General features: G+C 44.9%; 6 protein-coding genes across 6 annotated transcripts; all 6 read left to right on the forward strand.

Moving 5' to 3' along the window:
• The first annotated feature begins 4,974 nt into the window (after positions 1-4,974).
• LOC142204295 (olfactory receptor 11H4-like) lies at positions 4,975-9,807 on the forward strand. Its single transcript, XM_075275605.1, has 2 exons — positions 4,975-4,998; positions 8,890-9,807. The coding sequence occupies exons 1-2, from the start codon at positions 4,975-4,977 to the stop codon at positions 9,805-9,807; spliced, it is 942 nt and encodes a 313-aa protein (XP_075131706.1).
• An 8,562-nt stretch (positions 9,808-18,369) lies between these two features.
• Positions 18,370-19,287, forward strand: LOC142204296 (olfactory receptor 11H4-like). The gene has a single exon (XM_075275606.1). The coding sequence runs from the start codon at positions 18,370-18,372 to the stop codon at positions 19,285-19,287; it is 918 nt and encodes a 305-aa protein (XP_075131707.1).
• An 18,049-nt stretch (positions 19,288-37,336) lies between these two features.
• On the forward strand, positions 37,337-77,180 carry LOC142204297 (olfactory receptor 8H1-like). The gene is made up of 6 exons (XM_075275607.1): positions 37,337-37,429; positions 38,946-39,845; positions 59,774-59,833; positions 59,888-60,034; positions 60,245-60,351; positions 77,162-77,180. The coding sequence occupies exons 1-6, from the start codon at positions 37,337-37,339 to the stop codon at positions 77,178-77,180; spliced, it is 1,326 nt and encodes a 441-aa protein (XP_075131708.1).
• Positions 77,181-78,124: 944 nt separating this feature from the next.
• On the forward strand, positions 78,125-78,811 carry LOC142204298 (olfactory receptor 11H6-like). The gene has a single exon (XM_075275608.1). The coding sequence runs from the start codon at positions 78,125-78,127 to the stop codon at positions 78,809-78,811; it is 687 nt and encodes a 228-aa protein (XP_075131709.1).
• A 7,447-nt stretch (positions 78,812-86,258) lies between these two features.
• Positions 86,259-94,354, forward strand: LOC142204299 (olfactory receptor 11H7-like). Its single transcript, XM_075275609.1, has 2 exons — positions 86,259-86,334; positions 93,474-94,354. Exons 1-2 carry the CDS (start codon positions 86,259-86,261, stop codon positions 94,352-94,354), a joined length of 957 nt encoding a protein of 318 aa, XP_075131710.1.
• A 20,302-nt stretch (positions 94,355-114,656) lies between these two features.
• Positions 114,657-120,998, forward strand: LOC142204300 (olfactory receptor 11L1-like). The gene is made up of 2 exons (XM_075275610.1): positions 114,657-114,671; positions 120,081-120,998. The coding sequence occupies exons 1-2, from the start codon at positions 114,657-114,659 to the stop codon at positions 120,996-120,998; spliced, it is 933 nt and encodes a 310-aa protein (XP_075131711.1).
• The last annotated feature ends 23,181 nt before the right edge of the window (positions 120,999-144,179 follow it).

Consider the following 144,179-nt stretch of genomic DNA (forward strand, 5'->3'; position numbering starts at 1 on the left):
AATGGCACTGTATACCAGTAGTAAAAATTGTGGGTGCACGTAACCCCAATATATTCTTTGAATTCCCAGTCAGACAATGGCACTGTATACCAGTAGTAAAAATTGTGGGTGTATATAGCCCCAATTCTATTGCTAGGGGACTTGCAGGGTATTTCTGGGGTGAAGGTGGGGGGGCACACCGTTGGAATGGGTATCGGGGTATATATGGGGTATACGGGAATACACTGACAGTGTATTCCATTCAGGATCCTGGGAAAGCTGGGTTGCGGCGATTGAGCCCGTCAGTGCCACGTTACACTGACAAGCTTCTCCCTGGAATTTAGCTCTTATAAGAGCTGTTGGTTGTCTTCTCCTTCCTATCCTAGCCTGTCCCTGCCTACCCAGAATCTAAGCCCTAGCTAGCTGGACGGAAACCTCCGTCCTCGGTGAATTGCAAGCTCAGAATGACGCAAACCTGGGCGGCGCTGTTCTTTTAAATTAGAGGTCACATGTTTTCGGCAGCCAATGGGTTTTGCCTACTTTTCTCAACGTCACCGGTGTCGTAGTTCCTGTCCCACCTACCCTGCGCTGTTATTGGAGCAAAAAAGGCGCCAGGGAAGGTGGGAGGGGAATCGAGTAATGGCGCACTTTACCACGCGGTGTTCGATTCGATTCGAACATGCTGAACAGCCTAATATCCGATCGAACATGAGTTCGATAGAACACTGTTCGCTCATCTCTAATTGTCAGTAATGTTCATTGCTTGCAGGAATATCTCAAAGCGTTTCAGCCATTTATTCCAGCATGCTGCCAAGTTTGCTTGGGGCTGGTGCACATCAAATACAGCAAAGGAGGGTAAACAGGCCATGGCTGGTGCTAGGATTGCAGTCTTGTAAACAGTTTTCTGTAGCAGTGAAATACCTTTAGCTGATTATTCTTAATCCTCGTCGCCAATTGTAGTGTTATAGTGAGGATGCAGGTCTTCTGGAATAAGTCCACTATGAGATGGTTACTCTTGTAGATCAGAACACTTTATTCCAGGCTCCATCATGGCTCCCTGTCTAACAACTCCTCCCCCTAAGCTCAGCTCCTCCTCCATTACTACCTCACTGTTACTAGGCAGACAAAGCAGAATAAGTAATCAGAACAGAACATACAAAACATACTTATAACAACATCACAATGTGTGGAGTAGTAACTACAGTCAAGGCCAATATATGTGATTTACGACCCACTGGGTTAATGTGACACACTAGCAACTTGGACAGGCAACGCAGATTCTGCCTCCATGTTCTCACACCATTGACCCTGCAATGTCCGTCTCCTTCTCCACTGTGTCCTCAGCCTCCACTGCAGGGACAACACCCAGTGCTGCTCCAGCATACCACATGTGCAGAGCACGGTAGGGTCACACTGTTCTATACTCTGCCTGAGCAAACAAAATTACACAGGGAAGGAACTCCTCCGTTGTCTCAATCAAGAAATCAAATCCTGGCTTTCTCCAAGAAAACTTAAAATCAGAACCATGGTGACCAACAATGGCAAAAACATGTTCCTACTGCTGTGTCAAGGAAGGCTGAGTCATGCGCCCTGCATGGCATACATGTTTAATCTGGTTGTCAAGCATTTCCTTAAGACTTCCCCCCATCTGCAAGACATCCTAAAAATGTGAAGGAAACTGCATGCACTTAAGCCACTCATACACAACCAAGTACACGCTCCTTGAGCTGTAGCGGCAGTACGGACTCTTACAACATAGGCTGATATGCGATGTTTCCATCCCTTGGAATTCAACCCTTAAATGTTGGATCGAATAGATGAACAGAGAAAATCCATAAATGAATTCTTGATGATACAAGCAGACACACGTACTCCCCTGTGTAACTTTTAAGTTTAGCCAGTGGTAGCTCATGTGTGACGTCTGCCGTTTGCTCATTTCCGTTGAAGATCCAGGAGAATAGATTAGCATATTTTTTACCCAGAATCCCTAGCGGAGCAGGAATGACTTGTAAGTCTCCGTACTACCTATGTAGGCAAACACTCTCCCTGACGTGTACAATTATCCCCTAACCCTGGTCTATAGTCTCTCACTCTGCCAAATCAGTATCCCTACGCTATGCTGAGGAGGTCCAATAGGCTGAAACAGCGCTGTCCATAGCTGGGAATCTGTTCCTTTTGGAATAGAAATACTGATTTGTCAATCATGATTAAATAGACTTTTTAACTGAGGCATTCATGATGTTAAGGAGGCTGCCCTCTAGAGGGCGGTGTACAGAGTGCACTGTTCTCCTAATTACATCCTGGAGAATAGATTTGCATATTTTTTACCCAGAATCCCCTTGAGGAGGTCACTTTATTAGTCAGTTGCCAGGAATACGGGATGAACAATGTCATTCGACTGCGGCACGACACTGGAGCAGATGAAGAGGGGGATGGCATGACACTGGGACAGATGAAAGGGGGAGACATGAATCTGGGGGCAGAGATGTGAGGACATGAATCTGAGGGCAGAGATGGGGGGACATGAAACTGGGGGCAGAGATGGAGGGGGGACATGAAACTGGGGCAGATAAAGGGGTTATATGAAACTGGGAGATGGAAGGGGGAATATAATTTACAAGTGACTGTAGGAAGATTATACGGTGTGGGGGCACATGAAAAATGAATGAGAATGGGAAGAGTCAACATAAAAGTGGGCGGAGCTAAGTTTGCCGCGGCGCACACGTACGCCGCATATTTTGTCCCTCTTTCGGCTCTTCAAAATTTGGGAGGTATGTACATGGACACTTGCACTGTGCACACGCGAACACATGGATCCTATGCACACATACACGCATACATATACACGAACCACACACGGGCATGCACACGCATACATATACATGGATCACACATGTGCATACATACACTCACGCACTGACAAAACACGTATCCTTAGTGTCCTGGTATCCTTAGTGGCTGCTTGCCCACTGCAGTATTTTTCACGGGCCTCTGGGCCATGGATTTTTTGGTTCCATAGACTTCTTTGTGCACAAAGCTGTGAATTTCGCAGGCTCCATAGAAGTCTATGGAGATGTAGAATCCACAGCCCATAGACTGTATTGTTACTGTAATGTGTAAGCAGCCTTACTGTGTAGCAATATTTGTCAGACAAAAATTGCCAGATAGTAACATTGTCAGTATTGCTCACTATACAGGAGCCGAATCACTGAAGCCCGACAATAGATAGTTGTGTAACTGGAAACCAATGAACTACTTATAGATTACACTGGAGGGAGGGGGAGGGGCTGCACTATGTTGTTATTTGGGTGTAAAAGTTTTATATGTTTGTGTAAGGGGCATAAATTAAAATTTTTGATAAAGAAATAGTTCAATAAATAGCTGTAATAGTTTATACTACATAATATGTATTGAACATGTAAAATCAATAAAAATTTTGAAATAAAAAAAAAAAAGTTGTTGTTCACATCAATGTTACTACAAATTAGTAAAATGCCAAAATAATAAAAAATTAAAGTGGGAAAAAAAGACTTTCTGTAGCTCCGAGAATGTCATTATCAGTGTGACACTGAGAATATTACTTTAGCATGACCAACAATGTAACAGATTTTCCGCGAGCGAAGCCGCCGGGTATTCTACTAGTATAATATAATATATGGGGGTCACTGTGCAATATAATACAATATAATATAATATAATATATGGGGTTCACTTTTTCAATTGAATTAATATAAAAATAAAAAATAAAAATTTGATGATATTCTAATTTATTGAGAAGCCTTTACATATTCAGAAGTTTTCATTATCAATGAGTGGAACTAGAGGAGACAAATGAGACAATGGCAAAAAAAACCCCTTTAGATATAGTATACAATTTCTTTGTAGCAGTCATACTTTCAGAAAATGTTGCTTTTTTTCTGAATAAAATTTCTGTGATCTCCTGACAATGATTAATTATCATTAATTTCTTTCTTTGTAAATTGATCACAGGAGACCTGAGGTAATGGCAAGAAGGTGACATGGTCTTATTTCCCACAATCCTCTGCCTTCCCTTTGTGTATAGCTGTATATATACAGGCCGTTCCTTTATGTGCCTGGTCACACACAGGCGTTACATTGGAGGTTCCTGCGCTTTATTATTTTCTATGTAATGATGAATAACTGAGGGAAAGAAGGAAGAAATATTCTGGATGATGGAAAGATCTGACGTAAGTACAAAATCCTTCTCTAGAAATATTCTGATTATCTGATACATTATAGGCGATGTTCCAAGGATTGGAGGAGCGGGAAGTGTTAGATTTACTATGTTACAGGATAGGAGAGCAGGAGAGAAGAAAGGGAGACGTCTTGTAGAATGAACAGACCTAGACTGGATGTGGATTGGATCTAGAAGGAGCCGCCGGGTCTCAGACTGTAGTGAAGGGAACGGCTGCCATTCCCCCTCTTTATTATCATTAGAATGGAGAGAAAAGACCAAAAACATTGGAGGATCTGCTCAGTATTCCTGGATGGAGACTCCTAATAACATGGACTGGGTGTGGATTGGATCCCGGAGGTCTCAGACTGTAGCGAAGCAAAATTATCTCTCCAGGATCTGTCTTCTAACGTTCTGTTACATTGTATCTTTAGTTACCGTCACCAATACATCATATATTTAGTTGGCCTTTATAGTAACAGGTTGTGAGCAGCGCAACATTGGCAGATTTTTATTTAGACATCTGTTCCTTAGTTTTAGATATTTAGGTAATTTTATTGCTGCTGTTTGGTCTTTAGTAGATTTATTATAGACGTGTGATTTGTTATCATCGACTGTTGGAAATAATTTGGGCCGAGCATTCAGACACCAGTAGTAGATTTCTGGGAACATCCTTGAAAGGCAGCAATCCCCCTCCCCCACTGGGTGGTCACACATAGACAGACACAGATCGGACACGTTATGATAATTTATCACAATATTATGTTGCTTTGAGAAAATCTGCTTGACCTGTGATAGAGATGTCTGAATATGTCCGGCCAAAGGTAAGGAAGGGCATATCTGTATATACCTTATAGACACAACTGTATGTGTAGTGTTCACTCTCTATAGTAATATTAGTTGATATCTGACTTCAAACAGTTACAGAAACTGGAAAAAATGCTTTTTCTTGGTTACATCATTGTTATACAAACAGCTAATCTCCAGGAATACTGAATAGACGGCAGTGAGGGAAAGACAGACGTGGACTAATAAAGCCTATGGAAGAAAGACGGGCAGTTCTCAAAGGGGAACACATATACAAACAGAAACTGTTAGGACAAGACTGACAACCGCACAGAAGCAGCTGTAGAGATCCCAGGTCTATTTCTATCAGTCATTACTTTGTTATTTTCATTAAGATATGTCTTTAATATGTGATGTATGGGCACCTGGCAAGTCAAACTCCCACAGATCAGCTGCATCAAGAAACAGCCGGGCTCACTAGCACCTCAGACTTATTTCTGTATATTTGACAACCTGTTTATTGATCACATAATATATCAGCAGCTCAGTCCCATTCAAGGCAGAGCCCCTACATTATGTACAGTGCTGTGATTGGAATTGGTAGCACCAGACAACTGATCTGTGGCGGTCTCACATATTGATGCCCTATCTTGAGGGTAGTTCAACAATATGTAAGAGTTTGGTATTAAATACAAGGCAAGTTTATATATATACATGTCCCAGCAATGACGGTATGAGTGCTCATGATTTGTATTGTTTTTATAAAAAGCCAATTCTCCATCACTTTCTAAGTGGTTCAAAGACACAAATTATAACCATAGCTTTTTGCAATATAACTGTCATGTATGTCTAAAAAACCATGGACAAGCACATTTTCCCAAAAAAGGGTAATTATTGGAGAATTTTTAAATGTTAAGTGTGTAAAATCAATTGACAATGCAGTGTATGGTTACATAAGGAGTTTATGTCATCTGCTTACCATCTGTTTTTCCATAGACATACTTATCACTGTCACTTGGACATAACTTCAGATGTGTTTGCCTTATATAGCCTGAGAATGGGATCCTAGGAGCCCTAAGAGTATTCTACACTATGTTTTATAGATAGGTTCCTAGGAGCCCCAAGAGTATTCTACACTATGTTTTATAGATAGGTTCCTAGGAGTCCTAAGAGTATTCTACACTATGTTTTATAGATAGGTTCCTAGGAGCCCTAAGAGTATTCTACACTATGTTTTATAGATAGGTTCCTAGGAGCCCCAAGAGTATTCTACACTATGTTTTATAGATAGGTCCCTAGGAGTCCTAAGAGTATTCTACACTATGTTTTATAGATAGGTCCCTAGGAGTCCTAAGAGTATTCTACACTATGTATTATAGATAGGTTCCTAGGAGCCCTAAGAGTATTCTACACTATGTATTATAGATAGGTTCCTAGGAGTCCTAAGAGTATTCTACACTATGTATTATAGATAGGTTCCTAGGAGTCCTAAGAGTATTCTACACTATGTTTTATAGATAGGTTCCTAGGAGTCCTAAGAGTATTCTACACTATGTTTTATAGATAGGTCCCTAGGAGTCCTAAGAGTATTCTACACTATGTTTTATAGATAGGTCCCTAGGAGTCCTAAGAGTATTCTACACTATGTTTTATAGATAGGTTCCTAGGAGCCCTAAGAGTATTCTACACTATGTATTATAGATAGGTTCCTAGGAGTCCTAAGAGTATTCTACACTATGTATTATAGATAGGTTCCTAGGAGCAATAAGAGTATTCTACACTATGGTTTATAGATAGGTCCCTAGGAGCCCTAAGAGTATTCTACACTATGTTTTATAGATAGGTTTGGCAGTGGGTCAATTATGGTGTGTGGCCACACAGCTCTCCATGTTCTCACCAGAGGTAGCCTGACTGACATTAGGTATTGAGATGAGATCCTCAGACCCCTTGTGAAACCACATGGCCCTGGGTTCCCCCTAATGCAGGACAATGCCAGACCTCATGCGGCTGGAGTGTGTCAGCAGTTTCTGCAAGATGAAGGCATTGAAGCTATGGACTGGCCCGCCCGTTCCCCAGACCTTAATCTGGGAGGAGATCCCTCAGGAGACCATCCACAACCTCATAAGGAGCATGCCCAGGCGTTGTAGGGAGGTCATACAGGCACATGGAGGCCACACACACTACTCAGCCTCATTTTGACATTTATTAAGGACATTACATCAAAGTTGGATCAGCCTGTAGTGGGTTTTTCCACTTTAGTTTTGGGGGTGACTCCAAATCAAGGCCTCCATTGGTTAATACATTTGATTCCATTGATGATTTGTGTGTGATTTTGTTGTCATCACATTCCACTTTGTACAATGAGAATATTTCATTCATTCCGATCTAGGAGGTGTTCAGTGTTCACTTAATTTTTTGGAGCAGTGTATATTATTATTATTATTATTATTATTATTATTATTATTATTATTATTATTATTGTGTTTATTACATTTCTTGGTTACAGTTGTTGTTCCTGTCTGAAGATGATGCTGATATCTATGATTGTGATGTTATAGTTTTGTTTCCTTGTTTTTAGTTACTATGTCTCCTAGTATCTCTCTATACGCTATGAGCTTGTATGTGTTCTTTCTTGCTATATACTACTGTATTATCCATCATGTTGTAACCAACTGAATTTCCCCATTGTGGGACTATTAAAGGGATCCTATCTTTCAAACCCTTTTTTTTTTCTAACTAACACGTCGGAATAGCCTTAAGAAAGTGTATCCTTCTCCTACCATTCGCTGTCTTCTCTGCGCTGCCGTTCCATAGGAATCCCGGTTCTTGTTGGTATGTAAATGAGTTCTCTCACAGCACTGGGCGTGGTCCTCATGCTCAAACAGCATTGCTAATGCTACCAGAGAACTCTTCAGTGCCGTCTCCATCTTCTTCTGGAACGAGGTCTTCACCGCATCTTCTTTCATCGGTGTCTTCTATCTTCTGGGTTTTGGGCCTAGGGCAAGCCAACTGTGCATGCCCACAGGCCATGAGATAATGGCTGCTTCCAATACTGTGTAAGCGGCCACTTTTCTTGTGGCCGCAAGCATGCGCAGTCGGCTTGCCCATAGGCCTAGAAGTTAGAAGACACCGCCGGAAGAAGACGCGGTGAAGACCTCGTTCCAGAAGAAGGTGGTGCTGGAGACTTCTCTGGCAGCATTGGGGCTGCCCCCAGTGCTGTTTGAGCGCTGGGTCCCTCCCCCAGTGCTGTGAAAAGAACTCATTTGCATACTGACAAGAACCAGGATTCCTATGGAGCGGCGGCGCGAAGAAGACAATGAAAGGTAGGAGAAGAATAGCCTTTCTTAAGACTATTCTAACAGGGTTTGAAAGATAGGATCCCTTTAAAGTATTATCTTATCTTAGCTTATAAGAGTTTATACCTATAAAGTTTGGTTATGTATAATTTACATAGTTACATAGTAGATGAGGTTGGATGAAGACATTAGTCCATCAGGTCCAACCTATAACCCTACAATCCCTACAGTGTTGATCCAGGGGTGGGCAAATCCCCATGAGGCTCCAGCCAATTGCCCTATTTCAGTGGAAAAAATTCCTTCCCGACTCCAAATCTGGCAGTCAGAATAAACCCTGGATCAACGTGTCCTTAAAATCTAGAGACCATAACCTGTTATATTTTTTCTCTTCAAGAAAGGGACCAGGCCCTCTTTGAGCTTGTTTAATGAATCCGCCATCACCACTTGCCGGGGCAGAGAGTTCCAGAGTCTTGCTTAAGAATATTAGACATTATATTCCTCGTACTGTGCCCTGTACATCCACAGGTTATTAGCACAACATGGACAATCTTATGTTCTTTCAATAGGCTGCGCACAACATCATCAACAAATCATATCATGTCCGTCACATTTGTCTATTTATTCTTTTTGCAGAACAATCTAACTGTTATCACAGAATTTTTCCTCTTAGGATTTCAAGGAAGTCAATTACTAAGAAATCTTCTCTTCCTTCTGTTCCTCATTGTTTATAATCTAACACTATGTGGGAACCTCCTGATCATCACCCTGGTGTCCACCAGTAAGATCCTCCACACCCCAATGTACTTCTTCATCTCACAACTCTCCATCAGTGACATCTTACTGACCACAGATATTGTCCCCAACCTGCTCCACATCCTCCTGAATAATGGGGCGGCCATTACTTTTGTTGGCTGTTTTATACAGTTTAATTTTTTTGGAGTTTCAGAAGCTTCTGAATGTCTTCTCCTCTCAGTGATGTCCTATGACAGATATGTGGCCATCTGTAATCCCCTCCGTTACACTTCTATCATGACAAATGGATTTTGTGGAAAGTTGATCGCCATGTGTTGGTTGTTAGGTTTTTTCTTTTCATTCATTGCGACCATAACAGCTTTACAGTTATATTTTTGTGGACACAATGTCATTGACCATTTATTCTGTGATCTTGTTCCATTTCTAAAACTTTCCTGTTCCGATACTTTCATTATTCACCTGGAGATTAATATTATGGGCGCCCCAACTGTATTAATCCCAACCACCATCATTGTAGTGTCTTATACTTCTATTGTCCGGGCCGTCTTAAGGATCCCATCCAGTACTGGTAGACAGAAAGCCTTCTCCACCTGTAGCTCCCACCTCATTGTGGTCTCCATATTCTATGGGTCTATGTTCATTGTTTATGTTCTTCCAAAAAAAGGACAAACATCAACCATGAGTAAGATCCTCTCCCTCCTATATACTGTGTTCACCCCTCTGATCAACCCCATTATATACAGTCTGAGGAATAAAGATATTAAGAAAGCTGCACAGGAAATTATTCATAAACACTGAATGACATTAATATCTATATATTGGTTATATATTGTAATATGTTTTATGATTTTTTTGAGACTAACTTGAACCATTTTTCCCATGGACCATTGCCTGGTCAACTTGCTACATAGGACGTATCTATAATATCTATAGTAGTTTAGTTTGTCCTACCTTTAAGCGGGTATTAAAAAAGGCCTCAATTTTTCACTGATGGTGAGGGTCTAACAGGTGGAGAATGAGTAGTCATTCCTATGCTATATGGTGACAATTCAGCTGTCACTGCACAAGCAAGTGGGTATGCATTGGGCCATTTGCACAAGTGACCCAGAGGAACTCCCTGAATCCATCTTCACTGCATACTGGCACTGTATTTCTAGGACATCTGCCTCGTCCTCCTCATCTCCCTCTTGCTGTTCCGGTTGCTCCTGCTCCATCTCTCCTGTTACTCATGTAGAAAAACTGACCGATTGGCTATACATTCCTTGTGCTCCAATGTCCTCCTCCTCCTCTTCTTCCTTCTTCTTCCAGTTCTCCTCCCACAGGGTTCATGTGACCATGAGATATAGGCACCACATATCCAGTCCCCTGACCTGCCATATTGAAAAGCATCTTTTCCAAGATATGAATCAGTGGAATGATGTTGTTCATCCTGTAGTACTGGCAACTGACTAATAAAGTGGCCTCCTCAAAAGGAACGAGCAAATAGCAGGTGTCATGCATGATCTGCCACTAGGGTTGAGCCAATCTTGACTTTTCAGGATCGATTTTAAAATCCGATTTCCGATCATTTTTCATTCGAACCCGATCTCGATCCCAATTCCGATCCCAATGCAAGTCAATGGAATTTTATTTTTAATCGGAGATCGGATTTTAAAAGTAATCCTACCCCCTGGTGTCCACTTACCTCCAGAGATGGCTGGTCTGGTGCCCGGTGCCTTCCTTCTTCTTTGCTTCGCTGCAGCTCCATGCTGCTCCCTGCCCCCTCCCTGCCAGGTTAGGAGAGTGTGGGCGGGTACTGGGAGGGGAGACGTCACGTCTCCCCGCCCTGTACCCGCCCACACTCTAAGCCACAAGCCCCGCCTACCTAGCGCTTTAAACACTAACCTGGGAGGCGGGGCAGCGAGGCAAGAAGAAGGAGGGCACTGGAGCAGCCATCTCTAGAGATAAGTAGCTGCTAGAGATTTAGTTTATCCTTCCATTCAAATGAATGGAGGCAGCCGGCGCGCAGGGGGTTAAGGCTGTGTGTCGGCTGCTTCCATTCATTCCTATGGAACTGCAGCGGAGCCTTCACATTGAATATACATCGTATACTCAGTGTGAAGGCTAAGCAATGTATTGTGGGAAAAATCACCGATCTTGATCCCACATAAAAAGATTGTGTTCGGAATTCCGATGGCGATCATGAAATTTTCTCGATCGCCGATCGGAATCCGATCTTTTCCAAACACAATCGCTCAACCCTATCTGCCACTGATTAACATTGAAGTTACACAGAGGAGTACCTCTGCCCACTTGGATCATCAATAAATCATTTATGGCTTTTCTCTATTCATATAGTCGGTCCAGCATATGGAGGGTTGAATTCCAACGGATGGAAACATCAGATATCAGCCTATGTTGCGGGAGGCCGTTCTGCCGCTACAGCTCAACAAGGGTGTTCTTGGCGGTATACAAGTGGCTGAAGTGCATGTAAAGTTTCCTTGACATTTTTAGGATGTCTTGCAGATGGATGGAACACTTAAGTAAATGCTTGACAATCAGATTGAACACGTGCGCCTTGAAGAGCGCATGGCTCAACCCTCCTTGAGGCAGCACCGACACCATGTTCATCCCTTTGTCGGTCACCATGGTTTTTATTTTAGATCGTCTTGGAGAAATCAGGATTCAATTTCTTGATTGATGACACAGAACAGTTCCTCCCCTGTGTGACTTTGATCGCTCATGCAAACAAGGTATAAAAAAGCATCACACCACTGTGCTCTGCACATGTGGTATGCTGGAGGAGCACTGTGAATTGTCCCTGCAGTAGAGACTGAGGACACAGTAGAGGATGAGGTGGACATTGCTGCAGGACCAACGGCGTGAGAACGTGGAAGTAGAAGCTGCGTTACCTGTTCAAGTTGCTGGTGTGTCACATTAACCCAGTGGGCCATAAATGACATATATTGTCCTCGGCTGTAGTTAAAATTCCACACATTGCACTGTCATGCACTTTTGCAGACACCAACAGGCTCAGGAGTGGCCCTCTGAGCCACTGTTCTACATATTTGTTGAGGATTGATAATGCATTTTAGGCAAAGAAATGGCAGCTTGGAAGTCTCCACTTTGGCTCAGGACAGGCCATTAGTTCTCTGAAAGGTGCAGAGTCCACCAATTGTAAAGGAAGTTACTGCACCACCAGCAACCTGGATAGGAGCAATGACTGACTAGGAGGAGGAGCAGGAGCATCAGGACCAGAGATGATTTGAAGGACACACCTTCGTCTGAGATGGTGGAGCCTTGACTGCCTGAAATGGGATGCATGCCACTAGGTGATGCAACATTTCCTTGACCCGCACATTGGAGCCACGGATCTCACAGGCCACTTTATGGTGCCTCTGCATATGTTAATGCAGGGCTGTGGTGCAAACAATGGCACCTTGGCAAGACTTCACCTTCTGTCCACAGATTTATCATATAGCCATGTTCACCTCTCCCTAGTGGCTTAAAAAACTGCCATACCGCGGAGTACGTGATTTTACCCTCAACACTGCACATTAATTGACTGCAATCACCACTGCCTCTGTAAAACCCTGCACCACTGCAAAGCGGTTGGCCTACCTTGGGCACATTTGGCCCCTGACTTCCCACTGCTTCCACCCTTCTGATTCTGCAGCTGCCTCATGTGCAAGCTTCCACCCTCCTCTGCTGATGATAATGAAGACCCTTCGTCATCCACTAATGTCTGCAGGTCATTGATGTCCTCTCCAATGGTCTCTGAGCCAGGAGCCTGACTGCACGCAACACCAGCTCCCACGCCACTCTCCTCATCACTACTTCTTCTTTTTTGCCCACGTCAAGGGAGATTAGCTTCAGTGATATGGCTTGTAAACTTATCGATTATGTTGCGTCCCGTGGACAAAGGAACATCAAAATCTCTGGATATGGATTTGTAAACTTAAGATCGTTGATATTTTCCCACAATTTCGGTTCTCAAGTCATCGCACAGTTCTCTTCACCTCTTGTTTGTCTCCATGTTTATTGTGGTACACACAGAAAGACAATGCAAAGATTGAGTCAACTTCTCTCCTTTTTAACTGTTTTCAAATGTGATTTTTATATTGCCAACACCTGTTACTTGCCACGTGTGAGTGTCACATCCTTCAAATAAATTTATTTACCCACAATTTTGAAATGGTGCCAAAAACTCTGTCTCACCCGTTTTTGGAGTTTTGTATGAAATGATGTCCAATTTGCTCTTTTATTCTTAGTTTTTTGGTGTTCAGATTTACACAAAGGAAATAAATATGTATATCCACCTCTAGATACCCCCGAGCTCCCCTACTTAAATGACTACCAGTAGTAATACTTCCATATCCTCACCACTACTGCCTCCACAACCACAAACAGTGATGTTTTCCAGATTGAGCTTCCTATCTATCTCCTATCTATCTTCCCTATATCTCCTATCTCTCTAATCTCCTTCTCCAGTCCTAACACTGTACACTTCTCCACACTCTATTATCTGTATATATGTGTATTCCATATCATCTCCTTTTGCCTGACTGTCTGAGATGTTCCTATCTGTCTAGTCTCTCCCCACAAAATGGAAACCTTCTCTTTCTGCCTGGGCTTTTTATACGGCTTATCAATGACTTCTCTCCTAATGATTGGCCCTGCCATGAGTCTTGTATGCAATGAATTATGGGTGAACCCTGCATGATCCCTGTGGAGATGTGACCCTGTGCTTTTTTCCTGCTTTCACATTGCAGCGAGTTACCCAGTTCAGATTTGTTAGGGTCCAAAGTTTTTGCAAAGCTTAAGTTGAATTTGTTTTGATAAGAATCAGTTTCCTCATCTGTATTCAGTGCAATATCACAACATGCCAGTAAAATCCTCAAAGGCTGTAACTCACAACAAATGCACTGGATCACCACATATAGACACAAATAGTATAGCACTTTATGATAGGGTATCATGGAGACATGTCCAGCCAAGATAAATGGATCCATCTGTATACTTTGCTGTGCACCCTGGCTGCCATCGTAGCTACTATCAGCGCACTATCGCAACGGAATACAGATGGTGAAACAGAGAAATAATCTAATCACTATACTTTGTAGTTTTTTGGATGTTGGGGTAGTTAGTGATCATTGTATCATAGGGATTAAATGGTCTGGATTGGAGTTGTGTAGTGCATGCACCATACTCGTAATATGACGTGAATGTCCTCATCCAAATGTACATCATGGCTACATAGTGGTGAGCAAATGGCCAAACTCATAAACGTGTCCAGTCCATCAGTCTGATACAAGAAAAAACTGAATTGGTGATATTAAATGTCAACATGCCCAATCCTTTATTCCAGAAGTAGATAAGCAATATGTGTAGAAGATAAAGGAGTCTGGAGAAGATGGAAGAGACAGGAGGTCTAGAGAGGAGGACTAAGGAGTCTGGAGAAGATGGAAGAGACAGGAGGTCTAGACAGAAGGACTAAGGTGTCTGGAGAAAATGGAAGAGACAGAAAGACTAGAGAGGAGGACTAAGGTGTCTGGAGAAGATGGAAGAGACAGAAGGTCTAGACAGAAGGACTAAGGTGTCTGGAGAAGATGGAAGAGACAGAAGGTCTAGACAGAAGGACTAAGGTGTCTGGAGAAGATGGAAGAGACAGAAGGTCTACACAGAAGGACTAAGGTGTCTGGAGAAGATGGAAGAGACAGAAGGTCTACACAGAAGGACTAAGGTGTCTGGATGGACAGAAGATGTGAAGTAGTCAGGAGGCCTCAGGGTCCAGTTCTATCTGTAGGGGTACAAGGGGTCAGTATGGTGTGTACCGGGCGGGAGGTCCACTGTCATCTACCAGATCCTTCTTATTATACATTTCTATCAGTATTTACTTTATTTACCTTTTATCTACAATGTAACTGCATTGGATAAAGTTTTACCTTTAACAAATTTTAACAAATCTCCAGAGGTCCAGGAGACACCCGAGGTAATGGGTAGAAATTAGATTTCTTCTGTAGAATTCATCATTTAATAAAGCTTTACTTTTTCCTGAAGAAACTTCTTGTGATCTCCGGACAATTCTCAGAAGTTTTCCTTCTCTGTAAGTTGTAACACAGGAGAGCTGAGGTCATGGCAAGAACATCCCATCGTCTTATTTCCCACAATCCTCTGCCGTCACTGTGTGCTTCTATATATACAGGGAGTAAGAGAGATCCAGAGACATAGACTGGCTGGAGATGGAGAGATCTGATGTAAGTTATTATTATTATTATTATTATTATTATTATTATTATTATTCTGTGGATATGGCGCTGTCCTAGTCAGTAACATTGTACAACATCATATCTCATCTCATAAATCCATTCATGTACAATGATTATTATTAGACTCATCCATGTAGAGACTGAGGAGAAGTAACACAACTCTCTGCTGGTTCCGGCACATTCTCCCAATAGAGAAGAAGTGGGAAATGTTAGATTTACTATGTTACAGGATAGGAGAGCAGGAGAGAAGAAAGGGAGACGTCTTGTAGAATGAACAGACCTAGACTGGATGTGGATTGGCTCTAGAAGGAGCCGCCAGGTCTCAGACCATAGTCCAGGATTTCTTCCTAATTTGTCTTCAGATCAGTTTGCTACAATATAACAACATGTTGCGGCCTGAGTGACAGGGATGGCTTTGCCTATACATTGTACTTCATAAACTACAAATCCTGTTCATAGTTTTAGGCATATTTATAGATCTGTTGTACAGACCTTCATAAGTATGGAGTCCCCATATAGGGATCACAATGTACTTTTTTTCCCCCCTCCTTTCAGTATGTCTTTGTAGAATGGAAGGAAATCCACACAAACATGGGGAGAACATACAAACTCCTTGCAGATGTTGTTCCTGGTGGGATTCAAACCCAGGACTCCAGCACTGCAGGGCTAACCATTGAGCCACCGTGTTGCCCAAAGTGCCAAAATTCTGACTCTAATAGCACATGTCTAAAAGTGTTGAACTTTACCACAAGACAAATATTTGGCACAAAATGTGGACAAAAAAATTAACTTGCAACTGTAAGGAACAGAAATTGGTACAAAAACCCGAATTTTTTTGGCTCAACGTAAGTAGACACAAGTAATGTCTCCTATTGGAGAATAGGGTTGAGCAGATCTTGAGATTTCAGGATCGATTTTAAAATCCAATTTCTGATCATTTTCCAGCCAATCCTGATCGTGAAATTTGCTTGATCGCCAATCGGGATGGGATATTTCCTGATCCTGATCGATCAACGCTATTGGAGAGAAAAATAAGAGGAAATTTCTTTTTGCATTTTTTGAGCGCACACCAGGTGGGCCCCATTAAAGTTAGAGATGAGCAAATTTTTCTAAACAATTCTATTCGATCTGAATTGATTGATGGCAACTCACATTAATAACAGCTATTAGAGATGAGCGAGTAGTAATCAATCGAGTAGGTATTCAATCGAATACTACGGTATTCAAAATACTCGTACTCGATCGAGTACCACTCGCTATTCAAATGTAAAAGTTTGATGCAGAACCAGCATTGATTAGCCGAATGCTATACAGTCGGCCAATCAACGCTGGTTCTTCTCCTACCTTTAGAAGTCTACTCCGTGCAGCGTCCCCGCGGCGTCTTCCAGCTCTGAATTCACTCTGCCAGGCATCGGGCCTGGGCAGAGCCGACTGCGCATGTCCTCTTGTAGTGTGGGCATGCGCAGTCAGCTCTGCCCAGGCCCGATACCTGGCAGAGAGAATTCGGAGCCGGAAGATACCGCGGGGAAGCTGCACGGAGAAGACTTCTCGGAGGATCCAGCTCGACCCTCACTCGTGGACTTGCTGAGTATAATTTGATCGAACGTTGCCTACCCCTGAAACGAGCATTTTCCCCCCATAGCGTATAATATGGTTTGATATTCGATTCGAGTAGTCGAATATTGAGGGGCTACTCGAAACAAATATCGAATCTCGAACATTTTACTGTTCGCTCATCTCTAACAGCTATGTCTTGGCTGCAGAGAGCCTGTACAGAGGTGTAGAACACTGGGCCCCAATAATTTGAATTTCACAGGTATGATCTATTGCAAACCTGCAATGACCAGCAGTATAATGGCAGTCAGTGCAGCAATGTGTGGTAGGATTGTAGTATTGTAACACCCCGCATGAACCCAGTTGTGCCTCAATACTGTGTATAAATTCCTCCCTGTCCTTTCTATACACTTCTAATGCTCTTTCCCTGAACTTTTATTGAACAGAATGTCAACTTTGAAGTGTTTTCTACCACCTTCCCTAACGTCTGCTGACGTCTCTCCCTGCACTAAGTACAATGGAAAATGCTGGAATCGAAGATGGTAGAGGGCATTTACAGGGCTGACTGGCTGCACATATGGGATTGTGGAATTAATAATTTAGATCAGGATATAACATATACCCATTTCCCCGAAAATAAGACATCCCCCCCTTCACCTCCTGGACCACCTACAATCGGCAGTCATGCCAGCGCTCCGCTAAGGAAGCACCAGCATGACTGCGGATTGCCCCCCGCTCCAGCCACTGCATAAGACATCCCCTGAAAATAAGACAGGTAATATATTTCAGAAGAGAATTTAATATAAGACACTATCTTATTTTCGGGGAAACAGGGTAGTGTAATCCACGTGAATCGACTTAAACCGAGTTCAATCTTGCGGTCGGTATTCTGTTTGGGGACCCCCTAATGGAAACCTATATGCATAGAAAAGCGGATATCTCGGACAACACGCGGATTATGATGAGGTCCGTGTGGTTTCCATTCGGTTCTCACATAAAACATGCAGAGAGAAAAGTAGTGCAAGCAGCATTTTTCTCTTCAAATGTTTCGTGCAGAAACCACACAGACCTGATCATAGGCTATGGGGTCCATGTGGCTTCTTAGGTAATTGCTTTTTAATGTGTATAGGTTTCCATTCGTGGGGTCCCCGAGCGGATTCCCCAAATGGAATAATGAACGTAGATGTGAACAGGGCCACAGCAACAATTTACTTTTCTATGTATTTTATTAAAGTTAAATTTTTTCATGCAAAGCTGCACCTTTTATGCCACGTGGACCTTAAGTTCCCCGGGACAGGGTTGGAAGCAGATCTGCACATATTTAAGCATCAGGCTCAGACCTGCAGTTTTCCTTTTGCTCTCAATACTTTATAGGAGCTCCTGGTACTTTTTATTATATGATTTTGTCCTGGCTACATAGCTATGTTTTTGGCCCTTTTCTAGTTTCTTCCTACGTTTTGGTTATTTGTAATGTTTGGAGATTAAGCAGATGATATTACCATCAATGTACCATGCCAGGACACTCACATTTGCTTTGTTTTTCGACTTGCAGACAAATATGACTGTTATCCCAAGTTTTTTCCTCTTAGGATTTCAAGGAAGTCAACTTTTAAGAAATCTTCTCTTCCTTCTTTTTCTTGTTACTTACAATCTAACACTATGTGGGAACCTCCTGATCATCACCCTGGTGTCCACCAGTAAGATCCTCCACACCCCAATGTACTTCTTCATCTCACAACTCTCCATCAGTGACATCTTACTGACCACAAATATTGTCCCCAACCTGCTCCACATCCTACTGAATAATGGGGCGGCCATGACGTTTGCTGGTTGTTTCACACAGTTTTATTTTTTTGGTGCGTCAGAAGCCTCTGAATGTCTTCTCCTCTCAGTGATGTCTTATGATAGATATGTGGCCATCTGTAATCCTCTTCGTTACACCTCTATTATGACAAATGGATTCTGTTTCAAATTAGTCGCCATGTGTTGGTTCTTGGCTTTTTTCTTTTTATTCTTCATGACCATATCTCCATCAAAGTTACATTTTTGTGGGCCAAATATCATTGACCATTTATTCTGTGACCTTGTTCCATTCCTAGAACTTTCCTGTTCTGACACCTTTATTGTTTATTTGGAGATTTATATTATGGGTGCCCCAACTATATTAATCCCAACCATAATCATTGTATTATCTTATACTTCTATTGTCCGGGCAGTCTTAAGGATCCCATCCAGTACTGGTAGACAGAAAGCCTTCTCCACCTGTAGCTCCCACCTCATTGTGGTCTCCATATTCTATGGAACAATATTTATTGTTTATGTTTTCCCAAAAAAAGGACAAACATCGACCATCAGTAAAATAATATCCCTGCTATATACTGTGCTCACCCCTCTGATCAACCCCATTATATACAGTCTGAGGAATAATGATATTAAGAAAGCCGTAAAGGAAACCATTCATAAGCACATTATGTAATATATGGCAGTGTATCTTTGGAGACCAACATGAACCTTTTTTCCATGGACCATTACCTGAAAAAATAAGTCTCACTACTAAAGGTGAAGGAAAATGTTCGTTGTTGTACCGTGTTAGCCAGTGGGTTGGAAATAGAAAAAACAAGAAAACTTGATACTCTTCAGTAGTTGATACCTTTTTAATGGCTAACTCATAATGATGACAAATGGCTGACGTTTCGGAACACTTAGGCTCCTTTATCAAAGTAAATTTAAAACATTTCTGAACGAGCATATTTATATACAGAGCAGGCACAAAGGGTGTTAGAATTCAGGAGGAAGGGGGGGGGTTGTTAGTAATTGGTAGAGACAATGTAAACACTTACAGGTCCTTATCAGTTCACACGTTACTGTAAAAAGACATGAAACCCTGTGACGCATTAAGTCCACACTCGAGTGTTAGAAGCAGTGTCATGAATTTATACTCATGTATGCGTCTTTCTCTCTTTGATCTGAAATTCCCTCTCAAAACCAAAATTTTCATGTGATCGGTGATGTTGTGGTCCCCTACAAAAATGCTTTGACACGGGAAGGTCAATTCTTTGTTCTTTAATTGTATGGCGATGTGAGTTCATGCGCATTCTTGGTTGCTGTCCGGTCTCTCCAACATACAGATTTATCAGTGGAACATTTGGTGCATATTATTAAATACACTACATTAGGTGGCTGCAGGTGAAGGTACCTGGAATTTTACATTCCTTGTTCGAGTTTGTTATCTCTATCCTGTCGGTGGTCAGTATGTGGGGGCAGGTTTTGCACCTCTTATTTCCACATGGAAATGTTCCTGTGTTAGTTGGGGGTGATAGTGAGCTACTGACCACCATATTCCTGAGGTTTGGTGGCTGTCTGTAGCACAGGAGAGGGGGGTCTGGAAATATGGATGTTAGACGGTTGTCTTTTTGCAGTAGTGGATGTAATTTGCATGTGATTCCTCTCAGCGTCTCCAGGTGGGGGTTATATGTGACAACCAGGGGCACTCGATTGTTTTCCTTTTTGGTATTGTATCTTAATAACTCCGATCTTGGTACTCTGGTGGCTCTGGTGATTTGGTTATCAATTGTTCTTGGATGGTAACCCTGCCTCAAGAATGTGTTTCTAAGGCCTTCAAGGTGTTCATCTCTATCTGCAGGGTTAGAGCATATGCAATGGTATCTGATGGCCTGGCTGTATACAATAGAGTTGTCAGGATACGGAGTCGCCGCGGTCTCCTTGCTGCGCGGCGTCTCCCTGGGAGACGTGTTAGGAGTTCTATTGGGTGTGCTTAGGTCATTAAGGGTTAATCTTTTCCTTGCCTTCAGTCTCCATGTCATTAGCCATCAGGTGTGTTTCTCTGCTGCTATTTAAGCTCCACCCAGGCATGGATCCTTGCCAGCCATTCACTTTGGGTTTCCTGGTTCCCCTGCTCAGTCTGATTCTCTGTCTGTTAATATTTGGTCTGTTCTCTTGGTTAATCTGCCCGGCTTGTATTTTTGACTATCCCTTGTCTTTTGATTTGGTACCTTTATTATATCTCCTGGCTCGACCTCTTGCTCGTCTGACCTCGCCTTCTCTTCTGTGTCTTGCTGGGACTTGTGGTCCTCCCTGGTTCCATGCTGTTTAGTCTTTTGTTTTGCATTGCATTGACACTGTGCTTTCTGTTTAGTCTTTTGTTTTGCATTGCATTGACACTGTGCTTTCTGTTTAGGTGTGGCTCTACCTGCTGGAGCTCCTGAATGGAATTCATTAAATAAGTTTTTTGAAACATTAGGTCAGATTTATGATGACCCTAATACAGTTGCCTTGGCCGAGTCCCATCTGTTGTCTATTCAGCAGGGAGTTAGAACTGCCGAGGACTATTGTACGGAGTTTCGTCAGTGGAGCTCTCAGTCAGGGTGGACAGACAGACCTTTTTTAACCCTTTTTAGACAAGGCTTATCAGATTCTGTAAAAGATGCTCTAGTAAGTCATCCAGTCCCTGAAAATCTAGGAGACTTTATGTCCTTGGCTATTTCTATTGATAGGAGGCTTAGGGAAAGGCGTAGAGAGAAATTAAGCAAACCTGGGTCTTCAGCTAAATCCTGGTCTGTCCTTTCGGAACCTATACCTCCTTCTGCTGTTCCTACCTCTTGTTCTATACCTGAAGAAGAACCAATGATATTGGGGTCCACAACCGCCTCCAGGAGAAAGTATTGCCTAGAAAACGCTCTGTGTCTGTATTGCGGCAAACCTGGACATATCCTGAGAAACTGTCCAACCAGACCTAAACCACCACCGGGAAACGCCAATGCTTGAGTGATTTCCGGGAGGGTCACTCAGGCACACAGGTACCTCCTAATAATATTGAGAAATGTTTACTCCCTGCTATTCTTGTTAATGGTAACAAAACTTTTGCATGTCAGGCGATGGTGGATTCAGGTGCCGCCATGAACTTCATCCATGAAGTGGTGGCACAAGTCCTAGGAATTGAATTAATTCCCTTGAAATACCCATTTCAGGTATCTGGAGCAGATCTAACCCCTTTGTCTGAAGGGAAAATCTTAGCCCGTACTGCTGAGGTGCAGTTTTTTGTCGGCAGTTTACATGTTGAAAAAGTGTCATTTTTTGTTATGAAAAAACTTGCTGCAGATGTTATTCTTGGTTTACCCTGGTTGCGTGTACATAATCCAGTGTTTGATTGGGAAACTTCGGAGTTGGTTAGATGGGGAGATTCCTGTACTTCTCATATTAATACTATTTGTACTATCAAAAATGATATCAAAATTCCAGAATTTATTACCGAGTTCAAAGACGTCTTTGATGAGCTGAGTGCGGAGGCCTTGCCTCCACATCGACCTTATGACTGCGCAATTGATTTGGTTCCTGGAGCTAAACTACCCAAAGGTCGCATTTTTAACCTTTCAGCTCCTGAGCGCGAGTCCATGTGCCAGTACATTAAAGAGAGCCTATCTAAAGGACATATCCGACCTTCAGTTTCTCCTGTGGGGGCGGGGTTTTTCTTCGTTGAAAAAAAAGATGGTGGCCTCCGACCTTGTATTGACTACAGGGAGTTGAATAAGATTACGGTCAAAGACCAACATCCTCTGCCACTCATTCCAGATCTTTTTAACCAGGTGGTGGGGGCTCGATGGTTTTCTAAAATTGACCTCCGTGGAGCTTAAACTTGATTCGGATAAGAGACGGGGATGAGTGGAAAACCGCATTTAATACCCCTGAAGGTCATTTTGAATACCTAGTTATGCCTTTTGGTTTGAGCAATGCTCCGGCGGTATTTCAACGTTTTGTGAATGACATTTTTAGGGATCTGTTAAGTAGATAGCTAGTAATTTATTTAGATGACATCCTCATATTCTCACCGGACTGGGAGTCACATCAGCAACATGTAAAAGAGGTTCTTCTTAGGCTACGTCAAAACCACCTCTGTGCTAAGTTATCCAAGTGTCAATTTGGAGTCCAGGAGATAGGTTTTTTGGGATACATCCTTACTCCTGGTACCATTGGTATGGATCCCAGAAAGGTATCTGCAGTACTTGAATGGGAGAAACCTACTACCTTAAAAGAAGTTCAGAGGTTTCTAGGTTTCGCCAACTATTACCGAAAATGTATCCGAAATTTTTCTTCTATTGTTAAACCTCTCACCGATTTGACCAAAAAGGGGGTGGATCCTGCCTCCTGGACACCAGAGACGGAGGTAGCGTTCGTTACCTTAAAACAACTTTTTACTTCTGCCCCAGTCCTGGTCCATCCTGATCCTGAATTGCCCTTTATTGTAGAGGTTGACGCTTCAGAAGTAGGTGTAGGAGCGGTTCTGTCTCAGGGCACTGAACCATTTACCAACCTCCAACCTATCGCCTACTTTTCCAGGAGGTTCTCCACTACCGAGGCCAATTATGATGTTGGCAATAGAGAACTTCTGGCGATTAAGTGGGCCTTTGAAGAGTGGAGACACTTCCTGGAGGGGGCCAGACATAAAATTACTGTACTAACTGACCACAAAAACTTATTATATTTAGACAAGGCGAAAAGATTAAATCCCCGTCAAGCCAGGTGGGCTCTATTTTTCACTAGGTTCCACTTTGTAATTACCTACCGTCCCGGCTCAAAGAGTACTAAAGCATATGCCTTGTCCAGAAGTTTTGGTCTTAGTGGTAGTTCTGATGGGGAACCTGAAAATATACTTGCTCCTGGGGTGGTAGTGGCAGTTGTGACCTCGGATCTTGAAACCCGTATCCTCAACACTCAGGATGCTGCCCCTAGTGCGCTACCGCCAGGTAAATTGTTTGTCCCTAGTCACCTCCGCTTGGAGCTCTTAGAGGAGATCCACTCCTCTGTTCTGGCAGGTCATCCAGGCATTACTGGTACTGGGAATCTGTTATCACGTACGTATTGGTGGCCATCTTGGCAACGGGATGTTAAAAAGTTTGTTCATTCTTGCGAGACCTGTGCCAGATCTAAGGTGCCCCATCAACTTCCAGCGGGTCTTTTACATCCACTCCCGCTACCCAATAGACCCTGGTCACACATCTCCATGGATTTTATTACCGATCTCCCATCCTCTAAAGGGAAATCGGTAATTTGGGTTGTAGTAAATCGTTTTTCTAAGATGTCCCACTTTGTTGCCTTGAAAAATTTGCCTTCAGCTAAATTGTTGGCCTGGTTGTTTATCCGTCACATTTTACGTCTGTATGGTATTCCTTCTAATGTGGTGTCAGACAGGGGCGTACAGTTTGTGTTGTCCAGGTTTTGGAAAGCCTTTTGTAACAGGTTGGGAGTCTCTCTTTCTTTTTCCTCAGCCTTTCACCCAGAGACTAACGGTCAAACAGAGAGATTGAATCAATCTTTGGAACAGTATTTGAGGTGCTTTGTGTCTGATTGCCAAGATAAATGGAGTGAATATTTGCCCATGGCTGAGTTTGCACTAAATAATCATGTCAACTCCTCGACTCAGTCGTCTCCTTTCCACATTAACTATGGTTTTCACCCCAGATTCTCCTCAGGAACAGGTAATGAATTTGCCTTTTCCTCAGTAGAGGACGTTGCTAAATCTCTCTGTACAGTATGGGCTGAAAGCCTGGCATCGCTGAGAAAAGCCCAGGCTAATCAAGTCAATTTCGCCAACAGAAAGCGCCGCCCTGGACCTGACTTTGTGGTGGGTGACAAGGTCTGGTTATCCACTAAAAATCTCCAACTTCGTGTTCCATCTACTAATTTTGACCCGCGTTTTATTGGTCCATATCCCATTTCTGAAATAATCAACCCTGTGTCATTCAAATTATCAGTTCCTAGGTCCCTCCATATTCACCCAGTTTTTCATAAGTCCCTACTCAAAAAGTATGTTCCGGCAATGGTCACTCGTTCCCCACCCGAACCAGTGATCGTTCAGGGGGAACTAGAGTATGAGGTGGAGCGGGTCATTGATTCACGCAGAGTGCGAAATTCCCTTCAGTTCCTCATACATTGGAAGGGGTATGGACCGGAGGAGCGTGTTTGGGTGGCAGCCAGAGACCTTCACGCTCCTAGATTGGTGGAGAAGTTTTTTCGTTCTTGCCATACTAAGCCACGGGGTCCTCTTGAGGGTCCGGAGGCCCCTCCTCAAAGGGGGGGTACTGTCAGGATACGGAGTCGCCGCGGTCTCCTTGCTGCGTGGCGTCTCCCTGGGAGACGTGTTAGGAGTTCTATTGGGTGTGCTTAGGTCATTAAGGGTTAATCTTCTCCTTGCTCTCAGTCTCCATGTCATTAGCCATCAGGTGTGTTTCTCTGCTGCTATTTAAACCCCACCCAGGCATGGATCCTTGCCAGCCATTCACTTTGGGTTTCCTGGTGCCCCTGCTCAGTCTTATTCCCTGTCTGTTTGTATTCGGTCTGTTTTCTTGGTTAATCTGCCCGGCTTGTATTTTTGACTATCCCTTGTCTTTTGATTTGGTACCTTTATTATATCTCCTGGCTCGACCTCTTGCTCGTCTGACCTCGCCTTCTCTTCTGTGTCTTGCTGGGACTTGTGGTCCTCCCTGGTTCCATGCTGTTTTAGTCTTTTGTTTTGCATTGCATTTACACTGTGCTTTCTGTTTAGGTGTGACCCTGTGACTCCAGTCCCTAGGACTTTCAGGGCCTCCTCTCCCCTTATCCTAGCCGCCGGATAGAAGTGTCAGGAGCCTTGGTAGGCGCACTTCAATTAGGAAGTGCATTGGTCTGCCTCATCTCAGATATTACAGCATAGTTATAGCTGCAGGGCCTGCGACCCCTTTTGTCATTAGTTGCACAGTGTTGCTTTCCCAGCGGTGTCACTTTGCACTGCCTTCCCCTGACTCCAATCCTTACAAGAGTTCTTTGTGTGTTTCGGATGAAAGCTATCCCATCCTAGGTAGGTTGGTCGGTCAATCGGTTTCCAATACAGTGATGTCTCAATTTTGTTGTCCTGTATCTTGATGACTGTGTCTAGGAAGTTTATTTCCAAGAAGGAGTGATTGAGCGTCAGGTTGATGGGATGGAATTGGTTGAATTGTTCATGGAAGGTTTTCAGCTGTTCCTCGGATCCGGTCCAAATAATTAGGATATCGTCAATGAAGCGATAGTAGGCCAGAGGCCTGGTGGTTCAGGTGGAGAGGAAGTCACTCTCCAGCTTGGCCATGAAGAGATTAGCGTACTGTGGCGCCATTTTGCTTCCCATTGCGGTGCCAGTCTGCTGTAGATAGACGCAGTCACCAAAAGAAAAGTAATTGTGGGTGAGGATGTTCATACCTCGCTTTTCCATGAAAAACTGGCAGGCGTTTGCACCGTCTTGGTGCGGGATGTTGGAGTACAGGGATTCTACATCCATGGTGGCCACGATGGTTCTATCTGGAAGGGGACCTATAGTGGCTAGTTTATTTAATAGGTCTGTGGTGTCCTGAAGGTAGCTGGCTGTATCCTTCACTAGGGGTTTAAGAGTACCCTCCACCCATCCAGAGATCTGTTCAGTGAGAGTCCCAACACATGAAATGATCGGTCTCCCTGGGTTCCCAGGTTTGTGTAGTTTTGGAAGCATATAAAAGGTTCCCATTCTTGGGCTTGTTGGTATGAGGCTACTTAGGCCTTTGGCTCCATCAGATAGGCCAGAGATTACTAAAGTGGACAACTAAAGACTACTAAAGGTGGACAAATTGACTTGTACTGAACCGGGTTCAACTCAAATATTCCAAATTGTTTGATTTTTCATGATCTTGGATGAACTAAAATGGACACTACCAGTAAGTTTTTATACTCTGGGGTTCAAACCACAGAATGCAATGTATGGAGGACTTCTGTCAGCTCTTCTGTGTCTCTTACAGCATCTGACAATCCTTGTCTTCCTCCTCTAAGATACAGAAGTTCCTCAAGGTAACCCAAGCAGGAATGGAGGGGTAGGGAGTAGAGATGAGCGAACAGTGAAATATTCGATATTCGTTATTCGTTTTGAATAGCCGCTCAATATTTGACTATTCGATCAAATATCAAAACCCATTATTGTCTATGGGGGGAAATTCTTCGCTTCAGGGGATCCCACCATTCAACTCAGGAGGGTCACCAAGCCAACTTTGACACCCCAGCAAATGATGCCAACACCTCTGCAATGCAACTGGGACAGCAGGGGAAGCATGTCTGGGGGCATCTAACACACTTTCTACACTAAAAAAAAAACCTCTATCAAAGTGGGAAAATACCTGGAAACCTTCTTTCTTCCCCAAATGGATGGACACAAACCGAAATTTAAGCAAAACAAACATTAGCAACCACCGCTTTAAATCAAGTTGCCCATGACAACCACAGATGGAATAGGCAATGGGAAAACCTTCAGTCCCCACCCTGAACTGTCATTGTGTGTGTGTGTGATGTGGTAAGACCTTCCAAAACTCACTTTTCTAGCCCTTAACATGAGCCCTTCCAAATTAAGTTACAGGCCCTTAAGCTGAGCTCCCAGCAGAGATTGAGGCCCTTCAGGTGTTAATAGTCCAAACAACATGCTCCAGTACTTTACATGTAGATCAGAAACCACTTTCCCTTCCAACACCAGATTTAACCAAGCTTCACCATCATCATCCTGCTGAGATGGAGCCACTAAAGGAAACCTTGCCTTCCAAGGCATGTCCTGGAGCTGCGACTGAGCCAAATCTAAACACAGAGTCCTTTGTAACGGAACAAAATTCACCATTAGTGTTTTTGGCCCTTTGGGTGAGTTGAGCCTTGCACCAGCACGTGTCCTGTAACATCAGGTGGGCCCTAAGTTCTGTGCAAAGTTGCACAAAGTTCCACTTGACCACTGATGCGTGGACAAGTTCATGTGGCCAGGGACACTGCAGATCAATCGCAGCACACTGCCTGTATGTAGTTGAGGCTGGGACCATGTCGCAAACTGTGGTGGCCTGCCTTGTCTCCCCACTCAATATTCCTGGCAGGAGTGCTGAAACACCACCCTCCTCCTCCTCCGCCGTTAAATCAACCCCAGCTGGAAGCGCTGCAACACTGGCGTGGGGAGATGTCAGCAGGCTGTGCTGAAGCTCATCAGCTTGGGGGACAGACAGCACAGTGCCTCTGAGGTCAGGGATGCCATCCTGGATGAGATGGCAATGTTTCTTGCCCCACTGCACCTGGGTCCAGGTGCAGGTTGGCGTATGTGATAATGGCGGGAACCTGGTAGCAGATCTGGAGCTTGCCAGACTCAAACACGGTCCACATATGGCCTACATTTTCAAATTACTGGTGCATCGGTTTCTAACAATTTACCCCAATTTACACAAGCTACTGGTTAAAGTGCGGTGCTTGTGCTCCCACTTTGGCAAGTCTACAGTACCTGGTGCTAGCCTCAATACACTCCAGCAACGCCTACATCTGCCTGAAGCACTGGCTGTTGTGCGAGGTCACCACACGCTGAAATCCTAGATACTGTATGTTGAGTAGGGTGTGTGAGCAGCAGAGACCTTTGATGGAGTTCCATCACAAAACCCAAGGGTTCATCAAAGTCAGCTCCCTCAGTTTCTGCACCATGAGTTTCCATGGGTGGCAGACTTATGTGAAATCCTATCCCATCCTTTCCACTGGACAAGAAACATTAGCATGCACTCATCACAATTCCTGATATAACAGTTGCGTTAAGCAGGGTGCAGGGTACAAATCAGACCAGGCCTGAGCACCAGGAACAGGTGTTACAATGGCTAGCAGATAATGCTTCCAGCTGCTTTTCCAGCAGCCAGTCAGCCACTACCTGCAGTTGTATTCATACCCAAGAGTCTGGCCCTCCTTCCTCCCAACATGCCCAATCTTCCTAACAGAGTCATCCCACCCTTGCCCCCTCCCAGAATCTCTTTTCAGGTCCTTTTACTGTCTCTCCCTCTGTTGAACCACTTCCCGAATCCCAGAAGCTACCAGACGACTTTGTGTGTACTGATGCCCAAACACTGGAGCATCCGCCATCACCTGGCAATTTTGTGGTTGTGGACCCGCAACCAGCATTTTCTGTCCTCAGTGATGATGATGATGATGGTGAGACACAGTTGCCATCAGGGCATGCTGTTGTCATGTGCAGTTTGCAGTAAGAGGAGAGTGAGCAATTGGAAGAGGAGTTGGTGGACGACGAGGCCACCAACCCTAAATGGACAGGGGTGATGTATAGTGGGGAATGCAGTGTAGATGTGGAGGCAAGCTAAGCAGGAAAAAAAGGTGGCTACAGGCAGAGACATGTCCAGAGGCAGCGAGGCCAAAGATTTTCCGTGTACTAGCCACTCATGCAAAACTCGCCCATGTTGCCAGACTAATTCCTCCAACAGGCTAACAACTGCCATCTGGTCCACACCCACCAGGGGCACACTCTCCAAGGTCTGGTACACGTTAATGGCACACCCTGGCCAAACTATCGCCACTGAGGGGTCTAGTGTCACCAGGAGGAATAAGTATAGGCGCATGTTGCGGGAGTACCTGGCCGACCCCACCCCTGTCCTCTCTGATCCCTACATTTAGTGGGTCTCCAAGTTGGATTTATGGCTGTAACTTGCGCTGTACACATTGGAGGTCCTTTCCTGCCCTGCCGCCAACGTGCTTTCAGAAAGGGTCTTCAGCGCTGTCGGTGGCATAATTACAGATAAGCACAATCGGCTGTCACCTGACAGTGCTGACCTGCTGACGCTGATCAAAATGAACAGCCACTGGATAGACCCATCATTTTCATGTCCAGCAGTGTCAAGCACCCTGACATGAAGTTTGATGTGTGTTCTCACCCTCGACAATTCTTCCTCCTACTCATACTCCTCCACCATCAGTGTTGCACAATTCTTCTCCTACTAGGCTCAATTCACACTAATTCCCCCAAACTCTTCTGGTTAGAGGCTCAATCCACCCTGATTCCCCCAACTTTGCTGGTTGGAAGATCATTATAAGTCATGCCAAGTAACACACTGGCACACATGGCTGACTTCATGTTAGGTTGTTTTTCAAGAGACAAAGGCATAGTTCACATCACGAATTTTTGCAATCCTCGACCCCCGGTATAAGTTAAAAATCTCATCCTTTGCTCTGGTACAGGAGAGCAAAAAAATTGCACAAATGATATGTACAGTCCTATGAAAAAGTTTGGGCACCCCTATTAATCTTAATCATTTTTAGTTCTAAATATTTTGGTGTTTATAACAGCCATTTCAGTCGGATCTATCTAATAACTGATGGACACAGTAATATTTCAGGATTGAAATGAGGTTTATTGTACTAACAGAAAATGTGCAATATGCATTAAACCAAAATTTGACCGGTGCAAAAGTATGGGCACCTCAACAGAAAAGTGACATTAATATTTAGTAGATCCTCCTTTTGCAAAGATAACAGCCTCTAGTCGCTTCCTGTAGCTTTTAATCAGTTCCTGGATCCTGGATAAAGGTATTTTGGACAAACAATTCAAGTTCAGTTTAGTTTGATGGTGGCCGAGCATGGACAACCCGCTTCAAATCATCCCACAGATGTTCAATGATATTCAGGTCTGGGGACTGGGATGGCCATTCCAGAACATTGTAATTGTTCCTTTGCATGAATGCCTGAGTTGATTTGGAGCGGTGTTTTGGATCATTGTCTTGCTGAAATATCCATCCCCGGCGTAACTTCAACTTCGTCACTGATTCTTGGACATTATTCTCAAGAATCTGCTGATACTGAGTGGAATCCATGCGACTCTCAACTTTAACAAGATTCCCGTGCCGGCATTGGCCACACAGCCCCAAAGAATGATGGAACCTCCACCAAATCTTACAGTGGGTAGCATGTGTTTTTCTTGGAATGCTGTTTCTTTTTGGACGCCATGCATAACGCCTTTTTTTATAACCAAACAACTCAATTTTTGTTTCCAAAATGAAGTTGGCTTCTCCAAATGTGCTTTTTCATACCTCAGGCAACTCTATTTGTGGCGTACGTGCAGAAACGGCTTCTTTCTCATCACTCTCCCATACAGCTTCTATTTGTGCAAAGTGCGCTGTATAGTTGACCGATGCACAGTGACACCATCTGCAGCAAGATGATGCTGCAGCTCTTTGGAGGTGGTCTGTGGATTGTCCTTGACTGTTCTCACCATTCTTCTTCTCTGCCTTTCTGATATTTTTCTTGGCCTGCCACTTCTGGGCTTAACAAGAACTGTCCCTGTGGTCTTCCATTTCCTTACTATGTTCCTCACAGTGGAAACTGACAGGTTAAATCTCTGAGACAACGTTTTGTATCCTTCCCCTGAACAACTATGTTGAACAATCTTTGTTTTCAGATCATTTGAGAGCGGGCTGTCCATGTTCGGCGACCATCAAACTTAACTGAACTTGAATTGTTTTGTAGAAAGAAATGGTCCAAAATACCTTCATCCAGGATCCAGGAACTGATTAAAAGCTACAGGAAGCGACTAGAGGCTGTTATCTTTGCAAAAGGAGGATCTACTAAATAGTAATGTCACTTTTCTGTTGAGGTGCCCATACTTTTGCACCGGTCACATTTTGGTTTAATGCATATTGCACATTTTCTGTTAGTACAATAAACCTCATTTCAATCCTGAAATATTACTGTGTCCATCAGTTATTAGATATATCAAACTGAAATGGCTGCTGCAAACACCAAAATATTTAGAACTAAAAATGATTAAGATTAGAGATGAGCGAACAGTGTTCTATCGAACACATGTTCGATCGGATATCAGGGTGTTCGCCATGTTCGAATCGAATCGAACACCACGTGGTAAAGTGCGCCAAAATTCGATTCCCCTCCCACGTTCCCTGGCGCCTTTTTTGCACCAATAACAGCGCAGGGGAGGTGGGACAGGAACTACGACACCGGGGGCATTGAAAAAAATTGGAAAAAGTCATTGGCTGCCGAAATCAGGTGACCTCCATTTTAGACGAATAGTGGATTTCAAATCCGGGTCATATGAGAATGTGAACTTTGTGACTATGAGACAGGGATAGCTGTACAGGCAGGGATAGCTAGGGATAACCTTTATTTAGGGGGGAATGTTATTAAAAATAACTTTTTGGGGCTCTATCGGGTGTGTAATTATGATTTTTGTGAGATAAACTTTTTCCCATAGTGATGCATTGGCCAGCGCTGATTGGCCGAATTCCGTACTCTGGCCAATCAGTGCTGGCCAATGCATTCTATTAGCTTGATGAAGCAGAGTGTGCACAAGGGTTCAAGCGCACCCTCGGCTCTGATGTAGGAGAGCCGAATGGAGTCTCTGAATGGAGACTGGTGTGGAGCGATCTTAGACTCCGCCTCCTCCAGCAGAGCCAGCGCTGATTGGTCGAGTTCCGTACTCTGGCCAATCAGCACTGGCCAATGCATTTCTATGGGGAAAAGTTAGCTTGCGAAAATCGCAAACTGACAGGGATTTCCATGAAATAAAGTGACTTTTATGCCCCCAGACATGCTTCCCCTGCTGTCCCAGTGTCATTCCAGGGTGTTGGTATCATTTCCTGGGGTGTCATAGTGGACTTGGTGACCCTCCAGACACGAATTTGGGTTTCCCCCTTAACGAGTTTATGTTCCCCATAGACTATAATGGGGTTCGAAACCCAATCGAACACTCGAACAGTGAGCGGCTGTTCGAATCGAATTTCGAACCTCGAACATTTTAGTGTTCGCTCATCTCTAATTAAGATTAATAGGGGTGCCCAAACTTTTTCATAGGACTGTAAATATGGAGGCAGGCTAAGCTGCAAAAAAGGTGGCTAGAAGCAGAGGCATGGACAGGGGTTATGTATAGCGGGGAAAGCAGTGTAGATGTGGATGCAAGCGCAGCAGCAAAAAAGGTGGTTAGAGGCAGAGGCATGTCCAGAGGCAGCAAGGCCACTCATGCAAAACTCGCTCATGTTGCCAGACTTATGTGAGATCTTTCCATGTCTTTGAGGAGTCCACCAAAAGGGTCAGCTGTGACGACGCATTCATGAGTGTTACAATCCCGCTCCTGTGTGTGATGTGAGAATCCCTCATCACCATCATGGATAACGCATTGTACGCTGAGGAGTCGGGCATAGGAGCAGAAGCTACCAGAAGGATAGTCAGTGCACACTCCTGTCCGCTTCACAGCATATATTGATGGGGGAAGAGGAGGATGACAAAGTGGCAGATGATCTCATTGTCACACAGGAGGCTAGCGTCACCCCCTGGCCAAACTACCGCCACTGAGGTGCCTAGTGTCACCAGTTACATGACAAATTTAGTGCAGTTTGCACACTTTGCAAGTCTAAACTGAGTAGGGGCTCTGAAAAGAGCAACCTTACCACCTTTTGCGTGCGCTGTCATTTGGAAGGCAAGCCCTGGGCTCAGTGGGAGAGAGCAAACGCAGGACAATCGTCGCCCAGCGTTGCCAACACTGCCTCTTCCACTGTTTACAGTGCTGGTGCTGCAGTCCAGACCACCAGCCTGGACACCTACGCATCTGTCTCTGACACTTTGGGGAGTTCATCCTCATCCGCCCTTTTTACCTGCACCATCATGCGCCTCTTCCCAGCCACTCCCCATCTCCCAGGTGTTTAATTGCAGGCAGAAGTACAGGGCAAGCCACCCACATGCCCAAGCCTTCAATGGCTTCATCAAAAACTGCTGGCCCTGGAGATGTTGGCATTTATGCTCCTGGATACTCAGGCTTTCCATCACCAGATGGCAGCTGGGGCACCTCCCTATGCTGGACCTAGCCGTTACTACTTCTCTTGGTGTGCTGTCCCCGCCTTGTGCCTGCACGTGTCCCATAACATCAGTTGGGTCCAGAGCTCTGCGCTTTGGTGCAAGGTCCACTTGACCACCGATGCAAGGACAAGCGCCTGCGGTCAGGGATGCTGCTTTTCTGTAATGACAGGCCGGGTGATTGTAGTGGAGTCTGGGCCCGGGGTACAAACTGGGGTGGCCTATCTCCTCTCCCAGCCCAAAATTCATGGCAGGGGTTCTCTGAAAGCCTACTCCTGCGCTGCAACCTCTTTCCCAACTAAGAGCTGGAAACGCTGTAACACTCACGTGGGGAGATGTCAGCAGGCCGTACTGAAGCTCATCATCTTGGGGGACAGACAGCACGCTGCCTCCGAGGTGAGGGATGCCATCCTGTATTATATGGCAATATGGTTTTCCCCGCTGGACCTGGGCCCAGGCATGTTTGCGCATGTGATAATGGCCGGAACCTGGTAGCAGATCTGGAGCTTGCCAGACTCAAACACGGTCCACACATGGCCCACATTTTCAACTTGTTGGTGCAAAAGGTTCTTTGAAACCTACACCATTGTGCCTGATATACTGGTCAAAGTGTGGCCATTTTTGTAAGTGAGAAGTAGCCTCTGCTAGGCAGAAAACATTCAGAGCACACTCCTCTCATCTTCGCACCGTTGGCTGGCAGAGGAAGACAAGGGGGATGGAGTGGCATCTGATGTCCCTGTCCCACACGAGGCTTGAGGGTGCACTTCAGTGCATCCCATTGCTTCACCACAAATGGTGTGAAGGGGAGTGGAAAATGGAGGAAATGGAGAGTGACCCTCACAGTTGGGGGCAGCAAAGTCATGCCAAGTAACACACTGGCACACATGGCTGACATCATGTTGGGTTGCTTCTCAAGAGACAAAGGCATAGTTCACATCATGGAGAGCAAACAATACTGGATTGACCAAAAATTGGATTGAGTTTATATAGCCTGACTGAATTGCTGTGTATCACACTTAGCTTCGGGGGATACAGTATTAAAAACAGGTTTGACCATACATGGCCTGACTGAATGAACGGCTGTCTCCCACTTAGCTTTGTGGGTTAGAACCTTAAAAATTGGATTCAGCGTACATAGCCTGACCGAATTTCTGTCTCTCCCACCTAGGTTTTGGTTGTACACACCCAGGAAATCTGGATTCAGCGTACTGTACATAGCTGGACGTAATTGCTCTGTATCCTTGTTTTGGCAGTTACTGCCTGAAAAGCTGTTTGTCACGTATATAGCAAAAAGTAACTGTTGTGTATCCCTGTTTTCCACCGTCTGGGGAAAGCTGGACTCCTGTCCCTACAGTGTATAGTTCTGAGAAGAGCTGTTGGTTTTCTTCTTTAGTTCTTGCCTGCCTATCTGAAGCTAATCGCTATCTAACCCTCAGCAGATATGTTTCTCTCCCTATGTCTGAAGGCAAAAATGGCAAATAGGGCGGCGGCCGTTCTTATAAATGGGAGGTCACATGTTTTCGGCATGTTATTGTGCAGTGGAATGACCAGGCCGAAAGTGCATTTCAGGCACTAAAGGTGGCCTTGTGTGGATCTCCTGCCCTCATTATGCCCAACTTTAGGAGGGACTTTGTGGTCCAGACGGATGCAATAGATGTAGGGCTGGGAGCTGTCCTGTCTCAGGAGGTGAATGGAGAAGAACATCTGGTCACCTACCTGAGCAGGTAACTCACACCAGCAGAAAAGAACTACAGCATAGTGGAGAAAGAGTGTCTGGCCATAAAATGGGCATTAGAGGCCCTTAGGTACTACTTACTAGGGAGGCCACTCACTGACCACTGACCACTCACCCCTCACTTGGATGAGCAGGACCAAGGACAAAAATGCCAGGGTGACTAGGTGGTCTTGTCACTTCAGAATTTTAAGTCCACAGTGGAGCACAGAGCCGGGAAACTGCAAGGCAATGCGGATGCCTCATCCCAGGCTTATTGTTTGGTGTCTGGAGTTCGCCCCGAGGGGTCAGGACTGAGGGGGGGGGGGGGGGGGTATGTGAGAAAGTGAAGGGTATGGTCTGGGAAGACAGGTATGTCCCAGCCAGGCACCTAAGGGGTGTATGGTAAAGACCCACACCAGGGAGGTCAGCTGACTAATCAGGCCCTAATAACAGTCTGAGTGTGAAGACTAGCAGGGTGGCACCACACTGACAGAGCTGACCTGTCCAGACCGGACCTCCAAAAAGCAGGTACTGTGCCACCCGTTGTTGTTGCCAAGGTGGGAGACTGGTAGCCAGTCTCCTGTATAGTCAGGGAAAAAGTTTCCTTACGTTTAAGTTAGTTCCTCAGCCGAGAAGGATTTTGTTTTCTTTATCATGTGGCTTTGCAAAGGCAGTGTATGCGTTACATGTGAATAAATCCTGAGCTTGTGCGCAATCCAGTGTGTGTGTCCCTGTTTCCTGCACTGCTACAAGCATCTACCTGAGAGATTCCCCACAGTATATAGTGAGTGTCAGTACGTCATGTTTAGGCCTACAGCAGCATTAAACTTATAAGTGTGCACCAAAACATATAGTGTAACATGTGCAGGTGGATACCGGGGATGATGCAAGGCCAGCTGACAGCATGACTGCCCTGTATGTCTAATAAGGGAGCCTAAAGGATATTACACACTACCTGTCCTTGTTTAGAGGAATTACTTGGGTTTACCTAAAAATCCAAGTGGCTATTCAGCTAAGGCATAGAGCTATATATAAGATGCCTGGTTAAAGGTTATTAAAGGCATGAGCTTGGTTGAGGATATTTATATACTGAAGGAAAGAGTGTGCACATCCCGGGTGATATTGGAGGGATCTTATACAGATTATAAGTAACACCGTACACACGTCAGACATATGTTGGTTGTGGATAAATATTGCTACATATAGTCTAGTAAATCTGATGGGACTGGACGCTATGTTCTTATTTCTGAAACCCCTTTATCTTACTCCAGACTCAGACAGATGATCTATGTTTGTCTTTGTCTGTTCTTTGTCCTCTTTTTAAATTTAAGATGAAGTTTTATATAATTTCTTTACTTTTTTTTATTTGGAAATCTCATGTATACTCTATCCTGCTTTATATAATACTGAATTATATGATACAGGGAATAAGGTGGATTAAACTTCCCACCAAATAATAGTCATGAGGTTTTTGGGACACTGACAATTAGGGTTGAGCCGATCTTGACTTTTCAGGATCGATTTTGAAATCCGATTTCCGATCATTTTTCATTCGAACCCGATCTCGATCCCAATTCTGATCCCAATGCAAGTCAATGGGATTTTTTTTATTAATCGGAGATCGGATTTTAAAAGCAATCCTATTCACTATACAGCATGGAATCTAACAATTGAATGCTTTATTTGTTAGAATCCACGCTGAGTAGTGATTTTTTTTTAATCCTCTGGCTACTTAGTTCCCCCATAAAATCCACGTCATAAACTGCCCCCTCACAATGGTGGTCTATGTAGACCGCCAGGCTACTTTAGCGAGCTGCCCTTTCTTCAGGTGGATTCCGCGTCTGTCTCCTCTGTTACATCCGTCATCACTTTTTATTGGTTCATCAGTTGTTTGTTTTTTTTATGTTTTTTTTTTTTTTATAGGAACCAATTTCATATCTATTATATTTAATATATTTCTTTATTTCATTTTAAATAATAAAATATTTTGTAAGGAAATTTGTGACTTTTTAAAAAAAATTTCTTAATACTATTTGTCTTTTCTAAATAATAATTGACTTTCATTGTAAAGCTGCTCGGATGCCATGCATAACACTGACCACAGCATCTGAGGGGTTAATAGCCTCACTTTTTGCAGGTCATAGACCGCGGTTGAAGGGGCTACAGATGAATGTGTGAGAGAATTAACCCTTACTTCTATGGACAGCAAAGATCAGACAACATAGAGAAGCACACAATCTCCAGAGATATGGGAAGAAGAATGGTGAATATATTTGTTACTTATTAAAAGATCCTTCAATTAAACTGATACATGAACTCGACACGACGCAAACTGTAATGGCCATCTGAACAAATCTCGATCGTTGCAGGAAGAGGGATAAGACTGGTAATACATTTATACCCAAACTTTATTGGACATCGCTATTTTATCTTCTAATTATAACAACATTGTCCATTAGTCTAGGGCACCTGCCATGTCCGCTATAGCAAATATAGAAAGTTGACAATTACAAACATCAATTCCTGTGTCCAACAGAAATGGGTCAGATTAGAGGATTTATACAAATGTTAAAGCTTCTTACTTTGAGTTCATTTTACTGATCACTCCATAGAAAACAACAATTCTGGCTTTTTTTTTTTTTTTTTTTTTTTTCCTATGTTTATATTGCAGATAATTTAATAGATTAGGCTTTGATGGACTTAGTGACAGTAAATACATTATTTGTTTGTGTCACAGTATATTGTAATATTCCTGTTGTGGTTGTCACCATGTATAGAATATTTGTATCAATAGTCTTTGGAGCGTGGAACTGTAAGCCATGGAAACGAATGGCTTAGACGTTGTAATCGCGATTGGCTGACGTGGTTAAAGGAAGATGACAATGAAAGAGTTAACTATCTCTCTCCATAGCAGTACATGTTTGCAGTCAGTAATGAGGGATGGTTGTACATAAATTACCACATTATCTCTGGAAGATGCACAATATGAGGCTGATGTGGGAAAGCTGGATTTGAATCAGTTTGCAATAAACTCCGTTTTAGGTCTGTGTTTACATACAGAGGTAACAGACTCCCTATCTCAGACCTTATCAGCCAAATTGAATTAACCGACTGATGACTGGAAGAACAGGAGATAAACATCTCAGAAATACAAGCACTGAGCACTCACCTCTCCCTCCCCTATCTGAGAGCAGGAGCTCCATTACTTGTCTGTGTTGCAGAGAGATAAATAGCTCAGAAATACAAGCTGCTTCCATGCACTCAGCCCCCCTCCCCTCCTGAGAGCAGGGAGCTGCGTCACTTGTTCACCGAGGCAATAAGGTCACCACCAGGCCCCTGGTTGTGGAATCGCAGTGTAAACAATGAAGTGAATAAATTATAGCGGCCAAACAAAGCAGTTTTGATAAAGCAATGAATTTAGGAATAGTCTTAAATCCACATAAACTAGCAGTATAGATAGGATCCTTGTGATGGGACAACCCCTTTAAATGCTATTGTAGTATGTACTGTCATTGCTGACTAAGGGGGATCAGGCCCCTGAAATGTATCGAAGCGATGTTTGGTTTTTTTTGTCTTTGCTTGGTTTGGACCTTCTACCTGCATCATCCGGGTTATCTGTAATTTGTGAAGATTACAGGGATTATATTATTAGCTCAGTGCTGCGAACGTTCATACCCTATTACTATAGTATGGCCATTATCATATACTTTGAGGGTTTTCTACACCATCATTATAGCATGACATGACACTCATATTTGTTTTTTTTATTCTACTTGCAGACCAACCTGACTGTCGTCACAGACTTTTTCCTCTTAGGGTTTCAAGGTAGTCAATCTTTAAGATTTCTACTCTTCCTTCTGTTCCTCATCATTTATAATCTAACACTATGTGGGAACCTCCTGATCATCACCCTGGTGTCCTCCAGTAGAACCCTCCAGACTCCAATGTACTTCTTCATCTCTCAACTCTCCATCAGTGACATCTTGTTGACCACAACTATTGTCCCCAACCTGCTCCATGTCCTACTGAACAATGGAAGATTCATTACTTTTGTTGGTTGTTTTGCACAGTTTTATTTTTTCTGCATTTCAGAAGGATTTGAGTGTCTTCTCCTCACCGTGATGTCTTATGATAGATATGTGGCCATCTGTAAACCTCTCCGTTACACTTCTATCATAACGAATGAAATTTGTGTTAAGTCGGTCTCTATATGTTGGTTGTTGGGTTTGTTCATGTCATTTGTTCTCACCATAACTCCATCAAAGTTATATTTTTGTGGCCTAAATATCATTGACCATTTATTCTGTGACATTGTTCCCTTTCTAGAACTTTCCTGTTCTGACCCCTATATTGTTCACTTGGAGATTTATATCATGGGGACTCCAGTTTTATTAATCTCAGTGACAACCATTGTATTATCTTATACTTGTATAGTTCGGGCAGTCTTAAGGATCCCATCCAGTACTGGTAGACAGAAAGCCTTCTCCACCTGTAGCTCCCACCTCATTGTGGTCTCCATATTCTACTGGACTCTGTTCTGTGTATATATTCTCCCAACAAGAGGACAGACATCAGCAATGAGTAAGATCCTCTCCCTTCTATATACTGTGTTCACCCCACTGATCAACCCCATTATATACAGTCTGAGGAATAAAGATATTAAGAAATCCATAGAGGAAGTGCTGATTTTCATTAATGTTTATGGGGCAGATTTATTAATAGTGACTAAGTTTTAGGCACTGCCTTAGATTTATCAAAGTGTCTGATGCTGTTTGATATCTGTGGTGTAGTATTGGACTGTATAGTCTAACATTCACCCATTTACTAGTTGGCTTAAAAAGTTTTGGCACATTTTTGGCACACAGTGTTGTAACCTTGACCCATTACCTGTAATGCCACGCCCATTTCCCAAAAGTCCACACCTTGTTCTATGAACAAGTGATAAGTGTTCTAAAAAATGTCTAAAATACTTGATAAATGTATCACACAACATGTTAAGTTTTTGGATACAATTTATTCTAGAATGCTTGTGCAATTTTCTTGAATATTCTTCCACTATGTATGTCTTATATATAACACTACATTATATGAGGTTTAGAGGCTAAAATACTTTCCTTATACTGTATGACATGGACATATTAAGCATTAGTCCTCAGTATCCATGTCATTTATTATAACACTATTACACTATAACATTATATAAAACACCACAGAACCTTATAAAACTTGAAAAAAATAGCATAAAACATTAAACACAATGATTCTATAACTCCTGCCACCAAAACCAGGGGCAGTAACCTTCAGGCTAAGGCCCCACGGGCTGGAAACACCGCGTTAAAGCGCTGCAGGAACAACCGCGGTGTGAACGCATTGTGGTTCTTCCTGCAGCGCTTTAAGCAGAAAGTTCACAGAGTTTTTCTCCACGGACTTTCTGTTACAATTATATCTACGTAGAAGCTGCCGGTGTTTCTGTAGATATAATTCACATGCTGCGATTTTCAAAACCGCGACGGTTTTTGCGAGTCTGCAAAAATTTCTAGCCACCAATTTCGGTAATTACCAGAAATTCTCACTCTTATTTTAAAGGTGTTTAATAGTGGGGAACAAATACGGAGCATATTAGCCATTATGTGCAGAGGATACAAGTACAGGCCATGTCTCAGTATGTCAGGCAGAGAGGTGACAGGGCATGCAAAGGGAAGGGCCACAGGCCTAAATGTTATGGCGCAGGCACAGGTCACAGCATGGCTGCAGGGGTCACTTACAGAGGCCTGATCTACCAGTGTCAAGCCGTAGTCATGTCTTGACCAGCAACTCAACGGTGGAAGATTGGTTGACTCAGTCATCCACTTCATCCCAAGTCACATCAGACACTCCCAGCCAAGAGTTGGTGGGTTCTTCAGACACAACCCTTAGTTGACATGGCTCGGGAGCAGGCCCTGTGCCCTCAGGTGTCCTGAACCTGCCTCTGTCCTTTTATGTTCCCTCAGCTAGAGAATTACTGTATGCTGTGAGCTCAGATCCACTACACTGTCTACCAATAAGTATTTAGACACCCATGCAAATAAAGATATCTGCGGTGTCACGCCTTCCGTCATTAAATATTGTGTTTTGGAAACAGCTTGGCATTAGTCTCATGCAAGATGCCATGAAGTGCAGAGTTGTCCGATTTCGAGAAAGGGGTAATTGTGGGGTACCACAGAAATGGTTGATCCTTAATGGACATAGCAAGCGAACTGAATTACCCAAAAGCGTCAGTGGCCTATGTGATTACAAAGGTGAACAGTGATTTTTGGAATGATCCCGAGTCGGCAGATCCCCGAAACTGGGAGATACTAGAAACCGATGGGTGCTGGCCAGAGAAACCGCACCCAACCGACGGCTCACATACACCAGGAGTATTGTGTTCATCAATCCCATCCGTAAGGAAGCGTCTTCTGGGGTCTACCAACTATTGGATAGGAATAAATGGTGTTTTTCTATTCTACCGCAGGTGTCCAAATACTTATTGGTAGAGAGTGTATATGTGGCTGTTTATGTGAAAAGGGCCCACATTGTCGATATGGAGTTCTTGGTATCATTGTAACGGTTATGGTGTAACATTGTCCAAAACAGCAAAAAAAAATTTATTGAAAGCACAATTGACATATTTTTAAATAAAATTTTTGCATAAAACAAAATTGTGATTTTTTTACCCAAATATGTTTTGGACTATTTTCTCTATAATTAGTATCGACGATCTGGGCCCTTTTCACGTAAACAGCCACATATTGTGAGGATGAGATAATACTGGACAGTCAGCAGCTAGTGCCCAGCCTAGATCTGGAGGAGACATCCGCCGCTTCCTTCAGTAACAGTGATGAGGAGATTGGCGTGGGAGCTGGTGCTGCGAGCGGTTAGGCTCCTGACTTAGAGACCATTAAGGAGGACATCAGTGACCTGCAGACATTATTGGATGACAATGTGGACAATTGCAATTGGGATGACTACTGGCTCTCCACAATGTTAGATGTTCACTAACGGGGAAAAAGGGGGACCTTTTTTACATCCGCTGAGAGGGAGGACAAACTGAAGTACTATAGAGACATAACACAAGGGATGGTTATAATAAACAAGAGTGGCCGCACTTCTTTAGGAATTAGGGTACTCCGCAGAACTTGGTCTGAAGTTTTGCACAATAAAAGTCTGTATTCAATGCCCTTAAAGGCATGTAGGTGGCCAAGTAAGGTGAGGTGGCCACCTCATCAGATCTGCAGAGACTCGTCTGACACTGGTGTCGTCTGAGTCTCTGCAGATCTGATGAAGGGGTGGTGTTCTTGGTTTGACACCGTTACCCTGAAACGAGTCATGTTTTATTAATAAACCGCTTGTTGTTACCTCTTGTGTTTACTGAACACTCTATTTCTCTGAAGGAATGCGCAACTGGGTTGAATTTTGGGAGATTTCTTTCACTTGCTGTATATACTGTAGAGACATGCAATGTAGTGAGTTGGCTGCTGTCTATCTGCGCCGTTGTCCATCCACTTGCATGTCCTATCTGGGGAGCCATGAGCGCTCAACCTGCACTGGCATGGCAGATGTGGGATGGGGTGGGGTGGCAGGAGCTCCATCAACAGCAGCCTGAGCCTAGTGTTGCTGATGAGCAGCTTTCTTTACCCACAAAGGGAAGAAGCTGCTCATCAGCAGCTAGACCCAGAGCAGAACTTAAGCCAGCAGGTGGTGGCATACTTAGAATACATCTTGCCACTCATCATGGAAGATCCACTGGACTTCTAGGCAGCCAAACTAGATTTGTGGCTGCAACTGGTTGATTGCCCTGGAAAAGCTGTCCTGCCTGGCCAGTAGTGTGACATCAGAGCGGATATTTAGTGTAAGGGCTATAGTTACTCCAAAGAGAACTCAACTTTAATGAATCAGGCATAAATCAGTCAGGATTTCCACCCACTAATGCCTGATGTAGCAGATTAAATGATCGATGCTGCCTCACCACGCTCTGTCACTGGGTCACTGTATGACCTCATAAGGCTGCTGCAGTTCTAAGAGAGAAGCCTGTCATGTGCGTGTCATACTGACTCACTGTATTGTGTGACAATAGACAAGAGGCCTGAAGAACCAGTCCAGTCTGTAGTGGTCAGAGGAGTCTGTAGAGGAGACAGAGGGGTCAGTACTGTGTGTGGTTGGTGAGATCTCCACTGTCACAGGGGTGAACCTGCCTTTTTCGCCGCCCGAAGTGAACGACAGAAACCGCCGCTCAGTGACGCTAAGCCAGTCCAGGACAGCTTGTCCTGGACTGGCTTAGTTAAGCAAAAATGCCGCCCTCCCCGGAGCCCAGGCATAGCGCCGCCTGAAGCGGTTGCTTCAGGTCGCCTCATGGGAGGTGCGGCGCTGCACTGTCATCTACAAGATCCTTCCTATTATGTATTTCTAGTAACTTTTACTCTTTGCTTACACTTCCTAGAAGTCAGGGATATTTCGTAGAGTTTTACTTTTTACTCAAGAAACTTTACCAAGAACTTATCAGACGTTGTGGAGACCCCGGAGGGAATGGCTGAGACTTTCTTTATAAAAGTCAAATGTAATTAATAAAGTTTTACTTTTAACAAAGTTTCTTCTTGTGATCTCCGGACAATTCTCAGAAGTTTTCCTTCTCTGTAAGTTGTAACACAGGAGACCTGAGGTCATGGCAAGAACATCCCATGGTCTTATTTCCCACAATCCTCTGCCGTCACTGTGTGCTTCTATATATACAGGGAGTAAGAGAGATCCAGAGACATAGACTGGCTGGAGATGGAGAGATCTGATGTAAGTGATTATTATTATTATTATTATTATTATTATTATTATTATTATTATTATTATTATTATTATTATTATATAGTTCCCGCTGTCACACAGACAATCACTGGTGTCCTCTGTTATACACATTATAATATGGGGAGGGAGAATGTACAATACTGATATAATACGCTGTACTGTATGTTTAACCCCTTAAGAACACTGCCTGGTTTGGTACTTAGACACATTTTGTTTGTTTTTTCTTTGTATTCCATTTTTTTTTTTTTTTTTTTTTACTTTATCAATGTGTTTTTGCTTTTGAAGGATAAGATGTGTTTCTAAGTAGCCCAATATAAGGGTATATACTGTATAAGTAGTTTATTCATGATTAGTAATAGAGATGAGCGAACAGTGTTCTATCGAACTCATGTTCGATCGGATATTGGGCTGTTCGGCATGTTCGAATCGAATCGAACACCGCGTGGTAAAGTGCGCCATTACTCAATTCCCCAGGAACTACGACACCGGTGACGTTGAAAAAAGTAGGAAAAACCCATTGGCTGCCGAAAACATGTGACCTCTAATTTAAAAGAACAGCGCCGCCCAGGTTCGTGTCATTCTGAGCTTGCAATTCACTGGGGACGGAGGTTTCCGTCCAGTTAGCTAGGGCTTAGATTCTGGGTAGGCAGGGACAGGCTAGGATAGGAAGGAGAAGACAACCACAACAGCTCTTATAAGAGCTAAATTCCAGGGAGAAGCTTGTCAGTGTAACGTGGCACTGACGGGCTCAATCGCCGCAACCCAGCTTTCCCAGGATCCTGAATGGAATACACTGACAGTGTATTCCCGTATACCCTATATATACCCCCGATACCCGTTCCAACGGTGTGCCCCCCCACCTTCACCCCAGAAATACACTGCAAGTCCCCTAGCTATAGAATTGGGGCTATATACACCCACAATTTTTGCTACTGGTATATAGTGCCATTGTCTGACTGGGAATTCAAAGAATATATTGGGGTTACGTGCACCCACAATTTTTGCTACTGGTATATAGTGCCATTGTTTGACTGGGAATTCAAAGAATATATTGGGGTTACAAATACCCTCATTTCTTGCTACTGGTATATAGTGCCATTGTCTGACTGGGAATTCAAAGAATATATTGGGGTTACGTGCACCCACAATTTTTGCTACTGGTATACAGTGCCATTGTCTGACTGGGAATTCAAAGAATATATTGGGGTTACAAATACCCTCATTTCTTGCTACTGACATATATTGCCAGTTTCTGACTTGTAATTCAAAGAATATATTGGGGTTACGTGCACCCACAATTTTTGCTACTGGTATATAGTGCCAGTTTCTGAGTGGAAATTCCCCAAATAATTTGGGGATTCATTCACCCTACATCTCAGGCTCTTGCCATATTCACCCAGGTTGTCAGTGCTGCACCAGCTCGTTCCCAGACAGCTCGGCCCGAAAAACACATTACCTATATAGAGGATTTGGACAATGAAGACAACATGTTCTAAATCTAATGTCTGCACCTTCTCCAGAATTAAAATAAAGGCAGCGTTTAACTTTCAAATAGCACTGCACAAAGGAAGATCTTATCAGCTTGTCTCATGACATGCTACTAAAAAGTGTCATTTGTATATCTTAATGTAAATATAGTTGTATAAGCTTTTTGGGTTTTAGGCACTGCCAAGTTATTTATTACCACCCGCTCCCTTATAATGATGATGACGCCAAAGTCACTGTGGGTGTTCAGAGCTCACAGCTTTGGTTGACATTTGTCTTGCTCTCTGTCGGTACCAGCTGTCTTTTTGGATACCGTAAAGTTATGTTGACTTTATTAACAGCTATAGAAGCTTTAGCCAGGTTGTGACGGTGTGTAACCCTAACAACACTAAGTGGGATACACATTAATAGTCAGTCTATGTACGCTAAACGTATCACTGAAGTAATTTTTTTTTCCCTCTCCCCTAATATAAGAAAGGAACAGACATTAGACCTAGACCGGGGTTCGAGGCTTGTAAAAATCCAGTATTATTTGTTCTTCATGATGTGAAATATGTGTTGAAAAGCAACCCAAGATGAAGTCAGCCATGTGTGCCAGTGTGTTACTTGGCATGCCTTTGCTGGCCCCAACTGTAAGGGTCACTCTCCATTTCCTCCATTTTCCACTCCCCTTCACACCATTTGTGGTGAAGCAATGGGATGCACTGAAGTGCACCCTCTAGCCTCATGTGGGACAGGGACATCAGATGCCACTCCAACCCCCTCGTCTTCCTCCGCCAGCCAACGGTGCGAAGATGAGAGGAGTGTGCTCTGAATGTTTTCTGCCTAGCAGAGGCTAGTTCTCACTTACGAAAATGGCCCCACTTTGACCTGTATATCAGGCACAATGGTGTAGATTTCAAAGAAACATGGCACCAACAAGTTGAAAAACGTGGGCCATGCGTGGACCGTGTTTGAGTCTGGCAAGCTCCAGATCTGCTACCAGGTTCTAGCCATTATCACAGGCGCAAAAATGCCAGGCCCCAGGTGTAGCAGGGAAAAAAAAATGCCATCTCAGCCAGGATGGCATCCCTGACCTCGGAGGCACTGTGCTGTCTGTCCCCCAAGCTGATCAGTTTCAGCACGGCCTGCTGACATCTCCCCACGCCAGTGTTACAGTGTTTTCCGCTAGTAGCTGGGGTGGAGGTTGCAGCATCGTAGGGTTTCAGTCTACTCCTGCCATGAATTTTGGCCTGGGAGAGGAGATAGGCCACCCCAGTTTGCACCCGGGGAACAGACTCCACCACATTCACCCTGCCTGTCATTAAAGATAAGCACTGCAGCATCCCTGACCACAGGCGCTTGTCCATGTGTCGGTGGTCAAGTGGACCTTGCAGCAAAGCGCAGAGCTCTGGGCCCGACTGATGTTATGGGACACATGCAGGCGCAAGGCAGGGACAGCACACCAAGAGAAGTAGTAACGGCTAGGCCCAGCATAGGGAGGTGCCCCAGCTGCCATCTGCTGACGGAAGGCCTGGGTCTCCAGAAGCATAAACAAACACCAACATCTCCAGGGCCAGCAGTTTATCGATGAGGCTGTTAAAGGCTTGGGCATGGGGGTGGGTTGTGTTGTACTTCTGCCTGCAATGAAAAGCTTGGGAAATGTGGAGTGGCTGGGAAGAGGCGCATGATGGTGCAGGCCAAAAGGGCGCATGAGGGTGAACTCCCCAATGTGTCAGAGATAGGTGTGTAGGTGTCCTTGCATCATATACTTGCACCATATTTGGCTTTGGAAGTTAATTTTGTGCCAAAAAGTGGTTAAGACAGCGATCCCTCAGCTACTCCTGTTACACTGTCTAGTGAAATTACCATCTTTGGAAGTGGACCACCACTTGTAAGATCCCAAAGGAAGCAGGCAAGAGATGTGCAGTGCAGAAAAAAAGATGAGAAAATAAGTGTAGGCTGTAGAGCACAGAGGGATCGGAGAGGACAGAGCTGGTGTCGGCCAGGTATTCCCACAACATGCGCCTATACTTGTCCCTCCTGGTGACACTAGGCCCCTGAGTGGCAGTAATTTGTCCAGGGGGGCCATTAACGTGTTCCAGACCTAGGAATAAGTCTTCCAACAGGGTAGAGTTTTGCATGCCTTTGCTTCTACCCACTGTTTTTGCTGCTTAGCTTCCCTCCACATCTACACTGCTTTCACCCCTAAACATCACCCCAGTTTATGCCTTTGCTTCTACCCTGTTTTTTTTGTTGAATTAGCTTCCCTCCACATCTACACTGCTTTCACCCCTAAACATCACCCCAGTTTATGCCTTTGCTTCTACCCTGTTTTTTTTTGTTGAATTAGCTTCCCTCCACATCTACACTGCTTTAGCCCCTAAACATCACCCCAGTTTATGCCTTTGCTTCTACCCTGTTTTTTTTGTTGAATTAGCTTCCCTCCACATCTACACTGCTTTAGCCCCTAAACATCACCCCAGTTTATGCCTTTGCTTCTACCCAGGTTTTTTGTTGATTTAGCTTCCCTCTACATCTACACTGCTTTAGCCCCTAGACATCACCCCTGTCCATGTGGGGTCGGTGGCCTCGTCATCCACCAACTCCTCTTCCAATTGCGCACTGCCCCCTTACTGCAAACCGCACATGACCACAGCTTGCCCTGATGGCAACTGTGTCTCATGATCCCCACTTAGGTCCAGACAAGTCGGTGGCGGGTCCAAAACCCCAAAATTGGAAGGAAATGGCGGATGCTGCAGTATTTCTAACACCTGTTCCTGGTGCTCAGGCCTGGTCTGTGTTGTACCCTGCACCCTGCCAGCTGCCATATCCGAAGTTGTGCTGAGCGCATGCTAATCTTTCGTGTCCAGTGCAATGGATGGGATGGGATTTCACATAAGTCTGCCACCCATGGCCACTCATGGTTGAGCAACTGAGGGAGTTGACTTTGACGAACCCGAGGGTTTTGGAGATGGAACTACATCAAAGGTCTGTGCTGCTCACACACTCTGCTCAACACATGATATGTTTAGTTCCAGCAGTGTGGAGACGTCGCACAACAGCCGTTGTTCCAGAAGGTACAGGCGTTGTAGGAGTGCATAGAGGCTAGCAGCAGCAACTATAGACTTTAAAAACTATCCGCACAAGCGCCACACTTTCACCAGTAGCTCAGGAACATTGGGGTACCTTTTTAAAATGATTAGCAGCAATGAGTTAAAAATGTGGCCCAATCATGGAATATGTTGCAGGCTGCCAAGCTACAGAGCCGATCCCAGGTTACGGCCATTATCACACATGACAACATGCCTGGGCCCAGGTGCAGTGGCAAAAACCACATTGCCGTCTCATCGAGGATGGCATGACTCACTTTGTAGGCAGTGTGCTGTCTGGCCCCCAAGCTGATGAGCTTCAGCACGGCCCGCTGACGTCTCCCCACACCAGTGTTGCAGCGTTTCCAGCTCGTAGCTGGGGTCAATTTAACAGCGGAGGAGGGTGGTGTTTCAGCCCTCCTCCCAGGAATGTTGTGTGGGGAGACAAGTCAGGCCACCACATTTTGCGACCCGGTCCACGCCTCAACTACATTCAACCACTGTGCCAAAATTGAAAGGTAGCGTCCCTGTCCGCATGCACTTGTCCATTCGTAACTGGTCACGTGGAACTTTAGGGCTAAGCGCTGAATTTAGGGACCGCCTCATGTTTGGGGGAAAGTGCTGGTGTGGACGGCACAGTGCGGTGGCGCAGTAGACACTCTGCCCAAAAAGGGCAGAGTGTCCCCCAGCCGGGATTCCAACATCTCCTGGGCCAGATTTCTTGAGATGAGGCCGTTGAAGCCTTGGGCATGTGGGTGGGTTGCGCTGTACTTTAGCATGAAATGAAAGGCTTGGGAGATGGGGAGTTGCTGGGAAGAGGCGCATGATGGCGCGGGCAAAAGGAGAAATGGCAGGAAAAGGTGAGGATGAGGGTGAACTCCCCAAAGTGTCAGAGGCAGATGTGGAGGTGTCCTGGCTCCTGGTCTGGACTGCAGCGCCAGCCCTGTCAACAGTGGGAGAGGCAGTGGCCGCCAGGCCAAACAACGATTATCCTGCGCTTGCTCTCACCCACTGAGCCCAGGGCTTGCCTTCCAAATGATGGCACCCGCAAGAGGTGGTGAGATTCCTCTCCGCAGATCTCCAACCCATCTTGGACTTGCAAATTGCACTAAATTTGTCATGTAACTGACATGTATATGATGAGTCTATCCATTGTCTGTTCATTTTGGTGAAAGTCAGTCTGTCAGCTGACAGACAGCTGTGCTTGTCAGTGATGATGTCACCGGCTGCTTGTACCCCCAGTTTTTGCTGCTTAGCTTGCCTCCACATCCACACTGCTTTTGCCCCTACACATCACCCCTATCCATGCCTGTGCCTCTAGCCATAAGTCTGCCACCCATGGAAACTCATGGTGCAGAAAGTGAGGGAGCTGACTCTGAGGAACCCTTGGGTTTTGTAGCTGGTACTCCATCAAAGGTCTCTGCTGCTCACACACCCTGCTCAACATACGGTATCTAGGGTTAGAGCGTGTGGTGACCTCGCACAACAGTAGGTGCTTCAGGCAGAGGTAGGCCTTGCTGGAGTGTATTGCGGCTAGCTCCAGGTACTGTAGACTTGGGAAAGTGGGTGTCCAAGTGCCGCACTTTCACCCTTAGCTCAGCTAATTTGGGGTATGTTTTTAAAAATCATTGCACCACTACATTGAACACGTGGGCCAGGCATGGAACGTGTTGGAGGCTGGCAAGCTCCAGAGCCCTCCAACAAGACAAAAAAGCCTGGCCCCAGGGGCAGCGGGGATAAACAAATTGCCATCTCATCCAGGATGGCATCCCTGACCTCAGTGGCAGTGTGCTGTCCGTCTCCCAAGCTGATGAGCTTCAGCCCAACCTGCTGACGTCTCCCCACACCAGTGTTGCAGCGTTTCCAGCTCGTAGCTGGGGTCAATCTAACAGCGGAGGAGGAGGGTGGTGTTACAGCCCTCCTCCCAGAAATGTTGTGTGGGGAGACAAGTCAGTCCACCACATTTTGCGACCCGGTCCATGCCTCAAGTACATTCAACCACTGTGCCAAGATTGAAAGGTAGCGTCCCTGTCCGCATGCACTTGTCCATTCGTAGCTGGTCACGTGGTTCTTTTGGGCAAAGCGCTGAACTTAGGGACCGCCTCATGTTTGGGGAAAAGTGCTGGTGTGGACGGCACAGTGAGGTGGCGCAGTAGCCAGCAGGCCCAAAAAGGGCAGAGTGTCCACAAGCTGGGACCCCAACATCTCCTGGGCCAGAATTTTTGAGATGAGGCCGTTGAAGCCTTGGGCATGTGGGTGGGTTGTGCTGTACTTTAGCCTGGAATGAAAGGCCTGGGAGATGGGGAGTTGCATTGTGTGTAAACCACACTCAGTTTGTCCTCGACCTATACATTTAGAAATTATCTCCCCCAGCGAGGAACGTGGCCTCGATGGGGGAATTTTTCTAAGGAAGCTAGAAAAGGCATCTTGGGCCTTGCTGGCTCAGGTCTAGCTTCTGTCATGCAGCTGTCTTCTGCCTCTGGACATCCCTTTGCCTCTAGCCACCTTTTTCCCTGCTTAGCTTGCCTCCACATCCACACTGCTTTTGCCCCTAGACATCACCCCAGTCCATGCCTTAGCTTGTACCCCCAGTTTTTGCTGCTTAGCTTGCCTCCACATCCACACTGCTTTTGCCCCTAGACATCACACCAGTCCATGCCTTAGCTTGTACCCCCAGTTTTTGCTGCTTAGCTTGCCTCCACATCCACACTGCTTTTGCCCCTAGACATCACCCCAGTCCATGCCTTAGCTTGTACCCCCAGTTTATGCTGCTTAGCTTGCCTCCACATCCACACTGCTTTTGCCCCTAGACATCATCCCTATCCATGCCTCTGCCCCTAGCCATAACTCTGCCACCCCTGTAAACTCATGGTGCAGAAACTTTGGGAGCTGACTTTGAGGAACCCTTGGGTTTTGTAGATGGAACTCCATCAAAGGTCTGTGCAGCTCACACACCTTGCTCAAGATATGGTATTGTAGGGTTTCAGCGTGTGTGAATGACAGACAACAGCCTGTGTTTGGACAGATGTAGGCCTTGCTAGAGTGTTTTTAGGCTAGCAGCGACTCCTGTATACTTGCAAAAGTGGGCGCACAAGCGCCGCATTTTCAACAGTAGCTTCGGTACATTTGGGTATGTTTTCAAAAAACGTTGCACCACTAGGTTAGACGTGGGCCAAACATGGAACGTGTTGGAGGCTGGCAAGCTCCAGAGCCGCTACCAGGTTCCAGCCATTATCACAGGCGTAAAAATGCAAGGCCCCAGGTGTAGCAGGGAAAAAAAAAAGCCATCTCAGCCAGGATGGCATCCCTGACCTCGGAGGCACTGTGCTGTCTGTCCCCCAAGCTGATGAGCTTCAGCACCGCCTGCTGACGTCTCCCCACACCAGTGTTTTAGCGTTTGCCGCTAGTAGCTGGGGTGGAGGTTGCAGCGTCGTAGGGTTTCAGTCTACTCCTGCCATGAATTTTGGCCTGGGAGAGGAGATAGGGTACCTCAGTTTGCACCCCGGGACCAGACTCCACCACATTCACCCTGCCTGTCCTTAAAGATAAGCAGCATCCCTGACCACAGGCGCTTGTCCAAGTGTCGGTGGTCAAGTGGACCTTGCAGCAAAGCGCGGAACTAAGGGCCCACCTGATGTTGAGTGACACATGCTGGTGCAAGGCGGGGACGCCACACCGGGAGAAGTTGTGATGGCTAGGGACGGCATAGTGAGGTGCCACAGTTGCCATCAGGTCCGGGAAGGCGGGAGTTTCAACAAGCCGGAACGCCAACCTCTCCTGGGCCAGCAGTTTAGCGATGTTGGCGTTCTAGGCTTGCGTGGGTGGGTGGTTAGCGGTGTATTTCTGCCGGCGCTGCAATGTCTGAGAGATGGTGGGTTGTTGTAAAGAAGCGCCTGATGGTGCCTTTGATGGTGCAGGAGAAGGAGATAAGACAGAAACAGGGGAGGATGAGGGAGAAGTCAACAAAGTGGCGGAGGCAGATGAAGTGATGTCCTGGCTCGTCCTCTGGAGTGCATCGCCAGCACTGTGAGCAGAGGCAGTGGCATGAACGGCGGGCGACGTTTGTCCTGCCGTTGCTGCCTGCCACTGATTCCATTGCTTGGATTCCAAATGACGGTGCATTGAAGTGGTGGACAGGTTGCTCTTCTCAGGGCCCCTACTCGATTACGAGAGGCAAATTGTGTAGACGACACTATATCTGTCCTCGGCACATTCCTTGAAAAAACTCTACACCTTCGAGAAACGTGCCCTCGATGGGGGAGTTTTTCTGGGCTGGGTACAAAAGGGAACATCTTCGGACATTCCGGGTCTGGCCTGGCTTCGGCAAAGCAGCTGACCTCTGCCTCTGGACATGTCTCTGCCTCTAGCTACCCTTTTTGGTGCTGCACCTGCCTCAACATCCACACTACTTTCCCAGCTTGATATCCGCCTTGTCCAGGTGGGGTCGGTGTCCTCGTCGTCCACCACCTCCTCTTCCAACTCCTGTCTCGCCTCCTCCTCCTGCACAATGCGCATGTCAACTGGCTGCCCTGACAGCAACTGCGTCTCATCGTCGTCGATGAGGGTGGGTTGCTGGTCATCCGCCACCAAATCGACCGGGGATGGAATGGAGGAGACTCTAGTGTTTGAGCATCTGGACACAGATACTCATCTGTTAGGTCCGTGGAATCGCGAAATGGAGGGGCAGGTTGTGGTACAGTCAAAGGAAGGGAGAACAGCTCTGGGGAGCAGGGACAGTTGGGGTTATTGTTCTGGGAAGATTGGGAATTTTGGGTGGAAGGAGGACAAGACTGTTGGGTAAGAGGAGGTAGAGGCTGACTGGCTGGTGGACAATGTGCTTTAAGCGTTATCCGACAGCCATTGCAAGACCTGTTCCTGGTTCTCGGGCCTACTAATCTTTGTACCATTCAGCCTAGTTAATGTGGAACTTTTGTGCAAAGCGCAGAACTTAGGGCCCGCCTGATGTTAAGGGACACACGCTGGTACAAGGCTCAACTCACCCTAAGTGCCAAAAACACTGCTGGTGCAAGGCTCTACTTATGCCAAGGGCCTCAATCTCTGCTGGTAGCTCAGCTTAAGGTCCTGTAACTTTGTTTGGAAGGGCTCATGTTAAGGGCTAGAAAAGTGAATTTTGGAAGGTCTGACCACATCACACACACACACACACACACACACACACACACACACACACACACTCAAAATGACAGTTAAGGGTGAGGGTTTTTGGATTTCCCATTGTCTATTCCATCCGTGGTTGTCATGGGGAATGTGATTTAAAGGGGTGGTTGTTACTGTTTGTTGAGCTTAAATTGGGGTTTGTGTCCATCCATTTGGGGAGTAAAGAAGGTTTCCAGGTATTTTCCCACTTTGATAGAAGTTTTTTGGAATGTGTAAAGTGTGTAGTTGTTAGGCTGTGATGTTGGGGTAATAGAGGGTCTTTGGTGTGTTAGATGCCCCCAGACATGCTTCCCCTGCTGTCCCAGTGTCATTCCAGGGTGTTGGTATCATTTCCTGGGGTGTCATAGTGGACTTGGTGACCCTCCAGACACGGATTTGGGTTTCCCCCTTAACCAGTATCTGTTCCCCATAGACTATAATGGGGTTCGAAACCCGTTCGAACACACAAACATTGAGCGGCTGTTCGAATCGAATTTCGAACCTCGAACATTTTAGTGTTTGCTCATCTCTAATTAGTAACCCTTTACTACTCATTATGCGAGGGATGAAAATAATAATAATAATAATAATAATAATAATAATAATAATAATAATCGTCATTCTCCTCATCATTTTTGCATATAAATTCTGAGCTATTGTAAAAGCAGCCTAAGCTGTAATCTGCGGATCAGTCTGATATCAGCAATAACACATTGATATAACTTATATAGAAGGGTGTGATGGATGTTGCTGGATGGATGGTGGGATAGGGTCCCAATCCGTATGTGATACAATAAAGAATCCCACCGACAAACAATGGATCTTTTGCGTGATTGCTTTAATATTTGAAGATTTGTACACGGCTTGGTGAAAACAAAATAAACGTTTTCGGCCGGGATGGCCTTCTTCAGACTCTACAAATGAGCAAAGTGTAAGACAAGACAAAAGTGAGTATTCCACCAAAGCATCTCATGTGGTAATATACAAAGAGATGACTTGACAATAAACCGACTGTACCAAATATACAAAATGTACAAAATATACAAAATCATCACTTGAGCATATATACTATAGAAAACCAGAAGTTCAAGTCGATATAACAGGAGATTTAACCCGTGACATACAGATAACATAGAATGTAGTTCGCCGTTTTTTAGCTGTTGAGGTCCTTGGTCATTCATGAGGAGAGTATAGGCCAGAGAATTAGAGCCAAGTTCGTGTCCCTTATGGACTAGAAAGAGTGAAATGACCTCTTGAATAACAAGGCATCCCTGTGACAAGAAGAAAGCGATAGTCATTCAGTACAGATCTATTATAAGACATACCGTTTCAGGTTTAGTTGAAGGTATAGGAAAATGGGAAATGCCCAGATAAGAGGTATAAGCCTAAAAAGAGAAATATAGTAAAATGAAAGTATGACCTGAAGTGGTATATGTATAGCGTGTTATCAAATGGATAAAATGCTCACCCTTCAAATAGTATTTCAAAGGGGAACACCAGGTAATAGCATAGGTGGAGTGTGGAGGTTCCAACCAGTCTATCAAAGGAACAGATATGCTGATAGTTAGTGTGATCCAAGCTCATGGTATGCTTAGTGTGACAGAGATAATGTGGGATAGCAGCTTACCCTTATCAGACCGGATGTGGTATACTAGTCAGGATGCCCGTATAGTGTAGGATGCAGGGTCCGCTGGAATCAGGGAGAAAGCTAATGTTCAGGCCCAACCAGTAGTTGTATATATATACACACACATATACAGTCCTATAAAAAAGTTTGGGCACCCCTATTAATCTTAATAATTTTTAGTTCTAAATATTTTGGTGTTTGCAACAGCCATTTCAGTTTGATATATCTAATAACTGATGGACACAGTAATATTTCAGGATTGAAATGAGGTTTATTGTACTAACAGAAAATGTGCAATATGCATTAAACCAAAATTTGACCGGTGCAAAAGTATGGGCACCCTTATCATTTTATTGATTTGAATACTCCTAACTACTTTTTACTGACTTACTGAAGCAAAATTGGTTTTGTAACCTCAGTGAGCTTTGACCTTCATAGCCAGGTGTATCCAATCATGAGAAAAGGTATTTAAGGTGGCCAATTGCAAATTGTTCTACTATTTGAATCTCCTCTGAAGAGTGGCATCATGGGCTACTCAAAACAACTCTCAAATGATCTGAAAACAAAGATTGTTCAACATAGTTGTTCAGGGGAAGGATACAAAAAGTTGTCTCAGAGATTTAACCTGTCAGTTTCCACTGTGAGGAACATAGTAAGGAAATGGAAGAGCACAGGGACAGTTCTTGTTAAGCCCAGAAGTGGCAGGCCAAGAAAAATATCAGAAAGGCAGAGAAGAAGAATGGTGAGAACAGTCAAGGACAATCCACAGACACCTCCAAAGAGCTGCAGCATCATCTTGCTGCAGATGGTGTCACTGTGCATCGGTCAGCAATACAGCGCACTTTGCACAAATAGAAGCTGTATGGGAGAGTGATGAGAAAGAGGCCGTTTCTGCACGTACGCCACAAATAGAGTTGCCTGAGGTATGAAAAAGCACATTTGGACAAGGCAGCTTCATTTTGGAAACAAAAATTGAGTTGTTTGGTTATAAAAAAAAGGCGTTATGCATGGCGTCCAAAAAGAAACAGCATTCCAAGAAAAACACATGCTACCCACTGTAAAATTTGGTGGAGGTTCCATCATGCTTTGGGGCTGTGTGGCCAATGCCGGCACCGGGAATCTTGTTAAAGTTGAGAGTCGCATGGATTCCACTCAGTATCAGCAGATTCTTGAGAATAATGTTCAAGAATCAGTGACGAAGTTGAAGTTACGCCGGGGATGGATATTTCAGCAAGACAATGATCCAAAACACCAAAGCTCCAAATCCTCAGGCATTCATGCAGAGGAACAATTACAATGTTCTGGAATGGCCATCCCAGTCCCCAGACCTGAATATCATTGAACATCTGTGGGATGATTTGAAGCGGGCTGTCCATGCTCGGCGACCATCTAACTTAACTGAACTTGAATTGTTTGTCCAAAATACCTTTATCCAGGATCCAGGAACTGATTAAAAGCTACAGGAAGCGACTAGAGGCTGTTATCTTTGCAAAAGGAGGATCTACTAAATATTAATGTCACTTTTCTGTTGAGGTGCCCATACTTTTGCACCGGTCAAATTTTGGTTTAATGCATATTGCACATTTTCTGTTAGTACAATAAACCTCATTTCAATCCTGAAATATTACTGTGTCCATCAGTTATTAGATATATCAAACTGAAATGGCTGTTGCAAATACCAAAATATTTAGAACTAAAAATGATTAAGATTAATAGGGGTGCCCAAACTTTTTCATAGGACTGTATATATTTGTATCAATGGCTGGTATGGGGAAAGGTTTTACCTGAGAAGCTTGGCTCAGTATCCCCCTGGAGGAGCTAGCATTGGTGGTGCAGTGTGTCCTAAGGGATATAAATATAGAGTTGACCATCCGCCCAGTAAAGTGGCCAATGACGTATAGGGGAGAAGCCCCGTGCTGTTCCTTACCTCTGGTGGGCGATATGAGATGTCCTCTATCATTGGTGGTGTGGTAGACACTGCGGGCGGTCAGCGCTTTATCGCGCGCTGAGCCGGCCCGCCCTGTCGGCACGGCGCCTGCGCGCCGTGCGTCATGACGTGAGGTAAGGTGCACGTCCCATGTAAGTCTATGGGAGCGCGGTTGTGCGGCTGGACAGTCACGTGGGAAGGTGTTTCCCCGTGACCATGGTGACATAGGCTCACAGCGTCGGAGTCACAGCGCACAGCGCCACAGGGCAGAGACCGGCTCCAGGGGCAGAGATCAGATTGCAGCAGCCCTGCACCTACAACTATGACTAAATGTCTTGATGGGTCACTGTATGTCAAGCTGTGGAATATGGGATGGGACAGGGGAGATAGATTGACTAAGAAAAACAAAACCAGTAGTTGAAAATAAGAAAAAAGAAAAGAGAAAAAAGAAAAAAAGAAAAAAAAGGAAAAAAAGATAAAAAGATGATAGAACATACAGTCAGTGTTGCCAGAGAGTTGACCAAGGATACCTCTTAGATGATGTCACTGAAGTATCTAACGGCGATTCTGGAAAACAGGAAACACATATTAGTACATCAGGTCCAGATTCACAGGAAAGCAGCAATGTCATATTCTCTATTTAACCCCAGGGGTTCCATTGTCTGGAGGGTATATATCCAAAATGCTTCTCTGCGTTTTAGGAGGCGAATCCTATCTCCCCCCCTCCTTGGTGCCTCAACTTGTTCGAGTACCTGGAACCTTAGCTGTGCAATGTTGTGATTCTGGTTGATAAAGTGGGCCGGAATCGGCAAGTGTAGCAGTCGGCATCGAATATTCGATTTATGCTGTCGTATGCGGTCCCGCACATGCTGGGTTGTCTCCCCAACGTATGCGACACCGCACGGGCATTTAATCAGATATACTACATGTGTAGATTCACAGGTGAAGAAACCCTGTGATGGAAAAACACGTCCAGATAGGGGGTGATAAATTTTGTCCCCCTTAAGAATGTTTGAGCATTGCAAGCAACCTAAACATGGAAAGGTGCCTCTTCTGGGCGTGTCCAGGAATGTCTGTCTCGGAACCTTCAGATTAGAGCCAAGGTCCGCCTTCACTACGGTATCCCGTATATTGCGGGGGCGCTTATAGCAGGGCATGAACCCATTTTGAAATTCTTCAACGTTGGGAAAGGAGTTCTTTAAGGTACCCCAATGTTTGCGTATAATCCGGTGTACTTTATAATTGAAGGGGTGGTAAGTGTGAACAAAAGGAATACGTTTGGGTCTTACCCTATCACCCGTCTGTGTGGTTCTGGGTTTGGCATCATCCAGGACGGATTGCGGATAGCCTCGTTCGCTAAATTTACGTTGCATCTCCTCTAACCTGAATGCTCGTGTTTGGGGGTTCTCAACAATGCGGTTCACTCGACATCATCTAAGAGGTATCCTTGGTCAACTCTCTGGCAACACTGACTGTATGTTCTATCATCTTTTTATCTTTTTTTCCTTTTTTTTCTTTTTTTCTTTTTTCTCTTTTCTTTTTTCTTATTTTCAACTACTGGTTTTGTTTTTCTTAGTCTATCTATCTCCCCTGTCCCATCCCATATTCCACAGCTTGACATACAGTGACCCATCAAGACATTTAGTCATAGTTGTAGGTGCAGGGCTGCTGCAATCTGATCTCTGCCCCTGGAGCCGGTCTCTGCCCTGTGGCGCTGTGCGCTGTGACTCCGACGCTGTGAGCCTATGTCACCATGGTCACGGGGAAACACCTTCCCACGTGACTGTCCAGCCGCATGGCCGCGCTCCCATAGACTTACATGGGACGTGCGCCTTACCTCACGTCATGACGCACGGCGCGCAGGCGCCGTGCCGACAGGGCGGGCCGGCTCAGCGCGCGATAAAGCGCTGACCGCCCGCAGTGTCTACCACACCACCAATGATAGAGGACATCTCATATCGCCCACCAGAGGTAAGGAACAGCACGGGGCTTCTCCCCTATACGTCATTGGCCACTTTACTGGGCGGATGGTCAACTCTATATTTATATCCCTTAGGACACACTGCACCACCAATGCTAGCTCCTCCAGGGGGATACTGAGCCACGCTTCACAGGTAAAACCTTTCCCCATACCAGCCATTGATACAAATATATATATATGTGTGTGTATATATATACAACTACTGGTTGGGCCTGAACATTAGCTTTCTCCCTGATTCCAGCGGACCCTGCATCCTACACTATACGGGCATCCTGACTAGTATACCACATCCGGTCTGATAAGGGTAAGCTGCTATCCCACATTATCTCTGTCACACTAAGCATACCATGAGCTTGGATCACACTAACTATCAGCATATCTGTTCCTTTGATAGACTGGTTGGAACCTCCACACTCCACCTATGCTATTACCTGGTGTTCCCCTTTGAAATACTATTTGAAGGGTGAGCATCTTATCCATTTGATAACACGCTATACATATACCACTTCAGGTCATACTTTCATTTTACTATATTTCTCTTTTAGGCTTATACCTCTTATCTGGGCATTTCCCATTTTCCTATACCTTCAACTAAACCTGAAACGGTATGTCTTATAATAGATCTGTACTGAATGACTATCGCTTTCTTCTTGTCACAGGGATGCCTTGTTATTCAAGAGGTCATTTCACTCTTTCTAGTCCAAAAGGGACACGAACTTGGGTCTTATTCTTTGGCCTATACTCTCCTCATGAATGACCAAGGACCTCAACAGCTAACAATCGGCGAATTATATTCTATGTTATCTGTATGTCACGGGTTAAATCTCCTGTTATATTGACTTGAACTTCTGGTTTTCTATAGTATATATGCTCAAGTGATGATTTTGTATATTTTGTACATTTTGTATATTTGGTACAGTCGGTTTATTGTCAAGTCATCTCTTTGTATATTACCACATGAGATGCTTTGGTGGAATACTCACTTTTGTCTTGTCTTACACTTTGCTCATTTGTAGAGTCTGAAGAAGGCCATCCTGGCCGAAAACGTTTATTTTGTTTTCACCAAGCCGTGTACAAATCTTCAAATATTAAAGCAATCACGCAAAAGATCCATTGTTTGTCGGTGGGATTCTTTGTTGTATCACATTGATATAACTTATTATATTGTAATATATTTGCTCTTACACGCTGTAACAATGTATTCTCTTTATTGTCACCAAATTCCTAGAACCCTAACATTCTCCTATAGATAGGGCTGTCACAGAGGTCCACTACCGTTACTAATCACACTCACCAGAAAACGGTAAACTAACTGGATACTAAACTAGGGTAAAATATAACTTTTATTAGGGATATTAAAATATAAACTTTAAAATATTTTTCTTAAGGCTTCCCACATTGGACAAATGAGGATATAAATGTGACAGCTAGGAATGGGTTAAAGTTGCTAAACCCAAATGGAGTATACAGATGACAACTTCCCCTCTGGGATAACAAACTACCCCCACAATGTCTATCCCCTCCTCCGTTGATTACAAATCCTATAGCAAACACCAGCAGCCAGCCTGGTAATGCGATTGTGGTGATAAGGTAGGTGTTATCTCAGTTGGATCCTACCCGTATATTCTCCTTCACCTCCCGCCCTCTCTGCTGGCTGCTCGTGGCTCTCCTATTAAACAATGCTGCTGAAGTGTGTGTTGTTCACACTTCAGCATACACCTAGGTGCTCTGATAAGGGAGTGATAAAGCCGCGTGGTTTCTGTTTGCTCACTGCCTCGCTGGTTAAACTAAATATTGAACCACACTGAGGGGTGTATCAGACATTACAGACCCGAGCCCACCTCCTTATATGCTCATAAATGGTGCCCAACTAACAGTTTAATAAGGCAGGCACCGTGATGATCTCTATCTTAGACTCTACGCGTTTCACCCTATGTTGCTTGGGCTCATCAGGAGTACAGCACCTTTCCTATCTAGTGGTTATAAGGATAAGGACAAAACAAAAAATCTGCAGTGATAACTGCAATTCCTGGTCTGCTCTGATGGTGAGCAGCCAGTGTTCGCCAGTGTAGGGCTGTGATGAGTAGTGTATATATATATGTCACTATTTATTTTATGATGTTTTTATTTGTTGTGTGAATTATTTCCTTAATTTTATGGACCGGCTGTAACTTCTATTTGTATTTTTTATTTTTGTGTCATTTTATAACCTCAATATTTTGTGCGGCCGGATAAACACAACCAGCAAATCCGTGAACAGTGATTTTTTTCCTTTCTTTGTGAAGTTCTTCAAGTACAATGTAAAAGACATTAGTTGTATAATATTGGTCACTATATACACATATACACCATAGAAGTCCTAACACATATACAGGCTGTTACACTACAGATCTGAAACAAATTGATTTGGACCGAACTGGCCAAACATGAAATGGAGAGAAACTTGAGACATTTTCCCATCACCACATATTATCTGAGTGTTTTTCTCTCTTTCTCGGCTCCTTCCACCTTCTTTCATCTTCCATAGACTTCTATGAGCAGCCAGAAGTCAGGTGAGGGGACGGGTGCACTATAATTTATTAGGGTCCCGAAATGTGTATTAGGGTTAGAATTAGAAAATGTCTACAGAGGATGAAAAGAATGATGGAATAATACATGGAGAACCACAGAAATAATCTTACCAAAAACTTAAAGGGATTGTCCAGTTTTAGACCAATTTTGACCCTTTAATGACACAGGGTAGTTTGTACATCAATGCTTGGCTTTTTTCATATTTTCCTTCCCCGTCTTCCAAAATTCATAACTTTTTACTTTTTTGTCCCCATATCTATGTGAGGGCTTATTATTTTGGGATACATCTATTGTTTAGCTTTTATTTACATTTTTTGGGTCCATGTGAAATAACACAATTGTATCGTAATGTTTTGCATTTTGTATTTATCAGGGAAAGTTACCAAGCTGTTATTTTGCACATTGTGGTATATATTTTTTATGGGCTTCACCATATGGGATAAATAATAGAGATGAGCGAACACTAAAATGTTCGAGGTTCGAAATTCGATTCGAACAGCCGCTCAATGTTCGTGTGTTCGAACGGGTTTCGAACCCCATTATAGTCTATGGGGAACAGATACTCGTTAAGGGGGAAACCCAAATCCGTGTCTGGAGGGTCACCAAGTCCACTATGACACCCCAGGAAATGATGCCAACACCTCTGGAATGACACTGGGACAGCAGGGGAAGCATGTCTGGGGGCATCTAACACACCAAAGACCCTCTATTACCCCAACATCACAGCCTAACAACTACACACTTTACACACTCAATACCACCTCTCTGACAGTAGGAAAACACCTTGAAACATGTGTATTTGGCACTTGCAGTGAGGAGAGCTTGTCACCAGCAGTGAATTTGGCCCTTGTAGTAAGTTGAGGTTGGCACCAACATTTGTTTTGAAAATCAGGGTGGATTGAGCCTCTAACCAGCAGAGTTTGGGCAAATTCATGGTGGAGGGAGCCTCTAAACACCCCAGTTTGGGCAAATTCATGGTGGAGGGAGCCTCTAAAAACCCCAGTTTGGACCAATTCATGGTGGAGGGAGCCTCTAAAAAACCCAGTTTGGACCAATTCATGGTGGAGGGAGCCTCTAACCAGCCCAGTTTGGGCAAATTCATGGTGGAGGGAGCCTCTAACCAGCCCAGTTTGGACCAATTAATGGTGGAGGGAGCCTCTAACCAGCCCAGTTTGGACCAATTAATGGTGGAGGGAGCCTCTAACCAGCCCAGTTTGAACCAATTCATGGTGGAGGGAGCCTCTAAACAGCCCAGTTTGGGCAAATTCATGGTGGAGGGAGCCTCTAAAAAACCCAGTTTGGACCAATTCATGGTGGAGGGAGCCTCTAACCAGCCCAGTTTGGACCAATTAATGGTGGAGGGAGCCTCTAACCAGCCCAGTTTGGACCAATTCATGGTGGAGGGAGCCTCTAAACAGCCAAGTTTTGGGAAATTCATGGTGGAGGGAGCCTCTAACCAGCCCAGTTTGGACCAATTCATGGTGGAGGGAGCCTCTAAACAGCCAAGTTTTGGGAAATTCATGGTGGAGGGAGCCTCTAACCAGCCCAGTTTGGACCAATTCATGGTGGAGGGAGCCTCTAAAAAACCCAGTTTGGACCAATTCATGGTGGAGGGAGCCTCTAAACAGCCCAGTTTGGGCAAATTCATGGTGGAGGGAGCCTCTAACCAGCCCAGTTTGGACCAATTAATGGTGGAGGGAGCCTCTAAACAGCCCAGTTTGGGCAAATTCATGGTGGAGGGAGCCTCTAACCAGCCCAGTTTGGACCAATTCATGGTGGAGGGAGCCTCTAACCAGCCCAGTTTGGGCAAATTCATGGTGGAGGGAGCCTCTAAAAAACCCAGTTTGGACCAATTCATGGTGGAGGGAGCCTCTAACCAGCCCAGTTTGGGCAAATTCATGGTGGAGGGAGCCTCTAACCAGCCCAGTTTGGACCAATTAATGGTGGAGGGAGCCTCTAACCAGCCCAGTTTGGACCAATTCATGGTGGAGGGAGCCTCTAACCAGCCCAGTTTGGACCAATTAATGGTGGAGGGAGCCTCTAAACAGCCAAGTTTTGGGAAATTCATGGTGGAGGGAGCCTCTAACCAGCCCAGTTTGGACCAATTCATGGTGGAGGGAGCCTCTAAACAGCCCAGTTTGGGCAAATTCATGGTGGAGGGAGCCTCTAAAAAACCCAGTTTGGACCAATTCATGGTGGAGGGAGCCTCTAATTAGCCCAGTTTGGACCAATTAATTGTGGAGGGAGCCTCTAACCAGCCCAGTTTGGACCAATTAATGGTGGAGGGAGCCTCTAAACAGCCCAGTTTGGGCAAATTCATGGTGGAGGGAGCCTCTAACCAGCCCAGTTTGGACCAATTAATGGTGGAGGGAGCCTCTAACCAGCCCAGTTTGGACCAATTAATGGTGGAGGGAGCCTCTAACCACCCCAGTTTGGACCAATTCATGGTGGAGGGAGCCTCTAACCAGCCCAGTTTGGACCAATTCATGGTGGAGGGAGCCTCTAAAAAACCCAGTTTGGACCAATTCATGGTGGAGGGAGCCTCTAAACAGCCCAGTTTGGGCAAATTCATGGTGGAGGGAGCCTCTAAAAAACCCAGTTTGGACCAATTCATGGTGGAGGGAGCCTCTAACCAGCCCAGTTTGGACCAATTAATGGTGGAGGGAGCCTCTAAACAGCCAAGTTTGGACCAATTCATGGTGGAGGGAGCCTCTAAAAACCCCAGTTTGGACCAATTCATGGTGGAGGGAGCCTCTAACCAGCCCAGTTTGGACCAATTAATGGTGGAGGGAGCCTCTAACCAGCCCAGTTTGGACCAATTAATGGTGGAGGGAGCCTCTAACCACCCCAGTTTGGACCAATTCATGGTGGAGGGAGCCTCTAAACAGCCAAGTTTGGACCAATTCATGGTGAAGGGAGCCTCTAAAAACCCGTTTGGACCAATTCATGGTGGAGGGAGCCTCTAACCAGCCCAGTTTGGGCAAATTCATGGTGGAGGGAGCCTCTAAACAGCCCAGTTTGGGCAAATTCATGGTGGAGGGAGCCTCTAACCAGCCCAGTTTGGACCAATTAATGGTGGAGGGAGCCTCTAACCAGCCCAGTTTGGACCAATTAATGGTGGAGGGAGCCTCTAACCACCCCAGTTTGGACCAATTCATGGTGGAGGGAGCCTCTAAACAGCCAAGTTTGGACCAATTCATGGTGGAGGGAGCCTCTAAAAACCCCAGTTTGGACCAATTCATGGTGGAGGGAGCCTCTAACCAGCCCAGTTTGGACCAATTAATGGTGGAGGGAGCCTCTAAACAGCCAAGTTTTGGGAAATTCATGGTGGAGGGAGCCTCTAACCAGCCCAGTTTGGACCAATTCATGGTGGAGGGAGCCTCTAAAAAACCCAGTTTGGACCAATTCATGGTGGAGGGAGCCTCTAACCAGCCCAGTTTGGACCAATTCATGGTGGAGGGAGCCTCTAAACAGCCCAGTTTGGGCAAATTCATGGTGGAGGGAGCCTCTAAACAACCCAGTTTGGACCAATTCATGGTGGAGGGAGCCTCTAATTAGCCCAGTTTGGACCAATTAATTGTGGAGGGAGCCTCTAACCAGCCCAGTTTGGACCAATTAATGGTGGAGGGAGCCTCTAAACAGCCCAGTTTGGGCAAATTCATGGTGGAGGGAGCCTCTAACCAGCCCAGTTTGGACCAATTAATGGTGGAGGGAGCCTCTAACCAGCCCAGTTTGGACCAATTAATGGTGGAGGGAGCCTCTAACCACCCCAGTTTGGACCAATTCATGGTGGAGGGAGCCTCTAACCAGCCCAGTTTGGACCAATTCATGGTGGAGGGAGCCTCTAAAAAACCCAGTTTGGACCAATTCATGGTGGAGGGAGCCTCTAAACAGCCCAGTTTGGGCAAATTCATGGTGGAGGGAGCCTCTAAAAAACCCAGTTTGGACCAATTCATGGTGGAGGGAGCCTCTAACCAGCCCAGTTTGGACCAATTAATGGTGGAGGGAGCCTCTAAACAGCCAAGTTTGGACCAATTCATGGTGGAGGGAGCCTCTAAAAACCCCAGTTTGGACCAATTCATGGTGGAGGGAGCCTCTAACCAGCCCAGTTTGGACCAATTAATGGTGGAGGGAGCCTCTAACCAGCCCAGTTTGGACCAATTAATGGTGGAGGGAGCCTCTAACCACCCCAGTTTGGACCAATTCATGGTGGAGGGAGCCTCTAAACAGCCAAGTTTGGACCAATTCATGGTGAAGGGAGCCTCTAAAAACCCGTTTGGACCAATTCATGGTGGAGGGAGCCTCTAACCAGCCCAGTTTGGGCAAATTCATGGTGGAGGGAGCCTCTAAACAGCCCAGTTTGGGCAAATTCATGGTGGAGGGAGCCTCTAACCAGCCCAGTTTGGACCAATTCATGGTGGAGGGAGCCTCTAATTAGCCCAGTTTGGACCAATTAATTGTGGAGGGAGCCTCTAACCAGCCCAGTTTGGACCAATTAATGGTGGAGGGAGCCTCTAAACAGCCCAGTTTGGGCAAATTCATGGTGGAGGGAGCCTCTAACCAGCCCAGTTTGGACCAATTAATGGTGGAGGGAGCCTCTAACCAGCCCAGTTTGGACCAATTAATGGTGGAGGGAGCCTCTAACCACCCCAGTTTGGACCAATTCATGGTGGAGGGAGCCTCTAACCAGCCCAGTTTGGACCAATTCATGGTGGAGGGAGCCTCTAAAAAACCCAGTTTGGACCAATTCATGGTGGAGGGAGCCTCTAAACAGCCCAGTTTGGGCAAATTCATGGTGGAGGGAGCCTCTAACCAGCCCAGTTTGGACCAATTAATGGTGGAGGGAGCCTCTAAACAGCCCAGTTTGGGCAAATTCATGGTGGAGGGAGCCTCTAACCAGCCCAGTTTGGACCAATTCATGGTGGAGGGAGCCTCTAACCAGCCCAGTTTGGGCAAATTCATGGTGGAGGGAGCCTCTAAAAAACCCAGTTTGGACCAATTCATGGTGGAGGGAGCCTCTAACCAGCCCAGTTTGGGCAAATTCATGGTGGAGGGAGCCTCTAACCAGCCCAGTTTGGACCAATTAATGGTGGAGGGAGCCTCTAACCAGCCCAGTTTGGACCAATTCATGGTGGAGGGAGCCTCTAACCAGCCCAGTTTGGACCAATTAATGGTGGAGGGAGCCTCTAAACAGCCAAGTTTTGGGAAATTCATGGTGGAGGGAGCCTCTAACCAGCCCAGTTTGGACCAATTCATGGTGGAGGGAGCCTCTAAACAGCCCAGTTTGGGCAAATTCATGGTGGAGGGAGCCTCTAAAAAACCCAGTTTGGACCAATTCATGGTGGAGGGAGCCTCTAATTAGCCCAGTTTGGACCAATTAATTGTGGAGGGAGCCTCTAACCAGCCCAGTTTGGACCAATTAATGGTGGAGGGAGCCTCTAAACAGCCCAGTTTGGGCAAATTCATGGTGGAGGGAGCCTCTAACCAGCCCAGTTTGGACCAATTAATGGTGGAGGGAGCCTCTAACCAGCCCAGTTTGGACCAATTAATGGTGGAGGGAGCCTCTAACCACCCCAGTTTGGACCAATTCATGGTGGAGGGAGCCTCTAACCAGCCCAGTTTGGACCAATTCATGGTGGAGGGAGCCTCTAAAAAACCCAGTTTGGACCAATTCATGGTGGAGGGAGCCTCTAAACAGCCCAGTTTGGGCAAATTCATGGTGGAGGGAGCCTCTAAAAAACCCAGTTTGGACCAATTCATGGTGGAGGGAGCCTCTAACCAGCCCAGTTTGGACCAATTAATGGTGGAGGGAGCCTCTAAACAGCCAAGTTTGGACCAATTCATGGTGGAGGGAGCCTCTAAAAACCCCAGTTTGGACCAATTCATGGTGGAGGGAGCCTCTAACCAGCCCAGTTTGGACCAATTAATGGTGGAGGGAGCCTCTAACCAGCCCAGTTTGGACCAATTAATGGTGGAGGGAGCCTCTAACCACCCCAGTTTGGACCAATTCATGGTGGAGGGAGCCTCTAAACAGCCAAGTTTGGACCAATTCATGGTGAAGGGAGCCTCTAAAAACCCGTTTGGACCAATTCATGGTGGAGGGAGCCTCTAACCAGCCCAGTTTGGGCAAATTCATGGTGGAGGGAGCCTCTAAACAGCCCAGTTTGGGCAAATTCATGGTGGAGGGAGCCTCTAACCAGCCCAGTTTGGACCAATTAATGGTGGAGGATGCCTCTAACCAGCCCAGTTTGGACCAATTAATGGTGGAGGGAGCCTCTAACCACCCCAGTTTGGACCAATTCATGGTGGAGGGAGCCTCTAAACAGCCAAGTTTGGACCAATTCATGGTGGAGGGAGCCTCTAAAAACCCCAGTTTGGACCAATTCATGGTGGAGGGAGCCTCTAACCAGCCCAGTTTGGACCAATTAATGGTGGAGGGAGCCTCTAAACAGCCAAGTTTTGGGAAATTCATGGTGGAGGGAGCCTCTAACCAGCCCAGTTTGGACCAATTCATGGTGGAGGGAGCCTCTAAACAGCCCAGTTTGGGCAAATTCATGGTGGAGGGAGCCTCTAAAAAACCCAGTTTGGACCAATTCATGGTGGAGGGAGCCTCTAATTAGCCCAGTTTGGACCAATTAATTGTGGAGGGAGCCTCTAACCAGCCCAGTTTGGACCAATTAATGGTGGAGGGAGCCTCTAAACAGCCCAGTTTGGGCAAATTCATGGTGGAGGGAGCCTCTAACCAGCCCAGTTTGGACCAATTAATGGTGGAGGGAGCCTCTAACCAGCCCAGTTTGGACCAATTAATGGTGGAGGGAGCCTCTAACCACCCCAGTTTGGACCAATTCATGGTGGAGGGAGCCTCTAACCAGCCCAGTTTGGACCAATTCATGGTGGAGGGAGCCTCTAACCAGCCCAGTTTGGACCAATTAATGGTGGAGGGAGCCTCTAACCACCCCAGTTTGGACCAATTCATGGTGGAGGGAGCCTCTAAAAAACCCAGTTTGGACCAATTCATGGTGGAGGGAGCCTCTAAACAGCCCAGTTTGGGCAAATTCATGGTGGAGGGAGCCTCTAAACAGCCCAGTTTGGGCAAATTCATGGTGGAGGGAGCCTCTAACCAGCCCAGTTTGGACCAATTAATGGTGGAGGGAGCCTCTAACCAGCCCAGTTTGGACCAATTCATGGTGGAGGGAGCCTCTAAACAGCCCAGTTTGGGCAAATTCATGGTGGAAGGAGCCTCTAACCAGCAGAGTTGTGGGAAAGCAGGGTGGAGGGAGCCTCTAACCAGCAGAGTTGGTGGAAATCAGGGTGGAGGGAGCCTCTAACCAGCAGAGTTGGGGGAAATCATGTTGGAGGGAGCCTAGTATTAGCAGAATTGTGCAACGCTTATGGTGGATGAGTATGAGGATGCGGAGGAATTGGAGAGGTTGAGTACAGACATGGAGTTTCATGTTGGGGTGCTTTACACAGGTGGGCACAAAAATGAAGGCTCTATCCAGTGGTGGTTCATTTTTATCAAAGTGAGCCGGTCGGCACTCTCAGCTGACAGACGGGTGCGCTTGTCAGTGATGATGCCACCGGCTGCACTGAACACCCTCTCAGATAGGACGCTGGCGGCAGGACAGGACAGCACCTCCAAGGCATATAGGGCAAGTTCAAGCCACAGGTCCAACTTCGACACCCAATACGTGTAGGGCGCAGAGGGGTCGGAGAGGACAGGGCTGTGGTCGGAAAGGTATTCCCGCAACATGCGCCTATACTTCTCACGCCTGGTGACACTAGGACCCTCCGTGGCGGCACTTTGGCGAGGGGGTGCCATCAAGGTGTCCCAGACCTTAGACAGTGTGCCCCTCGTTTGTGTGGACCGGTGAGAACTTGGTTGCCTACTGGAGGAACTGCCCTCCCTGCCGCCACTGTCACATGCTGGAAACATCTCCATCATATTCTGCACCAATTGCCTGTGGCAAGCATTGATGCGATTGGCCCTCCCCTCTACCGGAATAAAAGACGAGATGTTGTTTTTATACCGGGGGTCAAGGATAGCAAAGATCCAGTACTGGTTGTCCTCCATGATTTTGACAATACGCTTGTCGGTTGTAAAGCACCCCAACATGAACTCAGCCATGTCTGCCACAGTGTTAGTTGGCATGACTCCTCTGGCCCCACCGGAAAGTTCAATCTCCATTTCCTCCTCATCCTCCATGTCTACCCATCCGCGCTGCAACAATGGGACGATTCGAAGTTGCCCGGAAGCCTCCTGTATCACCATCACATCATCGGACAACTCTTCTTCCTCCTCCTCCTCCTCCTCCTCCTCCTCCATTAAACGCAGTGAAGCGGACAGATGTGTGGACCTACTCTCCAGCTGTGACGGATCGGATGCTATCCCTAACTCCTCTGTGTGATCTGAGTTATCCCTGATGTCAATCAGGGATTCTCTCAGAACACACAAGAGCGGGATTGTAAGGCTCACCATCGCATCCTCAGAGCTCACCCTCCTTGTGGACTCCTCAAAGACCCGTAGGATGTCACAAAGGTCTCTCATCCATGGCCACTCATGGATGTGAAACTGAGGCAGCTGACTTTGTGGCACCCTAGGGTTTTGTAGCTGGTATTCCATCAAAGGTCTCTGCTGCTCAACCACTCTATTCAACATCTGAAACGTTGAGTTCCAGCGTGTGGGGACGTCGCACAAAAGCCGGTGTTGTGGCACATGCAGGCGTTGCTGGAGAGATTTTAAGCTAGCAGCGGCTACTGTCGACTTGCGAAAGTGGGCGCACATGCGCCGCACTTTCACCAGTAGCTCTGGAACATTGGGGTAGCTCTTTAGGAAACGTTGCACCACTAGGTTGAAGACGTGGGCCAGGCATGGAACATGTTGGAGTCCGGCAAGCTCCAGAGCTGCTACCAGGTTCCGGCCGTTATCACAAACGACCATGCCTGGGCCCAGGTGCAGCGGCTCAAACCATATTGCCGTCTCATCGAGGAGGGCATCCCTCACCTCGGAGGCAGTGTGCTGTCTGTCCCCCAAGCTGATCAGCTTCAGCACAGCCTGCTGACGTCTACCAACGCCAGTGCTGCAACGTTTCCAACTCGTAGCTGGGGTCAATCTAACAGCGGAGGAGGAGGCGGTGGCGGAGGAGGAGGCGGTGGCGGAGGAGGAGGCGGTAGAGGAGGAGGAGGAGGGGGGTGTTCTTCTCGTGTCCCTGCCAGGAATGTTAGGCGGGGAGACGAGGTACACCGGGCCAGTTTGGGAAGCAGTCCCAGCCTCAACTACATTCACCCAGTGTGCCGTCAGTGAAATGTAGCGTCCCTGTCCGCATGCACTTGTCCACGCGTCGGTGGTCAAGTGGACCTTTGTGCAAAGCGCGGAACTAAGGGCCCGCCTGATGTTGAGTGACACGTGCTGGTGCAAGGCGGGGACGGCACACCGGGAGAAGTAGTGACGGCTAGGGACGGCATAGCGAGGTGCCGCAGTTGCCATCAGGTCCAGGAAGGCGGGAGTTTCAACAAGCCGGAACGCCAACATCTCCTGGGCCAGCAGTTTAGCGATGTTGGCGTTCAAGGCTTGCGCGTGTGGGTGGTTAGCAGTGTATTTCTGCCGCCGCTCCAATGTCTGAGAGATGGTGGGTTGTTGTAAAGAAACGCCTGATGGTGCCTTTGATGGTGCAGGAGAAGGAGATAAGACAGGACCAGGGGAGGATGAGGTAGAAGTCAACAAAGTGGCGGAGGCAGATGAAGTGGTGTCCTGGCTCGTCCTCTGGAGTGCATCGCCAGCACAGTCAGCAGTGGCAGTGGCAGAGGCAGAGGCAGAGGCAGTGGCAGTGGCGTGAACGGCAGGCGGCCTTTGTCCTGCCGTTGCTGCCTGCCACTGATTCCAGTGCTTGGATTCCAAATGACGGCGCATTGAAGTGGTGGACAGGTTGCTCTTCTCAGAGCCCCTAATCAATTTCGAGAGGCAAATTGTGCAGACAACACTATATCTGTCCTCGGCGCATTCCTTGAAAAAACTCCACACCTTCGAGAAACGTGCCCTCGAGGTGGGAGTTTTTCGGGGCTGGGTACGAACTGGAACATCTTGGGAGATTCCGGGTGTGGCCTGGCTTCGCCTAAGCTGCTGACCTCTGCCTCTGCCTCTAGCTACCCTTTTTGGTGCTGCACCTGCCTCAACATCCACACTACTTTCCCCGCTTGACATCCCCCCTGTCCAGGTCGGGTCAGTGTCCTCATCATCCACCACTTCCTCTTCCAACTCCTGTCTCATCTCCTCCTCCCGCACAATGCGCCAGTCAACTGGATGCCCTGACGGCAACTGCGTCACATCATCGTCGATGAGGGTGGGTTGCTGGTCATCCACCACCAAATCGAACGGAGATGGAGGAGACTCTAGTGTTTGAGCATCTGGACACAGATGCTCCTCTGTTAGGTTCGTGGAATCGTGACGTGGAGAGGCAGGTTGAGGGACAATGAAAGGAGCGGAGAACAGCTCTGGGGAGCAGGGACAGTTTGGGTTATTGTTCTGTAAAGCTTCGGAATTTTGGGAGGAAGGAAGACAAGACTGTTGGGTAATAGGAGGAGAGGAGGCAGAGTCTGACTGGCTGCTGGACAATGTGCTGTAAGCGTTCTCTGACAGCCATTGCAAGACCTGTTCCTGGTTCTCGGGCCTACTAAGGTTTGTACCCTGCAGTTTAGTTAATGTGGCAAGCAACCCTGGCACTGTGGAGTGGCGCAATGCTTGCTGCCCCACAGGAGTAGGCACGGGACGCCCTGTGGCTTCACTGCTACCTTGCTCCCCAGAACCATTCCCCCGACCTCGCCCACGGCCTCGTCCACGTCCCTTTCCGGGAGCCTTGCGCATTTTGAATTCCTAGTTAGAAATTGGCACTGTATACCAGTAGTAAAAATTGTGGGTGCACGTAACCCCAATATATTCTTTGAATTCCCAGTCAGACACTGGCACTATATGGCAGTAGCAAGAAATGAGGGTATTTGTATTCCCAATATACTCTTTGAATTCCCAGTCAGACAATGGCACTGTATACCAGTAGTAAAAATTGTGGGTGCACGTAACCCCAATATATTCTTTGAATTCCCAGTCAGACACTGGCACTATATGGCAGTAGCAAGAAATGAGGGTATTTGTATTCCCAATATACTCTTTGAATTCCCAGTCAGACAATGGCACTGTATACCAGTAGTAAAAATTGTGGGTGCACGTAACCCCAATATATTCTTTGAATTACCAGTCAGAAACTGGCACTATATGGCAGTAGCAAGAAATGAGGGTATTTATAACCCCAATATATTCTTTGAATTCCCAGTCAGACAATGGCACTGTATACCAGTAGTAAAAATTGTGGGTGCACGTAACCCCAATATATTCTTTGAATTACCAGTCAGAAACTGGCACTATATGGCAGTAGCAAGAAATGAGGGTATTTGTATTCCCAATATACTCTTTGAATTCCCAGTCAGACAATGGCACTGTATACCAGTAGTAAAAATTGTGGGTGCACGTAACCCCAATATATTCTTTGAATTACCAGTCAGAAACTGGCACTATATGGCAGTAGCAAGAAATGAGGGTATTTATAACCCCAATATATTCTTTGAATTCCCAGTCAGACAATGGCACTGTATACCAGTAGTAAAAATTGTGGGTGCACGTAACCCCAATATATTCTTTGAATTCCCAGTCAGAAACTGGCACTATATGGCAGTAGCAAGAAATGAGGGTATTTGTATTCCCAATATACTCTTTGAATTCCCAGTCAGACAATGGCACTGTATACCAGTAGTAAAAATTGTGGGTGCACGTAACCCCAATATATTCTTTGAATTACCAGTCAGAAACTGGCACTATATGGCAGTAGCAAGAAATGAGGGTATTTATAACCCCAATATATTCTTTGAATTCCCAGTCAGACAATGGCACTGTATACCAGTAGTAAAAATTGTGGGTGCACGTAACCCCAATATATTCTTTGAATTCCCAGTCAGAAACTGGCACTATATGGCAGTAGCAAGAAATGAGGGTATTTGTATTCCCAATATATTCTTTGAATTCCCAGTCAGACAATGGCACTGTATACCAGTAGTAAAAATTGTGGGTGCACGTAACCCCAATATATTCTTTGAATTACCAGTCAGAAACTGGCACTATATGGCAGTAGCAAGAAATGAGGGTATTTATAACCCCAATATATTCTTTGAATTCCCAGTCAGACAATGGCACTGTATACCAGTAGTAAAAATTGTGGGTGCACGTAACCCCAATATATTCTTTGAATTCCCAGTCAGACACTGGCACTATATGGCAGTAGCAAGAAATGAGGGTATTTGTATTCCCAATATACTCTTTGAATTCCCAGTCAGACAATGGCACTGTATACCAGTAGTAAAAATTGTGGGTGCACGTAACCCCAATATATTCTTTGAATTACCAGTCAGAAACTGGCACTATATGGCAGTAGCAAGAAATGAGGGTATTTATAACCCCAATATATTCTTTGAATTCCCAGTCAGACAATGGCACTGTATACCAGTAGTAAAAATTGTGGGTGCACGTAACCCCAATATATTCTTTGAATTACCAGTCAGAAACTGGCACTATATGGCAGTAGCAAGAAATGAGGGTATTTGTATTCCCAATATACTCTTTGAATTCCCAGTCAGACAATGGCACTGTATACCAGTAGTAAAAATTGTGGGTGCACGTAACCCCAATATATTCTTTGAATTACCAGTCAGAAACTGGCACTATATGGCAGTAGCAAGAAATGAGGGTATTTATAACCCCAATATATTCTTTGAATTCCCAGTCAGACAATGGCACTGTATACCAGTAGTAAAAATTGTGGGTGCACGTAACCCCAATATATTCTTTGAATTCCCAGTCAGAAACTGGCACTATATGGCAGTAGCAAGAAATGAGGGTATTTGTATTCCCAATATACTCTTTGAATTCCCAGTCAGACAATGGCACTGTATACCAGTAGTAAAAATTGTGGGTGCACGTAACCCCAATATATTCTTTGAATTACCAGTCAGAAACTGGCACTATATGGCAGTAGCAAGAAATGAGGGTATTTATAACCCCAATATATTCTTTGAATTCCCAGTCAGACAATGGCACTGTATACCAGTAGTAAAAATTGTGGGTGCACGTAACCCCAATATATTCTTTGAATTCCCAGTCAGACACTGGCACTATATGGCAGTAGCAAGAAATGAGGGTATTTGTATTCCCAATATACTCTTTGAATTCCCAGTCAGACAATGGCACTGTATACCAGTAGTAAAAATTGTGGGTGCACGTAACCCCAATATATTCTTTGAATTACCAGTCAGAAACTGGCACTATATGGCAGTAGCAAGAAATGAGGGTATTTATAACCCCAATATATTCTTTGAATTCCCAGTCAGACAATGGCACTGTATACCAGTAGTAAAAATTGTGGGTGCACGTAACCCCAATATATTCTTTGAATTCCCAGTCAGAAACTGGCACTATATGGCAGTAGCAAGAAATGAGGGTATTTGTATTCCCAATATATTCTTTGAATTCCCAGTCAGACAATGGCACTGTATACCAGTAGTAAAAATTGTGGGTGCACGTAACCCCAATATATTCTTTGAATTACCAGTCAGAAACTGGCACTATATGGCAGTAGCAAGAAATGAGGGTATTTATAACCCCAATATATTCTTTGAATTCCCAGTCAGACAATGGCACTGTATACCAGTAGTAAAAATTGTGGGTGCACGTAACCCCAATATATTCTTTGAATTCCCAGTCAGAAACTGGCACTATATGGCAGTAGCAAGAAATGAGGGTATTTGTATTCCCAATATACTCTTTGAATTCCCAGTCAGACAATGGCACTGTATACCAGTAGTAAAAATTGTGGGTGCACGTAACCCCAATATATTCTTTGAATTACCAGTCAGAAACTGGCACTATATGGCAGTAGCAAGAAATGAGGGTATTTGTATTCCCAATATATTCTTTGAATTCCCAGTCAGACAATGGCACTGTATACCAGTAGTAAAAATTGTGGGTGTATATAGCCCCAATTCTATTGCTAGGGGACTTGCAGGGTATTTCTGGGGTGAAGGTGGGGGGGCACACCGTTGGAACGGGTATCGGGGTATATATCGGGTATACGGGAATACACTGACAGTGTACTCCATTCAGGATCCTGGGAAAGCTGGGTTGCGGCGATTGAGCCCGTCAGTGCCACGTTACACTGACAAGCTTCTCCCTGGAATTTAGCTCTTACAAGAGCTGTTGGTTGTCTTCTCCTTCCTATCCTAGCCTGTCCCTGCCTACCCAGAATCTAAGCCCTAGCTAGCTGGACGGAAACCTCCGTCCTCGGTGAATTGCAAGCTCAGAATGACGCGAAGCTGGGCGGCGCTGTTCTTTTAAATTAGAGGTCACATGTTTTCGGCAGCCAATGGGTTTTGCCTACTTTTTTCAACGTCACCGGTGTCGTAGTTCCTGTCCCACCTACCCTGCGCTGTTATTGGAGCAAAAAAGGCGCCAGGGAAGGTGGGAGGGGAATCGAGTAATGGCGCACTTTACCACGCGGTGTTCGATTCGATTCGAACATGCCGAACAGCCTAATATCCGATCGAACATGAGTTCGATAGAACACTGTTCGCTCATCTCTAATAAATAACACTATTTTTGGATAGTGGGGACTTATACACATGTGGGGACACCAAACACGTTTATTGATTTTTGTTTAAATTATATATTTTTAACATACAAGGTAGGTTTTTAAACTTTTATTACTTTTTGTTTGTTTTTTCTATATGTTTGTGTGTTTTTTTTTTCACTTTTTTCATGTCCGACAAGTTGACTTGAAGTTGGGGTCTCCGATATAATAATGATCAAAGATGTGTATAAATGTATCTGGAGAGGATACGGGGCCAGGTTACATAGTTACACAGGTTGGAACACTATCTTACATTCCCTGGTTGTCTCTTGATCATCTGTCTCTAAATGTATTGAGTTTATTCTTCATTGATAAAGTATTTGTCACTTTTGCTTTTTGACCAGAAAGGGGTGCAGCCTAAATGGAGATCCTTTTTACACTGTATTTATGGCTTGCAGCTTTTTAAAAAGGGGGAAATAATGCACAAATGCCCCCCAGCACAGGTTATTGGTACATACAAGTAAACAAGTCCTCAGTTCACAAGGTTCTCATCAGTTCACAAAGTGGTCTTTTATGGCTGTTTAGATCAGTGATGCTTTCTGTAGGATGCCATGAACCCATGTGACAGATTTAACCCCTCCTGGTGTGTTTGAAACAGTGTCATGAACTTGTACTCATAAATCCTTCTGTCTTTCTTAGATTTGAAACCTCCTCTTAAAACCAAAATTTTCATGTCATTGGTGATATTATGATCTTCATTGCAGAAATGTTTTGACACGGGAAGGTCCATTCTTTGTTCTCTAATTGTTTTGGTTTTAAGAGGAAGTTTCCAATCTAAGAAAGTCAGAAGGATTTACGAGTACAAGTTCATGACACTGTTTCAAGCACTCCAGGAGGGGTTGAATCTGTCACATGGTTTTATGACCCCTTACAGGAATCGCTGATCTGAAGCAGCCATAAAAGACCACTCTTTGAACTGATAAGAACTTTGGGAACTGAGGAATTGTTTACTTGTATGTACCAATAACCTTACACCCTCCTGCCCTCCTAGTATATGTCCCCTTGTACATAAATATGCATCCTTCAGAAATTGTTTTTAGATACACCTGAAGAAGAAGCTGGGAGCTTCAAAACGTTGTAATCTGTCATCATTATGACTTAGCCATTAAAAAAGGTATCAAATACTGAAGATTCTCAAGTTTTTAGTTTTTTATATTTCATACCCACTGGCTAACATGGTACAAAAACAAATGTTTTCCTTAATCCTAGAGGGGATCCCACCGGATAGATTGGGCGTCAGTAATAATATGGATGGTTTTAATCTTTTTCAGGCAGATTCCGTTTCTTTACATTTCATAAGTGAAAACAACAATAACTTTTGATACTTATTAATGTGATCTGTTTGATTTTTTTTAACTCCCCTTGCAGACAAATTGGACGGTCGTCACAGATTTTTTTCTTTTAGGATTTCCTCAAAGCAGTCAAATTTTAAGAAATCTTCTCTTCCTTCTGTTCCTTGTTCTTTATAATCTAACACTATGTGGGAACCTCCTGATCATCACCCTGGTGTCCACCAGTAAGATCCTCCACACCCCAATGTACTTCTTCATCTCACAACTCTCCATCAGTGACATCTTGTTGTCTACAAATATTGTCCCCAAAATGTCCCACGTCCTACTGAATAATGGGGCGGCCATTACTTTTGCTGGTTGTTTTATACAGTTATATTTTTTTGCTGCGTCTGAAACGTCTGAATGTTTCCTCCTGACAGTGATGTCTTATGACAGATATGTGGCCATCTGTAATCCTCTACGTTACTCCTCTATCATGATAAAAGGAGTTTGTATTACATTGGTCACCATGTGTTGGTTGTCGGGTTTTTTAATGTCGTTCATTTCAATCATAACAACATCAAAGTTATATTTTTGTGGACCAAATATCATTGACCATTTATTCTGTGATATGGTCCCCTTACTAAAACTTTCCTGTTCTGGCACCTTTGGTATACACATGCAGATTTACATTATGGGCACTCCAGCTATAACAATCCCAGCCTTGATCATTGTAGCGTCTTATACTTATATTGTCCGGGCAGTCTTAAGGATCCCATCCAGTACTGGTAGACAGAAAGCCTTCTCCACCTGTAGCTCCCACCTCATTGTGGTCTCCACATTCTACTGGACCATGTTCAGTGTTTATGTTTTCCCAATAAAAGATATTACAACCTGCATGCGTAAGATCCTCTCCCTGCTATATACTGTGTTTACCCCATTGATCAACCCCATTATATACAGTCTGAGGAATAAAGATATTAAGAAAGCCATACAGGACACAATTTATAGACACTGATTGACATTATTGCCTGGCTATATATATCTTGAACATAGTAGTAGAGAGAAATAGATCCTGGTGCCCTCATGACACAGTGATGGTGGGTTAGTAGGCAATGTTGTAACTAGGAATGGCGGGGCCACGATGTGAACTTTTGACATGGGCCCCCAAAGAGGGGTACATGGGCGTGCAGGCTGTATGTGAACAAAAGGTTGACGTGGGGTGCAGGCTGTGTATGAGAAAGAGGGGGAGGGGATGCAACGGTGTGCGTGCAAGAGGGGGAATGGAGGTTCAGAATGTGTGTGAGTAATAGGGAGGAATAGGAGTGCAGGTTGTGGGGGTGCCCACCCATTCCCTCTTCTTTCTCCCACACAAACTATGCCCCCACATCACCCTCTTTGCTCACACACAGCCTGCACCCCCATTCCCCCTTCTTTATCACACACACCCTGCACACCCATGTCCCCTCTTTCTCACAGTCTGCACCCCTACTCCCCCTCTTGCTCACACACAGCCTACAACCCCCCATTGTACACCTACCGGTGCAATCCAGAATAGCTCCGCTCACAAAAGATCATATCTTATTAGGCTAAAGGACCTTTGATTAAATCATGGAATGGAATGGACCGACCTCCTCACGGGATTTGGCCAAAGAGAACACAGTGCTCACCAGTAGATGTAAACTAAACTCCTTTATTGGCACACACAACGCGTTTCCGGCTTTAAACAAAACACAAATACATATAGAATGCATTCAAATGCTTGTTGGATACAAAATATTAAAAGGTTCCAAGCACAAGATGCAATACTGAGTGGAATATAGTCCTAAAGATTCCGTAACACCCAGGGTAATAGGAATACGTGGATGTATAGTAGTTGAGTTCTCACAGAAGTGGAGATATATAACAGCGGATAAATATATAAAATACATAAAATGGATGTTAGGATGCAAAAGCCGGAGAGTGAAACTCTATATACTGCACATATAGTCATGGCATGCGTGGATGACAGATAAACAATGCTATAACTGTATGTCCATGATACTAAACATAAGCAGTAGCATACATTAATAATACAATTCCAGGGGCATTACCATAACAATACGTAACTGCATATGACTGTAGATCCATAGTGGGTACAAGGCAACAGTAATAGCATTCAATATAAAATCCAGAATATTCCAGGAACATTGCCATAACTAAATAAATGCATTAACACCTTTAAGAACATAAATACATAGGGATGTCATTTACTCTTCCACAGTGGGCCAGAGCATGGCATCACCATGTAGGGCATTGGATTAAGTAACCCATTGGTGCTGCTGTGGGAGGGGAGCCGCGGCATCCGACTCACATGTGCACCGGCAACTCCCCTCCCACTGCAGCATCAATAAAGGAGTTTACTTTTCATCTACTGGCGAGCACTGTGTTCTCTTTGGCCAAAGCCTGTGAGGAGGTCAGTCCATTCCATTTCATTATCCACACGTCCCTGTGGCGTTTGCAGCAGCTGTCTTCACTGTCCATCATCCAGTTACTTCATGCACTGAGGGTTGTTGTACTATCTGTACAACCTCACCAGGTGAGAAGACAATTGTCTCTTCTTACCTGTCAAGTATCTTGGTTAATGCACAAAGATCTGCTTGGCGTGGTTCTTTCTTTTGTTTTGCCTTTGATGACATCATGACACTAATCAAAGGTGCTGTAGCGCACAAGGATAGACACCAGAAGAAGGTATCAGGGCTTGAGAACAACGGGCAGGAGATAGAAGTTTCTCCTACCCGCTGTCATTATGCAAGTACCAAGAGGCAGGGGCCGGACAGCAGGTGGCCCTCTTGGGTACAGTAGTGAAGCCAACTATTGCTGGCTTAACTACTGTTAAAATATGGGCTGTGGAGGAGGCAGCTCCTCTGCAAAAACGCCCGGTGTTTCCGCATCCATTTTCAGTGGTAGCAGCTCCCGCTGGACCTCCTAGTGTCTTGGACCCTGTGGCAGCCATTACTGCTGCTACCCTGGTAGTTACACCACTGTTAGTTGGGTAATAGCACAATACTAGGCTGTTCAGATAAGACTTGCTCCTGCTCTTACCCAGTGACCATCCAAAACTAGTTTATTGGTAACTAGAGATGAGCGAACACTAAAATGTTCGAGGTTCGAAATTCGATTCGAACAGCCGCTCACTGTTCGAGTGTTCGAATGGGTTTTGAACCCCATTATAGTCTATGGGGAACAGATACTCGTTAAGGAGGAAACCCAAATCCGTGTCTGGAGGGTCACCAAGTCCACTATGACACCCCAGGAAATGATACCAACACCCTGGAATGACACTGGGACAGCAGGGGAAGCATGTCTGGGGGCATAAAAGTCACTTCATTTCATGGAAATCCCTGTCAGTTTGCGATTTTTGCAAGCTAACTTTTCCCCATAGAAATGCATTGGCCAGTGCTGATTGGCCAGAGTACGGAACTCAACCAATCAGCGCTGGCTCTGCTGGAGGAGGCGGAGTCTAAGATCGCGCCACACCAGTCTCCATTCAGGTCCGACCTTAGACTCCGCCTCCTCCGGCAGAGCCAGCGCTGATTGGCCGAAGGCTGGCCAATGCATTCCTATGCGAATGCAGAGACTTAGCAGTGCTGAGTCAGTTTTGCTCAACTACACATCTGATGCACACTCGGCACTGCTACATCAGATGTAGCAATCTGATGTAGCAGAGCCGAGGGTGCACTAGAACCCCTGTGCAAACTCAGTTCACGCTAATAGAATGCATTGGCCAGCGCTGATTGGCCAATGCATTCTATTAGCCCGATGAAGTAGAGCTGAATGTGTGAGCTAAGTACGGAATTCGGCCAATCAGCGCTGGCTCTGCTGGAGGAGGCGGAGTCTAAGATTGCTCCACACCAGTCTCCATTATGGTCCGACTTTAGACTCCGCCTCCTCCAGCAGAGCCAGCGCTGATTGGCCGAATTCCGTACTCTGGCCAATCAGTGCTGGCCAATGCATTCTATTGGCGTGATGAAGCAGTGCTGAATGTGTGTGTTTAGCTCAACTACACCGGTGGAGTAGTTGAGCTAAGCACACAGATTCAGCTCTGCTTCAATCAGCGCTGGCCAATGCATTCTATTAGCTTGATGAAGCCGAGGCTGCACAAGGGTTCAAGCGCACCCTCGGCTCTGATGTAGTAGACTCTTGATTGATAGATGGAGGGGTGCCCTTCATATTCAGTGCAAATAGGAGACAATTTGGCATTATCAGGTGCACTTTATGGCAATATTTACTTCAAAGATATCAGAAGTACACATTCATTCACAACATGGAGGCTCAGTCTCCTTGGTTACAAACTGCATTTACATAATGCGGGTGCAGAAATGTTGTGATCCAAGGCTCCATGTCCTCTCCTGAAGCCCTTCGGGCCAAATAATTTCAGCTAAGATTGTGGGAATCCGGGCCACTTTAACCATGGATAGAGCCCAAGTAAGGTAGTAAATAAGGCCCAAGTATAAATTCACACTGACCTAGAGTTCTCCAGATTACAATAAGAAGAGTAAGGAAAAAAATAACTGGGATAATTGGTTGAACGCTGAAAGTAATAGAGTATCAATAACATATTCACAGAGAAAATGCTTGTGAGTAAAATCAAAGGTTTTATTGGTTCCACACCGGACGCACAGCAATAGGCTACGCGTTTCCACTCTGTGCCAGCGTCTTCATCAGAATATGAATATGTAGCAATGTTGAAAAGTTGTTGGAACATTTGAGATTAAATTGGATGATTAAGGTATAAGAGATAATGAAGAAGATGGTAGATATGTATCTACCCCAACGGGCATGGGACATGGGCATACAGAAGTACATGTATAAATATATATAAATGACCTACTCACATGCAAAAATAAACAGACGTGTGGGATGTATGGGTAGGGAAAGTGTGTAACAGATGAATGTTGTGCAGGATCAAGCGTAGTTGTATAATATCTCTAGTGTGGTAGCGGGACGGGTATTAGCCTGATGGCTCGACAACATCATTTAGTCCATTTGCACTAAGTGTAATGAGTTTATAGACCCAAAAGACCTCCCTCTGTCTGAGATTTCGGGAGCAGTTTGGGATTGTAGATGGGATATGTTCTATTGGCAATATCAATAAACACTAAACATTACATTCATGTTTAAGAAAGTGGTGTAGGGACACATTATAGGTCTGCCTTCTTCTTCACCATAGATTGTGTAGGGTTGTCCTCTTCGCTGTTTTCAGACCATTTTCTCTAGTTGGGCTCCCTCCCTCTAGCCGCTATATACTGACTATATACAGATTTCTCCGCTATTGGCTGCTAATGCATTACTGGAATTTTCCCATCTCAATATACAATTGTTATAATATTGTTTCTAGTGTTTTTTCTAGCTAAGAACACCATAAGTAGGAGGATTTATTTCTGTATTAATTTGTTTTGTTTTTGTGTATGTTTTATTTTATTTTTCTCTTGTGCTTTTCTATGGACTGTATTGTGAATATTGATTCTAGCTTTGTTTCAAGTAATATCAAGATGACTGATTAAGGTCCAAATGTTGGGCCAAAACGTTTCATAGCATGTCATATATCTGGATGAAATAAATATTTGGAGAACTTTAAGCAACGTCTACTAGTGCAAGGCTTTTTTTTTTTTTTTTTTTTGTTCTTATCAATACAGATGTGAGATCCTTTCTGAGCCCTGTCGTCTTTTCAAGACCCAGTGATATATGTATCTAACTATTATGTCTCATGGACCTGCTGCACATGGTAGAGGACCCATGCTGGTTATGGGCCATGAGGCCGTTCTCTGTGACCCATCATACAGATTTGTCCTTCCTGTACTCACATACTGAGAGGCGATCACCAAACCAGCCGACCTCAACACACCCATCAGACCCACCAGCCATATACCAACGGTTTCTCCCCTAATCAGTCAATCACATTGTGGGGTGTATTGTGTCCTCTAATACAAAGTCCTGCATATCTGACTTTGTGTCTGTGCAAAAAATAACAAAAAAAACTGTTTCCCAATGGAGAGGCCGCATACGGACATTGGTGTTTTGCATTAAAAGCTCATTCAAATGAATGGGTTTTAAAACTGATAATCGGCAAAACATCCCCTATGCCATTTCTCCGGGAATTAGGATGGAAACCCCTGGGCAGATAGCAGACGCTAGTGTGAATGCCCCATGACATGAAGTTCTCCATCAGTACAAAAAGTCACTAGGACAAGGTTAAAATGTCTGAAATTATTAGCACAAAAATTACACATTTGGGAAGTTCGGGAAATGGGACTGTGTCCTTAAGTGGGTGGTTAATTGAATTCTCACAAATAAACAAGGAATTTTTTTATTTTTGACTCCTTCCATTCCAAATCCAATTTTTTTTATTTTTGCATTTTCATTGCAAAAAAAAAAACAGCATTTTTATCGGAAGCTGCATAGAGCAGCCTGCAATAGAAAGATACTAAGGACAAGCCTAAGAGGCTTCACAAGGCTCCCGACTCTCATACCAATGGGACTCCAGCCCTGGAGCTTCTTCTGGGTGTTGGCAATCCCTGGAAAAATAAGAGAACCTGCTCATAATAAACCAGATCCGATACAAGTAGGGATGATTGAACTGATTCAAATTTAATTGGATTGGACCCAAATTTTTCAAGAGCTTTGTTTTTGACCTGAACCAAAAAGTATGAGGATTCATCAGTCATGAAAAACTATTATATCAGACCCCAAAGTATTATAAGTGGAGGCCTATGGGAAGTTCATCAACATCATAAACTATAATACTTGGCTTTCCTCTCCTCATCTGGCCATTGCTTCCATGCACGTCAGTGACCACTGAGGCCCAGTCACAGGTTGGTTTCTTATCTTCCCTGAGCCTCCACTTATTATTACTCAGAACAAACCCCAGAGTATAAAAATAGAACTTTTGTGTCAAACAGCTTTGGGCAGAAATGAACTAGAGGGTGAACCTCACAAATATTCAGCAAAACAAATCTCTCGGAGTTCACCCATCTCAAAAACATTGGGTCCAATCTGAGATGTTTTGGGTTCTCCACTCACACATAATTATTATACTCTGGAGTCTTTGGAGAGGCCTAGGAAGAAGTGGAAAATTAACAAAACAGCTCATAGTCACCTTTCCGAACTACTTAGAAGTATAGGCTGTTCTTTTTCAAGCATGATAAGGCACTTTACAGCATCCCCAAGACGTCAGTGGCCCTTGGCTTTGGCCTTGGTGGTCTTGTGGGGCATTTCAACATCATGAGATTTGCCTTTGTGGTTGGACCTCAGTACTGACCCGGGGCTGTTGACATCACACAGGAGGCCACAGGACGGTAGGACAGAAGATAGAATGCCATAGCGGAGTCCTGGAGAGGTGAAGACAAGTAAGTGCCATTTCTTATGTTTTGTTACCAACCCTGGCCCTACAATTATTATTCTTTGGCATCAAAAGACACCCAGAGGAGAAGATTTCTGGTGTGGAATGAACAAATTTGGCCTGAACCAAAACTTATTTGTGAACTTCAAAATGATTTGTGAGATAAATATTACAATGTTCATCCATCATTAATAGCTCAGCGCTATGGACATTCCTATCCTATGAGCACAGTATGACTGATCTCATTTATAATGAATGAGCTGTGCTCTACACCATCAACATAGCATGTCATGCCAGTCATGTTTCCTTATTTTATTCTACTTGTAGACCGATCTAGCAGTCAAGTCTTAAGAAATACCCAAAGTGCTCCACATCCTACTGTATAATGGGGGGACCATTCCTTTTGTTGGTTGTCTCACCCAGTTTTATTTTCCAGTGTTTCGAAAGTATCAGAGTGTTATCTCATCACATTTGGTGGCATTGCCTTGTCTTGATCCCTTTCTGGTCTATGGTGGAGTCTGTGGTCTAGTCTATGGTGGAGCACCTTTTAAAATCTGATCTATGGTGGAGCACCTTTTAAAATCACTCTCTCACAGATTGCTCTAAGTCTACCTGACCAATACCTGCGGCCCTCCAGAGGCGACCTTGTCACCCATATGCGCTCAGCAGCTAAATTACTAATACCACTGAAATAGTTGCTACCGAACCCTCCTACTAAACTGAAGTGGTTTGCAAAAATCAATGAAATGTACAGGTTTGAAGAACTAACAGGTTGATGCTTACATAAATGAGACAAGTTCCTTCAAACCTGGTCCCCTTGGATGAACTTCCAGCCCACACCTGCTGACCCGGGCGGGGGGTGTCCCAGGACATGAGTGACTCTTCCTGAGTTGACCTGATTTGATTTCCCTGCTTTGATTTAATTCAGGTTTCTTTATATTTACTTAACTTTTACTTGACTTAGCTTCATTTACAAAATACAAAGAACAGAAGACACCGAGCGCAAATATGGTGATGGTTAAGACCAGATGGCCTCTTACCTTGACCTTGTGAGAAGTCACAACAAACAATAGCACATGCACAAATGACTGTGGTGGACGCAGCTAAATCCCCTTACGCTGAACTGGTATGCAAACAAGAATGGAAACGGATCCCTCAAGGTACAAAAAACAATCAGGTAGGAGGAGTGGGGTAAAGTGCGCACAAACCAACAACCAAACTGGTGATATTCAAGAAATTTATCAGTAATGAAGCACTAGGCATTTCGGGCAGGTAACCCTTCCCAAGCATTAGCCTAAAAACGCTTATACTGTATAAAAGAACCTGATTGCTTACCTGGCTGACAGCCTTCTGATAGTACATACGATACATAGAGCTGTACAGAAATGCCAGAATCGGCTAGCCAAACTGAGCGCACGGTCCGATGTAGCAGTGCTGGCCGATGACAAGCACACACTGTCTGTCATGGTGGCACACTGCTCACGCCAGGCCGAGCTCCACCATCCTCTCCGCACTGCGAGTGAGGGCAGGGTCTGGACCCCCCTCTCTGGCGTCCTGTGATCCGCTGCTCCTTTACACAGCTCCAGTGTCAGCTGGCATCGGGCCAGCAGTTCAGCATATCCCGATGCTGAACTGAAATGCTGGCCCGATAACAGAAAATGACCTTTATTTATTTAATTTTTTTAAAACTTTTTTTTTCACTAGTGCCCCCCCCCCCCTCCCCAGGGGATTTGAACCTGCAATCATTTGATTGCAAGTCCCATAGACTGCAATACAAGTGTATTGTCGTCTATGGGAGATATTATACATTACTATTGCGGCTGGTCATAGAGACCAGCCGCAATAGTAATATAGCAATGACAGGCTTGGGAGCCTTCAACAGGCTCCCAGCTGTCATCTGAACAGGTCTGCTCCTGCGAACTCGTCGCACAGGAGCAGGCCTGCAACTTTAAAGGTATGGGGCCGGTGGGGACTGGCCCCGGGTGCTAACTTGAAACTTTTTTTTGCGTGTGTGTGTGTGTGTGTGTGGGGGGGGGGGGGGCGACATCTCCTGAGGCCAGGGCATCTCCGCTGCTCACTATTACATACCCGGCATCCGGACCCTGCGACGCGGCACATAGACACCAGTGCTCGCCACGCTCCTGACAGAGCACTGACGCCAGCATGTGACAGAGTGTTACGTGCTGGCATCAGTGCTGAACAGCCTCATGGATTGGCTGAAGAGAAGCCAATCCATAAGGCTGTTCAGACCTGCGCGGGGTGGAAAGCGAACACCCCGCAAAGGCTAATGACCTGTTCCCAACGGTACAGCCTGGAAGACCGGAACCACACCCCCCTCCACCCACCGGAGAGGAGGGGAGGGGGGGGCGAGCTTGCAGAAGTTAAAAAAAATTAATTTCAAATTGACACGTCGGGGGCCCGGGCCTCATGACGTGTCGGGCCCTGTGGCAGCTGCCTCTGCTGCCTCAGTGGTAGTTACACCACTGAGTACAGGGGAATCACAAGGTCCAGTTCTTGCCCCATTTCTCTTCACACTGTACACTGCTGACTTTAGGCACAACTCCTCCAGCTGTTACTTACAGAAGTCCTCCGATGACTCTGCTATAGTAGGCCTTATCACTGATGGCGACGATAGGGAATACAGAGACTTAAATCAGGATTTTGTTGAATGGTGCCAGCAGAACCAGCTCAGGATTAATGTTGGGAAGATCAAGGAGATGGTGATAGATTGTAAGCTCTTTTGAGCAGGGCCCTCAGTCTCATTGTGCGAAATGACGTTCTTTGTTATGTATGTCTGTCTGTATCTGAACCCTATAAATTGTACAGCGCTGCGGAATATGTTGGCACTATATAAATAAATAAAATGATGGTGGTGGACTTTAGTAAACGGAGAAGTGCCCGGACCCTGGTGGAGATCCAAGGAACATGTATTGAGATAGTCAGGACCTATAAGTATCTGGGTGTGCTCCTCAATAATAAACTGGACTGGGCTGATCACCTGGAGGCGCTGCACAGAAAGGGCCACAGCAGACTCTACCTGCTCAGGAGGCTGAGGGCCTTCGGAGTCCAGGGGACACTTCTTAGGGCCTTCTTCAACTCTGTGGTTGCTTCAGCCATCTTTTTCGGTGTGGCCTGCTGGGGAAGCAGCATATCAACCAGGGACAGAAATAGACTTGACAGGCTGATCAGAAGTGCCAGCTCTGTCCTGGGGAGCCCCCTGGACCCAGTACAGGTGGTGGGTGACAGAAGGACACTGTATGTGGTGACCTCCATGCAGGAGAACAAATCCCACCGCATGTATGAGACCCTGATGGGACTTGGCAGCACTGTAAGTGACCGTCTGCTTCACCCCAAGTGTGAGAAGGAGCTATCGCAGGTCCTTCCTTCCAACCGCGACCAGGCTGTATAATCTACATCAGACCAAGCGAAGACACTCTGCACTGAGAACTAATGATTATGACCATGAGAACTTCCTTCTTTCTCTTCCGTTCCTTAGCTGCTATGGACTCCTAGTATATCTTCTCTTCTCAGCATTTGTGTGCCCTGTAATATATTACTGTGTATTATCCTGTATCTGTATTACTATGCTGCTGTAACATACTGAAATTTCCCCACTGTGGGACTATTAAAGGATTATCTTATCTTAACTTATTCCTATGGGAAAAAGTCAGCTCGTGCATATTGCAAGCTGACGGGGATCCCAACATAATACAGTGACTTGGGCTTGTTAGATGCCCCCAGACATGCTTCATCTGCTGTCCCAGTTGCATTCCAGGGTGTTGGCATCATTTCCTGGGGTGTCATAGTGGACTTGGTGACCCTCCTGAGTCGAATTTGGGTTTCCCCTGAAACGAGCATTTCATAGACTATAATGGGATTAGATATTTGGTTGAATATTGAGGCTCTACTCGAAACAAATATTGAATATTTCACTACTCGCTCATCTCTAGTAATAATAGATTTATTATTATTTTTATTTATTATTATTTATGCATAGTTATATAGCGCCATCATATTCCGCAGCGCATTACAAACATTGACAGTCACTGTCCCATATAGAGAATAGAGAGACACCGAGCACACTTATAGTGTAGATGGTCTATTATAAATATATAGATGAGTCAAATAGTGGTTTCCTCTGAAACAAGCATTTTTTCCCCATAGACTATAATGGGGTTTGATATTCGGTCGAATAGTCAAACATCGAGCGACTATTCGAAATTAATAACGAATATTGAATATTTTACTGTTCGCTCATCTCTAATGCCTACATTCTCCTCCTTCCTGTCCCACCTCCCCTGCACAGTTATTGGTGTAAATAAAGCTCCAGGGAAGGTGGGAGGGGAATGAATTCTTACTGTGAATACTCTGTGGTATTCGATTGAGTACGAATATTTTGAATACCTACTCAATCTAATACTACTCGCTCATCTCTAATTATAATCATTTCACTTCCACTTTGTGACAAATTACTTGACCCAAAACAAAAGGTTTGGGTTGAACAAATGTTCATAGATTTTCCGATCTTTAGTAGTTTCCATTCACTTACTATATATTATATATTACATATACTATACTACTGTTTATATACTATATACTATACTACTGGATATATACTATATATTAGTCACAGTAGTGGTGATAACAGAGAACAAGTTTTTACAGGTCACAAATAATGGCAGACATTTTCTTATTGTTGTATCTTCTTTGTTAACACAGAGAATTGTATCTGGAAGTGACTGAGGAGACGGAGGGTTCCAGGGGAGGACTAAGATGTCTGAAGAGATGGAGAAGATTGAAGAAGATACATCAGTGTGAAGGAACCAGAAGGGTCTGGAGAGGAGAATGGACAGAGGGGTCTGGAGGAGACAGATTCTCCAATCCACTATGTCTATGGCCAGGATTCCGTTGCCAATGACTGAACTTACTTCAACTTTCTTTTGCCTAGAACTTCAATGTATCTGATAAAGTTTTACTTTTGTCTGAAGAAAGTTTTGCCATCTCTTTGCAATAACAGACAGAAGTGACCTCCCTCTGGAACACAAGTGACTTGGAACACAAAAGACCCCCGGAGTAATGACAAAGACACTCTAACTAGTCACATGTATTACAGTAACGCAGGAAAGTTTTACTTTTTACTAAATAACTTTTGCAATCTCTTGACAATGAATCATTATTAGAACTTTTCCTCCTTTGCAAGTTGAACCCTGAGAGACGCCCGAGGTAATGGCTGAAACTTTGTCTTATTTCCCACAATCCATTGCCTCCCCTGTGTTAGATTGAGTATATCTATATATAGAGAAGCAGTTACTATATGGATCATGGGTCTGTTCACATCACACAAGATGTTTATTAGAATGTTATTGTGTTTTTAGATGAGTTTTATTAGTTTATATTTATTGATGTCGGAATAAAGAAGAAGGTGAGAAAGATTTCCAAGGAAACTGTAGCGGAGTGTTTTATTAGGAAGATGGAAATATCAGAAGTAAGTACATAAATATTATTATTATTATTATTATTATTATTATTATTATTATTATTATTATTATTATTATTACTACTACATTTATTACAATTATTATTATTATTATTATTATTATTATTATTATTATTATTATTATTATTATTAATAATACATTTATTTTTATTATTATTATTATTATTATTATTATTACATTTATTATTATTATTAATATTATTATTATTATTATTATTATTATTAATATTATTATTACTATTATTATTATGATTATTATTATCCGTCATATTCTGTGACTTTGTACAACACAATCTTAGAGAGGGAATGAATTCCTGTACAGATATAACTATTATACAGACAGACAGGTTTACCTTTACCTGTTTCTATATACCGATCAGCCGCAGAATGTTCCGGTTATGGCCGATTCTAAGCTTTTCTGTGCCGCTACATACTAGGTTTAGTTAATACTTACAGGTCTGGGTAATATTATATCTGCAATGTTAGAGGATATGAGATCAGAAGAGATGAAAGGGACAAGTCCTGGACATGAACAATAGGGCAGAAGGTCTTTGTGGATGAATCTATGGATGAATGTAGCAGAGTTTACCTGGACACTTAACCCATTACTAACACGGTGGCACAAGGTGTTATATCGGTTGTCAATCATTTGTCAATGGCTTTCATGTTAAGCTATCGCACTGCAGTAAGTTATTACAATGTAAAAAGCCATATGATAGAGGAAACACTTTGTATTGTGCGTCTGTATAGATGAGTAAGAAGTTTGATAGATTGGAGAGCTGGAGGATCCTCAGGAGGAACAGGCAAGGACTAGGGTAACATAGAATAGAAGAGGTGAAGGGGGGCTTCAAGAGAAGAAGGCGACTATACTGCCTGCACCATACATGACACAGTGACCTGCGAGCTTTGGCAATTAGACGTAAGGCTGAAGTCTTGGTGCAGGAAGGAAGGATTTGGGGTCCTAGAACTTTTCAATGGCTGACTTTTCATTGATGTTCAAGCTGTTTTTCACAGATAACTTGCACCTGAATGGAAGGGGGTCTGTTGGGCTGGGGGCCAGGTCGGTGGAAGGCATTGAGGTGGTTCCTCGACATTGGGGTCATCTAATAATAATAATCTGAATAATAACTTTATTTATATCACGCCCACATATTCTGTAGCATGTTACACATCAGGGGACACAGGGACAAACAATATGAGATGTTACAATGTGACAAATACATAAATATATCAAACAATAGGAGTGAGGGCCTGGACACAAGAGCTTACATACTATGAGGAGGTCAGAGGGCTTGTTTGCTACAATGGTCCAGCCATCTATTAATAGAACAAGGCTATGTAACTGAAGCTGTTATTATTACTCACCGTGACTACAGGGATTATCCTATTTGTAGCTTAATATGTAATTCTGGATATAACAGAAGGGAGAATTCCAAGAGCTTCCTTGTATATTTTCCGTTCCTCTTGTAGCCGATCCCGACTTTGAAAAAAACGCCCAAAAATCTGCAACAGAAAACCACTGAATTTCCGCAATAAGAGGCCTTAGCGTCCAGCATTTAGTTGTCATCAAAGTGCTGCTTTTAACAATGATGACATGCGGCTCATCGTGGCTACTAACTAAAGTCATCTGAACAATTGATGGCACGTGATCCGCACCAGTGAGGAAGTGATTGCAACACACAATGGATCTGTCACACGTTCCTGCAAAAGAGAAGGACATTTATATTTGGTCTCAATTAGAAAAAAATCTCAGCACATTTTGTGTGTGTCTAAAAAAATCCAATAAAAGGGGAAATGTTTGGAGTGTGTAAAAGTGAGTGTCAGTGCGGTAAATGTATAAAGCTGTACTTTAATCCTCTCCTAACGTCCATTTTTCCATAGACATGCATGTCACTGTCACTGACTTATGTTTGGCTGTGTTTGCCTTATGCTAGGTTCACAGGAGCATGGACTTTACCTTTGTTATATTACTTAAGGCTCCATTCACACGGAGGAAAATGATGAGAAATTTGGAGTAGAATTTCAGTGCTGAAAAATAAACCCTCTCCCTTCTGCTAGCAAAAAGAGAAACCCATTAAAGTCAATGGGAGGCGTTTTATACAACACTGAAATTACACTTCAAATTCCTCATCATTTTCCTCTGTGGTAATGGACCTTTAGAGGACAAGGACAACAGATAGGTGGACCACTACAACAGTGATACACAGGGAGCGTGAGGAGCCCCATTAATTATATATACATATTACACTATGTATTATAGATAGGTTCCTAGGAGCCCTAAGAGTATTCTACACTATGTATTATAGATAGGTTCCTAGGAGCCCTAAGAATATTCTACACTATGTATTATAGATAGGTTCCTAGGAGCCCTAAGAGTAATCTACACTATGTTTTATAGATAGGTTCCTAGGAGTCCTAAGAGTATCCTACACTATGTATTATAGATAGGTTCCTAGGAGCCCTAAGAGTATTCTACACTATGTTTTACAGATAGGTTCCTAGGAGTCCTAAGAGTATTCTACACTATGTATTATAGATAGGTTCCTAGGAGTCCTAAGAGTATTCTAAACTATGTTTTATACATAATTTTAGCCTGCACACTACTTCATTAGAATTCTCTTAAAAAAATTACCTGACTTGATCATTATCATTTGGACCTGAACTTGGTCAGCCTGGTGCACCATGACAATATCTTAGATAGGACACTCACTTTGGCAGCTACTACATCTTTACACCTACCTAAGTTTGTCCTACTTTCTTGCAGACCAATCAGACTGTCGTCACAGATTTTTTTCCTTTTAGGATTTCAAGGTAGTCAAGTTTTAAGAAATCTGTTGTGTCTTCTGTTCCTCCTGGTTTATGATGTAACACTATGTGGGAACCTCCTGATCATCACCCTGGTGTCCACCAGTAAGATCCTCCACACCCCAATGTACTTCTTCATCTCACAACTCTCCATCAGTGACATCTTATTAACCACAAATATTGTCCCCAACCTGCTCCACATCCTACTGAACAATGGGGCGGCCATGACGTTTGCTGGTTGTTTCACCCAGTTTTATTTTTTTGGTACGTCAGAAACTTTTGAGTGTTTCCTCCTCGCTGTGATGTCCTATGACAGATATGTGGCCATCTGTAATCCTCTCCGTTACTCCTCTATTGTGACTAATTCATTGTGTGTTCAGTTGGTCTCTATGTGCTGGTTTTTAGGTTTTTTAATTTCATTCATTCTCACCATAACACCATTAACGTTATATTTCTGTGGAATCAACATCATTGACCATTTTTTCTGTGATCTTGTTCCTTTGCTGGAGCTCGCCTGTTCTGACACCTTTATTGTCCACTTGGAGTTGCACATCATTGGCTCTATCACTATATTAATCCCAACTACAATCATTGTAGTGTCTTATACTTCTATTGTTCAGGCCGTCTTAAGGATCCCATCCAGTACTGGTAGACAGAAAGCCTTCTCCACCTGTAGCTCCCACCTCATTGTGGTCTCCATATTCTACTGGACCATATTCAGTGTTTATGTTTTCCCAACAAAAGGACAGACATCAGCAATGAGTAAAATCATATCCCTTCTATATTCTGTGCTTACCCCTCTGATCAACCCCATTATATACAGTCTGAGGAATAAAGATATTAAGAAAGCCGTGCAGCAGACTATTCATAAGCGCTGATCTAATATGTCTAATACACAGCAATGTAATCCATGAATTTGGTAACTAAACCTTCTATTGTTTTTGATATTGATACATTTAACATTAAACCAAACAGCTCTCTCTCTTATCATAAGAAAATAATTCTGCCCAGTAACCATTTTTTTTTAGTGGTGATTATTAGAGATGAGCGAGTAGTACTGGATTGAGTACCACTCGCTATTCGAATATAAAAGTTCAATGCAGAACCAGCATTGATTAGCCGAATGCTATACAGTCGGCCAATCAACGCTGGTTCTTCTCCTACCTTTAGAAGTCTTCTCCGTGCAGCTTCTCCGCGGCGTCTTCTGGCTCTTCATTCATTCTGCCAGGCATTGGGCCTGGGCAGAGCCGACTGCACATGTCCGCTTGTAGTGCGGGCATACACAGTTGGCTCTGCCCAGGCCCGAAGATGCCGCGGGGACGCTGCACGGAGAAGACTTCTCGGAGGATCCAGCCCGACCCTCACTCGTGGACTTGGTAAAGTATAATTTGATCGAACGTTGCCTACCCCTGAAACAAGCATTTTACCCCATAAACTATAATAGGGTTCGATATTCGATTCGAGTAGTCGAATCTTGAGGGGCTACTCGAAACGAATATCGATCCTCAAACATTTTACTGTTCGCTCATCTCTAGTGATTATATTTGACACCGCTTCCAATCTAACATGGCTTTAGGCATAAGAGTGCCGACGTTCAGGACGCTGTGTGATAGAAAGCAGAGATGAGCAACGTTTTGTTAAATTTGATTCAGACGCTTCTCCGGATTTCACAAAAAGATTGGACTCTTTCCGAATTGATTCACGGCAAATAACAATTAAAAAAAAAACTATTTCCTGGCTACACAGAGCCTGTATAGTGGTGGAGAACACTGAGCAGTGCACTAACACACATGGGGAGTCTGCTGTGGTAGTCAAAAAATACAGTGAGTCAGTATGACACGCACATGACAGACTTTACTCTTAGAACCGCTGTACACCTCACTTATTTGTAAGACAATGGCAGGGTGTGGAGGTTGCAGAAGCCTTATGAGGCCATACAGGGACCCAAGGGCAGAGTGTGGAGGTTACAGCAGCCTTATGAGGCCATACAGTGACCCAAGGGCAAAGTGTGGAGGTTGAAATACCATTATGAGGCCATACAGTGACCCAGTGGGAGAGTGTGGAGGTAGCAACAGCCTCAGGAGGCCATACAATGACCCAGTGGCGGAGTTGAGTTTGCAGAAGCGTGAGGAGTTCATGCAGTAAACCAATGGCAGAGTCCAGAGGTAGTAGCAATGTGAGGAGCCCATACAGTCATTAATTGGCAGAATGCAGAGCTTGAAGTAGCCTTATGAGGCCATACAGTGACCCAGTGGCAGAATGTGTAGGTTGCAATAACTTATGAGGCCATAAAGTGACCCAGTGGCATAGTGTGTAGGTTGAAATAGCCTTATGAGGCCATACAGTGACCCAGTGGCAGAATGTGTAGGTTGCAATAACTTATGAGGCCATACACTGACCCAGAGGTAGAGTGTGGGTCATTGGAGAAAGCCAGCATTCAATTTCTTGATTGAGACAATGGAGGAGTTCCTCCCCTGTGTGACATTGTTTGCCCAGGCAAACTAGGTGTAGAACAGCGTGACACCGCTGTGCCCTGCACATGTGTTATGCTGGAGGAGCACTGGGAGTTGTCCCTGAAGTGGAGGCTGAGGACACAGTGGAGAATAAGTTGGACATTGCAGGTCCAACATTGTGAGAACATGGAGGCAGAAGCTGCATCACCTGTCGAGTGTGGAGGTTGCAAAAGCCTTATGAGGCCATACAGTGACCCAGTGGCAGAATGTGGAGTCTGCAATAGCTTTTGGATACCAAACAGAGACCCAGTGACAGGGTAGAGGTTGCAGCAGCATGAGGAGCCTATACAGTCACCAGTGGTAGAGTGTGAAGGTGGCAGCTCTATAAGGTGGCAGCAATGTGAGTACCACAAAAGGTATGTCGATACATTGTGGAGGAAGCAACAGCATTATGAGTGGCCGAGTGGGGAGGCCCTACAGAGATTAAGTGACAGAGCAGAGATTGCAGCAGGAGCCCATACAGTCACCCAGTGGTGTGGAAGTGGCGGCAGTGTGAGGAGCCAATACCATCACCCAGAGTGCGGAGGTGCCAGCAGTGTGCGTAGGCCATAGAGTGGCAAGTCGTGTTGCTGCTGTAACATTGAATGGTATATGAATCTTCTATTGTATCCACCCCACCTCTGCTTGCTGCTGTCTGTATCTCCCTTCATGAATCTGCTGTAACATTGAATGGTATATGAACCACTATTTTACCTCTGCCTGACCTCTGACCTATATTCCAGCAATTAATCCAGGCTGTATTTTTGCACTTCCATGTCTTATCTGCTCTAGTATCAGTCTTTTGATCCTCACTGATTTAATTGCTGTTTCTGGCCAAGTGTTTACTAGGATCCACACTGCCATCTATTAGCCCGATGAAGTAGAGCTGAATGTGTGTGCTAAGCACACACATTCAGCACTGCTTCATCACGCCAATACAATGCATTAGCCAGTGCTGATTGGCCAGAGTACGGAATTCGGCCAATCAGCGCTGGCTCTGCTGGAGGAGGCGGAGTCTAAGGTCGGACCTGAATGGAGACTGGTGTGGAGCGATCTTAGACTCCGCCTCCTCCAGCAGAGCCAGCGCTGATTGGCCGAATTCCGTACTCTGGCCAATCAGCGCTGGCCAATGCATTCTATTAGCCCGATGAAGTAGAGCTGAATGTGTGTGCTTAGCACACACATTCAGCTCTACTTCATCGGGCTAATAGAATGCATTGGCCAATCAGCGCTGACCAATGCATTCTATTAGCTTGATGAAGCAGAGTGTGCACAAGGGTTCAAGCGCACCCTCGGCTCTGATGTAGCAGAGCCGAGGGTGCACAAGGGTTCAAGTGCAGCCTCGGCTCTCCTACATCAGAGCCGAGGGTGCGCTTGAACCCTTGTGCACACTCTGCTTCATCAAGCTAATAGAATGCATTGGCCAGCACTGATTGGCCAGAGTACGGAATTCAGCCAATCAGCGCTGGCCAATGCATCCCTATGGGAAAAAGTTTATCTCACAAAAATCACAATTACACACCCGATAGAGCCCCAAAAAGTTATTTTTAATAACATTCCCCCCTAAATAAAGGTTATCCCTAGCTATCCCTGCCTGTACAGCTATCCCTGTCTCATAGTCACAAAGTTCACATTCTCATATGACCCGGATTTGAAATCCACTATTCGTCTAAAATGGAGGTCACCTGATTTCGGCAGCCAATGACTTTTTCCAATTTTTTTCAATGCCCCCGGTGTCGTAGTTCCTGTCCCACCTCCCCTGCGCTGTTATTGGTGCAAAAAAGGCGCCAGGGAATGTGGGAGGGGAATCAAATTTTGGCGCACTTTACCACGCGGTGTTCGATTCGATTCGAACATGGCGAACACCCTGATATCCGATCGAACATGTGTTCGATAGAACACTGTTCGCTCATCTCTAATCCTTAACATCCCATATGTTCAGTGACTATTATTATATTTCATTAGAACAAGATTCCAGCAATAATATTGTCTTACCTTCACTAATCGAGCTTCACTCAAGCTAGGAAGAAATAAACTCTATCCGGAGCGCTACTCGGCCTATTTAACCGTAATAATAATAATAATAATAATAATAATACATTTTATTTATATAGCGCCAACATATTCCGCAGCACTGTACAATTTATAGGGTTCAGATACAGACATACATAACAAAGAACGTCATTTCACACAATGGGACTGAGGGCCCTGCTCAAAAGAGTTTACAATCTATGAGGTAGAGGGGGTGACACAGGAGGTAGCAGGGGCGGCATTGCTTATACAGAGGTCAGACAATTTTGTGCATTAGGAATTGTGATAGGCTTGTCTGATAAGATGAGTCTTTAGTTTGCGTTTGAAACTGTAGAAGTTGGGAGTTAATCTGATTGTCCGGGGTAGAGTATTCCAGAGAAGTGGTGCAGCTCAGGAGAAGTCTTGTATACGAGCGTGGGTGGTTCTGATAATAGAGGATGTAAGTGTTAGATCATTGAGTGAGCGGAGAACACGGGTTGGGCGGTAGACAGAGATGAGGGAAGAAATGTAGGGAGGTGCGGCATTATGGAGAGCCTTGTGGATGAGAGTAATAACTTTATATTTTATTCTATAATGAATAGGCAGCCAATGTAGCGACTGGCACAGACCGGAGGCATCGCTGTAGCATCTAGCCTGATAGATGAGCCTGGCCGCTGCATTCAGAATAGATTGTAGAGGGGAGAGTTTAGTGAGGGGAAGACCGATTAGTAAAGAGTTACAGTAGTCAAGACGAGAATGAATCAGAGAGACAGTAAGTGTCTTTAGTGTATCTCTGGTAAGGAAAGGGCGTATTCTGGAGATGTTTTTGAGGTGGAGGTGACATGAACGTGCGAGTGATTCAACATGAGGGGTGAAGGAAAGGTCTGCGTCACACATGACCCCGAGGCAGCGGGCCTACTGCCTAGGAGTTATAGTAAGGCCTGAGACTGCAATGGATATATCAGGGACAGATCTGTTAGATGGTGGAAACAGTAGTAGTTCAGTCTTAGAGAGATTTAGTTTCAGATAGAGCGAGGACATGATATTAGAGACAGTAGAGAGACAGTCACTGGTGTTCTGTATGAGTGCAGGGGTGATGTCACGGGAAGATGTGTATAATTGGGTGTCATCAGCATAAAGATGGTACCTGAAGCCAAATCTGGCGATTGTTTGTCCAATGGGGGCTGTGTAGAGAGAAAAGATCAGGGGGCCGAGGACCGAGCCCTGAGGAACCCCAACAGCAAGGGAAAGAGGGGAGGAAACAGAGCCCGCAAATGATACACTGAAAGTGCGGTCTGAGAGATAAGAGGAGAACCAGGAGAGTGTAGTGTCATTGAGGCCGACTGAGCGGAGCATAGTGAGGAGAAGTTGATGGTCAACAGTGTCAAAAGCTGCAGAGAGGTCCAGAAGAATAAGAAGAGAGAAGTCACCATTGGATTTAGCCTTTAGTAGATCATTAGAGACTTTTGTGAGAGCCGTTTCAGTAGAGTGCAGAGCGCGGAAACCAGATTGTAAGGGGTCAAGCAGAGAGTTAGCAGAGAGATAACGAATTAACCGAGAATAAACCAGGCGTTCCAAAAGTTTAGAGATGAAGGGGAGGTTAGAGACGGGTCGATAGTTAGCAGCACAGGATGGGTCCAGGGAGGGTTTTTTCAGTAGCGGGGTTATAACAGCATGCTTGAAGGAGGATGGGAAGATTCCAGAAGAGAGAGAAAGGTTAAATATTTTAGTAAGGTAAGTAGTGACAGCAGGGGACAGAGATTGGAGAAGGTGTGAGGGGAAAGGGTCACTACTGCAGGTTGTGGGGCGAGATGAAGAAAGTAGCTGGGAGACTTCCTCTTCTGTAACAGGTTCAAAAGATGAGAATGGACAGTCTGAAGTGCGGCTGGTGAGGGGATCAGTACTATGGTAGGTGGTGGGATCAATGCCACCTGGGGCTTGGGAAGTAATTTCCTGACGGATCTTATCAATTTTATCATGGAAATACATGGCCAGGTCATCAGCACTAAGGTCTGTGAATGGCGTCTGTTCCTTGGGTGTGAGTAAGGAGTGAAAGGTTTCAAAAAGCCTTTTAGGGTTGCTGGAGAGAGAAGAGATGAGGGCGGTGAAATAGTCTTGTTTGGCGAGGTAAAGGGCAGAGATATATGTTTTAAGCATAAACTTGAAGTGGAGGAAATCTGCAGGTGAGCGTGATTTTCGCCAGAGACGTTCGGCACACCTAGAGCATCGCTGGAGAAATCGTGTCTGTGGCGTGTGCCAGGGTTGCTGCCTCCTATGTGGGACTTTACGAGTGGAGGGGGGAGCAACCTCATCCAATGCATTTTTAAGGGTTTCATTATAGTGACTGGTGGCCAGATTGGGACAGGAGATTGAAGAGATGGGGGACAGGGAGGACTGTAGAGTATCTGAGAGGTGCTGGGTGTCAATAGCACGCAAGTTCCTATATGTGTGATGGGTAGGGGCGTCTTGTGAAGGGGAGAGAGCACTGATGGTGAGAGATAGAAGGTTGTGGTCAGAGAGCGGCAGAGAAGAGTTAGAAAATTTAGAGACTGCGAGGAGTCGATGGAAGACTAGATCAATCGTGTTACCATCTATATGTGATGCGGAAGAAGAACATTGTGAGAGACCAAGAAAAGTGGTTAATGAGAGAAACTGTGAGGCAGCCGAGGAGTGAGGGGGGGCAATAGGGATGTTAAAGTCACCCATGATGAGGGTAGGAATGTCACTGGATAAAAAGTGGGGAAGCCAAGAAGCAAAGTGGTGCAAAAATTGGTAGGGTGAGCCAGGTGGGCGGTAGATCACAGCTACACGTAAGGAGAGTGGGCGGAAAAGTCTGATAGAATGGACTTCAAATGAGGAGAATGTGAGTGAGGGGACCTGGGGAATGGACTGAAAAATGCACTGCGGTGACAGAAGTAATCCTACCCCACCACCCTGCCTATTATCAGGCCTAGAGGTGTGAGCAAATTGTAGGCCACCATGAGACAGAGCAGCAGGGGAGGCCGTATCTGACTGCTGGATCCAAGTCTCAGTAAGGGGCGAGCAGGCCAAGGGATTTGCTAAGGAATAAGTCATTAATGTATTCTAGTTTGTTACACACTGAGCGGGCGTTCCAGAGAGAGCAGTTAAAAGAGACAGGGGAGAGATGAGGGGAAGGAACACGGTAAATATAGATGAGGTTTGTAGGCCTTCTATGTGTGCAGGAAGAAGAGTTAGTGAAGGAAGAAGGGCCGGGGTTAGGAGAGATGTCCCCAGCAGCGAGGAGGAGCAGAATGGACAGAGACAGAAGAGGGTTCAGGGATTTATGGGGGCGCTTCTGTTTGGTGTCACTGCTAAAAGAAATAAAGGGATGATTACAGAGTGTGAAAAGTGTGTGAGAGCTGTACATGGGAGAAGGAAGAAGAGAGGGACTGATATGGATGGTGTGAACTGGTGGTAGTGATGGAGGAGAGGTCTGCAGGAAGACAATGGCTAAGATAGTAAGAGACAGTGCAGCTACAGGATACCATGTGGTAAAACTTGTTGTTTTAGGTTGAAATTTACCTGGTGTTCTGCCATGGTTAGCCTGTTCCGTGCCCTGTTTAAATGCCATGTATAAGTGCACTTTGGTTAATCTGCCATGTATAAGTGCACTTTGGTTAATCTGCACTTCGGTTAAGATGCACTTTGGTTAAGATGCATGCTGCAGATGAGATGCCCCCGCATATGAGATGCACCCCATAAGCTATATCTACTTATATAGGAAAGCACAGCTTCAGACTAGCACTAATTTAAGTCGTTAACTAATTAATCTACAAACTGTGACACATGAGGAGACTGGCAGTGTGGATCCAAGTAAACACTTGGCCAGAAACACCAATAAAATCAGTGAAGATCAAAAGACTGACACTAGTGCAGATAAGAAGACATGGAAGTGCAAAAAATATACAGCCTGGATGAAATGCTAGGATATAGTTCAGTAATCATGCAGAGGTGAAATACAGGATTATATACCATTGAATATTACAGCAGATGATCGAAGGGAGAATTCAGACAGCAAGCAGAGGTGGGTTCAATAGCAGATTATACACCATTGAATATTACAGCAGATGATACCGTACCGCTCCATGTGCCACTTCCGGAGGAAAAAGATGCGGTCCAAGCTGGAACGCATGCTCATTAGCTAGATGTTACGAGCCTTTGTGCAAATTTTTTCGGCGGAATATTCTATCACCACAAGAGCATGGGCACTCCGCCCGCACCAGAGAAACCAACAGTACGGGCTAAGAAAAAACGTTGGTACGACCTATAATTATCAAGAGTCGTATAGCTAAGTATGCAAATGTGAATAAAAAATAAAATAAAAGGAAGTCATGCGGTTCAACCTGGAACGCATGAACTTCTGCGCATGCGTAAAAGGACAATCTGCTATACGAGTCATCTAAAAGATTTCATAGTGATGATATTTGCCTAGGACGTAACATAAAAGTTTAGAAAATGATTCTATAATTAGAAAACATAAAAATCTATATGATTACATTCCTAAAAATATATATATATATATATATATATATATATATATATATATATATATATATATATATAAATATAGCCCACCATGTTCATGATATACTCGATATTGATACATTAAATTTCTATCTGACTATTATACAATTCATATATAGATAATTCATCTATATATTTATAATAGACCATCTACACTATAAGTGTGCTCGGTGTCTCTCTATTCTCTATATGGGACAGTGACTGTCAATGTTTGTAATGCGCTGCGGAATATGATGGCGCTATATAACTATGCATAAATAATAATAAATAAAAATAATAATAAATCTATTATTACTAGAGATGAGCGAGTAGTGAAATATTCAATATTTGTTTCGAGTAGAGCCTCAATATTCAACCAAATATCTAATCCCATTATAGTCTATGAAATGCTCGTTTCAGGGGAAACCCAAATTCGACTCAGGAGAGTCACCAAGTCCACTATGACACCCCAGCAAATGATGCCGACACCTCTGGAATGCAACTGGGACAGCAGGGGAAGCATGTCTGGGGGCATCTAACACACCAAAGTCCCTCTATTACCCCAACATCACAGCCTAACAACTACACACTTTCCACAATCAAAAGAACCTCTATCAAAGTGGGAAAATACCTTGAAACCTTCTTTCCTCTACATTAGTATGGACAGAAACCCAAATTTTAAGCTAAAGAAACATTAGCATGCGCTCATCACAATCCCTGACTTGTTAGCTGCATTAAGCAGGGTGCCACACTGAATGGGACCAAGCACCAGGAACAGGTGTTCCAAATCTAACCTTATGTCAACTACGGTGTACACTGTATGGCAAGTAGAGCCCTTGCTTTGGGCGCACAAAACAATGTATACAAGCGTAGTGTATTGTAAGTATATACGCTATCTATTTTTAGTGTATGAGATTCACATACGCTAAAAATAGTTTGCGTCTACACTTGCAATACATTACGCTTGTATACATTGTTTTGTGCACCCAATATACCTCTCCCATACGGGTCTGAAGCAAGGGGTCTACTTGACATCCAGTATAGACCATACTAGGTAAATGCTCCAAATAGATACCATCTATACTTGCAATACAGAACGCTTGTATATGTCATTTTTTGCTCCCAATATACCTGTCCCATACGGGTCTAAAGCCATGGGTCTACTTGCCATACAGTAGAGATCTTACCTTACATACGCTCAGAATACATAGCGTGCATACTTACAATACACTACGCTTGTATACATCATTTTTTGCACCCAATTTACCTGACCCATAAGGATCAGAAACAAAAACTCTATTTTCCAGACAGTATACACCGCAGTCTATATACTCTCAATATGTATAAACTGTGTACTTGCAATTCCAAATGCTTGGATACATCTGGAAATGCGGAAGGCTAGCGGAAGAGGACAGGGGCGTGGAAATCCAGCTGGGGGCCCAGGCCGCGGACAAGCTACTGCGGATCCAATGCCTACTGGTGAGGGGCAGCCAGCATCGTGCTCATCCACAATCCCCGGCTTGATGGCGACGTTAAACAGGGTGCAGGTTGCAATGATGATGAGGCTCGAGCACCAGGAACAGGTGTTACAATGGCTAGCGGATAATGCTTCCAGCTCCGTATCCACCAGCCAGTCAGCCACTACCTCAAGTCCTCCTTCTTGCGAAGAATCTACCCCTCCTTCCTCCCAACATGCCCAATCTTTCAATCAGAGTCATCCCACATTTCCCCCCTCCCAGGAGATGTTTTCAGGTCCTTTAACTGTCCCTCACTTTGCCCAACCACTTCACCAATCCCAGGAGCTACCAGACGACTTTGTGTGTCCTGATGCCCAAACACTGGAGCATCCGCCATCTCCTGGCGATTTAGTTGTTGTGGACCAGCAACCCATCCTCAGTGATGATGACGAGACACAGGTGACATCAGGGTAGGCAGTGGTTATGTGTGGTGTGCAGGAGGATGAGCATATGAAGGAATTAGAAGAGGAGGTAGTAGACGACGAGGCCACTGACCCAACATGGACAGGGGTGATGTCTAGCAGGGATAGCCGTGTAGATGTGGAGGTGAGCGGAACACCAACAAAGGTGGCTCAAGGCAGAGGCATGTCCAGAGGCACAGGACAGCTGCTTCACCGAAGCCAATCTTGAGCCAACAAGGCCAAAAATTTTCCATTTACTAGACACTCGCCCAAAACTCGCCCGTGTTGGCCACCTCCCTCGATGGTGTGTTGATTTTTCAATGTATGCATGGAGGACAAACTGAGTGCGTTTTACACAGTGTGCAACTCAAAACTAAATAAGGGCTCAGAGAAAATCAACCTGACCACCTCAGCCATGCGCCATCATTTGGAAGGCAAACACTGGGCTCAGTGGGAGACAGCAAAAGCAGGACAATTGTTGCCTCTTTTACTGTTTACAGTGCTGGTGCTGCAGTCCAGACCACCAGCCTGGACATCTACATCTTCCTGAAGCACCGACTGTTGTGCGAGGTCACCACACTCTGAAACCTTGGATACCATATGTTGAGCAGGGTGTGTGAGCAGCAGAGACCTTTGATGGAGTTCCATCTCCAAAACCCAAGGGTTCATCAAAGTCAGCTCCCTCAGTTTCTCAACCATGAGTTTCCAGGGATGGCAGACTTATGTGAAATCCTATCCCATCCTTTCCACTGGACACTTTCCAAACTCAATAGAATCTCTATGAAAGTCTAAATACTTTGAAACCTTGTTTCCTCAACATTAGTATGGACAGAAACAAAAATTTAAAGGGGCTTTATCACTGAGAAAAGTCATTTTTAACTAATCAAATCCTTGCATAGGCTTTAGAAAGTCTATTCCACACCTACCTTTAGTATGTAGATTGCCTCAATGGTTTCTGAATAAGTCCATTTTTATTCATATGCTAATGAGCTTGCAGCCAGCACAGGAAGTTCCCAGCAGCCTCCTCTCTCCTATTATCTCCTATGTGTGTGTGTGCAAACAGGAAGCTGAGTCATCATCAGCAGCAGCAACTTCCCATAGGAAACAACATCAAAGAGGTGCATGATGCATCGTGCACCAGTTTAATTAGCATGTGAATAAAAACTGACTTATTCAGAAGCCACTGAGGCAATCTACATACTAAAGGTAGGTGTGGAATAGACTTTCTAAAGGCTATGCAAGGATGTAATTAGATAAAAATGACTTTTCCCAGTGATAGAGCCCCTTTAAAGCAAATGAAACATTAGCATGAATCCCTTTAAATCATGTTGCCCATGACAACCACAGATGGCATAGGCAATAAGAAATCCAACAGCCCCCACCCTTAACCGTCATTGTGTATGTGTGTGTGTGATGTGGTGAGACCTCCAAAAATAACTTTACTGGACCTTAAGGTCAGCTGGGTTCAGTGGGATAGAGCAAACGCAGGACAACCGTCGTCCGGCGTTGCCGACACTTCCTCTTCCACTGTTTCCAGTGCTGGCGCTGCAGTCCGGACCACCAGCTTGGACACCTCCACATCTGCCTCTGACACTTTGGGGAGTTCACCCTCATCTGCCCCTTTTCCTGCCTCTGCTCCTTTTGGCCTGCACCATCATGCGTCTTTTCACAGCCACTCCCCATCTCCCAGGCGTTTCATTGCAGGCAGAAGTACACTGCAACCCACCCACATGCCCAAGCCTTCAACGGCCTCATCTCAAAACTGCTGGCCCTGGAGATGTTGGCATTTATGCTTGTGGATACTCAGGCCTTCCATCACCTGATGGCAGCTGCGGCTATGCTGGGCTTAGCCGTCACTACTTCTCTTGGTGTGCCGTCCTTGCCTTGCGCCAGCACATGTCCCATAACATCAGTCGGGCCCAGAGCTCCGCACTTTGCTGTAAGGCCCCCTTGACAACTGACGCATGGACAAGCGCCTGTGGTCAGGGACACTGCTTCTCTGTAATGATAGGCCTGGTGAATGTAGTGGCGTCTGGGCCCAGGTTGCAAACTGGGGTGGCCTATCTCCTCTCCCAGCCCAAAATTCATGGCAGGAGTTCTCAGAAAGCCTCCTCCTCTACTGCAACCTCGACCCCACCTGCGAGCTGTAAACGCTTTAGCACTGGTGTGTGGAGGTCAGGTCATACTAAAGCTCATCAGCTTGGTTGACAGAAAACACACTTCCCCCGAGGTTAGAGATGCCATCCTAGATGGCAGAGAGGAGATTTTCTCCGAGAGGCTACCAACTGCCATCCGGTCCACAACCACCAGGGGAACACTCTCCAAGGTGCGGGACACGTTAATGCCCCCCCCCCCCCCCCCTGGCCAAACTACTGACACTGAGGGGCCTAGTGTCACCAGGAGGAAAAGTATAGGCGCATGTTGCGTGAGTACCTGGCCAGCACCAGCCCTGTCCTCTCCGATCCCTCTGCGCCTTACTCGTATTGGGTGTAGAAGTTGGACCTGCGGCCCTTGGGGTGAGTGGAGGCTTCCTCCAGCTGAGGTTTGGGTGAGTTTTGTGAAGGGGTGCAAGTACGCCCCCCAGTTAGCCTTTTTGGTTGCATAGAGTGTACACAATGAACCCTAACTGTCCCTTGCTGAGCTGCTCTTCTACTTGTAACTGCATGATAGAACCTGCGTGTCTATGCTCTCTTGAGTTAGAGATAGATTGGGGCACCTGCATTTTAAGTTTATGCCCCATTCTTTTACTTCAGCCCACAAACAGAAAAATTTTTTGTGCCCCTTAGTGCCAATTCAGTCCTGCCAACCCCAGTAGTAATTCTTTCACCCCCATAAATTATTATATTTTTTGTGATAAAATTCTGCTTTGGCCACATTTTCTGATTTTTACAAGGTGTTAAAGGTGAAAATGTGTCTGACAGTTTGTTACACATTTTCTCTTGACTATGGAAATTCCCCACATGTGGAGGAAACCTTCTGTATTGGCTCACAGCAGGCCGTAGAAGGCAAGAGGTGCCATGAGGCTTTTAGAGGGCAGAATCATTATCAGGTGCCCCAAAGGTGATAATGCAGTGGGGAGTACCAAAAAGTGACTTCATTTTACCCTCAAAATATCCCCCCACAAAATAGACACCAACTTTCAAAAGTAATTCATGCCAGATCACACAGGACCCTTGGAGAATTTCAGTTCCTTGAAGATCTTGGGATCAGGAAACCACAAAAAATGAGAGATCTCTTCTCCATGAAGTTCCTCAGTAATCTGTCTGATGATGTGACATTTGATCAGGGACACATGGGGAGTCTACAGTGGTAGTGAAACAATACAGTGAGTCAGTATGACATGCACATGACCGGCTTCAGTCTTAGAACCGCCGCACACCTCACTTATTTGGCCGGTTATGAGGCCAAAACTGTTCAACTAACTCAAGCCTTACACATCGATGTTAGTGCCAGGTATAAAGAACCGTAAAAAGGCCCAAGATCCTACTGTAGTGTGAAAGAGCGCCCTCCTTTTGCTGATTCCACACAGATGTCTACTAGAGATGAGCGAACAGTGTTCTATGGAACACATGTTCGATCAGATATCAGGCTGTTCGATGTGTTCGATTAGAATCGAACATCACGTGGCAAACTCCAAAAAAATTTGATTCCCCTCCCACCTTCCCTGGTGCTTTTTTTGCACCAATAACAGCGCAGGGGAGGTGGGACAGGAACTACGACACCGGAGGCATCGAAAAAAATCGGAAAAAGTCATTGGCTGCCGAAATCAGGTGACCTCCATTTTAGACGAATAGTGGATTTCAAATCCGGGTCATATGAGAATGTGAACTTTGTGACTATGAGACAGGGATAGCTGTACAGGCAGGGATAGCTAGGGATAACCTTTATTTAGGGGGGAATGTTATTAAAAATAACTTTTTGGGGCTCTATCGGAGGTGTAATTGTGATTTTTGTGACATAAACTTTTTCCAATAGGAATGCATTGGCCAGCGCTGATTGGCCAGAGTACGGAACTCGACCAATCAGCGCTGGCTCTGCTGGAGGAGGCGGAGTCTAAGATCGCTCCACACCAGTCTCCATTCAGGTCCGACCTTAGACTCCGCCTCCTCCGGCAGAGCCAGCGCTGATTGGCCGAAGGCTGGCCAATGCATTCCTATGCGAATGCAGAGACTTAGCAGTGCTGAGCCAGTTCTGCTCAACTACACATATGATGCACACTCGGCACTGCTACATCTGATGCACACTCGGCACTGCTACATCAGATGATGTACATCTGATGTAGCAGAGCCGAGTGTGCACTAGAACCCCTGTGCAAACTCAGCTCACGCTAATAGAATGCATTGGCCAGCCTTCGGCCAATCAGCGCTGGCTCTGCCGGAGGAGGCGGAGTCTAAGGTCGGACCTTAATGGAGACTGGTGTGGAGCGATCTTAGACTCTGCCTCCTCCAGCAGAGCCAGCGCTGATTGGTCGAGTTCCGTACTCTGGCCAATCAGCGCTGGCCAATGCATTCTATTAGTCCAATGAAGTAGAGCTGAATGTGTGTGCTTAGCGCACACATTCAGCTCTACTTCATCGGGCTAATAGAATGCATTGGCCAATCAGCGCTGGCCAATGCATTCTATTAGCGTGAACTGAGTTTGCACAGGGGTTCTAGTGCACCCTCGGCTCTGCTACATCAGATTGTTACATCTGATGTAGCAGTGCCGAGTGTGCATCAGATGTGTAGTTGAGCAGAACTGGCTCAGCACTGCTAAGTCTCTGCATTCGCATAGGAATGCATTGGCCAGCCTTCGGCCAATCAGCGCTGGCTCTGCCGGAGGAGGCGGAGTCTAAGGTCGGACCTGAATGGAGACTGGTGTGGAGCGATCTTAGACTCCGCCTCCTTCAGCAGAGCCAGCGCTGATTGGTCGAATTCCGTATTCTGTCCAATCAGCACTGGCCAATGCATTTCTATGGGGAAAAGTTAGCTTGCGAAAATCGCAAACTGACAGGGATTTCCATGAAATAAAGTGACTTTTATGCCCCCAGACATGCTTCCCCTGCTGTCCCAGTGTCATTCCAGGGTGTTGGTATCATTTCCTGGGGTGTCATAGTGGACTTGGTGACCCTCCAGACACGGATTTGGGTTTCCCCCTTAACGAGTATATGTTCCCCATAGACTATAATGGGGTTCGAAACCCATTCGAACACTCGAACAGTGAGCGGCTGTTCGAATCGAATTTCGAACCTCGAACATTTTAGTGTTCTCTCATCTCTAATGTCTACAGAACCTGTTCTAGTAAACTCTTATACAAGTAGCGCCCCCCTGACAGAGAGAAGAGGGGTCAGCAGTAACTTTGTGTAGACGTCACTGATTATTTTGGCCTTCCTCTGATCCTTCAGAAAAATACCCTCCCCCCCCAAAAAAAAAAAAAAAAAAGACAGATCCTGCCTGTTGAGAATCTGCCTTCACTTGGTCATGATTTGGTCAGTAATCCATCGGTATTGCTGATGCCAAAATTAAACAGGAGTGGAAGCAAAACAGAGATGACACGTGAATGGAATATTTGCAGGTCTTCTGTGTTTTGCATCTACTTCTGCTTTTGGCTACCAAATCATAAGCCAATTCAATGGGACCATACAGGTCTTACAGCTGTTACACTGACAGGATCTGTTGTGTGTCTTATTTCTCCTTCCTTTTGACAGATCAAAAGAAGGGTCAAATAAATGATGATGTCAACCAGGTCAAAAAGGTACAATAGTGGCCCAGTCATGGAGTGGGAACAGCATGAGAAGTGACATAGTGTTGAGGTAGTAGCAGCATGAGGAGGCCATACAGTGCCCAGTTACAGAGTTTGGTGCTGACAGCAGTGTGAGGAGACCACAGAGTGGCAAGGTGACATAATGTGGTGGCAGCAGCCTTAGAAGGCCACAGAGTGGAAAGGTGAAACACTTGGGAGGTGGCAGCAGCCTTAGGAGGCTATTGAGTGACCCAGTGACAGAGTGGGGAGGTGGCATCAGCATAAGGAGGCCACAGAGTAGCAAGGTGACATTATGTGTTGATGTCACCAGCCTTAGGTGGCCACAGAGTGGAACAGTGACATAATGTTGAGGAGGAAGCAGCCTTAGGAGGCTAGAGAGGGGCAAAAGACATAATGTGGAGGTTTCGGCAGCCTTAGGTGGCCACATAGTAGCAAGGTGAAATAATGTGGAGGCGGGTTGCACAAACAGTACCTGCTGATGATGGCGGCTGTAAAGAGTAGCATTTTCCAGCTGATGCAGCTAGCCAGAAGAAACTGGTCTCCTCTGTCAAGGTTTGAATGAAGCAGCATGGATGATTTAATATGATGCACCAGGCATTGGTGGGTGGAAATCCTGGCTGATCCACACCTAATTCGTCTTGACAAAAGGTCAGTCTCTCCACATTTTGGGTGGACAGGCCAGTTCTCATTGGGGTGACTATGTCCCCCGCTGCACTAAACACCTGCTCTAATGCCACACTATTGGCCGGGCAGGACAGTTTTTCCAGGGCAAAGTCAGCCAGTTGCAACCACAATTCCAATTTGGCTGCCCAGTAGTCCAGTAGATCTTCAAAAAAAGGTGGCAGGGTGGACTCGAAGTATGCAAGCTCCTGCTGGTTCAGATTCTTTTCTGTGCCCAGGGCCCCCTGGTCAGACCTGTGAGAGACTGCATAATGTCACAGATAGGTAGCGACCAACATGGTGTAGAGCCAGTCATGCCTCTGCTGATGACAATTTGGCTGTCACTACATAAGCATATGAGTATGCATTGGGCCATTTGCGCAACAGACTTGGAGGGACTTCCTGCATTATTCTCCACTGTATACTGCCACAAAGTGTCTTGGTCATCCGCCTTGTCATCATCATCTCTCTCTTGCTGTTCTGGTTTTTCCAGTTTCTCCTCTCCTATCACCTGTATAAAAAAAAAAAAACTAAAAAAAAACATTTTTTTTACACATTTTTTGTGCTCCAATGTCCTCCTCCACAGGGCTCATGTGACCTTGAGATGTAGGTTCCAAACCTCCATTCGCCTGACCAGCCAGATTTATCAGCATCTTTTACACAATATGAATCAGTGGAATGATGTTGTTCATCCAGTAGTCCTGGTGACTGACAAATAAATTGGCCTCCTCAAAGGGCACGAGCAAACAGAAAGTGTCACCCATGAGCTGCAACTGGCTGACATTGAAGTTACATAGAGAAGTACCTCTGTCCACTTAGATCATCAAGAAATCGTTTATGGCCTTTCTCTGTTCGTACAGTCAATCCAACATATGGATGGAGAAATTCCAACAGGTGAATAAACCGCATATCAGTCTATGTTGTGGGAGGCTGTTCTGCCGCTGCAGCTAAATGACAGTGTGCTTTGTGGTTTAAAAGTGGCTGAAGTGCATGCAAAGTTTACTTGCCATTTTTAGGATGTATTGCAGATGGGTGAAAGACTTAAGAAAGTACTTGACAGCCAGATTGAACATGTGCACCATGCTGGGTGCATGGCTCAGCCCTCCTTGATGCAATGACAACACCATGTTCTTTTCATTGTCAGTTACCATGATTCTGATTTTGAGTTGTTGCAGAGAAAGCCAGGATTGAATTTCTTGATGGAGGAAACGGAACAGTTCCTCCCCTGTGTGACTCCGTTCACCCAGGCAATCAAGGTGTAGAACAGCGTGAGACTGCCGTGCCCTGCACATGTGGTATACTGGAGGAGCACAGTAAATTGTCCCTGCAGTCTAGGCTAAGGACACAGTGGAGGATGAGGCGGACACTGTTGCAGGACCAATGGCGTGAGAACGTGAAAGTGGAAGTGATGTCACCTGACCAAGTTGCTGGTGTGTCTGGGCAGGCACCACATTCCCCCCATGGCCCATAAAAGACATGCAGTATATTATCCTTGACATTAGTTACAGCTCCATATATTGCTGCTGTCATCCACTTTGGCAGACACCGACAGGCTAAAGGACTGGCTCACCTTCTGTTCTACATATTTGTGCAGGGCTAGTACTGCATTTTTTGGCAAAGAAATGACATCTTGGGACTATCTACCTTGGCTCGGCACAAGCCATCAGTTCTCTGAAAGGTGGAGAGTCCATCACTGAAAAAGAAGGAACTGTAGCACCAGCAACTTGGACAGGAGCACGTTCAGCTTCTTCACCATTGGATGAGTGCACATTTACTGATGTCTCTTTGAAATTGCTTCGGTGATCGACTGCTGATGTAATGACTGTCTAGGAGGAGGAAGAGCAGGAGCATCAGGACCAGAAGATGATGGGAAGGACACACAGCTTCCTTCACCTGAGGTGGTGGAGCCTTAACTGCCTGCAATGTGGTGTGTTCCACTGGATGATGTAGCAGTTACTACTGGAGGCTGGATCTCCACAGATGAACCATGGTTCTCGCAGCCCACTTTATGGTTATACTGCATATGTTGATGAAGGACTGTGGTGCCCACAGATTCAACATATGGTCATATTCGACAGATTTGACATATGGTCATGTTCAACTCCCCCCGATAGCTTAACAAAAACTGCCAATCACTGAGTAATTGATTTTACTGCCTCTGTAAACCCCTGTGTCACTGCTTTCTGGTCAGGTAGGCTCCTGTGGTACAGGTGGTCTACCCCGGGCTCCTGACCTCCCACTGATGCCACCCTGCTGAATCCTCGCCATGCCACCAACATACTGACTCCATTGCTGCCTCATGTGCAAGCTGCCATCCTCTTCTCCCAACAATGATGAAGCCCTTTCATCATCCAGCTCCAAATTGTGATCGGCTGCATCATCATCGACTACTGTCTGCAGGTCACTGATGTCCTCCTCAACAGTATCTGAGCCAGGAGCCTGACTGCTTGGAACACTAGCTCCTATGCCACTCTCCTCATCAGTCCTCTCCTGCCTAATGGAGGAAGTGGCGGATGTCTCCTTCAGATGTTGGCTGGGCAGTAGCTGCTGACTGTCCTTTAGTAGTTTGTCCTCACTGTATAGAGGATCGGAGCCCATAGTATAGAGAACTTCTCTGGTCGAGGGAACAGCAAAAGACAGAGGCAGGTTGAGGACAGGTGAGGGCACAGGGCCCACTTCCGGGCCTAGGACAACTAAGGGTTGTGTTTGATAATCAAACTGATTCTTTTCTGGGAATGTCTTATGTGACTTTGGATGCAGGAGATGACCCAGTTACCCATTCTAGAACCACTAGGTTGCTGGTCATGACATGATGGCTTGCTGACACTGGGAAATGAGGCCTCTGAAAGTGACCCCTGCTTCCACTCCCCCCCCCTACTCTGCTGCGACCTGTTCCCCTCCCCTGTACAAGATGTGTCGCATTAAGTACAATGTAAAATGTCTGAACCTAAAACGGCGGAAGATATTTCTAGGGCTGTGACATCTCAGGCCTGGCTGGCTGCAGATTGGCTCCACACATGTTATTGAGGGTGATCCCATGTCCTAACATCTGCAGCAGCCATTTTTGAAAGAATGTTATTTGCTACCACGAAGTGTGAAGAAATCCAGCTTCAATATGTATCGAAGTTTTCCTGAAATTTGGATCAAATTCAACTTCCTCTGCTTCGATTCGCTCATCTCTAGTTTAGACATGAACAAAACTATTGGACAAGCTGTTAAATTCAAATTGAATCTTGCAAGATGTCTACAATGGACAGAGGGTCTGGGGGAGACAAAGGCTCCAATACAATATGTCTATGGCTATCGTCCCAATGCCAATGACTGAACTTTCTGCAACTTTGTTTCCCAAGAAGTTGAATGTATTAGATAAGTTTTATCTTGAAGTTTTCTGTTTTACTGAAGAAACTTTAGTCGTCTCCTGACAAAGATGAAACATTAAACACAAGTGACCAGAACACGAGAGACTCCCGATGTCATATCAGAGACTTTCTATGTTGCCAATTTCTTTATAGAAACCAAATGTAAATCAAAAGAGAAGTTTTACTTTTTGCTGAGAGAACTTTTAGTGATCTCCTGACAACGACTCATTAGAAGTTTTTGGAACAGAAGAGACACCTGAGGTCATGGAGAAACTTTCCCACAATCCATTGCCTCCCCTTTGTGTTAGATTGTGTCTATCTCTATATATACAGGTAGTGACTGTCTGGATTATGTGTCTGTCACATCACACAAGAGCTTTACATTGGATGGTTTGTTTTACATGAGTTTTATTCGGTTTTATTCAGTGATGGAGGAATAAAGGAGAAGCTGAGAAATGTGTATTATATTAGGAGAATGGAAATATCAGAGGTAAGTGTATAATGTATTTATTATTATTATTATTATTATTATTATTATTATTATTATTATTATTATTATTATTATTACTACTATTATTATTATTATTATTATTATTATTATTATTATTATTATTATTATTAGTCTTGTAGACACATCTCATGTAATCTGCCATAGTCTCGATGCTCTTACAGTCTATGCTGCTGGTGACATGTTCTCTCCTCTCGTCATACAGGACGTCTCTTTGTCACTGTCACCATCTTAAGAGTTATAAGATCATTAGAAGGTTCCTTGTGCCGTCCCTTCCATTATTTGTACATTGTTATGTTTTTTCAATAACTTTTAGTTGTCCTCTGTGATAAGATATCTCTCTGCAGCAGTTTAACCAGTTGCAGAAGTTTGGGTTAATTCTGCTCCATTTGTATATAGAGGATGTAGGAATATAAACTGCTCTGGTGTATCCTGATTCTGGCAGATTACAGGCTTCTCTGCACAGGGAAATATTAGATTGTAGATAAATGCTCAAAGACCCGAACAGAGTTGCATTTCCAATTCTAAAGGGTTGGGGTTATTTAGAAAAAAACCTGGCTATAGGGAGATCTAATAACAATGTGCAAATACATGAAGGGACAACACAAAGGACTTTCTAATCTTTTGTAAAGACGTCCTCTACACCTAGACCAGTGACAATGACAAGGAGACATCCTCTACACCTAGACCGGTGGTAACAGTGACAAGGGGACACCCTCTACACCTAGACCAGTGACAGTGACAAGGGGACACCCTCTACACCTAGACCAGTGACAGTGACAAGGGGACGTCCTCTACACCTACACCGGTGACAGTGACAAGGAGACATCCTCTACACCTAGACTAGTGACTGTGACAAGGGGACATCCTCTACACCTAGACCAGTGACAGTGACAAGGTGACGTCCTCTACACCTAGACCAGTGACAGTGACAAGGGGACATCCTCTACACCTAGACCAGTGACAGTGACAAGGTGACGTCCTCTACACCTAGACCAGTGACAGTGACAAGGTGACGTCCTCTACACCTAGACCAGTGACAGTAACAAGGAGACATCCTCTACACCTAGACCAGTGACTGTGACAAGGGAACGTCCTCTACACCTGGACAAGTGACAGTGACAAGGGGACATCCTCTACACCTAGACCGGTGGTGACAGTGACAAGGAGACGTCCTCTACACCTAGACCAGTGACAGTGACAAGGGGACGTCCTCTATACCTACACCAGTGACAGTGACAAGGGGACGTCCTCTACACCTACACCGGTGACAGTGACAAGGAGACGTCCTCTACACCTAGACCAGTGACTGTGACAAGGGAACGTCCTCTACACCTGGACAAGTGACAGTGACAAGGGGACGTCCTCTACACCTAGGCCAGTGACAGTGACAAGGGGACGTCCTCTACACCTAGGCCAGTGACAGTGACAAGGAGACATCCTCTACACCTAGACCGGTGACAGTAACAAGGGAACGTCCTCTACACCTAGACCAGTGACAGTGACAAGAGGACGTCCTCTACACCTAGACCACTGACAGTGACAAGGGGACATCCTTTACATCTAGACCAGTGACTGTGACAAGGGAACGTCCTCTACACCTGGACAAGTGACAGTGACAAGAGGACATCCTCTACACCTAGACCGGTGGTGACAGTGACAAGGAGACGACCTCTACACCTAGACCAGTGACAGTGACAAGGGGACGTCCTCTACACCTAGACCAGTGACTGTGACAAGGGAACGTCCTCTACACCTGGACAAGTGACAGTGACAAGGGGACGTCCTCTACACCTAGACCAGTGACTGTGACAAGGGAACGTCCTCTACACCTGGACAAGTGACAGTGACAAGGGGACGTCCTCTACACCTAGGCCAGTGACAGTGACAAGGGGACGTCCTCTACACCTAGGCCAGTGACAGTGACAAGGAGACATCCTCTACACCTAGACCGGTGACAGTAACAAGGGAACGTCCTCTACACCTAGACCAGTGACAGTGACAAGAGGACGTCCTCTACACCTAGACCACTGACAGTGACAAGGGGACGTCCTCTACACCTAGACCACTGACAGTGACAAGGGGACATCCTCTACATCTAGACCGGTGACAGTAACAAGGGGACGTCCTCTACACCTAGACCGGTGACAGTAACAAGGGAACGTCCTCTACACCTAGGCCGGCGACAGTGACAAGGAGACATCTTCTATACCTAGACCAGTGACAGTAACAAGGGGACATCCTCTACACCTAGACTAGTGACAGTGACAAGGGGACGTCCTCTACACCTAGACCAGTGACAGTGACAAGGAGACGTCCTCTACACCTAGACCAGTGACAGTGACAAGGGGACATCCTCTACACCTAGACCAGTGACAGTGACAAGGAGACGTCCTCTACACCTAGACCAGTGACAGTGACAAGGAGACGTCCTCTACACCTAGACCAGTGACAGTGACAAGGGGACGTCCTCTACACCTGGACAAGTGACAGTGACAAGGGGACGTCCTCTACACCTAGGCCAGTGACAGTGACAAGGAGACGTCCTCTACACCTACACCGGTGACTGTGACAAGGGAACGTCCTCTACACCTGGACAAGTGACAGTGACAAGGGGACGTCCTCTACACCTAGGCCAGTGACAGTGACAAGGGGACGTCCTCTACACCTAGGCCAGTGACAGTGACAAGGAGACATCCTCTACACCTAGACCGGTGACAGTAACAAGGGAACGTCCTCTACACCTAGACCAGTGACAGTGACAAGAGGACGTCCTCTACACCTAGACCACTGACAGTGACAAGGGGACATCCTCTACATCTAGACTGGTGACAGTAACAAGGGGACGTCCTCTACACCTAGACCGGTGACAGTAACAAGGGAACGTCCTCTACACCTAGGCCGGCGACAGTGACAAGGAGACATCTTCTATACCTAGACCAGTGACAGTAACAAGGGGACGTCCTCTACACCTAGACCAGTGACAGTGACAAGGGGACATCCTCTACACCTAGACCAGTGACAGTGACAAGGAGACGTCCTCTACACCTAGACCAGTGACAGTGACAAGGGGACGTCCTCTACACCTAGACCAGTGACAGTGAACAGGGGATGCCCTGAACACCTAGACCAGTGACAGTGACAAGGGGAAATCCTCTACACCTAGACCGGTGACAGTGACAAGGAGACGTCCTCTACACCTAGACCAGTGACAGTGACAAGGAGACATCCTCTACACCTAGACCGGTGACAGTGACAAGGAGACATCCTCTACACCTAGATCAGTGACAGTGACAAGGAGACATCCTCTACACCTAGACCGGTGACAGTGATAAGGGGACATCTTCTACACCTAGACCGGTGACTGTCTCAGGCTATGAGTAAGAAGCCATTGTAGTGCTTCGAAACGCGTCAGCCAGACGCTTATTTTTTCCATCTGCCATCATGGACAAATCCTGATATACCAGTATCGATGTTTGTTTTATCTTGGATGTTATACATTAAAGGCTAAGTTTTATACTAAGAAGGTGTTTGCTAGATTCATTGTTGGGCTTTTTTATCCTCTACACTTAGACCAGTGAGAATGACAAGGGAATATGCTCTAAACCTAGACCAGTGACAGTGATAAGGGGACATACTCTATGTCTAGAGGAAAGAACATTTCACCAGCATCATATTTTTTGCCTGTCTGCACCAGCACTGTAGGGTTATAGGATGGACTGTAAGGACCTTTGTCTTCATCCAACCTTATCGAATATGTTACTATGATTGCAGAAGAGAAAAATGGGATAAAAAGAGAGAGCCAGATAGCCATGTGAGGAGCTAAGGTTACATTTTATTTTATATAGATTAGGGCATGTTCACATGATGGAATTTGGTGCTGAATTTGAGTTATATTCCAACTCATAATCAGTCCCGAATTAATTCATTGATTTCAATGGGATTCAGATGCTGAATTGTATTCCTAGCTGAATCGTTCGACTACTGGAACAAAATAACCATCCTGTGGATTCTGCCTGATAACTCGCATTGAAGTTAAGAAAAATATTGATTGTCAAGTGTGAAGCTTGCTCATTTTTACTGAGGAATCTGCCACGGAATGTGCTCAATTGGAAAAATTCAGCCTCAAATCTTGAAGCTGAATTTTTCAGCTGGAAAAATGACCTAAAACTAAATAATCATTTAGGGGAAAATTTCAGTCAGGTGAACATTCCCCAATGCCAGAAGATGTAGCAGAGTTGACCTTCACAGTCATCACTTTACCAACACTGTGCACACTTTGTTATCTAGGATGTGTCAATGATTTTATTGTTAGGACAACAGACTGCAGCAAGTTAGCATTCTGCGGAAAGTCAAGGTTACCTTTGCTCCATCTGTATATAAATGTTACAATAGAGGAGACAATTTGTATCACGTTACACAATAATGTAACACAAATCCCGTTACATCTCGTATGGGTTTCACTGCAATAATTACAGTCTTCTAGTGTTTTTCTTATAATTTACTTAATTTGCATATAAAAAAGTAACATTCCTTAAAATAAATTAGCTTTTGTGTAGCCATATTTGGAAAGGGCAGTGGAGTTGGGCGAGGGACTTCTTTGTAGGACAAGCTGAAGTTTCATGAATCCCTTTTGAAGTATGTGCAGGCTTTTGATGAATTTCTATTCCATTTGGTGGAGACTCGGAGAACAAGCTTTATATTACAGGTCATTACATATGGAGTAATAATTATAGAAGAAGAGATTTTTCCTGTTTGTGTTTATAGTAATCTATTTTTAATTTAAAAATTACAATGTATCTTTCCATTTTTTTTTCCGATATTTATTAGTGTCACAACACAATTTGTAACTTCAGTTCCTTAAATCCCTTACATAATACACCCACTACTATAAGAAGACTGTATAGTTTTAGTGTCTTCAATAGGGTTGAGCTGATCTTGAGATTTCAAGATCGATTTTAAAATCCGATTTCCGATCATTTTCCAGCCGATCTCGATCCTGATCTCGATCGTGAAATTTGCTCGATCGCCGAACGGAATCCGATCTTTTCCGATCCCGATCCTCAACCCTAGTCAATGCTTTTCTATGGGAAAAGTCACTTTTGGGGTTGAGCCGATCTTGAGATAACCTCCGATCTCGATCCCGCTGGAATAGATCGGGTCGGAATTCTGATCACGATCGTGAAATTTACTCAATCGCCGATCGGAATCCGATCTTTTCCGATCTCGATCGCTCAACCCTAGTCTTCAAGTAATTCATCAGATTCCTCTTCACATTTCTCGTCCAGCTCATGAATCGCCATTTCCTTCTGACACTCACTTGGGCAGATAATATTGTGTCTTTATTTTTACATTACTTAAGATTGTTTCACGTTCTCGTTCTACTTGCAGAACAATCTGACGGTGGTCACAGAGTTTTTCCTTTTAGGATTTCAAGGCAGTCGTCTTTTAAGAAATCTTCTCTTCCTTCTGTTCCTTATTGTTTACAGTCTAACACTATGTGGGAACCTCCTGATAATATTATTGGTGTCCACCAGTAAGATCCTCCACACCCCAATGTACTTCTTCATCTCACAACTCTCCATCAGTGACATTTTGTTGTCTACAAATTTCATCCCCAACTTTTTCTATGTCCTCCTGAATAATGGGGCGGCCATTACTTTTGTTGGCTGTTTCACACAACTGTATTTTTTCTGCTCTGCAGAAGCCTGTGAATGTTATCTCCTGACTGTGATGTCCTATGACAGATATGTGGCCATCTGTAATCCCCTCCGTTACACCTCTATCATGAAAAATGGATTTTGTATTAAATTGGTTGTTCTGAGTTATTTCTTAGGTTTTTCCTTCTCATTCGTTATCACTTTTACATCATCAACGTTATACTTTTGTGGAACAAATATCATTGACCATTTATTCTGTGACCTTCTTCCCTTATTAGAACTTTCCTGCTCCGACACCTTTATTGTTCACATGGAACTTGATATTTTGGGTGTTCCAATTCTAATAACCCCAACCATCATCATCGTAGTGTCTTATACTTATATCGTTCGGGCAGTCTTAAAGATTTCATCCAGTACTGGTAGACAGAAAGTCTTCTCCACCTGTAGCTCCCACCTCATTGTGGTCTCCATATTCTATGGGACCATGTTCACTGTGTATGTTGTCCCAACAAAAGGCCTCACACTATCCATGGGTAAGATCCTCTCCCTGCTATATACTGTGTTCACACCTCTGATCAACCCCCTTATATACAGCCTGAGGAATAAAGATATTAAAAAAGCCGCACAAGGAACAATTCATAGACAATGATTGACATTAAAGTGGTCCCAAGATGTAGAATTAGCCTATAATGGACTGAAATCAACCAGAATGGTGGAATATCCATGAGGTTGGTTTTTAATCTGAACTGGAACTGCTATTATTAGAATCTATTGTTATTTTTAGCAAATTTGTATCAAACTTTTTATGAAATGTTTCACTTATTTCTAGTTGACGGCCAAAGAATGAATTCACAATGCGCCGTAACGAAGTTGTATCTATTAAAGGACATAAATGTATATATTATGTATATCTAACATATGATGGTGTGATTTGTGGATTTTGGAGACTAAATTCTGAAATTTTTACTATACATAAAGAAAATAAGTGCTCAGTAAGCAGTATTATAGATTTATGTACGTGTGCATAGGTTTATTATAAATTTTCTATGATCCCGATTTACGAATCGATTGTAGATTCAGACATGAGAGTGGCTAGGTACAGCGCATTTCATGCAAGAAAGACTAAACTGGGGGAGAGATTAGAGAGATAGTAAGAATCTTACCATCAGATATAGTAATAATACACAGATAATACAGTGTTGGGATTATGGGGAGGTATACTGTACTTAGAAGCTATTTTTTATTTAGGTAAATGAGAAAGACGTACAGTAGAGGGGAGACTTTAGTCACTGTGTCTTATGTCTGATCTGTCATTAAACAAGTCCCGCTACGCCACTTCCCAGAAGCTAAGGAGGGCACTTCTTTGTCATTACCTGCCACGGTGTTTAGCAACATCACACCATCTAACCAGCCTCCTTCAGTTCACCCCTCTGATCCCCAATCCCATTGTAGCACCCCATCTGCACTTATGACTATCTATGATACCAGACTGACGCCCACTCAGATACTTTGTGTCAAAAAATGGTCTGAAAGTAGCTCATCCATCAGCTGTGAATTGGAGGACTCTCTTGTCACAGCGTACAACACTCCACTTCCCACTATGCGCTCGTCATAGATATCAATATTATGAACATTTTGACAGAAAATTGGTCTGATATAAATACATTGATTCCAAATACATCCATTTATTTTTTTTAGTGCTTCCTCCAGTCCTAAAACCCTTAGTGCTATTTCAAACGATGCATGGGACTAAGTATTTTGATCCTAATTTTGATGCAGGAAGCCACGGCAGAATAGGACCAAAATGCACCTGCCGCGACTGCTGCTTTGCGGCTTCCGACAGTCGCGGCTTCCCTCTCCGGAATAGGCCCAAATGAATGGGCCTAGTCCAGCGAGTGCTGTCGCGAGGTGGATGCCGAGGCTGACTCAGCTGCGGAATCCGCCCATAATGAAGTGGAATCTGGCGCATGCGCATCAACAACATCTTCACAGCTATCGGACTAACAGCAGTTTGGGATGACCAGGGAGCCAAACATAATGTGCTTATTAAACCTTAAAGGGACTCTACCATTAAGATCAAATTTTTTGTTGATCACACGTAGAAATAGCCTTAAAGGCTATTCTTCTCCTACTGTAAGATGTCTTCTCCGTGCTGCCGTTCGGTAGAAATCTGTTTTTTTTTGCCGGTATGCAAATGAGTTCTCTCGCAGCACTTGAGGTGTCCCTAATGCTGTGAGAAAAACCTTCACCTCCATCTTCCTCTGGGACGGCCTCTTTACACGTCTTCTTCCAGCATTGGGAGTCAAAACTTCTAGGCCATCAGGCATAACCGACCGCATATGCCCGCAGCCGCAAGAAAAATGGCCGAAGTAGCTTCATCCATATCTAAAATTATCTAAACACACCAGCATTCTCCCTGCGCTTAATCTAGAGGTTTTTATTATTACTATTATTATTTTATTTTTTGGCCATAGCATTTTATTTAGAGCTTTTATTTCAGCATGTATTCTGCTTGTTTAATTTTGATGCATTTTATGTAATTTATTATTGACTTATTTACTCTGGATCATTTACTTTGCTGTGTTTTGTATTTCATTATTTCATGTATTTACACATTGTTTTTATGCAATTGTATTAGGGTAACACCTGGAACACGTAGTTCTTGTTGCTTGAATAAACTTTGTCCTGTTTTCATGACCTACGGATTGTGACGCATTGTCGGTTGAAGAGTGCACATTGTCCTTAACCCCTCACATGTCATGGGCCTCCATCCCTGATGGTAGTGTTTACTGTAACTGTATACAATGTATAGTTACAGTAGTTCAGTATCCAGCACTGCTGCAGGCTCAGTCTCTGTCTCATATTTTCCTGGTTGCGTGAGTGTGTTACGGTCAGCAGGTTATCTAAAAAAATAAATAAAATAAAATAAACAATAGCCTGCGGAGCCCATCTGGGCCATGTACCGCAGGGCACCCTCGTGTGAGCAAGGCCCAACAGTTAGGTTCACTGCTGGGCTATACCACCAACTCAGTGCTCCCTGTTACCTCACAGGGCAGCTGCCACTGCAGTACAGAACAGACACAAATGAGTTCTAAAGTCTTAGCAGTTACTGCACTGCAAGACAGACATAAAGTATGACCATGTGCTCCCAGTAACTTTCTGGGCCGCACCCACCACAGCTACCTGCTGTTGCAGCACCACACGTAGCAGACTAACTCAGGTAGGAGTACCCCTTGGAGTATACAATTCCTAAAAAAACTGAATAGAAGGCAGATAACTGCCCAAAATACATCTGTACAAATTATTACAGGGTCAATAGGAAACCTACATAACGAATGTCTGCACCGATGTGAAAAATTCTGAGTTAAGGCTAAGGCACTGGGCGAACAGACCTGCCTCCTTAAATAGAGGGAAGGTGGGTCTAAACAGCAAGCCCCAGGTGCCCACGCCAGGTGCTCATAAGACCGACCACGCCTATCGGCTGCAAGGGAATTAACCCCATGCATGCTGGACTGAGCAGTAACATAAGAACACGCTGCGACCCTGATCCCTTGGCCGCACCTGCCGCACCGTCCTAACAGAGTGTTAGTCCTTTTCGAATGTGAATGTATATTTATGTATAGTATATAAGAATATCCATCTATGTATGCGTATCTCTATGTACAGTGACTGAGAATGTCTGTAAAGCACAATCACACAATCTGGTCCCATGATACAACACTTCCCAGTATGGCTGTATATACCAAGGTGCCGTTTTGTTAGGAGAAATCAAATATTTGGGTTTTAATTAGAAAACCAAATGAGTTTTTTTTTAATGTCTGTAGTTTTTGAATCTCTCACATACTTTGTAAATCGTGCAAATTTCATGATAAAGCTTTTATATCTTTTGCACATGTTGCTCTTCTCCTTCACTCTCCTAATACATCTACCATCCTGGCCGCCTATTAGGTGTCCATAAAACCCCCTGACCACTCACATAGGAATACCTGTCTGATGGAGCTGGGGGGGGGGGGGGCAGAATAGTTAAAAATAAATGAAAATAAAATAAAATATGTGGCTGTTTAGCTTGCTGCTAATACCCCAGATCATTTGCACAATGAATGGCACAAGATTAGCCCTAGTAAGGAAGTGATTGCAGCAGAGATTGTGTTACAAAAAGGAATAACATTTTTATTTGGTATCAATTAGAAAAAATAATTTCACCACATTTTTGCCTATCTGTTAACATAAAAACAAACAAAAAAAACTGCACAATTACCTCAGGTGCTTGGCTGTGTTACACAGTAATCGGCCAGGACCAGCCGCCAGAGTAGGAAGATACTCCAACTCCAGCACTCCTCAAACCCCCTGCAAAAAGACTGCAGGATCCTACAGGTTGCCATTAGGGTTGAGCCGATCTTGAGATTTCAGGATCGATTTTAAAATCTGACTTCTGAACAGTTTCCAGCCGATCCCAATCGCTCAACCTTAATTGTGTAATATATATATATATATATATATATATATATATATATATATATATATATATATATATATATATACAGTCCTATGAAAAAGTTTGGGCACCCCTATTAATCTTAATCATTTTTAGTTCTAAATATTTTGGTGTTTATAACAGCCATTTCAGTTTGATATATCTAATAACTGATGGACACAGTAATATTTCAGGATTGAAATGAGGTTTATTGTACTAACAGAAAATGTGCAATATGCATTAAACCAAAATTTGACCGGTGCAAAAGTATGGGCACCTCAACAGAAAAGTGACATTAATATTTAGTAGATCCTCCTTTTGCAAAGATAACAGCCTCTAGTCGCTTCCTGTAGCTTTTAATCAGTTCCTGGATCCTGGATAAAGGTATTTTGGACAAACAATTCAAGTTCAGTTAAGTTAGATGGTCGCCGAGCATGGACAGCCCGCTTCAAATCATCCCACAGATGTTCAATGATATTCAGGTCTGGGGACTGGGATGGCCATTCCAGAACATTGTAATTGTTCCTCTGCATGAATGCCTGAGGATTTGGAGCGGTGTTTTGGATCATTGTCTTGCTGAAATATCCATCCCCGGCGTAACTTCAACTTCGTCACTGATTCTTGAACATTATTCTCAAGAATCTGCTGATACTGAGTGGAATCCATGCGACTCTCAACTTTAACAAGATTCCCGGTGCCGGCATTGGCCACACAGCCCCAAAGCATGATGGAACCTCCACCAAATTTTACAGTGGGTAGCATGTGTTTTTCTTGGAATGCTGTTTCTTTTTGGACGCCATGCATAACGCCTTTTTTTATAACCAAACAACTCAATTTTTGTTTCCAAAATGAAGCTGCCTTGTCCAAATGTGCTTTTTCATACCTCAGGCAACTCTATTTGTGGCGTACGTGCAGAAACGGCTTCTTTCTCATCACTCTCCCATACAGTTTCTATTTGTGCAAAGTGCGCTGTATAGTTGACCGATCCACAGTGACACCATCTGCAGCAAGATGATGCTGCAGCTCTTTGGAGGTGTCTGTGGATTGTCCTTGACTGTTCTCACCATTCTTCTTCTCTGCCTTTCTGATATTTTTCTTGGCCTGCCACTTCTGGGCTTAACAAGAACTGTCCCTGTGGTCTTCCATTTCCTTACTATGTTCCTCACAGTGGAAACTGACAGGTTAAATCTCTGAGACAACTTTTTGTATCCTTCCCCTGAACAACTATGTTGAACAATCTTTGTTTTCAGATCATTTGAGAGTTGTTTTGAGTAGCCCATGATGCCACTCTTCAGAGGAGATTCAAATAGTAGAACAACTTGCAATTGGCCACCTTAAATACCTTTTCTTATGATTGGATACATCTGGCTATGAAGTTCAAAGCTCACTGAGGTTACAAAACCAATTTTGTGTTTCAGTAAGTCAGTAAAAAGTAGTTAGGGGAATTCAAATCAATAAAATGATAAGAGTGCCCATACTTTTGCACCGGTCAAATTTTGGTTTAATGCATATTGCACATTTTCTGTTAGTACAATAAACCTCATTTCAATCCTGAAATATTACTGTGTCCATCAGTTATTAGATATATCAAACTGAAATGGCTGTTGCAAACACCAAAATATTTAGAACAAAAAATGATTAAGATTAATAGGGGTGCCCAAACTTTTTCATAGGACTGTATATATATATATATATATATATATATATATATATATATATATATATATATATATATATATATATATATATATATTAGGGTTGAGATTTCAAAATCCAATTTTCGATCATTTTCCAGCCGATCCTGATCATGATTGTGATTGTGAAATTTGCTTGATCACCGATCGGGATCCCATCTTTCCCGATTCCTGATCTTTATTTATACCATATGGTGAACGTTGTAAAAAAGAAAAAAAAATGGAAGGTGGGAGGTAGGTGGTGAGTACCTCCAATTTAGTGGGGTTCACTTTGTAATAAGAAATGTCCCCATAGTCATGTAATAAATTGGTGAGAGCAGCGAGTCCTTAGACAGGATTTTATAACAAAAATAAGACGTCGTCCATGAAGGTAACGGAACAGAGCAAAGAATATCCAACTCGCAGGCCCTGAATACTTGGATGTGAACTAAGAGCATGTAGTAAGGTGTCCAGGGTGAGGATGAAAAGGGACAGTGACAGGGGACATCCCTGCCGTGTCCAATTTGGAGATTTGTAAATATGGGGACAATGTACCATTGATCTTGGTTTTTGCATGTGACTGTGAGTGTAGACAAAAAACAGTGTTCACAAAAAGTCCTCTGGTTTCCCAAATCCCTTCAATGTTGCAGACATATACACCCAATTAACTCTATCAAACGTCTCCTCAGCATCGACACCAAGAAGGACCAGAGGCTCATGAGTCTTATGAGTTAGCACTACAATATGCAAGAATCTGTGAGCGCTGTCTTTTTCTTCTTGCCCCATCAAGCATCCATACTGTTCCTTGTGCATGAGTTTAGGTAAGAGCGGCTGGAGTCTTAAGGCAAGTAATTAGCCCATATTTTTTAGTCTAGGTTCAACAGAGACATGGGGTGATAGCTACTGCAGAGGGTGAGGTCTTTCTCCTCCTTGGCTATACACGCAATATGAGCTTCCTGAGTCTGCTTCGGCAGGGAACCTTCAGTTAAGAGAGCATTACATAACCAAGAGAGGTGGGTTCAGAAAAAATCCTTAAACCTCTGGTAATAAGTCAAGGGGAAACCATCTGGGCCAGGGCTTTTTCCTGTTGGGAAAGTGTTAAGGACTTGTTTGAGTTCAGACAGTGTGTTCGGTTCTGCTAACTGATTGACTTCTGTAGACAACAGTCTAGGAAGGCAAAGAAAGTCCAGGAAGGGAGACATTTTTGGGTGTGAGAGACACAATCTTGATTAGAGTCCCCACTGCGGAGACTGTAAAGATTGGCATAAAAGGCTCTAAACTCTTCATTAAATTCAGGGGTAGAATGATCTAGGGAGCCGATAGCTGTTCTAATAGTGGCAACGTAAGCTTTAGCCTTCATGATCAGGTTGCCATCAGTATGCTTCCTTTATCACCACGGATGTAAACATAGAAATTGTAGAAGATCTGTTGCTTGGTCATCTGTTGATGAAGAATGCATTTCCATTTCTCTCTCAGAAAGTTCAGCTTACAAAGTTTTGAGTCTTTATCTCTTGTGTATCTTCTCGATGGCGGCAATTTGTGCCAGTAATGAGTCAATCTCCTTCTGCTTGGGTCACTCGGCAGTAGAGGCTTTAGCAATCAGTAGGTCCTCACATAGGATTTGTGACAAGATATACATCTGGTGTAAGGTTGGTTTTAAAAAACCCATTAGCCTTACTCTAATTTCTTGGACAATGGATGTGTCATCCAGTAGGTGCTCATTGAGACTGTAGGACCATTGTCGAGAAGTCACCTCTGGGATCGTGAAATTGTGAGAACATAGGAGACAGGAGCATGTTCAGATATACTAATGCAGTAGACGAGTATTGCCAGAAAGTTGAGCTAATGGGGAAGAGTAAAGAATGTAGTCCAGGCTCTTTTGGAAAGACTAATTAGACGAGAAGTGAGTGAAATCCTTCACGGCAAGGTAGATTTGTCTCCATACATCAACGAGGTGGAGCTCTTGTAGGTTTCTTTGATAACTGCTAAGAGCTTTCTGCGAGATAGTTGATTTACCAGTTGAGTAGTCAAGAGTAGGATTCAACGTTATGTTGAGATCACCTCCCAGGATGAAGACCAACAGCAAATAGTCGGAGGTCTAATAGAGACGACTTCAGCCAGGAGATCTCTTCTTGATCGGAGGCATATAAATTTGCAATTGTAACAGGTCTGAAAGCTAAGGAACCTCTTAAGAACATGACCTTCTGCATCTGAATATTACTGAGTACAGATGAATGGCACGGAGTGAAGAATTGCAATAGCAACACTCTTGAAGATCAATGATGGGTGAGAGCTAAAGTATAATTGGGTGAATGGCTTCTTAGGAAAGGTGGGATGTTTCTTAGCTTTGAGATCGGTTTCCTGAAGCATTTGAATGTTGGATTTCAACTTCTGGATTAGGCGCAGAACACCATGTCATTTCTGGGGGTATTAAGCCCGCTGACACCAAAGGTTGTGACCGTAACCAAAGCCATATCTTCAAAGTAGCTCTATATGCAGGACGTAGAACTGCATAGGGTTGTAGCCGACTGGTCTATGGGCAAGGTGGAGAGCTGTCTGAAGATCTAGCTGCCAGATCCAGTTTGGTATTTGGTAGAGATAGTAGAGGATAAAAGGGAGGTTGGAGAAAGGGAGGAGAGACAGGAGAGAAGAAGGCCGAAAAAATGAGAAAGTAGGGTGCTGGGGGAAGGAAAAATCAAAAAAGGGAGTCCACCTGCACAGGTGCCCTATGTGAGGTGCACACAGAACCATAAACTCAGGTAGGAAGGAAGTACTGGTTAGATAATATAGCAAATGAGTGAACGGAGATAGGAAGAGTGCATGATCATATACTAGTCATCCCATAACCCTCACATTTTGCTAAAGAATAAAACAAACTTAATCATGAAGTGCACAGAAAGACATGGTGAAACATAGTACCAAAAAGATGGGATCACAAAGGCAGTAGCACAAAAATAAGTGAAGCCCCAACAGTATACCGATCAGATGAGCCTCATGACAGGGGCTCCTAGGCGACACTACAGAAACACAAACCACCATCTAAGAGACCCCAAATGACATATAAAGCATTGAGATATAAGGTACCAAATATTGACATAAAGCTCTAGGGAAGAAGCTGCAAAACAGATAGAGTACAACAACTAGTACTATATAGTATGCTATATATTCAGAGCAACATATAGAACATAGTAAGTAAGAACTCATGGCATACACCTATAAGTCTATGGCAGAACAGATGGGCACAGACGGTTTGGAAACTTTTTTCCTCTAGGCAACTTGTGTCAATGTGCAGGTGATCCCAGAGCAGGATCTTGGAGGACATGCCAACTGTCTCCACAGGGTAGAAAGGCAAGGAGTGGACAGTAAGTCGCCATCCATTATGTGATATCGCTAATCCAAATGGGTAAAGCCAGGTGTTAGAAACATGATGCAACAACAACGGAGAGTCAGTCCTGGGCAACCAAAACCCTCACACACACACAGGCCAAACAGCACTGAGTGTACAACGCTCTCTCTACCAGAGCAGAACCAGGCCCAGAGGGCTTAGCCAGAGCTCCTGATGGTGGAGTTGGACTTAGTAAATTCTGGAACCCGGAACCGCAACCACCCAGAGAGCACACTTAGCACACCCCTAGTACAAGAGGACCCAGAAAACCCAGAAACACTAACCTCAGCAGATGAAGAAATGGGAGGAGCTGGTCAGCAAGGAGAGTGATGTACAGAGGAATGCCAGGCAATAGCAGAACACCGCAGGAAGGTTGTACAGGCCAAGTCGATACACAGGAGGTCTAGCAGATTCCAGGGGAAAGCCAAGACGAAGTCAGCAAGTCGTGTCAGTGCACAGGAAGTCACAAGGTAGCAAGAGGGCAAAACAGAAGAGTATTCAGGAAAGACGGTCATACACTTGAGGTCACAAAGCAGCCAAAACAGAGGTCAGGTAGAGCAAATCTTGAAGCAAGAGGTCATAAGTAGAGATGAGCGAACAGTGTTCTATCGAACTCATGTTCGATCGGATATTAGGCTGTTCGGCATGTTCGAATCGAATCGAACACCGCGTGGTAAAGTGCGCCATTACTCGATTCCCCTCCCACCTTCCCTGGCGCCTTTTTTGCTCCAATAACAGCGCAGGGTAGGTGGGACAGGAACTACGACACCGGTGACGTTGAGAAAAGTAGGCAAAACCCATTGGCTGCCGAAAACATGTGACCTCTAATTTAAAAGAACAGCGCCGCCCAGGTTTGCGTCATTCTGAGCTTGCAATTCACCGGGGACGGAGGTTTCCGTCCAGCTAGCTAGGGCTTAGATTCTGGGTAGGCAGGGACAGGCTAGGATAGGAAGGAGAAGACAACCAACAGCTCTTATAAGAGCTAAATTCCAGGGAGAAGCTTGTCAGTGTAACGTGGCACTGACGGGCTCAATCGCCGCAACCCAGCTTTCCCAGGATCCTGAATGGAACACACTGACAGTGTATTCCCGTATACCCCATATATACACCCCAAATCACCGTTCCAACGGTGTGCCCCCCCACCTTCACCTCAGAAATACCCTGCAAGTCCCCTAGCAATAGAATTGGGGCTATATACACCCACTATTTTTGCTACTGGTATATAGTGCCAGTTTCTGACTGGTAATTCAAAGAATATATTGGGGTTACGTGCACCCACAATTTTTGCTACTGGTATATAGTGCCATTGTCTGACTGGGAATTCAAAGAATATATTGGGAATACAAATACCCTCATTTCTTGCTACTGCCATATAGTGCCAGTTTCTGACTGGTAATTCAAAGAATATATGGGGGTTACGTGCACCCACAATTTTTACTACTGGTATATAGTGCCAGTGTCTGACTGGGAATTCAAAGAATATATTGGGAATACAAATACCCTCATTTCTTGCTACTGCCATATAGTGCCATTGTCTGACTGGGAATTCAAAGAATATATGGGGGTTACGTGCACCCACAATTTTTGCTACTGGTATATAGTGCCATTGTCTGACTGGGAATTCAAAGAATATATGGGGGTTACGTGCACCCACAATTTTTGCTACTGGTATATAGTGCCATTGTCTCACTGGGAATTCAAAGATTATATTGGGGTTATGTGCACCCACAATTTTTGCTACTGCTATATAGTGCCAGTTTTTGACTGGTAATTCAAAGAATATATTGGGGTTACGTGCACCCACAATTTTTGCTACTGGTATATAGTGCCATTGTCTCACTGGGAATTCAAAGAATATATTGGGGTTATGTGCACCCACAATTTTTACTACTGGTATACAGTGCCATTGTCTAACTGGGAATTCAAAGAATATATGGGGGTTACGTGCACCCACAATTTTTGCTACTGCTATATAATGCCAGTTTCTGACTGGTAATTCAAAGAATATATTGGGGTTACGTGCACCCACAATTTTTGCTACTGGTATATAGTGCCATTGTCTGACTGGGAATTCAAAGAATATATGGGGGTTACGTGCACCCACAATTTTTGCTACTGCTATACAGTGCCATTGTCTCACTGGGAATTCAAAGAATATATTGGGGTTATGTGCACCCACAATTTTTACTACTGGTATACAGTGCCATTGTCTAACTGGGAATTCAAAGAATATATGGGGGTTACGTGCACCCACAATTTTTGCTACTGCTATATAGTGCCAGTTTCTGACTGGTAATTCAAAGAATATATTGGGGTTACGTGCACCCACAATTTTTGCTACTGGTATATAGTGCCATTGTCTGACTGGGAATTCAAAGAATATATGGGGGTTACGTGCACCCACAATTTTTGCTACTGGTATACAGTGCCATTGTCTCACTGGGAATTCAAAGAATATATTGGGGTTATGTGCACCCACAATTTTTGCTACTGCTATATAGTGCCAGTTTCTGACTGGTAATTCAAAGAATATATTGGGGTTACGTGCACCCACAATTTTTGCTACTGGTATACAGTGCCATTGTCTCACTGGGAATTCAAAGAATATATTGGGGTTATAAATACCCTCATTTCTTGCTACTGCCATATAGTGCCATTGTCTGACTGGGAATTCAAAGAATATATTGGGGTTATAAATACCCTCATTTCTTGCTACTAGTATATAGTGCCATTGTCTGACTGGGAATTCAAAGAATATATTGGGGTTACAAATACCCTCATTTCTTGCTACTGCCATATAGTGCCAGTTTCTGACTGGTAATTCAAAGAATATATTGGGGTTACGTGCACCCACAATTTTTACTACTGGTATACAGTGCCATTGTCTGACTGGGAATTCAAAGAATATATTGGGAATACAAATACCCTCATTTCTTGCTACTGTCATATAGTGCCATTGTCTGACTGGGAATTCAAAGAATATATTGGGAATACAAATACCCTCATTTCTTGCTACTGCCATATAGTGCCAGTTTCTGACTGGTAATTCAAAGAATATATGGGGTTAGGTGCACCCACAATTTTTGCTACTGGTATATAGTGCCATTGTCTGACTGGGAATTCAAAGAATATATTGGGGTTACAAATACCCTCATTTCTTGCTACTGGTATATAGTGCCATTGTCTGACTGGGAATTCAAAGAATATATTGGGGTTATAAATACCCTCATTTCTTGCTACTGCCATATAGTGCCAGTTTCTGACTGGGAATTCAAAGAATATATTGGGGTTACGTGCACCCACAATTTTTGCTACTGGTATATAGTGCCATTGTCTGACTGGGAATTCAAAGAATATATTGGGGTTACAAATACCCTCATTTCTTGCTACTGGTATATAGTGCCATTGTCTGACTGGGAATTCAAAGAATATATTGGGGTTACAAATACCCTCATTTCTTGCTACTGGTATATAGTGCCATTGTCTGACTGGGAATTCAAAGAATATATTGGGGTTACAAATACCCTCATTTCTTGCTACTGGTATATAGTGCCATTTTCTGACTGGGAATTCAAAGAATATATTGGGGTTATAAATACCCTCATTTCTTGCTACTGCCATATAGTGCCAGTTTCTGACTGGTAATTCAAAGAATATATTGGGGTTATAAATACCCTCATTTCTTGCTACTGGTATATAGTGCCATTGTCTGACTGGGAATTCAAAGAATATATTGGGGTTACAAATACCCTCATTTCTTGCTACTGGTATATAGTGCCATTGTCTGACTGGGAATTCAAAGAATATATTGGGGTTACAAATACCCTCATTTCTTGCTACTGGTATATAGTGCCATTGTCTGACTGGGAATTCAAAGAATATATTGGGGTTACAAATACCCTCATTTCTTGCTACTGGTATATAGTGCCATTTTCTGACTGGGAATTCAAAGAATATATTGGGGTTATAAATACCCTCATTTCTTGCTACTGCCATATAGTGCCATTGTCTGAATGGGAATTCAAAGAATATATTGGGGTTACGTGCACCCACAATTTTTGCTACTGGTATATAGTGCCAATTTCTAACTGGGAATTCAAAATGCCCAAGGCTCCCGGAAAGGGACGTGGACGAGGCCATGGGCGAGGTCGGGTGAATGGTTCTGGGGAGCAAGGTAGCAGTGAAGCCACAGGGTGTCCCGTGCCTACTCCTGTGGGGCAGCAAGCATTGCGCCACTCCACAGTGCCAGGGTTGCTTGCCACATTAACTAAACTGCAGGGTACAAACCTTAGTAGGCCCGAGAACCAGGAACAGGTCTTGCAATGGCTGTCAGAGAACGCTTACAGCACATTGTCCAGCAGCCAGTCAGACTCTGCCTCCTCTCCTCCTATTACCCAACAGTCTTGTCCTCCTTCCTCCCAAAATTCCCAAGCTTCACAGAACAATAACCCCAACTGTCCCTGCTCCCCAGAGCTGTTCTCCGCTCCTTTCATTGTCCCTCAACCTGCCTCTCCACGTCACGATTCCACGAACCTAACAGAGGAGCATCTGTGTCCAGATGCTCAAACACTAGAGTCTCCTCCATCTCCGTTTGATTTGGTGGTGGATGACCAGCAACCCACCCTCATCGACGATGATGTGACGCAGTTGCCATGAGGGCATCCAGTTGACCGGCGCATTGTGCGGGAGGAGGAGATGAGACAGGAGTTGGAAGAGGAAGTGGTGGATGATGAGGACACTGACCCGACCTGGACAGGGAGGATGTCAAGCGGGGAAAGTAGTGTGGATGTTGAGGCAGGTGCAGCACCAAAAAGGGTAGCTAGAGGCAGAGGCAGAGGTCAGCAGCTTAGGCGAAGCCAGGCCACACCCGGAATCTCCCAAGATGTTCCAGTTCGTACCCAGCCCCGAAAAACTCCCACCTCGAGGGCACGTTTCTCGAGGGTGTGGAGTTTTTTCAAGGAATGCGCCGAGGACAGATATAGTGTAGTCTGCACAATTTGCCTCTCGAAATTGATTAGGGGCTCTGAGAAGATCAACCTGTCCACCACTTCAATGCGCCGTCATTTGGAATCCAAGCACTGGAATCAGTGGCAGGCAGCAACGGCAGGACAAAGGCCGCCGGCCGTTCACGCCACTGCCACTGCCTCTGCCACTGCCTCTGCCTCTGCCACTGCCACTGCCGACTGTGCTGGCGATGCACTCCAGAGGACGAGCCAGGACACCACTTCATCTGCCTCCGCCACTTTGTTGACTTCTCCCTCATCCTCCCCTGTTCCTGTCTTATCTCCTTCTCCTGCACCATCAAAGGCACCATCAGGCGCTTCTTTACAACAATCCACCATCTCTCAGATATTGGAGCGGCGGCAGAAATACACTGCTAACCACCCACACGCGCAAGCCTTGAACGCCAACATCGCTAAACTGCTGGCCCAGGAGATGTTGGCGTTCCGGCTTGTTGAAACTCCCGCCTTCCTGGACCTGATGGCAACTGCGGCACCTCGCTATGCCGTCCCTAGCTGTCACTACTTCTCCTGGTGTGCCGTCCCCGCCTTGCACCAGCAGGTGTCACTCAACATCAGGCGGGCCCTTAGTTCCGCGCTTTGCACAAAGGTCCACTTGACCACCGACGCGTGGACAAGTGCATGCGGACAGGGACGCTACATTTCACTGACGGCACACTGGGTGAATGTAGTTGAGGCTGGGACTGCTTCCCAAACTGGCCCGGTGTACCTCGTCTCCCCGCCTAACATTCCTGGCAGGGACACGAGAAGAACACCCCCCTCCTCCTCCTCCTCTACCGCCTCCTCCTCCGCCACCGCCTCCTCCTCCGCTGTTAGATTGACCCCAGCTACGAGTTGGAAACGTTGCAGCACTGGCGTTGGTAGACGTCAGCAGGCTGTGCTGAAGCTGATCAGCTTGGGGGACAGACAGCACACTGCCTCCGAGGTGAAGGATGCCCTCCTCGATGAGACGGCAATATGGTTTGAGCCGCTGCACCTGGGCCCAGGCATGGTCGTTTGTGATAACGGCCGGAACCTGGTAGCAGCTCTGGAGCTTGCCGGACTCCAACATGTTCCATGCCTGGCCCATGTCTTCAACCTAGTGGTGCAACGTTTTCTAAAGAGCTACCCCAATGTTCCAGAGCTACTGGTGAAAGTGCGGCGCATGTGCGCCCACTTTCGCAAGTCGACAGTAGCCGCTGCTAGCTTAAAATCTCTCCAGCAACGCCTGCATGTGCCACAACACCGGCTTTTGTGCGACGTCCCCACACGCTGGAACTCAACGTTTCAGATGTTGAATAGAGTGGTTGAGCAGCAGAGACCTTTGATGGAATACCAGCTACAAAACCCTAGGGTGCCACAAAGTCAGCTGCCTCAGTTTCACATCCATGAGTGGCCATGGATGAGAGACCTTTGTGACATCCTACGGGTCTTTGAGGAGTCCACAAGGAGGGTGAGCTCTGAGGATGCGATGGTGAGCCTTACAATCCCGCTCTTGTGTGTTCTGAGAGAATCCCTGATTGACATCAGGGATAACTCAGATCACACAGAGGAGTTAGGGATAGCATCCGATCCGTCACAGCTGGAGAGTAGGTCCACACATCTGTCCGCTTCACTGCGTTTAATGGAGGAGGAGGAGGAGGAGGAGGAGGAGGAAGAAGAGTTGTCCGATGATGTGATGGTGATACAGGAGGCTTCCGGGCAACTTCGAATCGTCCCATTGTTGCAGCGCGGATGGGTAGACATGGAGGATGAGGAGGAAATGGAGATTGAACTTTCCGGTGGGGCCAGAGGAGTCATGCCAACTAACACTGTGGCAGACATGGCTGAGTTCATGTTGGGGTGCTTTACAACCGACAAGCGTATTGTCAAAATCATGGAGGACAACCAGTACTGGATCTTTGCTATCCTTGACCCCCGGTATAAAAACAACATCTCGTCTTTTATTCCGGTAGAGGGGAGGGCCAATCGCATCAATGCTTGCCACAGGCAATTGGTGCAGAATATGATGGAGATGTTTCCAGCATGTGACGTTGGCGGCAGGGAGGGCAGTTCCTCCAGTAGGCAACCAAGTTCTCACCGGTCCACACAAACGAGGGGCACACTGTCTAAGGTCTGGGACACCTTGATGGCACCCCCTCGCCAAAGTGCCGCCACGGAGGGTCCTAGTGTCACCAGGCGTGAGAAGTATAGGCGCATGTTGCGGGAATACCTTTCCGACCACAGCCCTGTCCTCTCCGACCCCTCTGCGCCCTACACGTATTGGGTGTCGAAGTTGGACCTGTGGCTTGAACTTGCCCTATATGCCTTGGAGGTGCTGTCCTGTCCTGCCGCCAGCGTCCTATCTGAGAGGGTGTTCAGTGCAGCCGGTGGCATCATCACTGACAAGCGCACCCGTCTGTCAGCTGAGAGTGCCGACCGGCTCACTTTGATAAAAATGAACCACCACTGGATAGAGCCTTCATTTTTGTGCCCACCTGTGTAAAGCACCCCAACATGAAACTCCATGTCTTTACTCAACCTCTCCAATTCCTCCGCATCCTCATACTCATCCACCATAAGCGTTGCACAATTCTGCTAATACTAGGCTCCCTCCAACATGATTTCCCCCAACTCTGCTGGTTAGAGGCTCCCTCCACCCTGATTTCCACCAACTCTGCTGGTTAGAGGCTCCCTCCACCCTGCTTTCCCACAACTCTGCTGGTTAGAGGCTCCCTCCACCATGAATTTGCCCAAACTGGGCTGGTTAGAGGCTCCCTCCACCATGAATTGGTCCAAACTGGGGTTTTTAGAGGCTCCCTCCACCATGAATTTGCCAAAACTGGGCTGTTTAGAGGCTCCCTCCACCATGAATTGGTCCAAATTGGGGTTTTTAGAGGCTCCCTCCACCATGAATTTGCCCAAACTGGGCTGGTTAGAGGCTCCCTCCATCATGAATTGGTCCAAACTGTGGTTTTTAGAGGCTCCCTCCACCATGAATTGGTCCAAACTGGGGTTTTTAGAGGCTCCCTCCACCATGAATTGGTCCAAACTGGGGTTTTTAGAGGCTCCCTCCACCATGAATTTGCCCAAACTCTGCTGGTTAGAGGCTCAATCCACCCTGATTTTCAAAACAAATGTTGGTGCCAACCTCAACTTACTACAAGGGCCAAATTCACTGCTGGTGACAAGCTCTCCTCACTGCAAGTGCCAAATACACATGTTTCAAGGTGTTTTCCTACTGTCAGAGAGGTGGTATTGAGTGTGTAAAGTGTGTAGTTGTTAGGCTGTGATGTTGGGGTAATAGAGGGTCTTTGGTGTGTTAGATGCCCCCAGACATGCTTCCCCTGCTGTCCCAGTGTCATTCCAGAGGTGTTGGCATCATTTCCTGGGGTGTCATAGTGAACTTGGTGACCCTCCAGACACGGATTTGGGTTTCCCCCTTAACGAGTATCTGTTCCCTATAGACTATAATGGGGTTCGAAACCCGTTCGAACACACGAACATTGAGCGGCTGTTCGAATCGAATTTCGAACCTCGAACATTTTAGTGTTCGCTCATCTCTAGTCATAAGGTATCTGAATCGAGAGGTCAAGAATAGGTAATCTGAAAGGTAAGCAGGTCATACACTGAAGGCCAAATTAGAAATGCAGGAGGAGAGGCAGGTGAAGCAGATTAGGATGAAAACAGGAGCGCGTGGTGAGCTGATACCAGATAAACTTAACAACCAATGGTGGGCCGGAGCCAAAACGAGGTCTAAAAAGTCTCTGGCCCGTCGCTGACCCCACTGACCCTGGAAATGAGGTCTCCGATCCCAGGAGGAGACCGGCATCCCCTGCAGACAATTGCGGAGATTCCGGCCGTCTTTCACTAGAGACCGTAAGCGCCGACCCAGCGCAGAAAACAGAGCAGGCTGGCAGTCTCCGTGCGTTGCAATGAAGGCTCTGGCCTGGAGTTCTAAAACCAAGTAGGACCTTATGGGACTCGAAGAACGAAAGAAGGATTATTCGTTTTGCTAGGATAAATGGAGCGACATCTTGAAAAATAGAGACCTAATTCTCACCTAAAATGATAATTGAGTGATTTCTCACAGCACCAAGAATACTGGCTGCAGATGGTTATGAGACAAAACCACAAATCTCATCTCATGGTGGCTCGCCTTGCAGTGGTTTTGGATGGAGAGCTCTGTGGATGTACTCAATCACTATTACTGCTATATGGTGTGGACCTAACATATCAGTGAAAAGGTGGGACTTTACATTGACCAAGTTCTCCGGGGAGCAGGACTACGATGGCCCTTGTTCCGAATATACTTTCAGCGACTGCGATTCTCCTAATCTTCAATGACAGGAAGGGAATAGTGTTTATATTCATTGTGTAGAGTGAGCTCCGAGGTCACAACTGCGGTATGAGATTTGACTGTTGTATAAGCAGTCTCTAGGCTTGAGATTCTGGGGCCGACATTTTGAATTTCAGACTTTAGGTCTGCCAGTTGTGACAGGACTGGACTTGGGGCAGAGGCCAGCGCCCGCTGAATGAAGGACATGGAGGATGTTGATAAACGCTGTTTGGTCATACTCGGCAGCACTCTCTGCATTGGAGTGCTCTCTTGTCTCTGGGCCATGGAAGGGTTCATGTGCCATCTTGAGCAAGCCAGCTGGTGAGTGAGAGTTACATTTTTGAGGAATTTCTGAAGATCTCCCTGTTGTTTGTTGGGTCTGGGGGTAACAGAGGGTTCAGGCCCTCGGTCCCTGTTGCTCTTGATTATTTTGAGGTTGTGCAATGCGGATAAGGGGTCAGTAGCAGAATAAGTGTAACAGAGCTCTACAAGCTTGTGTCCACTACACTATGTGGTCAGGTCCTGTAGAAAAAGATTATGAAGCAAGCCAATGTGATTGGGGTTGATGTCACTGCCACCATCTGCCTGTCTGAACATCATGTTGTATACTGTATGGCTTTTACCTTAGTAAATATTGAGTTTAGGGGGTACTAAATCATGGAAGGTGTCTACAATGGACAGAGGGTCTGTGGGAGACAAAGGCTCCAATACAATATGTCTATGGCTATCGTCCCAATGCCAATGACTGAACTTTCTGCAACTTGGTTTCCCAAGAAGTTGAATGTATTAGATAAGTTTTATCTTAAAGTTTTCGGTTTTACTGAAGAAACTTTAGTCGTCTCTTGGCAATGATGAAACATTAACCACAAGTGACCAGAACACGAGAGACTCCCGATGTCATATCAGAGACTTTCTATGTTGCCAATTTCTTTATAGAAACCAAATGTAAATCAAAAGAGAAGTTTTACTTTTTGCTGAACTTTTAGTGATCTCCTGACAACGGCTCATTAGAAGTTTTTGGAACACAAGAGACACCTGAGGTCATGGAGAAACTTTCCCACAATCCATTGCCTCCCCTCTGTGTTAGATTGTGTCTATCTCTATATATACAGGTAGTGACTGTCTGGATTATGTGTCTGTCACATCACACAAGAGCTTTACATTGGATGGTTTGTTTTACATGAGTTTTATTAGGTTTTATTCAGTGATGGAGGAATAAAGGAGAAGCTGAGAACTGAGTATTATATTATGGGAATGGAAATATCAGAGGTAAGTGTATAATGTATTATTTATTATTATTATTATTATTATTATTATTATTATTATTATTATTATTATTATTATTAGTCTTGTAGACACATCTCATGTAATCTGCCATAGTCTCGATGCTCTTACAGTCTATGCTGCCGGTGACATGTTCTCTCCTCTCGTCATACAGGACATCTCTTTGTCACTGTCACCATCTTAGGAGTTATAAGATCATTAGAAGGTTCCTTGTGCCGTCCCTTCCAGTATTTGTACATTGTGATGTTTTTCCAATGACTTTTTATTGCTTTTAGTTGTCCTCTGTGATAAGATATCTCGCTGCAGCAGTTTACCAATGGCAGAAGTTTGGGTTAATTCTGCTCCATTTGTATATAGTGGATGTAGGAACATAAACTGCTCCGGTATATCCTGATTCTGGCAGATTACAGGCTTCTCTGCACAGGGAAATATCAGGTTGTGGATAAAAGCTCAAAGACTCGAGTAAGATTATATTTCCAATTCTGAAGAGCTGGGGTTATTTAGAAAAAAGATATCCAAGGAAAGATCTAATAGCAATGTACAAATACATGAAGGGACAACACAAAGAGCATTCTAATGATCTTTTTATACCTAGGCCAGTTGCAGTGACAAGGAGAAATCCTGTACACCTAGACCAGTAAGAAGAGGACATTCTCTACACCTAGACCCAGTAACAAGAGGACATTCTCTACACCTAGACCAGAGACAGCAACAAGGGGACGTCCTCTACACCTAGACCAGAGACAGCAACAAGGGGACGTCCTCTACACCTAGACCAGTGACAGTGACAAGGAGACGTCCTCTACACCTAGACCAGTGACAGTGACAAGGAGACGTCCTCTACACCTAGACCAGTGACAGTGACAAGGGGACGTCCTCTACACCTAGACCAGTGACAGTGACAAGGAGACGTCCTCTACACCTAGACCAGTGACAGTGACAAGGGGACGTCCTCTACACCTAGACCGGTGACAGTGACAAGAGGACGTCCTCTACACCTAGACCGGTGACAGTGACAAGGAGACGTCCTCTACACCTAGACCAGTGACAGCGACAAGGGGACGTCCTCTACACCTAGACCAGTGACAGTGACAAGGGGACGTCCTCTACACCTAGACCAGTGACAGTGACAAGGGGACGTCCTCTACACCTAGACCAGAGACAGCAACAAGGAGACGTCCTCTACACCTAGAACAGTGACAGTGACAAGGGGACGTCCTCTACACCTAGACCAGTGACAGTGACAAGGGGACGTCCTCTACACCTAGACCAGTGACAGTGACAAGGAGACGTCCTCTACACCTAGACCAGAGACAGCGACAAGGGGACGTCCTCTACACCTAGACCAGAGACAGCGACAAGGGGACGTCCTCTACACCTAGACCAGAGACAGCGACAAGGGGACGTCCTCTACACCTAGACCAGTGACAGTGACAAGGAGACGTCCTCTACACCTAGACCAGAGACAGCGACAAGGGGACGTCCTCTACACCTAGACCAGTGACAGTGACAAGGAGACGTCCTCTACACCTAGACCGGTGACAGTGACAAGGGGACGTCCTCTACACCTAGACCAGTGACAGTGACAAGGAGACGTCCTCTACACCTAGACCGGTGACAGTGACAAGGGGACGTCCTCTACACCTAGACCGGTGACAGTGACAAGCGGACGTCCTCTACACCTAGATTGGTGACAGTGACAAGGGGACATCCTCTACACCTAGACCGGTGACAGTGACAAGGGGACGTCCTCTACACCTAGACCAGTGACAGTGAGAAGGGGACGTCCTCTACACCTAGACCAGTGACAGTAACAAGGAGACATCCTCTACACCTAGACCAGAGACAGTGACAAGGAGACGTCTACTACACCTAGGCCAGTGACAGTGACAAGGAGACGTCCCCTCACCTACACCTAGGCCAGTGACAGTGACAAGAGGACGTCCTTTACCAAGAGAGTAGTCAAGGGTCAGTATTATAAATAGTAACAGTTTAGAGCCAGCACACACAGAAAGGCCACATAGAGGGGTTCTACAGTATATATATATAATACATAGTGTATGACACTGTCAGGGCTCCTAGGACTATACTGTATATGGACATTATGCCATGTGGAGGGAATGATGTGGATCATTATACCATGTGGAGAGGCCGATATGGATATTATGCTGCATGGAGGGACAGCTATGAGACATTATGCCGTACGGACGGGCCACTATGGGACATTACACTGTGTGAAAGAGCCACTGCGGGACATTATAATGTTTTTAAATGGGCCTTATACTGTGTGGAGGCCAAGGAAAGAGGGCCCTGTGCCATGGGGGAGCCAAGTCAAAAGTATGCTATGGGGCTAAGTCCTTGCTAGTATCCCTGTATTTATTTATTACACCCTGTCTGTGTGACTTTATGGTTAAGGGATCACAATGCGGAAAGTCAAGGTTAACTTTGCTTCATCTCCACACACTATAGTCAAATAATTTCCGTCACTCTGGATAGAAGATTCCAGTGTATACGTTTTATTATAACCAACAAGGTGAAAACAAACGTTTCGGTCAGTAATAGACCTTCTTCAGTGCATCGGTATGTTAAGTGAGAACAAGGAATGGAAGCCAAACAAAAGGTAGCATGGAGTCCAGGTGAAGTGGTGTCATAAAACAGGAACCGCACTGCTTGATTCTGACATTTGCTTGAGCAAGAATTTCAAGGACTCTTCTGACTATTACTTTTAATTGTTAGTGGAAATAAAATGCGAGGAGAAGTAGTGGAAGAGCTGGAGGAGGAATTGTGGTGGGAATTTTGGAGTGATAGAGGAAAGATGGTAGAAGAATGGGAGGAACCTAAGTGAGAAGTGGTGGAGATGTTGGAGGCGATGGATTTGCTTAGGAGATGTGATGGCAATGCCGGAGGTAAAGTACTAGTAGAGCCGAAGGAGAGATGATGGATAGCTGGAGGGATGTGGTGGAAGATCTGGAGGATGGTGGGGTATAAATGGAAGTAGTGCTGCTGATGGAGGAGCGATGGTAGAACTGGAGGAGAGGAAGATAATGTAATTGAGGTTAAGTTGGAGGACTTTGTCAGCAGAGGAAAGGGGTGTAGGAATCTGATTGAGGTATTATATGGATACATTATACTTAAATGTATCTGTGTGCATGTAAACTGTGAAGCTTCTGTCTAGATGAAATACCTTTTCATTTGATCAGGTGATCACATAACATACCTGGATTAGATATCATTACTCAGATATCTCCTTCTACTTGACCTGAGATATCCCACAAATAGTGGAGCCAAATGACCAACTTTAAAAAGATTTTTTTTTAAAAAAGTCTTGATTGAGCAGCATTTTCATGAAAGTTGGTCATCAAACCTCACTTATTTTAGGGTATTTCAAGCCAAGAGGTAAGGTAAGGAGGATCATATCCATATATGTCTAAAGTGTATCACTATCTATAACATAGGACTCAGTCATGTGAGGTAAATTTATGACCTCAGGGCGTCTCTCATGATTCTCCGCTTGGTCAGTACCAGTCATATAGACACAGCCCTATGTCAGGCTATGGATTTACCCTCCATAGTAGCTGCTGCTCATTCGGCAACCACTGTAGGGATTGGGATTTGCCTTTAGCAGTAGACAGAACAGTATTTGCTTGGTGACACCACACAAGTATAAGATACATTTCCTTCCAATCTTCTCAATTC

Source organism: Leptodactylus fuscus, chromosome 5 (assembly GCF_031893055.1).
Source record: "Leptodactylus fuscus isolate aLepFus1 chromosome 5, aLepFus1.hap2, whole genome shotgun sequence".
Lineage (NCBI taxonomy): Eukaryota > Metazoa > Chordata > Amphibia > Anura > Leptodactylidae > Leptodactylus > Leptodactylus fuscus.

Bases quoted from the DNA above. Each gene is read 5' to 3' on its own strand.
- LOC142204298 (XM_075275608.1), top strand. From the start codon at position 78,125: ATGTCCCACGTCCTACTGAATAATGGGGCGGCCATTACTTTTGCTGGT.
- LOC142204295 (XM_075275605.1), top strand. From the start codon at position 4,975: ATGTCTGAATATGTCCGGCCAAAG. The intron at 4,999-8,889 runs GTAAGGAAGGGC...TTCTTTTTGCAG, and splicing joins CTGAATATGTCCGGCCAAAG to AACAATCTAACTGTTATCAC.
- LOC142204299 (XM_075275609.1), top strand. From the start codon at position 86,259: ATGACTGTGGTGGACGCAGCTAAATCCCCTTACGCTGAACTGGTATGC. The intron at 86,335-93,473 runs GTACAAAAAACA...TTTTCCTTTTAG, and splicing joins ATGGAAACGGATCCCTCAAG to GATTTCAAGGTAGTCAAGTT.
- LOC142204296 (XM_075275606.1), top strand. From the start codon at position 18,370: ATGACTGTTATCCCAAGTTTTTTCCTCTTAGGATTTCAAGGAAGTCAA.
- LOC142204297 (XM_075275607.1), top strand. From the start codon at position 37,337: ATGTGTGAGAGAATTAACCCTTACTTCTATGGACAGCAAAGATCAGAC. The intron at 37,430-38,945 runs GTGAATATATTT...TTCTACTTGCAG, and splicing joins GAGATATGGGAAGAAGAATG to ACCAACCTGACTGTCGTCAC. The intron at 60,035-60,244 runs GTATGTCACGGG...GCTCATTTGTAG, and splicing joins AATTATATTCTATGTTATCT to AGTCTGAAGAAGGCCATCCT.